At 35.5% G+C, this 144179-nt stretch overlaps 6 protein-coding genes and 1 long non-coding RNA gene across 12 annotated transcripts in view; 4 read left to right on the forward strand and 3 right to left on the reverse strand.

Moving 5' to 3' along the window:
- Nucleotides 1-897: 897 nt before the first annotated feature.
- LOC138327472 (heat shock protein 75 kDa, mitochondrial-like) lies at nt 898-34567 on the forward strand. Its single transcript, XM_069273587.1, has 18 exons — nt 898-1031; nt 1893-2081; nt 2903-2985; nt 3267-3416; nt 3584-3655; nt 5422-5585; nt 7761-7870; nt 8183-8256; nt 8532-8694; nt 9991-10104; nt 10659-10728; nt 11262-11409; nt 11571-11698; nt 12047-12237; nt 12469-12554; nt 12762-12907; nt 14408-14480; nt 30660-34567. The coding sequence occupies exons 1-18, from the start codon at nt 911-913 to the stop codon at nt 30732-30734; spliced, it is 2157 nt and encodes a 718-aa protein (XP_069129688.1). The 5' UTR covers nt 898-910; the 3' UTR covers nt 30735-34567.
- Nucleotides 34568-38439: 3872 nt separating this feature from the next.
- Nucleotides 38440-48223, reverse strand: LOC138327476 (V-type proton ATPase 16 kDa proteolipid subunit c-like). The gene is made up of 3 exons (XM_069273594.1): nt 48028-48223; nt 40473-40656; nt 38440-40038 (listed from the first exon to the last, which is right to left on the reverse strand). Exons 1-3 carry the CDS (start codon nt 48107-48109, stop codon nt 39831-39833), a joined length of 474 nt encoding a protein of 157 aa, XP_069129695.1. The 5' UTR covers nt 48110-48223; the 3' UTR covers nt 38440-39830.
- Nucleotides 48224-48286: 63 nt separating this feature from the next.
- On the forward strand, nt 48287-70141 carry LOC138327475 (periodic tryptophan protein 2 homolog). The gene is made up of 19 exons (XM_069273593.1): nt 48287-48431; nt 48908-49020; nt 49394-49488; nt 49602-49701; nt 50019-50162; nt 50442-50577; nt 51448-51583; nt 59929-59986; nt 60573-60728; nt 61026-61233; nt 61543-61691; nt 62646-62793; nt 63047-63197; nt 65173-65353; nt 65842-65989; nt 67684-67858; nt 68299-68517; nt 69114-69339; nt 69943-70141. Exons 1-19 carry the CDS (start codon nt 48414-48416, stop codon nt 70112-70114), a joined length of 2733 nt encoding a protein of 910 aa, XP_069129694.1. The 5' UTR covers nt 48287-48413; the 3' UTR covers nt 70115-70141.
- A 5413-nt stretch (nt 70142-75554) lies between these two features.
- LOC138327473 (uncharacterized) lies at nt 75555-103275 on the forward strand. 4 transcript variants are annotated; one of them, XM_069273589.1, is made up of 18 exons: nt 75555-75864; nt 86524-88018; nt 88492-88562; nt 91698-91833; nt 94311-94385; nt 94634-94722; nt 94948-95021; nt 95353-95441; nt 95730-95747; nt 96864-97015; nt 97411-97488; nt 98285-98345; nt 98480-98597; nt 98914-99014; nt 99833-100150; nt 101041-101175; nt 102003-102077; nt 102733-103275. In XM_069273589.1, the coding sequence occupies exons 2-18, from the start codon at nt 86561-86563 to the stop codon at nt 102958-102960; spliced, it is 3276 nt and encodes a 1091-aa protein (XP_069129690.1). In that variant the 5' UTR covers nt 75555-75864; nt 86524-86560; the 3' UTR covers nt 102961-103275. The 4 variants fall into 4 exon arrangements, with proteins under 4 accessions (XP_069129690.1, XP_069129689.1, XP_069129693.1 ...); XM_069273588.1 differs by lacking the exon at nt 75555-75864 and adding an exon at nt 76252-76451; XM_069273592.1 differs by lacking the exons at nt 75555-75864; nt 99833-100150 and having other exon boundaries at nt 86254-88018.
- A 2950-nt stretch (nt 103276-106225) lies between these two features.
- LOC138327477 (uncharacterized) lies at nt 106226-110471 on the reverse strand. Its single transcript, XR_011209052.1, has 2 exons — nt 110289-110471; nt 106226-110220 (listed from the first exon to the last, which is right to left on the reverse strand). It is a non-coding gene; the product is annotated as an uncharacterized lncRNA (long non-coding RNA).
- A 66-nt stretch (nt 110472-110537) lies between these two features.
- LOC138327478 (NF-X1-type zinc finger protein NFXL1-like) lies at nt 110538-139687 on the reverse strand. Of its 2 annotated transcripts, none has more exons than XM_069273597.1 (19): nt 139587-139687; nt 138538-138712; nt 135217-135471; nt 134230-134339; nt 132939-133069; nt 129991-130169; nt 127373-127534; nt 126924-127024; nt 126336-126450; nt 125835-125950; nt 125402-125533; nt 123935-124025; nt 123227-123347; nt 122165-122321; nt 121704-121817; nt 116752-116883; nt 115925-116164; nt 112961-113158; nt 110538-110974 (listed from the first exon to the last, which is right to left on the reverse strand). In XM_069273597.1, the coding sequence occupies exons 1-19, from the start codon at nt 139611-139613 to the stop codon at nt 110750-110752; spliced, it is 2781 nt and encodes a 926-aa protein (XP_069129698.1). In that variant the 5' UTR covers nt 139614-139687; the 3' UTR covers nt 110538-110749. The 2 variants fall into 2 exon arrangements, with proteins under 2 accessions (XP_069129698.1, XP_069129697.1); XM_069273596.1 differs by lacking the exon at nt 139587-139687 and adding an exon at nt 139369-139503.
- Nucleotides 139688-139864: 177 nt separating this feature from the next.
- Nucleotides 139865-144179, forward strand: part of LOC138327479 (ubiquitin-protein ligase E3A-like) — an 18187-nt gene continuing 13872 nt past the window's right edge. For both annotated transcript variants that reach the window (XR_011209053.1, XM_069273598.1), the window contains exons 1-3: nt 139865-140029; nt 142813-142863; nt 143572-143969. Coding sequence is in view for 1 of the 2 variants with exons in the window: in XM_069273598.1 (XP_069129699.1) it covers nt 139980-140029; nt 142813-142863; nt 143572-143969 (499 nt within the window). In the remaining variant the exon portion in view is untranslated. The remainder of the gene's footprint in view (nt 140030-142812; nt 142864-143571; nt 143970-144179) is intronic.

The following is a 144179-nucleotide window of genomic DNA, read 5'->3' on the forward strand; positions in this document are numbered from 1 at the left end:
AGCAGTTGAAAATGCAATGTTGACTATGAATATTAAAAATGTAGAAACAAGACGTAATGTTAGCTGTTAAATCATTGTCTGTTGCTTGTTTTTGTCTGTCTGACTCAGTAAACCTGTTGTGTATCTGACTAGAGACACTCTCTACAGAATCCTACATGTGTGCGTGTCTCACAGCCATTCTCACTCTCAAATTACACACTTTCCTAAATTGTACAATCCTAATGGTGACACATTTAAAAAAAAAGTCATTTATATAAGCTGTCAATTGTCTAATGTATATGTTTATAACTTGCATCCTCGATACTCCAGGGGTTCCGATCACTTATGTATAACTTGATGTAGTGTCTTTACTGTGAAAGTAGCTATTATTACAATACGTTTGGCATGAGGCGAAATTTACTTGCTTATATTGTAATGAAAAGTTGAAAATTAGTTATGATTTTTTAACTGTGGAAAAAGAGACCAGAAACTTTATTAATACGCAACGAATTCTACAGTATGAACTTGTTCTTGAAAAATATCACTCTGCATATGAATCAGATAAATTCATTTACATACGATACATGTAGTGAATATGTTGTCCTCACAAGATACGAGGAGGGCAAACTTAAATTGCAAAATGTCTCTTTTGTGTGCAATATTTAGTTTATAAAGAGACTACAACGAGTTACTGTAAATTGATACTTCATTAATTATTTGTTCAATCCCCAACACTAGTACTACTGAAAAGGAAATAAAAAAGACGACATTTTTAAAAATTAATTCGTTTGTTTATCTTTTTATTCACATTAATTTTTCATATCTATATATTTCTTCATTAATACCACCTTATTCTTATGTTCTCTGCCCAGAGGATCTAGACCAACTAGGCAGGCAAGTGTTCTAGGGGAGGCAACTCTTCCTTTTCAAAATGGCGGCCTCCATGAGAACATGTGTGCTCAACGATTTGCGTCTATTACGTAAATCAATTCTTTGTAACCCTGTACAATCATATTCTATGTCAAGATGCATTCATTTGCCACAAATTGGAGGTAAATATTGTAATTGATCATTGCTTTGTTGTGTGGTTCTATCATTCTGCTTTATATGTGTCTTGCATCAGATGACATTGACGAGCAATGACACCTTGTTATTGGTGATCATACTAGTACCCACAGACAGTGGATGTGTGTATTATGTATATGGAAATACACTAATTAAACATCAAAATTTAACTCAAATTAAGTTTTATCTGTTATAGAGTAGCTGTTATTTCAGGCTGTTATTGTCCAATCATGCAAGTATAGATACCTGCCCATGAAGGGCATGATCAGCTGATATTATTGTATTGAAAAGCTCAGTAATATTGCTAAAATATTGTCTCAAACATGCTCTTCACTCCTAAATGCTTCACTCTAAGTTATCATATTCCATTATCTTTACTGCTGTTGCATCATCGTTTATGATACAATCATATAGTCATACTATGGTATGGATTGTAGACCGAATATATATTGTTTATATAATTAGCTCTTTACATATGTAAGTTGCAAATTTTTGAAATGCATAGGTATTCAGATTTGATAGTCTGCCGCTGTCTGAATTTAGTTTGATTTGATATTATATATCAAGTGAATCATTAGAAATAAAATAAACAAATATTTTTTTTCTATTTTTGAATAGCTTTTTTTTTGCATTTGTCTCCCCTTTCATACATGTATGCAATGTACAGTATACATATCTAGTATATTGCAAGTACAAAAATATTAAAAGAATATGAGTTATTTCCCGTCTTCAGACTTCGAATTACAGTGAACACTTATTACTACAATGCATATCAGTTCCAAAACAGGAGGTGATTGTGTGACATAAAAGTTATATTAATTAATACACTGAGATGTTTGTTATTTTAGGACGACAATGTCAGGTGCCTATTTACCAGGTCTCGCGCCCGAGACAGTGGACAGGACAGCGAAGCTTTGTCACCACTGCTTCTCTGTTAAGCACAGAGCCCGAAACCATCCAAGGGGAGGTAATCGAGGAAGAGGTCAAGGAAGAGGACACATACCACTCGATAATCAAGGACACAGAAAGGTCAACTGGTGGGTTCACAAACATAATGTATGTAAATATGTGTCTGTCTTGAGGGGAAAAAAATCTGGACAATTCGCTCCTCTTAAACTATTTGACCATTTTCAGCGAAACCAGGTGGCTAGTTAAGGATTAATCATGCGATTAGATGTTCATATAAATATTTGTTGCCATGGAAACCAGCAGGTCTCTATTCACTGTTTTCGTAAAAAACAGTGAATTCTACAAAAGATATGCTGTATAATATGTAAGAGCCAAGAAAGGGAAAATATTTAAATGGAGAAGTCAACTAGAGGGTTTTTCAGAAAATAAAAGAAAAAGATTTAGTCTACTTTTGTGTTCACAAATATTAGACAGTCGACAAAAAACTCTTAATCTGTACCTACAGGTATTTTAACACACTAACTTCACAAAGTTGATTTCATAAAGCAGAACTATGCTTCTCATTTCAGGACTTCTTTTCAACATGATTTAGGGCCAAAATTCGGGCCATTTCGGCCCCATTCCCCATGGCAAAACCTCTAAATTTTTCCCAATTCAAGCCTTAAATTTCCCAAAATCAAAATTTCTTGAAAACTATCCAAAAATATTGCATGAACTTAGTTGGTTCAGACTTTAAATATTTATGAATTGGCTTCAGAAAAGTACATAAACTACACTGGAAATAAAAAATCTTTTTTGTTATGCTTAATTTTATATTTTTAATTTTCCCCATATTCTCGTTTTGTCGCACATTTTCCCAATATCAAAGCCACAGGACCCATTCCCAAAGCAGTGAGAGCAGTGTTTGATGTCAGCTGACAATTAACTGACACTCTACTTCTACATACAGGTCCTGGTGATAAGCTGGAGTTCCAGGCTGAAACGCGCAAACTTCTCGACATTGTGGCACGATCTCTGTATTCCGAGAAAGAGGTATGTATAGTTAGAATGATCAATAATTAAGAAATACTGTGAATTTACATAGATACAGATCTGTGAATATTACTTCAGATGTTCTTGACTGTTCTGACAGTCTTAGAAATTAGAATTGACTGTGCAATTTTAGAATCAAAATCCTTAAATGGCCATAGTAAAGTAGGAATACTTTTTGTTTCGGTGTTCGATCATGAGTAATTTTACTATCATTTTTTGATGTTTAAATAGAAATACTTAAGGTTATGATAAACACGGTTCTGTTAATTATGATGCTGTAGGTGTTTATCCGTGAGCTGATCTCCAACTCGAGTGATGCATTAGAGAAGATGCGGTACATGGAGATGAGTGGGAAAGCCGAGGGAGACCCAACCATTCCTCTGGAGATACACTTGGCTGCTGATGACGCCAAGAAAACATTCACCATTCAGGTATAATGAGAAATCATTGTTATCTTTAGAATTTCATTGACACGGTTTTGTTTAATTATTCAAGGATTTTGAGTCATTTAGAGCAATATTATTAATCATGAAATGCATAGAAAATTAAAACATCCAAGAAGACATGACACTAATCCCCTGTGATATTTATGATACAGGACACTGGCATTGGGCTGACTAAGGAGGAGATGATTGAAAACCTGGGTACGATAGCCAGGTCAGGCTCCAAGGTAAGGAGGAATTCACATAGAAAACCTGGGTACAATAGCCAGGTCAGGCTCCAAGGTAAGGGGTAATTCACATAGAAAACCTGGGTACGATAGCCAGGTCAGGCTCCAAGGTAAGGGGTAATTCACATAGAAAACCTGGGTACGATAGCCAGGTCAGGCTCCAAGGTAAGGGGTAATTCACATAGAAAACCTGGGTACAATAGCCAGGTCAGGCTCCAAGGTAAGGGTGAATTCACATAGAAAACCTGGGTACAATAGCCAGGTCAGGCTCCAAGGTAAGGGGGAATTCACATAGAAAACCTGGGTACAATAGCCAGGTCAGGCTCCAAGGTAAGGGGTAATTCACATAGAAAACCTGGGTACAATAGCCAGGTCAGGCTCCAAGGTAAGGGGGAATTCACATAGAAAACCTGGGTACAATAGCCAGGTCAGGCTCCAAGGTAAGGGGGAATTCACATAGAAAACCTGGGTACGATAGCCAGGTCAGGCTCCAAGGTAAGGGGGAATTCACATAGAAAAACCTGGGTACAATAGCCAGGTCAGGCTCCAAGGTAAGGGGGAATTCATATAGAAAACCTGGGTACAATAGCCAGGTCAGGCTCCAAGGTAAGGGGGAATTCACATAGAAAACCTGGGTACAATAGCCAGGTCGGCTCCAAGGTAAGGGGGAATTCACATAGAAAACCTGGGTACAATAGCCAGGTCAGGCTCCAAGGTAAGGGGGAATTCACATAGAAAACCTGGGTACAATAGCCAGGTCAGGCTCCAAGGTAAGGGGGAATTCACATAGAAAACCTGGGTACAATAGCCAGGTCAGGCTCCAAGGTAAGGGGGAATTCACATAGAAAACCTGGGTACAATAGCCAGGTCAGGCTCCAAGGTAAGGGGGAATTCACATAGAAAACCTGGGTACAATAGCCAGGTCAGGCTCCAAGGTAAGGGGGAATTCACATAGAAAACCTGGGTACAATAGCCAGGTCAGGCTCCAAGGTAAGGAGAAATTTACATAAAAAACCTGGGTACAATAGCCAGGTCAGGCTCCAAGGTAAGGAGAAAAATATTGAATGCATTATGTGTAAATTGTTTAAGAATCACAATAAAAAATATGAAGATGAATTTCATTTTATTGACCTGCTGTATAAAGATATGAAAGCAGTCTTCCATATTTACTTATTTAAGCTGTACCTAGTTTCGTCAACATTCCTTAACTGAAAATTCCCTGTAAGAAAGCATTACAGAAGTTAAGGTGAACAGTCGGGCAAGGATGGCTAAAGTCGGTAAAAATGGTGTGAATGTATCCAGTATAATTTCTTATGAAATAGAAAAATAAAATCTCTCGCCAAAATCTGTCTGCGTACGAAGAAATTAATTTATAAAGTATAGGAATCCTAAAACGTCCTCCTGGCTGACTTTGTCCGTGGTTACATTTCCACGCAGCCTCGCTTTCAATGCTTTCAACTTTCCTTTAATTTAATGGTCAGAACTGGGAAACGTAAGCAGAACTTGGCCGTCGTATTAATATGTGAGAACTTTTGGAAGGCCAATGAACGCATTTAGACTGGTTTTCTTTGCCCGACTATTCACTTTAAGGAAACAATCTTAAGAAGCCCACATAAAAATGTGTATTGTTTTCTTATGGAGAATTTTAAGTTAAGGAATTTCTTTAAGAAATGTTCATGAAACTGGGCCCTAGAATTATCCTAAAGTTTATCCATTATTAATTGTATTTTATATAAACCACTTTTAATTGACTGATCATTGAGCAGGCATTTCTGGAGTCGATGAGTGAGAGCCAATCAGGTGTCAACAGTAACATCATTGGTCAGTTTGGTGTGGGCTTCTATTCCTCCTTCATGGTGGCCGACAAGGTCGAAGTTTACTCAAGGTCACACCAACCAGACTCTGTAGGGCACAAATGGACATCTGACGGGTGAGTGTCCATTGTTTAATAGTTTTACACTTTCCCACATCGTGGAAAACACACGAGCCACCATTCTTATCACAAATGGCAGGGCAGCTAGCTGGCTCATTAGTTCTCGATGATGCTCTTCCCCACTGGTGTATAATTTTCTATGTTGAAGTCATTATTTTCAGTAACTTTGCAGTTTCATTTGTTATTCTGTTGTAAATATTTTCATTATTTTTACTGAACAATTTTTAGGTCACCTGAGACGAAGTCTCAAGTGACCTATTCTAATCGCCTTTTGTCCGTCGTCGTCCGTCGTCCGTCGTATGTCCGTAAACAATTTACATTTTCGTCTTCTTCTCCAAAACTGCTGAAGCAATTTCAATGAAATTTTGCACAAACCTTCTAAGGCATAAGGCCAATCAAAATTGTGAATTATATGGTCCCCACCCCCCAGGGGGCTGTGGGAGGGGCCAAAAGGGGTAAAATTGAGTAAAATTTCAAAAATCTTCTTCTCTACTCACAGATGTGGTAGAATCAAATACTCTTCATAGATAGAAAGGTCTTAAGGTCCTTTACAAAAATTGTGAATTATATGACCCTGGGTCTCACGTTTCCCCCTGGGGAGGGGGTCAAGTTTACTATAGTTTATATAGGGAAAACACATTTATGAGCATGTTTTGCTCAATTTTCATTGGAAATGAATTAAACTTGGTTAGAATTATTAGCCTGAGATAGCATTTTAATATCATATCCACATTGGTCCTGGCCGACCCCCTGGGGTTAGAAGGGTGGGGCTAAAAAAGGGTCAAATAGGCTAAAACTTCAAAAATATTCTTCTGAAATTCTGGAAATGGTAGAATCAAATACTTTTCATTTATAGAAAGGTCTTAAGGTCCTTTACAAAAATTGTGAATTATATGACCCTGGGGTCTCACGTTTCCCCCTGGGGAGGGGGTCAAGTTTACTATAGTTTATATAGGGAAAACACATTTATGAGCATTTTTTTGCTCAATTTTCATTGGAAACGAGTCAAACTTGGTTAGAATTATCAGCCTGAGATAGCATTTTAATATCATATCCATATTGGTCCAGTCCAACCCACTGGGGGCAGAGGGGCGGGGCCAAAAAAGGTCAAATAGGCTAAAAATTCAAAAATATTCTTTTAAAATTCTGGAAATGGTATATTCAAATACACTTTATAGATGAAAAGATCTTAAAGTTTGTTTATAAAAATTGTAAATTATATGACCCTTGGGTCTCACGTTTCCCCTTGGGGAGTGGGTCAAGTTTACAATAGTTTATATAAGAAAAACACATTAATGAGCATTTTTTGCTCAATTTTCATAGGAAATGAGTCAAACTTGGTTAGAATTATTGGCCTGAGATAGCATTTTAATATCATATCCACATTGGACCTGGCTGACTCCCTGGGGGCAGAGGGGTGGGGCAAAAAAAAGGTCAAATAGGCTAAAACTTCAAAAATCTTCTAAAATTCTGGATATAGTAGAATCAAATAATTATAGATGGAAAGGTCTTAAGGTGTGTTATAAAAATTGTGAATTATATGACCTTGGGGTCTCACGTTACCCCCTGGGGAGGGGTCAAGTTTACTTTAGTTTATATAGGAAAAACATTTTTGTGAACATTATTTGCCCAATTTTCATAGGAAATTAGTCAAACTTGATTAGAATTATTAGCCTAAGATATAGCATTTTAACATCCATATCCGTCCTTGAAGACCCCCCGGGGGACCAGAGGGGCCGGACCAAACAGGGTAAAAATGATTAAAATTTCAAAAAATACCTCTGAGTTCACAGGTTTGATGGAAGCAATTACTCTTCATAGTCTAAAAAGTCAAATTTATAAATCACTGACCAACTTCAAGGCCCAGCAAATAGTGTTTATATGTCTTTAATTTGTTTCATTATTTGTTTTATTATATAATTTAACTCAGGTGACCGTTTAGGCCCATGGGCCTCTTGTTCAGTATCTTTCTGATATTACACGTATATGCTATTACTGTATAATGATAATACAAGGCGGATTTAATCAAAATATGTATATTGAGGTGCTGTATCAGAAAATATGCTGCTTAAACATTTATCTCTATTATCTAATGTTCTGCTGTTTCGATAAATATAGAAAGTGTTTCATAGTTGTTTGTTAACCTTGGATTTGATCTTATAATGTATTTAGAACTGGATCGTTTGAGATCGCGGAGGCTGAAGGCGTACAGCGAGGTACTAAGATCGTCCTACATCTGAAGGGCGACTGTTACAACTTTGCTGATGAGGAAGTCATCAAGGGTAAGTTCATGCTGCTGACAAATGATAATTTTTCTCTATTGAAAGCAGATGAATCAGTATTTTTCTTCTTTTTTGGTTACTTGCGTAAACCATTACCCCCATTGAAAAGTTTGAGCTTCTTTAAAGGATATAATTTAGCTTACGGGTTTAGAGAAAACCAACCAACCCATGGTCAGTGATATGATGTTTATAATTCATTTGTTTCTGTATTTTGTTTTGTTTTTGTGTTTCATTTTGTTTCTGAATTTCGTTTTGGCTATGATTTATACAATATGATATGAGTACAGAAATACAGTGTCTGTTGTTATACAGAGGTGGTGAAGAAATACAGTAACTTTGTGGGCGTTCCTATATTCCTTAATGGAAAGAAAGCTAATGTTGTTCAGGTATGTCACACAAAAACTCTAAGAAATCTATAAAATCAAAGTAATCCTATCAATATCAGAATTTCATTTATTCAGAAATACTTTGGAAGAGCTTATTAAAGATAACCAAAATGTGTTTTTCTTTATTTTCAAACTAAATCTGCTGAACCTATTTTTCATATCTTAATGGGAAAAAATAATCGACACTATCAAGATGTACTGATTTAGATTTAGAAAAGTAACCTCTCAATGAATTAATGTGATCATATTTTCAAATATTTTTTATCTTTGCTTAGGCCCTGTGGTTAATGGAGCAGAAAGATATCACCGCTGATATGCATGAGGAGTTTTATAGATATATCGGTAACGTGTACGACAAACCTCGTTACCATCTCCACTACAAAGCAGATGCTCCAGTCAACATCCGAGCCCTGTTCTACGTCCCCGAGTACAAACCTAGTAAGTGATCAACTTCTTTTTGACACAAACCAGAAGTTCATCAGGGAACAAATTCTCTCATGTCTATGAAACTTGTATTGATGAAATCTCACAAAAATAATCTCACTTAGAGTGCCATTATATTTCTGAAACAAAAAAATTGAAGTTAATTACTAACAATCATATTGTCAGAAATTACATATCAATGGCCCAAGATGAAGTTACAACACCAAACAAATGTAAAATTTTCTGTGTAAATCGATATCAACAGGGAAGGTTCATTTTGCTGTTTTGCCGCATTGCGTAGTGATAGTCAACTACTGTGCGGTAACATTAGTACCGTAAACAGAACAACGCCATAAAACATAAGACAACCCAGGTTATGGAAATCAACATTTAATTTGTCTGTTTAAAATTGTTCTGGAAGTGATAACTGTATAATTAACAGTGAGCTAATAATGCTTTGGACTCATGAAGCTCATTTTACAGGAAAAAATTTAAAGGTTAAAATCTGTTTCAGAAATGCATTGTTCATTAATCTTGTTATAGATATATTTACACTTTGGTCCGTGGTCCGTAGTCCGTCCGTCGTCCTTCCGTTATGTAATGGCCGGCCCATCTGGTATTTCTGATAGTTAAAGTTTGTTACCGTTATTTCTCAGATTGTTTTGAAGGGATCTTTCTCAAATTTCATATATATATATTTTTCTAGACTTTTAGACGAACAAGAGAGGCAGCGACCGAAACTGTCGGCTGCTTCTTTGATTTTGATTGTTACAAGTTTGTTACCGCTATTTCTCAGAAAGTACATGACAGGGAGATCATCTCTCAGAATTTCTTATGCATGTTCCACTTGAACCATAGTTAGGTCGACACTATTGCCATTTGAGGAGGTGATCGGTGTTCAATACAGGAATGGTCTCGACGCGCGGCCACCTCATTGGGATATTTGATTGTTAAAGTTTGTTAACAGCTATTTCCCAGAAAGTTACTGAAGGAAATCTTATCGTAAAATTTCATATGTGAGGTTCCGCTACAGACGCTTAGTTGTGACCTTTATTGCAATTTTGCGAGACCAGAATCTGCGTGCATATGCATAGATGAACTCGACAGGTAAGCCACTTTTTTCAGTTTTTGAGCATTGATGATTCATTTGTCTACATGTTTTCAAAGGCAATACTCAAATGTCATTTGATATATGATTGTATTTTAAAAGACACAATTTATACCAATAGACACAACTTGATATGAATTGTATAATTTTCACAAAGTAACAAATTACATTGATTTGGTTTACTATGCTGTTCTTCCTTCCAGCCTTATTTGACATGAGCCGTGAGACAGATGTCTCCGTAACACTATACAGTAGGAAGGTAATGATCATGTCTCGTGCTTCATACATTCTTCCCCGCTGGCTTCGATTTCTCAAAGGTAGGCTGCACACATTAACCCCTAGAGTACTTAACCCTGCAGTCGTTTTATGGTTATTTTTTGTCCTGTTTCGTATTTCAAAGTCAATCACAATTTGATGCATTATATTTTTCAATCATTTTAGGAACCTAGTGTGTTAAAACAAAGTTTCAATCATTTTAGGAACCTAGTGTGTTAAAACAAAGTTTCAATCATTTTAGGAACCTAGTGTGTTAAAACAAAGTTTCAATCATTTTAGGAACCTAGTGTGTTAAAACAAAGTTTCAATCATTTTAGGAACCTAGTGTGTTAAAACAAAGTTTCAATCATTTTAGGAACTTAGTGTGTTAAAACAAAGTTTCAATCATTTTAGAACAGACCATTTGGTTTCATAGTGTACATATTTATTTTCCACTAGTGTATGATTCCAAAAATAATTGGTAATAGCAGGAATTGGAGAAACAGGAGATTTACTATTACATGGATTTATATTGAGGTTTTCTACCCATTATTTGATTGCTTCATACGGATCATGTGTTTGTCCGAATTTAATTTCTGTATATTAACTGTTACAGGTGTTGTGGACAGTGAGGATATACCACTGAACCTTAGTCGAGAGTTGTTACAGGATAGTTCACTCATCAGGTAGTCTGTTTATTATAGGGCTGGGTGTTTAGCTGATTGGCTGAAAATTCACTTTCATGCCATGGTACAGCACGATATCCACCAGAAAATTCTAAACTCAGCCTTGTGAAGTCATCTCAGGGGTTGATTAAAGATTTCAAACGATCTAGATTGTACCCATGTATAGAAATCTTACAACCGATGATTTATCAACCGTCAACTATAAGGTTCAGTGAAATAATGTATAAATCTTAAATGGGTGTTTCAGGAGGATAAATATAGCTTAAAATGCTGGTTAGTTATTGAGCACCTCTGGTTCAAAAATTTGGCACACAATCTGTCACACTCTAGCAGATGACAGAAATATCACAAGTTGGTTTAAACTGGTGGCAATTCAGTAAATGGTGAGAGAGTTTGAAATCTATTCTGTTGTCTTCACATCCCAGGACATACAAATAAAATTTGTGTTGTCTTCACATCCCAGGACATACAAATAAAATTTGTGTTGTCTTCACATCCGAGGACATACAAATAAAATTGTTTCTGTCATTCAGGAAACTGAGACAAGTCCTTACAAGTCGCGTCCTCAGATTCTTCCAAGACTGCGCTAAGAAAGACCAGGCCAGTTACTCAGCATTTTACGACGACTATGGACTGTTTTTCCGGGAAGGAATTGTCACTGAGCATGATCAAGAAACTAGAGTAAGACAGTGATCAAACTAATGAAGATGTATCATGGTTTAGATTGCACGGTTCATTTCACAGTGTTTCTATAGCATCTAATGCCCCATTGTCTATTTTCTATCTTCAAGTTTCTGGAATCTTTACTTCATTAGAAGTCTTTTATTTTGTGTTGTTAACAGGAAGAAATTGCTAAGCTGTTGAGATTTGAATCGTCCAAGTCTGCTAAAGGTGAACGTATCAGCATGGATGAGTACGCCTCTCGTATGAAGGCAGGAGCCCGAGAGATCTACTTCCTGTCTGCTCCAAAGTACGTCTATTCTGTTATTAAGGAGAACATTGAAACATATAGTATTTAATGAAGTTTAATTACAAATTGGAAAAATATACATAGATTCAAAATACATGCACTTTAGCAGCTGTTGCTGCTCCTCGGAAGAGTACAAAATTATCTTATTGCTAAATATTTGTTTTAGATTAAACTTTATTATGTGTGATAGTTATCAATACCTTTTTTCAGAATTTTTCAGAATTATCGAATATTAATTAGTTTTTTAGAAATGTTTTAAATGATTTAATATCTCTTCTACATGAAACATGATGTATGATAAAAATGTGTTAAGTATACCCGGGTATTGCTACTATCCTTTCCTTCTAGTCGAGAGCTGGCTGAACAGTCGCCTTATCTTGAAGCTCTTCAAGCCAGAGATGTGGAGGTACTTTTCCTGTATGAACCATACGACGAGCTAGTCCTTATGAATCTTGGCCAGTATGACAAGAAATTCTTTAAATCCATAGAGAATGAGATGACAAATGACGCGGCTGATACCGACGCTGTGGACGAGAGTGGTAGGTATCGTAAGATTGATAGCCCTACAGTTATATTGTACTGTGGTATATAGCACATGCTGTCAAAATAAATAGTCAACATGTTTGATAATTACTTTTGGTCTAACTTTCTGTTTGATGTACATTTCATCTGTACCTGCAGGTTATATCTATTCCTGAAAATCTTTCACCAGTTTATGTAAAAACTTTAGAAAACACACAGTTAACCAGATGGAAATTTCTGTTCTACAGATGAGAAAAGTATGAATCAGGAGGATGTCAATGATCTCAAGGCCTGGTTACAAGGGGTGCTTGGCAACAAGGTCACCAAGGTCAAGGTAAAGGTCACTCACACTCTTATTTACTTATGAATAATGTCTATAATCATCATGGTAGTAAGTGACAAACACAAAAAACCTTTACATGAAATATACTTATGTCCACTTTCACTTTCCTATATAAAAGTATAAAAGAAAGCTTGGTTTCCTGCTGTTTGTGATTACAATAAATGTGATCTAATTCTACTTTCACTTTCCTATATAAAGATAACTAAGAAGTTGGTATCCCATCCGTGTGTGATAACCGTGCCTGAGATGGGGTCTGTGCGACATTTTCTCCGTACCACCCTAGCTGACAAAAGTGAGGAGGAACGTTATAGAGTATTACATGCCACACTAGAAATCAACCCTAGGTAAGTTTGTTGTTATACCCCTCGCAACAAAGATAAGGGGTGGGGGTCGGGGTGGGTTGTACTGGGATCAAGTTGTCCATCTGTCTGTCAACTTTGTCCGGCGAACTCCTCCTTAACTACTTTACAGATTTTGATAAAATTTGGTACACAGAACCCTGAAATAAAGGGGAGTTGAGTAATTTATAGTGCTGGGTATCGCCAACAGAAAACTGTATCGCGATATATCACCTTTTCAGTGGAAATATCACGATATATCACAATATTTTTCAGTTTTCCATGCTGACCTCAAAATGCAAAGTACTAAGTGTTAATTCTTAAGTTTATATGCTTTTTGACAATATATTGCATATTGGAACTTGCATATGGTAATTTTCTTTATTTTTTTTAGAACTATTGCTTTTAGCATTTGGCAATGCATAAATAAAAACATTAAAATGAAACCAAACATTTGTTTATTGTTATTCATAACATTCAATAACACTAAGAAACTTGGACGACTTTGGCGGATATTTAGCATCAACCATGGATGTTAGGGTACGCTGACCTGTTACACACACTATAGATTGCTTCTTTGTACCAGCGCTGGCCGGCAAATTGTCCAAATTTATTTCAGGATGGTGACGACAAACGTGTGAAAACATTTTGGTGGTGCCGCCAGGGTTCTTCACATCTTGATTACAAACGTTACATGATACAGTATCTTTAAGTATCTTCCCTTCCACTTCTTTCAGTGAAAATTGTTCCCATATTCTACTTTTTCCTTAGGTGTTTTTCACGTAATTGACACTCGCCTCCGCCATGGTTTTTGAATCTACTGATCAAGATGACATCGACGCTTGCATAAAGCTTACAGTCGTATAGGATTGAAGCGTCTGGGTGATTACGATTACAATTGGAAAGTGAAAGTAGAAAAACCGGAAAAACATGGTCTTGCACTTTGTGTACCGATATATTGCACCGACCGTCTTGTATCATGATAAACCGATTTTTCGATAATATCGCTCAGCACTAGTAGTAATTTATATAGAGATCTGCAATGTCACCTATTAATGGATTATTGCTAAACTTGTGCAGAGGGGAGTATTAGTCGACACTCTGGCGACAGTTCTAGTTTTATTTACGAATCTAGGATGCAATGTAAGAGTGATTTAACGGGTGGCTTATTGGATAAGGAGTCCCTACATATTACAACTTGCCCCTATTATTCCTTGGTGTCAAGAATTCAAATCACAGGTGCTTACCATTGGTCCATGAGTTTTTTATCTGTACTCCAGCTTTCCTCTACCTTCTTATCCTGATAACCTCATGAACGACTCTTGTTGTTAATAGGATTAAAATATCACAAACCGAGTAACACTAGGGTCATAAATTGTTTAGCTTCATCTTGAAAAGATTTCAACTTCAACCCCATGTCTCCTACCATTCGCTGATTTGTCACATGTTTTATCCTTGATTGATTTCTCTGTAGACTTATTTACCTGTTATCTTTGTGTGTTCCAGTCACCCCCTCATTAAGAAGGTCCATGACCTGCAGAAGAACAACACAGACTTAGGAAGACTAGTAGCAGAACAGGTATGTATATATTCCTTTTCATTTTCTTGTTTAAAACGTCTCTGAAAATCCTCCAAATACTAATACTGCTTGCTGGGGATTGCTTTTGAGGTGTTAAGGTCAAATTTAAAGATTTATTGTGAAAAACAAATCTTGAAAATTTATCTTAAACAGCAACAGAAAGATTCATATCCTTATTTGTGTTAAAACCACAATCAGGAAATTTTACCTTTTCCTTTTTCACATTATGTAATATCTATTCTGTCCCATAATTGACTTTAGGTATGGGAAAAATGAAAAACTATTTCCACTCTACTACTCTATTTTTATCATGCATGTCCTTTTGTTGGTCATATCAACATGACTACTGTATAACCATTATCTGATATAAACAGATAAGCACAAGTGTTGTGCAAAATTAGTGATTATCTCCCCTTAATTTTGACATGTACTAAATGTTAATTTTTTAATACCGGTTATCTCCCCTTCTCTGTAAAAGGAATACTGCTGAGTTGAATAAGAAACTTAAAATTAATTGAATTTGAAAATGCATCATCAATCTATTTGAAGCCAAAACAGGATAAAGAACAAGGCACTTTCTTTGACGTTTTACACAGCCTCACTGAAAAACTGTGTTTATATACAGATGAGTGTTCCACATGTTTTTTCATTGAATTCTACTTTGCACGTAAAACCCTTATCTGACCTACTCCTTTTTTAATTGCACAAATACAGATATATCAACATTTTATTGCGAAACCGATATTTTCCTGTAGATCATTTTAAGCTGATTGGCCAGGAGAATTATTACTTTTCTCAGGTTAACAATTCCAAAGATTAGCTTCAAAAAGTCCATAATTGTATATCATATCTGGAGGACACAATATTCCCTGTATTGTGCTGAACCAAGATTATACTGAAATTACTTATATCTCATGAAGGATTTAATTTCACGTTAATTTGTAAGAAGAATTTTTTGCGATTTTAAATTCCTCCCACTTAAGTGTTATTCATGTTGATTCTGCCGTTAAAACACTACGTTGATTACTGCTTATAAACACATTACCATACCGATAAGTTGTGTAATGGAATAAGAAGTTATAATGTATGTTGTATACACAATTTACAACAATCTAAATTTACAAATTAACATTAAAGGGACATGAACCTAAATAAACCATGTAAATTTGAGTAAAATACATATCTAAGACGTGTCAGATACCTTACTAAGTAATATATATCAGTTATTGTGCAAATGTGTCAAATGAGATAATTATAATGGAAATTCCATCTTTCTGTATTTTGAACCGGCCCAGTCGAATTTTGTAACAATAGTATATATAGAAGTGTTGAACTTTAGTGACCTCCCACAATGCACTGCACAAATTAAATGAATGTAAACAAAATGGTGGGTCAAAACCATGGGTGAAGCGAACACAAACAAATTCAGATAGAAAAAACAGTGTACGTCAAGAGTCAGCAACGTGAATTGATAGTATAAACCCCGTTGATTTCAACCAAAGGCTACTCAACTTTATTTCTCGATAGATTGAGTATGTCACGCGCAATTTGGAGCTGCGCGGATGAATTTATGATGGTCCAAATCAGAAACTTTTGGTGTTTTCAGTACCGAACGTACGTTCGATGAACATGTACATGCATCAAAATAGGTTTATAAAATAAACAAAATAACACATATACATGTACGTGTGTAAATACAAATGTAGAAAAGTTACATTGTTTATGTTACTACCGTACCGCTTTGAGCAATGCTTCCGTGATAAATAAACAATGTTGTACAATGTACAGTTTTGCACATTCCGATGACGTCGCAATGTTTACATGTTGTGTGTCGGTGAGTCTGTGTTGTTCGCTACAACATGTAGATCTACATCCTAGACTATTTGTATTTTTAACACCATTGGTTGTACGCAAATGGATAAGATGCATGTATGTCAGGACAACATCAGTCTTTGTGTTGGATAAGTTTAACCAAAACGACCTAGCACGACAAAGCATTTTTGTTCACCTTGGGGGACAGACAAGTCATGTACGTTATCTACTAGGCCTTACATACACAATGTACGTTTGGGTGTTTCGAAATAGCAATGAAACGGAATCCTACAATTGTAGCTTTATAATACTTGTAATAGATATCTCTAATATTTATTGAAGTGTTTGAAACAACAATATAAATATAAGCTAATATTTTGAGAGCGGTAAACGTTTACAGTAGTGGGCCTACCTGTGTTTGTACATGTTCCTCGAAACGACGTCCGATACATTTGAAAATCTCCAAAATCCGGAAATAATGACATAGAACTATGCAAACATCCGTGTATTCAAGTAATTTCAAACGTGAACTGATTAAGTAGAACTCAAGTGATCACAAAATTGAAGAAACTCTCTGTTTGTCACACCTCCTTGACACAGGCGGTTTGAATCGGACGCCGCGTCACAACTACGTTAAATATCCTGCCACGTTATGAATTGTGTAAGCGTGTGTAATCATACGAAGTAAAATATTAAAACCAAAGTGCTTTGCACCATGGTGTTTTAACAACAGATAAATAAAACGATTTATAGTTTCATACCGGGAAAACCCCAGATATATGCTTCATCAGACGGAACTCATTTTATTTGTATGTTCATTGATAAATTGGCGGGAATTTCCGCCACTTCGAGTGGCTGTTCCAAATGCCTGTCGGAACCAAACGATATAATCCATTTTTAGCCTTATAAATGCCATAAACACTATTAAGTGTAAATTTTGAGCTATGAAAATAATAGTTAAGACTGTAAAGATAAGGATTAAAGTCTCTTTCTGGTGGTTCTATCGAAGGATAAAGTTGAGTAGGGTATCGATATTTGGAATGGACCGTCCATTCCTATCGATACCCTACTCAACTTTATCCTTCGATAGAACCACCAGAAAGAGACTTTAATCCTTAAATACCCTACTCAACTTTATCCTTCGATAGAACCACCAGAAAGAGACTTTAATCCTTAAATGGATCACTAAAATGCAAGAGACGGGAGTAACCCCCCACTTTATACTTGCGTGATGTACATATGTGGAATAAGTCAGGAACCTCCCTTCCCGGTGCCCTATCGAATGAAAATTCTATTTTGACTTTTGACTCATCATTCTTACGCTAAATACAAATTGTTTTATAACAAATATGGCTTAAACTTCATTTGTCAACCATCGTAAATTAGAAAATAATCTTAAAATGTGGAAAACTAATATTCCTTGTCATGTCGGCAAGTTTGTTGTTCATTATAACCTTGCTTTCGGCTAGCTTTCATTTTGTGTTCCAAAAATAGAATATTCCCACATTTTCCTGTTGTTTTAGATAACCAATCATTGTAATAAAATATTCAATAAACATCTAAAAACCATATCTAAGCATACAGAACAAATTATTTAAGGTTCATGTCCCTATGAACAGGTGACAAACAAAACATTTAGTAACAGTGGCTATCTACATACATAGATTTTATGAGTGATTGAGAATTTATCAAAAGAAAGTTACTACTATGAAAAGTATCTAATACAGTTATGAATAATTTCAACTCAATATACTGGTATTGTTCTGAGTACACTTCACATGTCTATACATGGTCTGCTTCACACAATAAAACACGCTGTTGTAAACCTGTCAATTTCCAGGCGTCACATGTTGTCTTTAGGATGTATTTTTCTAAGGTTTCAGTCCCATTGCAGTCTCGTTTCGACATTAAAGATGAAAAAAAGTTGCGAGATTTTCAAATAAAATCTATCTATTATACTTGGATTTTAAGAAAGGACCAATTTGGCGGCCATTTTGAAAAAAAAAGTTGCTGTAATTCTTTATTAGTTTTGTGGTTATTAAAATATTAAGCATTAATGTGTGAAATGATACACTTATGTCATTTTATTTTAACATTTAATGGTAATTTTAGCACTTTTTCTTTTTACTGTAAAATATTGAAAAATAACAGATATTGAAATGGGGTAAAAAAGTAAGCAACACGGACCTCCAATTTTCCTGCCTGATTTTGAAAAAGCAACCTTTTCCCTATTGATATGCAAAATATTTCCAAAGTTTAATACCAGAACTTTTTCTATAAAGGGTTAATTCTGGCAAAAATGGCTGAAAATTGCACAAATTGTAGCTCAAAATGAAGGGGTAGGGGTAGTATATGTCGTTATTCTGGGAAAAAGTATGAGTCTTATTAATCATAATTGCTATATTTTAAAAGAAGATTGCTGGAAAATTAATTCTGCAAACATTCATGCATATCAAACACCTCATTAGGAAATTATGGCTTTAGTATCTGGTGTATATGGTCAAAATGGCAAAAACCCATCAAATCCAACATTTTGTCATTTAGGTATCTTTGAGTGACAGTAGCTCAAAAACAAGCACACAGACATATTTTTTTCTTCCATTTTCTTCCATGGTATGAACTCCTATTTCAAAAAATAGATATGTGGAAAAAAAGTTGAATATAAGAAAATTTTGACTTCTCAGAGGTGTACATCCTTAACATCGTGTTATATCCAACATCTGACATGATTTAAATTGTTTGTTGATAATGTTAAGTTAGAATATCTTATTCACAAAGATTAAGTCATATGAAGAAAATGTAAGGACTCTCAAAATTATCTATTTGCCATCATAAACCAATGTCGTACCTTGAGAACACAATATGTCATATGTCTACCTGAACCAATGCCATTCCTAGAGAACACAATGTGTCCTGTGTCTACCAGAACCAATGTCATACCTAGAGAACACAATGTGTCCTGTGTCTACCTGAACAAATGCCATACCTAGAGAACACACAATGTGTTATATCCCAACAGTGTTATATCCAACATCTGACATGATTTTAATTGTTTGTTGATAATGTTAAGTCAGAATATCTTATTCACAAAGATTAAGTCATATGAAGAAAATGTAAGGACTCTCAAAATTATCTATTTGCCATCATGAACCAATGTCGTACCTTGAGAACACAATATGTCATATGTCTACCTGAACCAATGTCGTACCTTGACAACACAATATGTCATATGTCTACCTGAACCAATGCCATTCCTAGAGAACACAATGTGTCCTGTGTCTACCAGAACCAATGTCATACCTAGAGAACACAATGTGTCCTGTGTCTACCTGAACCAATGTCATACCTAGAGAACACAATGTGTCCTGTGTCTACCTGAACCAATGCCATACCTAGAGAACACAATGTGTTATATCCAACATCTGACATGATTTTAATTGTTTGTTGATAATGTTAAGTCAGAATATCTTATTCACAAAGATTAAGTCATATGAAGAAAATGTAAGGACTCTCAAAATTATCTATTTGCCATCATGAACCAATGTCGTACCTTGAGAACACAATATGTCATATGTCTACCTGAACCAATGTCGTACCTTGACAACACAATATGTCATATGTCTACCTGAACCAATGCCATTCCTAGAGAACACAATGTGTCCTGTGTCTACCAGAACCAATGTCATACCTAGAGAACACAATGTGTCCTGTGTCTACCTGAACCAATGTCATACCTAGAGAACACAATGTGTCCTGTGTCTACCTGAACCAATGCCATACCTAGAGAACACAATGTGTTATATCCAACATCTGACATGATTTTAATTGTTTGTTGATAATGTTAAGTCAGAATATCTTATTCACAAAGATTAAGTCATATGAAGAAAATGTAAGGACTCTCAAAATTATCTATTTGCCATCATGAACCAATGTCGTACCTTCAGAACACAATATGTCATATGTCTACCTGAACCAATGTCATACCTTGACAACACAATGTGTCCTGTGTCTACCTGAACCAATGTCATACCTAGAGAACACAATGTATCCTGTGTCTACCAGAACCAATGTCATACCTAAAGAACACAATGTGTCCTGTGTCTACCTGAACCAATGTCATACCTAGAGAACACAATGTGTCCTGTGTCTACCTGAACCAATGTCATACCTAGAGAACACAATGTGTCCTGTGTCTACCAGAACCAATGTCATACCTTGAGAACACAATGTGTCCTGTGTCTACCTGAACCAATGTCATACCTTGAGAACACAATGTATCCTGTGTCTACCAGAACCAATGTCATACCTAGAGAACACAATGTGTCCTGTGTCTACCTGAACCAATGTCATACCTAGAGAACACAATGTGTCCTGTGTCTACCTGAACCAATGTCATACCTAGAGAACACAATGTGTCCTGTGTCTACCAGAACCAATGTCATACCTAGAGAACACAATGTGTCCTGTGTCTACCTGAACCAATGTCATACCTAGAGAACACAATGTGTCCTGTGTCTACCAGAACCAATGTCATACCTAGAGAACACAATGTGTCCTGTGTCTACCAGAACCAATGTCATACCTAGAGAACACAATGTGTCCTGTGTCTACCTGAACCAATGTCATACCTAGAGAACACAATGTGTCCTGTGTCTACCAGAACCAATGTCATACCTAGAGAACACAATGTGTCCTGTGTCTACCTGAACCAATGTCATACCTAGAGAACACAATGTGTCCTGTGTCTACCTGAACCAATGTCATACCTAGAGAACACAATGTGTCCTGTGTCTACCAGAACCAATGTCATACCTAGAGAACACAATGTGTCCTGTGTCTACCAGAACCAATGTCATACCTAGAGAACACAATGTGTCCTGTGTCTACCAGAACCAATGTCATACCTAAAGAACACAATGTGTCCTGTGTCTACCAGAACCAATGTCATATCTAGAGAAAACAATGTGTCCTGTGTCTACCAGAACCAATGTCATACCTAGAGAACACAATGTGTCCTGTGTCTACCAGAACCAATGTCATACCTTGAGAACACAATGTGTCCTGTGTCTACCAGAACCAATTGTCGTACCTTGAGAACACAAAATGTCCTGTGTCTACCTGAACCAATGTCATACCTAGAGAACACAATATGTCCTGTGTCTACCAGAACCAATGTCCTACCTAGAGAACACAATGTATCCTGTGTCTACCAGAACCAATGTCATACCTAGAGAACACAATGTGTCCTGTGTCTACCAGAACCAATGTCATACCTAGAGAACACAATGTGTCCTGTGTCTACCAGAACCAATGTCTTACCTAGAGAACACAATGTGTCCTTGACAATGTCTTACCTGAGAACACATCCTGTGTCTATGAACAACCTTGAGAACACAATGTCTCCTGTGTCTACCTGAACCAATGTCATACCTAGAGAGCACAATGTGTCCTGTGTCTACCTGAACCAATGTCATACCTAGAGAACACAATGTGTCCTGTGTCTACCTGAACCAATGTCGTACCTAGAGAGCACAATGTGTCCTGTGTCTACCTGAACCAATGTCATACCTAGAGAACACAATGTGTCCTGTGTCTACCTGAACCAATGTCGTACCTAGAGAACACAATGTGTCCTGTGTCTACCAGAACCAAGGTCATACCTTGAGAACACAATGTGTCCTGTGTCTACCAGAACCAATGTCATACCTAAAGAACACAATGTGTCCTGTGTCTACCTGAACCAATGTCATACCTAGAGAACACAATGTGTCCTGTGTCTACCAGAACCAATGTCATACCTAAAGAACACAATGTGTCCTGTGTCTACCTGAACCAATGTCATACCTAGAGAACACAATGTGTTCTGTATCTACCAGAATCAATGTCATACCTAGAGAACACAATGTGTCCCGTGTCTACCTGAACCAATGTCATACATTGAGAATATTATGTGCCCCCTTGCTTATGACCTTTATTAAATGTATATGAATGTTTCCAATTGATGACACTTTCCTGTTTGATCTTTTAAATGTCTAGGATTTGGTTTACCTTTATTGTTACCGAGTGTACTAATTATAAACGAAGCACTGTAAAAAGGGGAGGAGTCCCACTTAAGAGACACAATATGAACATATCGCAGTTTCCCAAAACACACACACTTCACACCTACAACACATATTACAGTATCTATGATAGGCTGTCCTTAAATGACCCTGGCTGTTATCAAGCTGTTAGGATCTACCATCAACATCTTAGAATTTAGAATACTAGGATTCACAGAGGAAGAAACACTTTCTTCTGGCGTCATTTTTTATCATTGATGTTGACCTTGAGGAGTTATTTTCTATCTTTGATGAAGGTCATTGTAAATGGTACAGATGTTAACGTAGCTTTTCATATCCATTCCTTTGTATCTATTGTTTTAAAAACCAAAATCCTTCATCCTACAAGCTGGAACATAGTGTCCTAAAACACAGCCCTCCAATTTTTAAAGAAATCTACTTAAAAGTATTCATGTTATACTATATTTTTTGTATGGTAATAGTACCAACTCTTCTATAACTGTATTATGTTAAGCCTGGTCAATAAACAGGATTTTGTGTAACGACTTTCCCTCTCGCTGTGTAAAACAGCCAGTGACTCCAGCCTACATGTGTGGCCTCCCACGCTAGATCAATATGTATGGATTTCATGATCAAATCCGTGTGAAAACTCTTCTGAATGCTGCCCATCTCCATTGCTCTCAAACAGGACTCAGATTTCTCTATCATTGTAATACACAATGTGTCCTGTGTTAACCACTGTTATCTGGACGAGTGCTACTGGTAACATGGATCTTAGATCTCTCCATCCCTGTCACTGTTATCTGGAGTACTACTGGTAACATAGATCTTAGATCTCTCCATCCCTGTCACTGTTATCTGGAGTACTACTGGTAACATAGATCTTAGATCTCTCCATCCCTGTCACTGTTATCTGGAGTACTACTGGTAACATAGATCTTAGATCTCTCCATCCCTGTCACTGTTATCTGGACGAGTACTACTGGTAACATAGATCTTAGATCTCTCCATCCCTGTCACTGTTATCTGGATGAGTACTACTGGTAACATGGATCTTAGATCTCTCTATCCCTGTCACTGTTATTAGGTAAACACTGCCCCTATGATCTCCTGGCCTCTTATTCATACCAAGGCTTTGTGATCCTCCTTTAGCTCTTGACTGTAATTTTTCTTTTATGGGATACTTTCTGTATTATATGATTTAACGCTTCAATTACTATTATAATTCACTATACTGTATGTGTATGTTTCAAATGGTGTGCTGTTTATGATGTGGTGTAGCTAGCTGCCTTCAAATACAGAGGAAACGATGTTTAGAACTGATTTTCATAATATTTCTCTTGATCAGTACAAGATGATGTATGAAATATTGTCAATGGACTGGTTTCATGAATGAGTCTTTGTTGTTTATTGTGGCGTGAGCAGTGGTTTACAGCTATGCTGTACTTAGAAAGTGACAATATTTAACCGTTTTGCTTAGCTCAGCAGTTCTGCATAGTGTAGAGACACCAAAGAGCTCGGCCAGTGTCGGCATTGATTGGCAATCTTGAGAAAGTCTGCTAGCCACAGAAAGCCTGCTAACCAAAAGGCTATAACTAATGCCACGTATGCTGTTCAATGTACAATTATTCCTTGAACAGCTCTATTATATAGAAAGATTTTAATCTATATATAGTAGTCTGATAGAGGTGGTTCTCTGTCCATTGTGTTACATAACTCTTTAGTCTAGTTCTGGTATCTCAGATATGACCTCTAAATACATTACAGATATGGCTGAAGGTCACTCTACAGTCTAGATATATGATCATTACAATAAGGACACTTTCTTGTAGTACGTAGTACTTGATATCAGAATGGGATTGATTTAAATGTTGAAACTACAATAGTATAGCCGAAGGCTTGATCTGGTGCAGACTGTTATTTTAAATGTTAGATACAAATCATAAGCCCCATAGGCCTAATGTTATTTACACCACAAGATAAAGGTCTAGTGTTTAGCTGCTTGTTCATTTATAGTAGTGGTATTAGTAGTTATTATATTTGACCCTTGAAAGTTCTGTTTTGCTTTCATATTACCGGGTAATATGATTTGGAAGTTTAAAGAGAATGGGTTTTCACAATATAGACCTTCAGTCTTGTGTAAAGTTTTCTCCTTAGACAATTATACATTGATCTGTAAGTTAAATGGGTAGGGTAGCACTGTAGGCCTCATGTCCTCAATCTGCCTGCATCGATCCCTCCTTCTCCCCCCAAAAATACTGGTAATTATCATAATAAAATGGATCAAAACCATTTTGTGGTCTGCCATAATACGTGGTAGATTCCACATTTAGCAGGTCACATTGTTGCGAGATTCCTTATAAGTATAAATGAATTAAGGACTGTTGTGATGATGGTCATGAGGTTATGATGTGCCCCCACCTGCCATTCCTCTGGGAGATGTTTATGTTGTTATGAACCTACAATCACGTGTTGGTGGTGGTACACTGACTGATATCACGTTATCAGGCTTTGTAAGGCTGGGTAACATCTACGTTCTATTGTGTTTGTATTTACAGTGTGTCAATCATTGCTGATCAGGTAGTTCAATCAGTAAAGTATCTGAATAGTGTTCGAAGGTCCCAGGTTTGAACCCTGGTCTGGCCACTGTATTTTTAGCCCACCATCATCAGATGGTAGGCTATTCAAATCGCCTTTCGTCCGTGGTCAGTCGTCCGTCCATCCGTCTGTCGGTTAACAATTTTTGTTACCGCTATTTCGCAGAAAGTACTGAACAGATCTGTGTCAAATTCCACTAGGACCTTAGTTGTTCATATTGCATTTTGGGACCGATCGGTTAACAAGATGGCCGACTGGTCCCCATCATGGATTTTGGTAGTTAAAGTTTGTTACTGCTATTTCTCAGAAAGTACTGAAGGGATCTCTCAAATTTAATATGTAGGTTCTCCTAGGGCCCTAGTTGTGCATTTTGCAATTTGGGACCGATTGGTTAACAAGATGACCGACCGGCCGCCATCTTGAATTTTGGTAGTGTAAAATTTGTTACTGCTATTTCTCCGGAAGCACCTAAGAGATCTTTCTTAAATTTCATATGTGGGTGCTCCAAGGGCCCTAGTTGTGCATATTGCATTTTGGGACCGATTGGTGAACAAGATGTCTGACAGGCCGCCATCTTGAATTTTGATAGTTGAAGTTTGTTACCACTATTTCTCAGAAAGCACTGAAGGGATCTGTCTAAAATTTCATGTGCCGGTTCCCCTAGGAACCTAGTTGTGCATATTTAAGCAATAAACTGTTACCAGATTGGACATACAGTTGATATGAAGCCCATCCGGAAGGAAGATAAATAGAATGGCGCCCGTTAGGGCGCCATGAATATTTATCTTTCGGACGGATGGGCTTCATATCAACTGTATGTCCAATCTGGTAACAGTTTATTACTTATATTTCCATTACGATCATTCAAATTCAAAACTATACATGTATATCTTTTGAATTTCCCGCTTGCGCTAGTCTTGACGTCACCAAGTTCAATAAACGGAACAGCCATAGCATCAGATTCTGAATATAGTTCAACACAAAACGGTTTGAAACAAGCTAACAAATGAAAATTATGCGATTGTATTTTTTATACATGTTATTTTGTCAATACGATAATACCATTAGATTTCATAGACCGCACAACTTTAAAACCACTTTTAAAAATATTTGACCGTTATGTATAGGCGTAAGTATACAGTGTATACATTCTCAGTGACGCAGCGGAAACGTCAAATATTCATACGCTTGACCAGATTGGAGTTCATAGCCAGATATTGCCCATCTGGTTTAACATAAATTAAACGGGAAACTGAAAGTAGAATGGAAATATTGTATTTTGGAACCATTTGGTGAACAAGATGGCCGACAGGCGCCATCTTGAATTTTGATCGTTGAAGTTTGTTACCGCTATTTCTCAGAAAGTACTGAAAGGATCTGTCTCAAATTTTATATGTAGGATGGAGCCAAAGTTTGAAAAGCAGAGAAAAGATCCCTCTTTCCATTGTCAGACATGTATCATTCTTTGGTGGGCGCCAAGATCCCTCTGGGATCTCTTGTTACCTTTCCTCCTTGTACCGTACTATTAATTATTTAGGGAGTAGAAATTGTGTTTGGTTATAGCTAATTTTGTCTAATGTTGTGCTGGTGTCTTTATCAAAAGTAGGTCACTGATCCATGAAGAGAATTTGTTCAAATGATATAAATGTTTGTGTTTTGCAATATTCAGAATGTCAAGTAAATTATGCAAATTATTGATTTCCATTGAGAATTTCCAGGTTAAAAATGTTTGTTTTATTATGTAGTATGTAGGGAAATACTAGACTGATGACTGACTTTGTAAGGTAAAATGTTTAACTAGGTGTTAATTCGTTATCAGCTGAAAGTTTACATTTATCTGAATTTTCTTTATACAAACACACAACAAATATTATGTAAGCTACATAATCTTGGTAGGCTGGACATTTCAAACAATTTCAAGTTTGATGCATCAGTTAAGTAGCCTTTCACTGCATTTTAAAGAATAGCAATGTCATCACACTATTTCAATATCCTGTTTGGCTGTTGACATATTCTATAATTTAGAATTTTTTGTGGTTTTGCCAAACGTAATATGCATAAAGAGACTGTTTTACTGGTACTGCATGGGACTGTAATGGAGAGGCTACCTTTCACATTACTTCAGTTGTGGACAGTGTTAACATTTATTGCTTCTGCTACTTTATTATGCACAGTATGTCCTGACACCTCTGACAACTTACCTTATAACTTTATATTGTAACAAGATGGAGTGTCCTACTCTGACAACTTACCTTATAACTTTATATTGTAACAAGATGGAGTGTCCTACTCTGACAACTTATCTTATAACTTTATATTGTAACAAGATGGAGTGTCCTACTCTGACAACTTATCTTATAACTTTATATTGTAACAAGATGGAGTGTACGTCCTACTCTGACAACTTATCTTATAACTTTATATTGTAACAAGATGGAGTGTCCTACTCTGACAACTTACCTTATAACTTTATATTGTAACAAGATGGAGTGTCCTACTCTGACAACTTACCTTATAACTTTATATTGTAACAAGATGGAGTGTCCTACTCTGACAACTTACCTTATAACTTTATATTGTAACAAGATGGAGTGTCCTACTCTGACAACTTATCTTATAACTTTATATTGTAACAAGATGGAGTGTCCTACTCTGACAACTTACTTATAACTTTATATTGTAACAAGATGGAGTGTCCTACTCTGACAACTTATCTTATAACTTTATATTGTAACAAGATGGAGTGTCCTACTCTGACAACTTATCTTATAACTTTATATTGTAACAAGATGGAGTGTCCTACTCTGAACTTCTCTAAACTTATTTGTAACAGATGAGTGTCTCCTGAACTTTCTTAATTTATTGTAACAAGATGGAGTGTCCTACTCTGACAACTTATCTTATAACTTTATATTGTAACATGATGGAGTGTCGTACTCTGACAACTTACCTTATAACTTTATATTGTAACAAGATGGAGTGTACGTCCTACTCTGACAACTTATCTTATAACTTTATATTGTAACAAGATGGAGTGTCCTACTATACTCTGACAACTTATCTTATAACTTTATATTGTAACAAGATGGAGTGTACGTCCTACTCTGACAACTTATCTTATAACTTTATATTGGAACAAGATGGAGTGTCCTGCTCTGAAAACTTATCTTATAACTTTATATTGTAACAAGATGGAGTGTCGTACTCAGAAAACTTATCTTATAACTTTATATTGTAACAAGATGGAGTGTCTCATTGTCTTTGTGAGGTTATTACAGTGATCTTACACTATATATCGACAGAACTGAGCATCTTGTCGAGTATTTATAAAAAGATGTTTTATGGAGAGCCGTTACACTCATTTTGTTTTATTTCTACCCTATCAATAAGAACCGAGGCCTTCAATCACATTTTACCACAGGCACATCAGGCTCTAGCCATAGTGATACTGGGTATATATAGTCACAGTACCTCTACAAAATCAGCAATAAAAAATCACTGCATGTGATTCAGTCTAAATAACATTGAGGTAGAATCCCACAAGATGGTAATATTCAACGACATTTATCAACAACATTTATCATTTCTGCGTCCGGATCCCGTACAGTGATACTTTATGACTAAAAAGTCCATTTTAATTTCACTTTACAGAATATTGCTCATCAATATTCCAGGTGTAACATATTCATGAAACCATGTATATAATTTTAATTTTGTACTTTGATGATAGTCATCTGTTATTTCATAGTTATTTCATATCTGATTCAATACATGATCTCCATACTAAACATTCCAACAATTGTATTTTCTATTTCAGTCACGTAACATCAAACTACCATTTGTTTTTCTATAAATCAGTATAATATACCCGAGCACTTACCTTGAGGTATCACATGAGTGTATGTTAGAGTAAATATGTAATACAAGTGAAATATAAATTTGTTTGAATGGTATGTAATGTAGACATGATAATTACAAGATAATGCATTAAATGTTTTACAAGAAAATACAGAGAAAAATCATTGAATAAACATCTTTATAGTGAAAGTACAAATGACTTACTTCGTTTGGAAGATATACTAAGAAATTAAAATCATTAATGAAGAAGATTTGATGGTTTGATCATGTTTGATGATCATGAAGTAAACATTATATGCTATGCAGGACCCAACGTCTATAATTGTTTTAAGATCACAATATAACATTAGTCTTGATATGTTCAAAGCTAGGAAAAAAATACCCAAATAAAGCATACTCGTGGAACATTTTGAAAGAGGCCCTTTTTGACTATTGACCTATACTTTTCAAAACTGATCCCTTGGATTCAGAAAATTTATCTACATTTCCTTGTTAATGGCCCTTTCAGAATTATCAAATACCGTATTTGACCCAATAAGTGCCAATGTCCCTATAAGTGCCCTTCACTCGGCCTTTTTGAAGCCTCAATTTCAATTGCCCAGGCATAAATAAAGACGAAAACCACACAAAACTGTATAGATTTGCAATATTGTAGTCATATTAGCAACTTTTTATTTTTTCAATTTTTTGAAAGCCCCAGGCGCTTATTGGGTTGAATACAGTATGCTGTGAAAATGCAGACCTTTGCATTTCTTCAGTCAAAATGTAAACTTCAGTGATCACATTGACTGACCAGTTTTTACCTTCATCTCCCAATTCTCCTATTTATTGAAAAAATGGAGAAAATGATCTGCAAATAACCAATGGAATATGATGTTCCATTTGAAGACTTTATATAGATCATATCTTGTAGAGGAATGCTTTTATAACAAGTTATATATAGATCATATCTTGTAAAAAAATGCTTTTATAATTAGTTATATTTTGAATTAAAAAAAAATCAAATCATCTTTCCAATGTCTATATTATAATAGAACTTTCAAACTGGGTGTAACATGGAAAAATTCATTCGTGTGACCTTTGCGGGGTTTGTTTGACCTTCACTGGTGACGATGTAGACAACAGAATTATTTAATGCTTTTAAATTCTCTGTGAGATATTGTCCTAATATGTCTGGCCTTACTGATAGTCGCTGTTTAGCCTTTTTGTCCATGACAAGATCTGTCAGCACTAGAGATGAAGGAATTTCAGATGATAAAAATAGACAGCACCTCTCCAAAACCGACAAATACAGGTCAAGGGTAGGACAGATATGTACCCGGGATAGATAACTACGAGCTTCCATCAGCGATCATACAGGTGGTGATTGTGAAATATAGACGACAAATTTACATAGCAAAGATCTATCTCTTGGTCTGATACACATTTACAAATATACAACGCGTTTGGTGTTATCCTAGTATTTTAGTTAAGTTTGTTGCATAACTTAGATGGGATGAACAAAATACATTTTACTTCAAATTAATCATGCAAAGTCTGAAAGTCAAGTTAGCAAAGTTTTACTATCTAAGATACTTAATGGAGATTTTTATACCCGAGAGGTTTATTAAAAATAGCGGATTTCTTTGCTTAAGAAGTCTCCCACCAGGAGAGCCCCTTCATCATCTTTTCTAGTCTCAATCTCCATTACTAAAAGAAACTCATACACATGTACTTGGTATGTGAAGGTCCATTTAATTAGTTGAGGCAGAGTATTGCATACTAAATTGAGGTCACTGTGACTATACTGTGACCTTTGACCGATTATAGCCTATGTATTAAGAAAAAAAACTTTTTTTGTATTTTACAGTTATTCGACAATGCCATGATCATAATGCTGGGTCTGATGGACGACCCCAGAACAATGGTAGGGGCGTGTCAATGAGATCCTAGAGAAAGCTCTGTTGTAATGATGGTCAAGAGTCTTTATGAGGGAGATTATAACGTAATGGATGAGGATCAAATAGTGTCAGTCTGCTGCATGCTTAACTCCGCTGTACATCCTGATGGACTTATAGATGGATAACTGGACCATGTTCTAGGATATGTTGTGACCACACTTAACCATAAAAACAATTGATCATTTTACATACAACACATTGTACCAGGTTGATGTCGGCAGTGGTAAACGTCGGTCAGCTTATACAACAGAAATAGACATTTATCCAAGACTTTCTGTCAGGTTGATGGTGTGTGTGTGTAAGCCTACACAGTCAGTGGGAGAGTTTCAATGCTACTGGTCGTCATATCATATCAAATATCACTCATTTTCATTGCGTAAAAGATATTAAAGTTTGGTGGTTATTTTAGCAAATCATTGCGTAAAAGATATTAAAGTTTGGTGGTTATTTTAGCAAACCAGCAATGGAATGGTTTAAAGATAAATCCAAATGTAAGTCAAGTTCAGATTGGTTTTAAACAAAAAACATATAGCTAAATGGTAAATTGTTGTAGCAGAAATTATGATTCATGGAGTTGATATTTTTATTTTTTATGAGATGAACACCAGGTTGTGTAAATTTAATTCTTGAAAAAATTAGATCATGAATATTGTCAATTCACTCAAATTAAATTTTAATATTTTCTTTTCGATTGCAAATCGTGATTTTTTTCTTACTCGAGAAAATAACCAGCTATTGTAAATTATGAACAGTTACAGGTTAAATGATCAGCTGTTATAATTTCTGATACAACAAATGACTATTTTATAGTGTCGTGTGTCATGGTGGCAACACATTGTAATTATATCCTTTACTGGCTGCTGATGTTGTGTAATATCATCCTATAATATTGACGACTGATGTTGAACGTTCCACCATCATTTCTATGCTACTCCTTCATACACATGTATTTTAATGGGTACTAAAGGCACATTTTAATGAGAAGGACAGACGGATATTAGAGTGCTGTTATGGTGAATATGTCTACATATTTGATAAATGGAGCAGTTTTGGAGAAAATTTTAGATATTTTGCAGAATAACTAATGTGATAGTCTCCACCAATATTTGATTAGACTAGCTGTGTGTTAACGTGTTAACATTAGATTGTAGTTTTAACATGTGTGGTGCCCCCATATGGTGAAATATGTGGAGGTAATTTACAAGGTATTAAACAATGTGTGAATGGGAAAGAATTGTTCTTTAGTGACAGTTTACTGGTTTAGCTACAAAAGGCTACAAAATCAATACTTATGTAAGATAACAGGGAAGTGTACACATTTCTTGGGCTGCTCTGTAGTGACTAGGCTACAACTGTGTACTCTTTCATCACTTCCATCTCATTATTCCCAAACACATTTCAATTTTGTCACCCAGAATGATTTGTGGATTCCAATTTAATCTTCTGATTCCCTCAGTATGCTGGCTTCACTAGTGGAGCTCTACATCACATGAGGTACACACAGACAGAACTCTAGGGCACACAAGGACAGAACTCTAGGGCATACAAAGACAGAACTCTAGGGCACACAAGACCAGAACTCTAGGGTACAGAAGGACAGATCTCTAGGGCACACAAGGACAGAACTCTAGGGCACAGAAGGACAAAACTCTAGGGCACACAAGGACAGAATTCTAGGGCACAGAAGGCCAGAACTCTAGGGCACACAAGGACAGAACTCTAGGGAACACAAGGCCAGAACTCTAGGGCACACAAGGACAGAACTCTAGGGCACACAAGGACAAAACTCTAGGGCACACAAGGCCAGAACTCTAGGGCACACAAGGCCAGAACTCTAGGGAACACAAGGCCTGAACTCTAGGGCACACAAGGACAGAACTCTAGGCCACAAAAGGACAGAACTTTAGGCCACACAAGGACAGAACTCTAGGGCACACAAGGACAGAACTTTAGGCCACACAAGGCCAGAACTCTAGGCCACACAAGGCCAGAACTCTAGGCCACACAAGGACAGAACTCTAGGGCACACAAGGACAAAACTCTAGGCTACACAAGGCCAGAACTCTAGGGCACACAAGGCCAGATCTCTAGGCCACACAAGGACAGAACTCTAGGGCAGACAAGGACAAAACTCTATGCCACACAAGGCCAGAACTCTAGGCCACACAAGGCCAGAACTCTAGGCCACACAAGGCCAGAACTCTAGGCCACACAAGGCCAGAACTCTAGGGCACACAAGGCCAGAACTCTAGGGCACACAAGGCCAGAACTCTAGGCCACACAAGGCCAGAACTCTAGGCCACACAAGGCCAGAACTCTAGGCCACACAAGGCCAGAACTCTAGGCCACACAAGGCCAGAACTCTAGGCCACACAAGGCCAGAACTCTAGGCCACACAAGGCCAGAACTCTAGGCCACACAAGGCCAGAACTCTAGGCCACACAAGGCCAGAACTCTAGGGCACACAAGGCCAGAACTCTAGGGCACACAAGGCCAGAACTCTAGGGCACACAAGGCCAGAACTCTAGGGCACACAAGGCCAGAACTCTAGGGCACACAAGGCCAGAACTCTAGGCCACACAAGGACAGAACTCTAGGGCACACAAGGACAGAACTTTAGGCCACACAAGGCCAGAACTCTAGGCCACACAAGTACAGTACTCGAGGGCACACAAGGCCAGAACTCTAGGGCACACAAGGCCAGAACTCTATGGGACAGACAGTGGATAGGTCCTTATATCATCAGTAAATTCTTGTAGTCTCTTTCCAATCTAGATTAAATATACAAAGAGCCAGAATTAGCAGTTTTGCGTTCTGAAAATAGAACAAGAACAAATATGTGCTGGCCTTTGTAAGGTTTGCTGTGACAACATCAAAAATTGAATCCAGTGCTCATGATAGTTTTTGGAGAGGTGGGTAATTGTAATTGCACTTTTGAAAAGGGAGGGGTACTACTCTGACTTCTGTGAAAACCCAAAAGTTAAAAGAGATATGTCGAAAGAAGTTCTGTAATTAAAGTATAAATTAATTGATGACAAGCTAAATTTGAATTCTTCTAATTTTACTAAATGTCTTCTGAATTTATTTCTGAATGTAAGCACTCCTAATAATTGGGTTGTGTAATGCAAATATTGTAGGGGTAATCACTGTCTCCATTCAAACAATTTTAGGGGTAATTTAGTTTTGATGGGTATTTTACCAGTGTACTCATCTGAGATGGAGCACTGCTAAATCCATATATTCAAGCTTCAAGACAAAAGACTTTTATTATTCTTTAATTTAAGGATAATGTATGGACTTTCATCATTATGGAGAATGTTTGTTTACTTGTCAGTTAATGATTTGTTTTGGCTTTACATTTGTGCAGTTTATACTGGCTCCGATACCTATTGGATGTCTATAATGTGATTATCATGACTATGTTACAACAGTAGAACCTCACTCACTCTGTTAATCATCAGTCAGGCAAGATGTGTTACGAATGAAATTTCAGAGGTCAAAGGCCAACTTGATTTGTACTCTTAATTTTTCAGATGAAAAGTCTTCAGAAACCAAAGAAAGCTATGTACAAATTGAGTTATCAGAAGTTGTATTCTGGAAATAGAAAAGAGCAATTTGAGTTAAGCCCAAAATGAAGGTTTTGTTTACTTTATTTACTAACAAATGTGCATATTTTATGAATTGTGATATCTAGTTGACAGGCTTGTGCACCAATCGTTTGTATACATGTATATGAGATGTCATTTGTATAAGTTTTCATTAGATTATATAAAGTATGAAGTGTGGATGATATGAAATAAAACAAAAAGAAAATTAATCCTTGTATTTGTTTTTCCTTACAAGTGGTTCGAGCCTTTCTCAGGACAATGTATCATTCTGGGATCAAAAGTCAGCAGGTACAAAATGAGGAAGTAGGTCTATTTAATCTCACATAAACTAAAATGAAGGTGCTTTGATAAGATGCTAACAAAAAAATAAGAGATCACGGTAAGGGTTGGGTTGTTTGGTTTAACATCCTTATAACATTGGGGTCATTTAAGGAACTGCCGTGTTAAGGTAAAAAATCACTGGCCATGGTCAGTAACTTCCCCACATAGGATTCAAACTTGTGACTCAGAGGTGGAAGGGTTGTGATAATGTCTGGACACCTTAACCACTCGGCTAACATGGCCATGAAATCATGATAATAAATATGCAAGGTCTCAAGGTCATTTATTGACAAAAGATCATAAATCATTTGTTTTACCATAATAATAAGTTCTTATGAAATTAAGAAAAAGATAATGTAATTTGATCTTGACCTTTATCGAAAGTTACTGGTACTGGGATAAAACCAAGGTATTTGACTAGTTTCTAGAATTGACTCTGCATTATAACTCACCATTGTTGACATCATACCATTAGTCTACGACTACTTTTGACATATCATCTTCCATGACTGGTTATACTTGTATGACTACTGTGTTGGTTCTGTAGCATGATGTGCTAAATTTGGAAGAGTGGTGTTCCGACGACATATAAAGGAGTTCAGAGTTTTAGCAGTGACAACATGTACAGTTGATTGCAAACTATTGAGGTTGACAAAAGTTTGCAAAACAAGAGGCCCAGAGGGCCTGTATCGCTCACCTGGTTATTGTAACGCCAAGTAATGTTCTGAATACAGGATCATTGTTTCTTTTCTGAAGGAATTTAATTATTTACCTGTAAGTTCCCTATTGGGACCCATTCTTTCTGCTCCAGGGGGTCAGAGCCAAAATGTACACAAGCTCTGGTTAAATTCCATGCAGAGCTCTATGATTAGTAGCGATTTAAAGGATTTACCTCTATTTCCTCTATTGGGCCCCACCCCTTCTGCCCCTGGGGGGTCAGAGCCAAAATTTATACCAACTCTGTTCCCCTTCCCCCAAGGATGTTTCTGGCCAAATTTGGTTACATTCCATGAAGAACTCTATGACAAATAGCGATTTAAAGGATTTACCTCTATTTCCCCTATTAGGCCCTGCCCCAAATGTCCCCAGGGACTCGGAGCCAAAATTTATACATCTCTGTTTCCCTTCCCCCAAGGATGTTTCTGGCCAAATTTGGTTACATTCCCTGAAGAACTCTGTGACTAGTAGCGATTTAAAGGATTTACCTCTATTTCCCTATCAGACTCCGCCCCTAATGCCCCCAGGGGGTCAGAGCCAAAATTTATACAAAGTCTGTTCCCCTTCCCCTAAGGATGTTTCTGGTCAAATTTGGTTACATTCCATGAAGAACTCTATGACTGGTAGCGATTTAAAGGATTTACCTCTATTTCCCCTATTGGGCCCCACCCCTTCTGCCCCTGGGGGGTCAGAGCCAAAAATTTATACTAACTCTATTCCCCTTCCCTCAAGGATGTTTCTGGCCAAATTTGGTTACATTTCATGCAGAACTCTATGACTAGTAGCGATTTTAAGGATTTACCTCTATTTCCCCTATTGGGCCCAGCCCTTCTGCCCCGGCGGGGTCAGAGCCAAAATTTATACCAACTCTGTTCCCCTTCCCACAAGGATGTTTCTGGCCAAATTTGTTTACATTCCATGTAGAACTCTATGACTAGGAGCGATTTTAAGGATTTACCTCTATTTCCCCTATTGGGCCCCGCCCCTTCTGCACAGGCAGGATCAGAGCCAAAATGTATACAAACTCTGTTCCCCTTCCCACATGGATGTTTCTGGCCAAATTTGGTTACATTCCATGCAGAACTCTATGACTAGTAGCGATTTAAAGGATATGTTGACAGACGGACAGACGGACGGATGGACATCGGACGCCGCTTCGGGGCCATAAGCTTCGGGCCAGGTGAGCTAAAAAAGCCTTGATCAAAAAGTTTCATTTTTTCTGATTTATTGAAAACAACTGATATTTTCCCTTTCTGCAAAGTTCTGACAAATAGTATACAAATTGAAATGGCCTAATAACCTCCAATTTCTCAAAAGAAAAAGGATTGTTTGTTCATTCATTGCTTTTCTATCTGGCTAAACTTCCGATAATGTAAGTTATAAACAATATTTGTTGTTTGATTTTTTGCTGAGCTAAACTTATTGTTCAAATTTTGAGCCATGTCTTTACCATTGGCTAACCATGAAGAATGATTTCAAAGCTCCAAACCTTAAAAGAAGGAACAAAAAATATTCCATTAAATATAATGTAGTTTTCAGGCATATCTTTACTTGTGGACAAAACAACATCGACCAGCTGTCAGGGGAAGTTTGTACTTTTACATACTCCTTGTTGTACCACCGGAGGAAGCTACATGTGTAATGATCAGAGATACACTAAAGGAAGCTGTACACTCGGGTCAGCTGAAGTACTAGAGAGGACGACGTGGTTTAGTTAAGATCGTAGTGTGGTTATCAATATAATACGGTATATTATATGGTTAAAATAAACAAAACTTTGGTCGCATGATCTCTTCTCAGGATGCAATTAAGATCCATCAACAACTTATTCTGGAGTAGGATGTTGTCTTCTAAAACACTTATTGTCTTAGCAGATGACTAGATTAACATGGAGGGGGACTATTTGTAATGTCTATTAAAATTGTGGTCTGTCTGAAAATTTGTAGATACCGGGTAAGTATTATTAGGATACACTTGCCCAACATAGCTGAATTGTAAATAACTGAAATATTATTTGACCCTAATTAACATTTTAACTAAGAGACCTATTGTGGCAGTTAAATATTATATCCACATTGTCCTGTGTAACTTGACACTTAAGTTATATACATGTACACATAACAACCTGTAGCAGGACCAGCTGATCAGATACATGTACAACAGCTGTCAGCCAGGTCCAACACTAACCTTAGTAATTGAAGTATGGCCTCAACACTCATTTGAATGATGGAAAATTGGATAATTTTATGGCAGATGTTATACATGATAGCTGTGCCTTCTATAAACTATAAAGTCCTCTACGTAGGTTTGCAACAACAACCGTAGGTATTTAGCACACTGGCAAGTCAGACATGCTAGGAGACTTACCAGCATGCTAAATACCTATGCTACAATGAACTGATACCGAAACTATTGTACATCAAAAACGAACACACTTTTGATGTCAACCAAGAAACTATACATACTTTATTTGTATTCCATCTCCTACAAGACTTGCCAATGGAAAATAGCATATTTGAGAATGAAATCACCTTGGTTTAGTTTAAACATATTTTATTGACATAAAATGACAAAAGGATAAGTCATTAAGTTTTTCCAACTTATAAGTGACTTCACCTTGGTGATGAGGTGTCCATGTATAAAAAGTAGGTCACTGTAAGTTGACCTTTTGATCTTGATAAAAGTAAAAGTATATCTAGTGTTTAATCTACTACACAACATGTCACTGTAATTTCTTAAGTTGTCCATGGAACTACATTATTGGTTGTCACTAGCTCTCATACCGTATTTGACCAAATACGCACAAGGAGTTCACTGAATACAGACACAAAATAACCAAAAACATAGCTTCTTCATTTTGTTTCTTTTGAAATCTGTTGTGAAAGGTCTTACTTAGGTCACATTAAGTGCCCAATCATTGTTCTCAAGTTTAAAGTGCCCTGTGTGCATATTTGGTTGAATATGGTAGTTCTGATTTAGGCATATATTTAATGGTACTGATCACAACATTACATTGTGATGAAATAACAACACAAAGATGATGTTTGTGGTGACTGTTTAATACTCTCACCGACATGAAAACAAATTTACTCTTTACATGAAAATGACAATATCATATTTATAATTTTGTGTATATCATTCATGCAAATTTTGTTTACATGGTTGGATAAAACAATTTTGAAACCTGCTAGTAAATTTTACAACTACAGCCTAAAGATAAATGTTGACCCCAGCTCCTCAGTTCCATAAGTAATACCTACAACTAGTGGAGCTACAACATAGGGACACCATGCTACACATCAACAGTCGGGTACTATGTCTCTATTTGTACCTATCAGAATAGTAGGACTGAGACAGTGGATTTACTTATGTTTATTGGACAGGGAATGTACGTGGCTTATATCTAACAACGAATTCTAAAAGCAGAAACAAAGATCCTCTCAAAACATTGTGTGTTTGTCACAAACATGGAGGTTTTGGCGATCAAGTATTTCATGACTTGTTAAATGGTGATGCTTTTTGCTGGCAGATTTGATTTTTCTGAATTAGACTAGCACTTTATATGTTAACTACTATGAAATATGTAAGCAGTTCAGCAATATTGATCCTGATGCATTTTCTCCAACACTTCTCTCTCACTCTCACAGCATTGACTGGCTAGCATGTATCACTGTCTGCATGGCAGAACAAAATAAAACAAAAATATTTCTACATTTCCAAGTATATATAATAACACACAGGACGAGACACAAAAGAGTAGAAATTAATTAAATTATTTCATAAAGTAAATAATTCCATGATCGGATTCCTCTATAACATTTGTAATATATAAATAATTGGATTCATCTGCACCACGAAAACATAATCACAAACTGAATAATCATTCTCGAGTCCACACACATACAACCTGGTGGAAATCACGCGGGGGATTACAAATGTAGGATCTGCCTGTGATGAGAGTGATCATGATTATAGATATTGTTGACTTTTACGACTCTCAATCCATCTTGACTTGCACATTCTTCAGCAACTGTTTGTGAATATATACAACGCTAACTGTAACACATAGGTAACTGTAACACATCACATGGTACTACCACAATAGCCGACACGTTTAGCATGGGCTAAACCATCCAGAAACTGTGTCGGTAACAATCTAAGAAAGTATAAATATTCATTACCCCAAAACAGAAATGAACAATCAAATTTTTACACAACAATTTGTCCCCATTCTATAGGTTGTATTTTGTTCTGACAAAATCTAAAAATTTGTTTACATAAAAATGACTAAACAAAAACTGTATTTTTCAAGTTGATAATCGGATACAGGAAGATGCTACAATCGGAATGTTAGTCGAGCTTCACACTCGCTTTGTTGTCTGATTGGTTTCCAATTGTTACTACATTACAAGTTCTCTGTAAAGTGTGTAAGGGTTATCCTCTGGTGGCTAAGATAAGAGCTACAATAAGTCCGTATAGACCCAGTACTTCAGCAAAAATAAGAATAAGAATCATTCCCACAAATAATCTGGGCTGTTGTGCTGTTCCTCTCACACCCGCGTCTCCTACAATTCCGATGGCGAAGCCAGCAGCCAGACCACTTAGACCTACACTGAGACCAGCACCCAAGTGACAGAAACTCCTGTGTAGATACAAAGTAAGAAAAGGCAATGTAAATAAATCTCGTGATTTTTATTTGAAAATAATTTTGCGAAGATTAAATTGGTGTGTTTAAATATTGAATGGAAATTAATATCAATTTGAGTGATGTAATATTAATTCACTATTTTACCTGTATCCTGAAATTGGCAGAGGTAAACTGCATGCGAAAGAAAACTTTACCGTACATAGTTGAACTTTGTTAACTAAAATCCATAGGCACAGTTGAATATGAATTCAAAATAATTTATTTTGAACTTTACAATAGGTATATGTGTATTTCTGTTGCTTATGAAACAACTCTTCATATTTTAATATATAATTTGATTTCAGAAATTGCTGAAAGTCTAGGGTCAACATTCCTGCATAATGCTAACTTGTGACGTGAACTGTTGGCAGCAATTAACTAATACGTACGTGAAGAGTGTGTAGGTTTTGGTGATGCTGTTGGCAATGAGGGCAGCCACGACCAGACCGTAGATAGCAATGATACCTGCCATGACAACGGGAATCACAGACTTCATGATCAGCTCGGGTCGCATCACAGACATGGCGGCGATTCCGGTACCTGATTTAGCTGTGCCGTAGGCAGCTCCCAAGGCTGAAACACAAACAATTTGAGGTTGTTAGATGCAGGGAACGAAACATAAACAATTTGAGGTTGTTAGATGCAGGGAACGAAACGTAAACAATTTGAGGTTGTTAGATGCAGGGAACGAAGCACAAACAATTTGAGGTTTGGTACAGGGAACAACTACTCCAATAATTATTATATAATGTCTAGGTATACGATATGAGTTGTATGTCAGAAGTTTCTCCACATCAAACATGATATCATTGGTTTTGGGACAAACAATTTTGACCATCATGACCAACTTATTGTTCTTCAAGTTCTTAAAATAACTTTTCCAAAAAAATGTAAGAAATATCAGGTAAAGAATCTTACCAGGTTCATCTAGATGAACCTGTCAAAAAATTAACTTCACCATGAAGCTTGTGCAAAAGACCAAGGTTTCTTATTTCAGATTTTCTTACAGTAAAATGAGCTATGAGATTATGTGTGTACATTATTTGTTTGACTTTTCTACAATAATTGTAATCTTCATCTGCTATAAATGTCCAGTAAATGTCTATTCACTACAATAGATGTACGAGATGTAATGATCATCCACAAGTATTCTAGATCTGTGTTTGCATATTACAAAGTTATTTTCCCTTGCGGGTTGGATAGTTAGGGATTGCTTTTCATGAGTGTATAACGTCACATTTTTCAAGGAAAAAAATGTAATTGTCCATCACGATATGATGACGTTACAATTGACAATGACATATGCCCGTAATGACAAATACTCTGTAATATGCCAAGACAGAATAATCATCATCACTGATAATTTGTCTTGAAAATATGTCACAGTCAATGCAAGCCAATAGTTGAAGAAGATATGTCAATAGTAGTCTCAGACTAATGCTATGACGTTAACAACGGTGAGTTAAAAAAATGTCAATATATGTATCCATTTTTACACTTATTAACTAAGGCATGTTTCAAAATACATGTATGCATATTTCCTTAATTATATATATCCATAAAAAATTAATGGGCCACCAACAGGTGCACAGGTAATATTTGATTTGTAAAGATCTTTTATTTTTATATAAATGAAAAGAACAACAAAAACTTCCTAACGGTCATCTGACTACCTTGGCAATAGTAAAATTAATTATATATGGTGTCACTTTGTCAGGACCATGTCAGGATCATTTTCAATTTCTTTCAACAAATTTTATTTCAAACAAGAGGCCCAAGGGCCTTAACATATAGGAAATTAATTAGATATAGTGTCATGGTAGCCATCTTCGATTTGTGATCAACCAGAGATGTAACAATACTTTGTCGGGACCATGTCAGGATCATTTCATGCAAGTTTCAGCCAAATCGCACCGGTAGAACTTGAGAAGAAGTTCAAAATGTGTTTTCAAGATGGCGGCTGTGGCGGCCATCTTGGATTTCGGATCGACCCGAAAAATAACAACACTTTGTCAGGACCATGTCAGGATCATTTCATGCAAGTTTCAGCCAAATCGCACCGGTAGAACTTGAGAAGAAGTTCAAAATGTGTTTTCAAGATGGCGGCTGTGGCGGCCATCTTGGATTTCGGATCGACCCGAAAAATAACAACACTTTGTCGAGACCATGTCAGGATCATTTCATGCAAGTTTCAGCCAAATCGCACCGGTAGAACTTGAGAAGAAGTTCAAAATGTGTTTTCAAGATGGCGGCTGTGGCGGCCATCTTGGATTTCGGATCAACCCGAAAAATAACAACACTTTGTCAGGACCATGTAAGGATCATTTCATGCAAGTTTCAGCCAAATCGCACCGGTAGAACTTGAGAAGAAGTTCAAAATGTGTTTTCAAGATGGCGGCTGTGGCGGCCATCTTGGATTTCGGATCAATCCGAAAAATAACAACACTTTGTCGAGACCATGTCAGGATCATTTCATGCAAGTTTCAGCCAAATCGCACCGGTAGAACTTGAGAAGAAGTTCAAAATGTGTTTTCAAGATGGCGGCTGTGGCGGCCATCTTGGATTTCGGATCGATCCGAAAAATAACAACAATTTATCAGGACCATGTCAGGATCATTTCATGCAAGTTTCAGCCAAATCGCACCAGTAGAACTTGAGAAGAAGTTCAAAATGTGTTTTCAAGATGGCGGCTGTAGCGGCCATCTTGGATTTCGGATCGACCCGAAAAATAACAACACTTTGTCGAGACCATGTCAGGATCATTTCATGCAAGTTTCAGCCAAATCGCACCGGTAGAACTTGAGAAGAAGTTCAAAATGTGTTTTTAAGATGGCGGCTGTGGCGGCCATCTTGGATTTCAGATCGACCCGAAAAATAACAACACTTTGTCAGGACCATGTCAGGATCATTTCATGCAAGTTTCAGCCAAATCGCACCGGTAGAACTTGAGAAGAAGTTCAAAATGTGTTTTCAAGATGGCGGCTGTGGCGGCCATCTTGGATTTCGGATCAACCCGAAAAATAACAACACTTTGTCAGGACCATGTCAGGACCATTTCATGCAAGTTTCAGCCAAATTGCACCGGTAGAACTTGAGAAGTTCAAAATGTGTTTTCAAGATGGCGGCTGTAGCGGCCATCTTGGATTTCGGATCGACCCGAAAAATAACAACACTTTGTCGAGACCATGTCAGGATCATTTCATGCAAGTTTCAGCCAAATCGCACCGGTAGAACTTGAGAAGAAGTTCAAAATGTGAAATGTTAACGCACGGCGGACGGCGCACGGCGCACGGCGCACGGCGCACGACGACGGACGAAACATGATGACTATAGGTCATCCTGACCCTTCGGGTTTGATTTGTAAAGATCTTTTATTTTTATATAAATGAAAAGAACAACAAAAACTTCCTATGCCCTTTCAGTTTTGTACCTGGTAATTAATTTTGGTTGAAGGAAATAAAAGCAATACATAACATGATCAAACCTAATTAGACATACCAGGTAGATGTGTATACAATGCATTTTTCTATATATAAATGTTAGTTAATTAGAGGACTTAAGTAATCTATTCAGTACTGGATTACATATACACTGAATTACGTTTATTGTATCGGAAATTGGTTTTTTGTTTTTTTTTGTTTTTTTTTCCTTGTGAGATTAAATATTGATTTCAAAATTCAATTTGAATAGGAATTTTACAGCTATGTTTTAACAGAATTAAATAAGGTGATCGTATGTGAGTATGTGTACCAGGAAGAAATTATACTGGATGTGCCCTTCGTATATGCAATTTCCATTTCCATGACATATATTGAAGTATTATCAACAAATACAAATGAATTTTTTTTTATATAAAGAAAATACTTTTGTTGATATAAAGATATAAAGCAAATAATTTATTACAATTGTACTATAAATATTTCAGGACAAAGACAACATGACACAACAATGGCAAAATAGAGCGCTTCCTAAAATGATCCAACATTACATGTCCTTTTATAATTATTAATAACTAAGTATTGATGGCCTGAAGCTAATGAGATTGTATAGGGGTGGACTAATGAATGGTGTCTCCTGTATGAATCTAATCTTCTTATCTATACAGGAACTGACACGGTATGTGTGGGATGGATATCACCTTCAGGGTAAATATCATATATACGTAGTCAGTGACGTGTACACTCTTCAGCTGAAATGTTGGAACACTTAATATTATTCTATTTGTAGCTAAATTGTCAAGTAGTTATGTCTAAGTAGTCACCTGCTTAATGAAATGGCCAACTTCAACAAAATTGATTGTATAACCAACAACTAGGCTACATACATGTACACCATTTTTTAATGTTTCTTGGGCGGTTTTTATATACTACAGGTTTGACTATATGTGAATTGAAATAATTTGGTTTACTATGAATTTATGCAAGTACATGACATGTACATACACATCAGTGTCCTGCGTCACTACAGATATCAATATTGAAAGTCTGCACTGTGCTACTTACAGGTTTATCAGTAAGATATCAGGGGGATATCATAGCTAGTGTGTAGGTAATATAACCAGAAATAAAATGATAACTAGCTCAAAATCTCTCAGCTAGAGACCGTGTAAAATCCCTCAACCAATTCAATGCCAGAAAAGCTTTAAAAGATACATTATGTAACACCATTGCAAAGGGACTATAATTTTGACTTTATAGTTGGCAGGCTGAAGATGAACACACAGTCAGCTGCTGAATCAGACAGAGCAGTGTACTCCAGCCTAGCTGTAAACACTGAACCTAATTCTACCAAGCATTGATTACTATATAGAAGCCTCACAATCAATAACTGGTTCTCCACCACTAGGAGGGGAGGACTAGTTCTGTCACAGGGAAGCCTGCTATTACCAGAACATGTATGGGGAACCAGCAGCAATCAATTGCTGGTGAACCCTATACTGCCCATATATCTATACACATATATACAAGACTCAAAGAGATGAATTACTAGCATCTTATTGGCTAACAGGTTATTAGAGATCCAATCTGATTGGATGATTGGTGATTGCTAAACGAATTCATGCATTCCGCAATACAACATCAATCAAACGAATGCTCTCTGGTCAGGCATACTATTCATTCAATGGGATTTTTTTTTTACTAAATGTTTTTGAATGTGTATATAGAAAGTATAGCTATAAAGAGACACACATACAGAGTATGGGGGATAATTATAGCAGTACATTATTGGGTTATACATTGATTTGCTATGTAATGCTCCATCAGGACCTTCATGATCAATCTCAGTACAATGTACCAGTGAATCAATCCGCTCTAAATAAGTAATTCTAAAACATGTAGTATGGAGAACTAACATCTGCTAACCTGATTTATTTTATCATAAAATCCTTCATGCAGAGTATTACTATAGGGTTAATTGTAAAGTTTATTCACAGGTAAGTTAATTACATTCACTATTTGTAGTAACATTATTTAGTGTTCAATAAACACAGATATTAACACTGCACTATATATAGGTCTTGTCAGCTGCCTAGCTTTACATTAAGACAGTAGTAATACATATGTACCTGGTATGAATTTTTGTAATACTGTTTCAGAGTTAATTATGTAACCCAACTTTTTTAAATGACAACACTAATATTCATTTGATTCACTCTTATATCTAACATAGACTAGTTGACCGTCATGTCTGTGGTGACAAAGTGATTTAATTACGCAAGTGTCCAAACATTATACCACTTGCCATTGATCCATTTAAAAAGTCACAAAAGAAGTTTGAAACACATCCATGCTTTGGGTTTCCTCCATCTCTAAACCTTGACCCGCTATTTAAGACAATGAACAAAATTTTATCTATAATTATTTCAGCTGAAACATCACTTGGCAAAGTTGAATATTTTTCTTTATTTTAGTCGTTAGTTAACATATATTTATGAGAGGAAATTCCTATTAAGACCCTGAGTACTGTGGTATAATGTAATTCAGCAGTGGTCCCCATCAGAAAAGAATTATACTATATAATAAATGTATCAGAAGTTATTGTTAATATGAATATTAAACTATAATTGAGATTAAATTGGAAGCAACTACAAGTAAATTTGGTAAACTGCACATGTTAAGATGCATCTTTATAATTATAGAAAAGGGTTTATGGTATAGATTTCGATTCCACTCCACAATGAGGATGACATAGCATTGACATAAACCTGTTAATGTCATGTTAAGGAATATATCTATGTCTTAACAGGCAGTCAGGCCAATATGCTGAATTGATACTTAATAGATGTAAAACAAATCTGGACTCCAAATAGGCAAGTGTATCAGGTGTTCTGATCAAACATAATTTTTTTTCAAAATTCAAAAGGGATAACTTTTACTTCCAATATTTTGGTAATGAGGATTAACAATATTCTGATGAAAACACAAACTGTCTGTGGCTTTGGAGGTTCTAAAATGGAACATCAGATATGAATTCAGAACCTTTATATACTGCGTATTAGATATACACATTACTGCTGTAGTAAAGTCATACCATTCAATTCAGTGTCATACAAATAGATACCCAGATATGTTATCTGTAAATACCTTGGTCACTCAGCTCTGTTAATCTTACAGTTATAGCCCACCACAAATTAGGTCACATTGAAATCTTTACTAGAAATGTCAAGATACACTTGGCTTTCTCAGTGAAATTAAACAAATTATTATCACTTCACTTATCTAGTTATTAGTTACTACTAATTCTTTGCCTTTATCGATTATACTTTAATAAACAAATATGTTCTATCTTTTTAATTTCAGCATATGCAAATTTATTAAATATGTGTATTCAATAATAACACAGCTAATGGTATTATGTAACAATTTGAGATTTTTCAAAAATGAATTGATCTTACATTACTACTCAATATTATCTTGATCTACCATTTGATAAGCAATAAACTTAAAATAACATTAACAACATGTACATACATGCAAACTTGAAACACAATCTCTTACAACTTTTAATTTCTACACTAACCCTGACTTAGCGTCACAAGACTTAAATTTCACTACCATTTCACCTTTAAATTCCATTTATAATATGTTTATAACACTTAAAATCCCAGTATCTTAGAGAACTGAGGTTATATTTATTCATTTCAAAAAATCAGACAGTTGAAATTGAATTTTCAAATATCAATTCACAAGCTTAAAAATGTGAAGAAGAAGTTATGTTACCTTGTTATTTTTCTTTTAATTACTTGTTAACTTATTTTTATTTTGTTCATAAGTTAAGTTAATAAGTGTGTACTCTTTATCAGTATGCAGTGATTTTACAAATTTGTCAACTGTCTAATACTATTACTATTACAGATTTAATTTGTTGCCAGAGATAAATGTATTAATTTCTTGGTAAATTTCACTTAAAAATATTATCTTGCCTGACCTTTCATGATAATCAATACTCATAATTCCCACTGCAGTAGCATTTTGAAGGTTATTGAATCCAATTTTTATCAAATTAAAATTTTCCTCAAGGAACATTTTTTCTGTAATACAATTTAGATAAGCGAAGACTCCACTTTAATCTCGAAGTCAAATACATGTAATTCCTATTGTTGTTGATAAAACCTTGAATAAATGTGAAAGTAATTTATTAAACAGTTTACACGGAATCCACAATGATTCACCTTCGTTCATCTCGTGACATCCGGAACCAGATGTCGTCGTTGGTCAAATTAATTTCATAACGGAACTCCGTTATAAAGAAGACAAACATTAACACAAACTACACACACATTAACACAAACTACACACATTTGTCAAACTTAAATACACAATAATTGATCGCCAAATCGTTTCCTGTCATCAATGCCAGGAAAAAATCACCAATGACATTTCTCAAAACGATCGATTATGACTTCACCCGGTGCCATGTCAAAAGCAAAGTTGGATCTCTTACCACTGAAGGCCATAGCTGCCGTTGCACCCATTGCTCCGAAGAATGGTGTGTAAATTGGTTGTTTCTCTGCTACATCGGTCATTTTGCTATTTTTTTAAGTTGAACTACAGGAAAACTTAAAGAATTTCTGAGGAGAATAACCACACAGGTTGATCGACGACGCAAGATGGCGATTCCAAGACGTATCATGTGATCGCTAGATTCTATTAATCTTAGACGTTAAATGATTGGTCGCTTTTACGCGGCATATCCAATCAAAAACGGTCTTTCAAGCCGGAGCGAAGATCCGGTGACGTCACATCTAATAAACATGTGCTCGTCATGTGCTGGTTTGTTATGAAAAATGTGATGTGGAACTTTGAGGATGATTTGAACATCTAACGAATATGAAATTCTCATACCGTGTAAGGAATGAATACAGAGCATAAATACTATAACAATCTGCTAACAAATCAAATTCTTGAAGATTTCCTAGTTACAAACCCAATGTGATTTAAACCCCCCTCTCAAACAAATTTGATTCTGTGATTTTGCATGAAAGAAATATTTTTTTGTAATTTTTAAAAATTATATTATCAGTTAATAATAATTAATATGTTAGAATCGGTTAAGTTTGAGATCGTACCAAAATCTTATGATTGAGCTAGTGTATGACTAATCGTCATGTTCTCCTGATTCTTGTTTTATTCTTGTTGAGTTAAATTTCACAAAATTAAACAAAATATATTTATATAAATAAATATATCCATAGTGAATTTAAATACACGCATATTTATACATCAAGTCGACATCTTATATGACATTGTATGTGATTAATAATTAGCCGTAGGATTTTGAAGACACTATCAATATTTATTTACATACAGTTTCTCTATTGCAGTTCTCCAACTTGTTGGGATCAGTGTACAGAAAAGGCAATATCGTGTTCACACCAGATGGTAATAGTGTGATTAGTCCTGTCGGTAATAGAGTCACGGTATTTGACCTAAAAAAGTAAGTGGTTAGAAATAAAAGAAGGTAAAAGCAGTACAATGTACCAGTGGTCCACACTCGAGACTTAAAGGCACACATTCCCTACGTAGCCCTTTGTGAAGCTGTCTTGCACTAATCACCACACTTGCTTTTATCTACATAAACCAAAATTCACTTTTATTTTGATTTCGCACAGCAAACACAACTGTTTTCGTTGAAAGAAAGAAATTAAATGAGAGAATGAAAAAGAGCTTATCCAGCACTAATGTGATGACAATTAAATAATCAAATCAATAATTCATCAATATGCTGTATTGCTATATCACATTGGAAATTATTTAAGTTATATGATGCATAAAGCAAACAAGTAGAACACAAATTTTCTTTATTTCAGCAACAAATCTGAGACATTGCCAATAGAGAGTGGGAAGAATATAACCTGTATTGCCTTATCTCCAGATGGATACACGTTAATCCTAGTCAACGAGGGTAAGATAGAATTGTCTTACAGCAAAATTAAGTTTGTGGTTGAGATGTTGCGAGTTTGAAGGAAGTAGATCTTGTGTAGTGATGATATTTAAGTGATGATAATCTCTTTACAGATGGAGAAGGCTATCTATGTAGTCTGATCAGTAAGACTATCCTCAACACATACCACTTCCATCAGCCTGTCCATCATGTTAAGTTCAGCCCGGACGGCAAGTAAGTTCACACATCTTTCTTAACATTTTGGTCATGTTGTATTGAAAAGGTATGTAAAATGTTAGACAACCAGATTTGTGTGATGGAGGTGACCATGTACACGTACCTTGTACTAGTCATTTAAACATCACACATGAAACATTCACTAGTTGTGTCATGCATAACAAAGTTCTGCCTTCATTTACAAAGAGAGGGGAGGGGGTAACGAAAATACATGTTAACAAAACAGATCATGGTTCACACCAATGTTTGTAGTAAATCATTATCACTCTTATAAACAGTCATAATTTGACAATTTGTAATTTTCTTTTTTTTAGAAAATTTGCTGTGACTAGGAACAATGTGATCATGGTATTCCATGCACCTGGTAAGAGGCGAGAGTTTAACCCGTTCCAGCTCTACAGGACATACCAGGGTGCTTATGATGAAACTGTCTGCATTGATTGGACAACAGACTCCAAGTAAGAACTTCATCGAAAATAAATCAAACAACATTGCTGAGCACATGCTAAATAAGCAACACTACACTGAATATTATAAGTTAATTTTGAGAAATATGAAGAAAAAGAGCACAAACAACAAAAAAATAGAGAAAATGAAAATTATGTGATTATTGTGATATGTGTTGTTGGTCCCTGTGTTTATTTCAATATGTGATATTATTACAGGGTCCTGTGTTTATTTTGATGTATGATATATTACAGGGTCCTGTGTTTATTTTGATGTATGATATATTACAGGGTCCTGTGTGCTGGTTCTAAGGATATGAACACCCGGGTCCATGCTGTTGAGCGTATGGCGAATCTCACCATTAACTCCCTCGGGGGACATAATGATGCTGTTGTTGCTGCCTTCTTTGTTCAGAACTCCCTGGATGTATCCATACACAAAGTCTTGATGAGATGCAGAAATAGTTATGAGTTGGGAGAGGCGGTAGTTTCAGTGTTACCTATATCTGTGCCCATCTCATGTAGTACTAAATAGAAACCGGGCCATTGATGTCCAACAGACACAATTCTAGCTTCAGATTTACATAAAAAACTTTATTTTTATAACTTTAATAAGTGAAATAAAAAAATAATTTTCATCTTAAACCATTAAAGTTTCCCATGTCCTTGCTGGTAATTAAACCTCTGTCTGTCTTATTTAAGAATGGCAAGAACCGTATTCAACCTAATTACCATGGTAATGCCAGGGTGCTTAAAAAATAAAAAATGTAATATATATTTAAACCAAATTATTGCATAAAGGAAGATATAAATCAATTTGCTAATGAAATCAGATAAAGAAACCTTTACAGTTTTCATATTTTCAGTCTGCATTTAATTTGAGGCAAGTGAAATTGAGGTCTCAAAAAGGGGGAGGGGAGCTAATATAAGTTTATGATGGAGACGCTTATAAGGTCGAATATGGTATATAACCAAATTTCCACTTAACGACATGAAATTGATCAAATGTGTTATAGCAGCCTTGATTATATTGTATGCTTCTTTCAAGACCGCTGACCAGTATGGTTATGTAAGGATATTTGTTACACAACAAGCGAATGTTTCATATAATACATTTTGTCTACATTGTCACCTTCACCAGAAAATGACCAGACAGCCTAAGTACACTTTAAAAACATCCATAATAAACTTCCACTAGTTGTGTATAATATCCTTACATAAACTGTACTTTCCAGCCTGTAGAAAATGTTTATAAATATTGACCAGTATGTCCTGTATATTTCCTTAGCCATACCAGGTATTTACCATCAGTCAGAATGGTCATCTGTGTGTGTGGGGTTGTGACACAGACCTAGAAGATCTACGACCGTACGTCCCCAAAGTTCATAGGTTACAAGTGGAAGAGGAAGATGCCGAGGAGCAAGAAACAAAAGGTCTTATTATTATAGGCTTTAAAAACACTAAGTATTGGGAGAATATAATAGAGGATGAGGTTGTATTATTAAAGACTTTAGTATAAGGAGTATATGATAGAGGATGAGGTCATATTATTATAGACTTTAGTATTGGGAGAATATGATAGAGGATGAGGTCGTATTATTATAGACTTTAGTATTGGGAGTATATGATAGAGGATGAGGTCGTATTATTATAGACTTTAGTATTGGGAGAATATGATAGAGGATGAGGTCGTATTATTATAGACTTTAGTATTGGGAGTATATGATAGAGGATGAGGTCGTATTATTATAGACTTTAGTATTGGGAGTATATGATAGAGGATGAGGTCGTATTATTATAGACTTTAGTATTGGGAGAATATGATAGAGGATGAGGTCGTATTATTATAGACTTTAGTATTGGGAGTATATGATAGAGGATGAGGTCGTATTATTATAGACTTTAGTATTGGGAGTATATGATAGAGGATGAGGTCGTATTATTATAGACTTTAGTATTGGGAGAATATGATAGAGGATGAGGTCGTATTATTATAGACTTTAGTATTGGGAGTATATGATAGAGGATGAGGTCGTATTATTATAGACTTTAGTATTGGGAGAATATGATAGAGGATGAGGTCGTATTATTATAGACTTTAGTATTGGGAGAATATGATAGAGGATGAGGTCGTATTATTATAGACTTTAGTATTGGGAGTATATGATAGAGGATGAGGTCGTATTATTATAGACTTTAGTATTGGGAGTATATGATAGAGGATGAGGTCGTATTATTATAGACTTTAGTATTTAATGAAGGATGAGTTAATATGATAGAGGATGAGGTCGTATTATTATAGACTTTAGTATTGGGAGAATATGATAGAGGATGAGGTCGTATTATTATAGACTTTAGTATTGGGAGAATATGATAGAGGATGAGGTCGTATTATTATAGACTTTAGTATTGGGAGAATATGATAGAGGATGAGGTCGTATTATTATAGACTTTAGTATTGGGAGAATATGATAGAGGATGAGGTCGTATTATTATAGACTTTAGTATTGGGAGAATATGATAGAGGATGAGGTCGTATTATTATAGACTTTAGTATTGGGAGAATATGATAGAGGATGAGGTCGTATTATTATAGACTTTAGTATTGGGAGAATATGATAGAGGATGAGGTCGTATTATTATAGACTTTAGTATTGGGAGTATATGATAGAGGATGAGGTCGTATTATTATAGGCTTTAGTATTAGGACAATATGATAGAGGATGAGGTCGTATTATTATAGACTTTAGTATTGGGAGTATATGATAGAGGATGAGGTCGTATTATTATAGACTTTAGTATTGGGAGATATGATGATAGAGGATGAGGTCGTATTATTATAGACTTTAGTATTGGGAGAATATGATAGAGGATGAGGTCGTATTATTATAGACTTTAGTATTGGGAGTATATGATAGAGGATGAGGTCGTATTATTATAGACTTTAGTATTGGGAGTATATGATAGAGGATGAGGTCGTATTATTATAGACTTTAGTATTGGGAGTATATGATAGAGGATGAGGTCGTATTATTATAGACTTTAGTATTGGGAGTAATATGATAGAGGATGAGGTCGTATTATTATAGACTTTAGTATTGGGAGAATATGATAGAGGATGAGGTTGTATTATTATAGACTTTAGTATTGGGAGAATATGATAGAGGATGAGGTCGTATTATTATAGACTTTAGTATTGGGAGAATATGATAGAGGATGAGGTCGTATTATTATAGACTTTAGTATTGGGAGTATATGATAGAGGATGAGGTCGTATTATTATAGACTTTAGTATTGGGAGAATATGATAGAGGATGAGGTCGTATTATTATAGACTTTAGTATTGGGAGTATATGATAGAGGATGAGGTCGTATTATTATAGACTTTAGTATTGGGAAATATGATAGAGGATGAGGTCGTATTATTATAGACTTTAGTATTGGGAGATATGATAGATAGAGGATGAGGTCGTATTATTATAGACTTTAGTATTGGGACAATATGATAGAGGATGAGGTCGTATTATTATAGACTTTAGTATTGGGAGTATATGATAGAGGATGAGGTCGTATTATTATAGACTTTAGTATTGGGAGAATATGATAGAGGATGAGGTCGTATTATTATAGACTTTAGTATTGGGAGATATGATAGAGGATGAGGTCGTATTATTATAGACTTTAGTATTGGGAGAATATGATAGAGGATGAGGTCGTATTATTATAGACTTTAGTATTGGGAGAATATGATAGAGGATGAGGTCGTATTATTATAGACTTTAGTATTGGCAATATGATAGAGGATGAGGTCGTATTATTATAGACTTTAGTATTGGGAGAATATGATAGAGGATGAGGTCGTATTATTATAGACTTTAGTATTGGGAGAATATGATAGAGGATGAGGTCGTATTATTATAGACTTTAGTATTGGGAGAATATGATAGAGGATGAGGTCGTATTATTATAGACTTTAGTATTGGGAGAATATGATAGAGGATGAGGTCGTATTATTATAGACTTTAGTATTGGGAGAATATGATAGAGGATGAGGTCGTATTATTATAGACTTTAGTATTGGGACAATATGATAGAGGATGAGGTCGTATTATTATAGACTTTAGTATTGGGAGTATATGATAGAGGATGAGGTCGTATTATTATAGACTTTAGTATTGGGAGAATATGATAGAGGATGAGGTCGTATTATTATAGACTTTAGTATTGGGGATATATGATAGAGGATGAGGTCGTATTATTATAGACTTTAGTATTGGAGAATATGATAGAGGATGAGGTCGTATTATTATAGACTTTAGTATTGGGAGAATATGATAGAGGATGAGGTCGTATTATTATAGACTTTAGTATTGGGAGGATATGATAGAGGATGAGGTCGTATTATTATAGACTTTAGTATTAGGACAATATGATAGAGGATGAGGTCGTATTATTATAGACTTTAGTATTGGGAGAATATGATAGAGGATGAGGTCGTATTATTATAGACTTTAGTATTGGGAGTATATGATAGAGGATGAGGTCGTATTATTATAGACTTTAGTATTGGGAGAATATGATAGAGGATGAGGTCGTATTATTATAGACTTTAGTATTGGGAGAATATGATAGAGGATGAGGTCGTATTATTATAGACTTTAGTATTGGGAGAATATGATAGAGGATGAGGTCGTATTATTATAGACTTTAGTATTGGGAGATATGATAGAGGATGAGGTCGTATTATTATAGACTTTAGTATTAGGACAATATGATAGAGGATGAGGTCGTATTATTATAGACTTTAGTATTGGGAGAATATGATAGAGGATGAGGTCGTATTATTATAGACTTTAGTATTGGGAGATATGATAGAGGATGAGGTCGTATATTATAGACTTTAGTATTAGGGTATATGATAGAGGATGAGGTCGTATTATTATAGACTTTAGTATTGGGAGAATATGATAGAGGATGAGGTCGTATTATTATAGACTTTAGTATTGGGACAATATGATAGAGGATGAGGTCGTATTATTATAGACTTTAGTATTGGGAGAATATGATAGAGGATGAGGTCGTATTATTATAGGCTTTAGTATTGGGAGAATATGATAGAGGATGAGGTCGTATTATTATAGACTTTAGTATTGGGACAATATGATAGAGGATGAGGTCGTATTATTATAGACTTTAGTATTGGGACAATATGATAGAGGATGAGGTCGTATTATTATAGACTTTAGTATTGGGAGTATATGATAGAGGATGAGGTCGTATTATTATAGACTTTAGTATTGGGAGAATATGATAGAGGATGAGGTCGTATTATTATAGACTTTAGTATTGGGAGTATATGATAGAGGATGAGGTCGTATTATTATAGACTTTAGTATTGGGACAATATGATAGAGGATGAGGTCGTATTATTATAGGCTTTAGTATTGGGAGAATATGATAGAGGATGAGGTTGTATTATTATAGACTTTAGTATTGGGAGAATATGATAGAGGATGAGGTCGTATTATTATAGACTTTAGTATTGGGAGTATATGATAGAGGATGAGGTCGTATTATTATAGACTTTAGTATTGGGACAATATGATAGAGGATGAGGTCGTATTATTATAGACTTTAGTATTAGGACAATATGATAGAGGATGAGGTCGTATGATTATAGACTTTAGTATTGGGAGTATATGATAGAGGATGAGGTCGTATTATTATAGACTTTAGTATTGGGACAATATGATAGAGGATGAGGTCGTATTATTATAGACTTTAGTATTGGGAGTATATGATAGAGGATGAGGTCGTATTATTATAGACTTTAGTATTGGGACAATATGATAGAGGATGAGGTCGTATTATTATAGACTTTAGTATTGGGAGAATATGATAGAGGATGAGGTCGTATTATTATAGACTTTAGTATTAGGACAATATGATAGAGGATGAGGTCGTATTATTATAGACTTTAGTATTGGGAGTATATGATAGAGGATGAGGTCGTATTATTATAGACTTTAGTATTAGGACAATATGATAGAGGATGAGGTCGTATTATTATAGACTTTAGTATTGGGAGAATATGATAGAGGATGAGGTCGTATTATTATAGACTTTAGTATTGGGAGATATGATAGAGGATGAGGTCGTATTATTATAGACTTTAGTATTGGGAAATATGATAGAGGATGAGGTCGTATTATTATAGACTTTAGTATTGGGAGAATATGATAGAGGATGAGGTCGTATTATTATAGACTTTAGTATTGGGAGTATATGATAGAGGATGAGGTCGTATTATTATAGACTTTAGTATTGGGACAATATGATAGAGGATGAGGTCGTATTATTATAGACTTTAGTATTGGGAGTATATGATAGAGGATGAGGTCGTATGATTATAGACTTTAGTATTGGGAGAATATGATAGAGGATGAGGTCGTATTATTATAGACTTTAGTATTGGGAGAATATGATAGAGGATGAGGTCGTATTATTATAGACTTTAGTATTGGGAGTATATGATAGAGGATGAGGTCGTATTATTATAGACTTTAGTATTGGGAGAATATGATAGAGGATGAGGTCGTATTATTATAGACTTTAGTATTGGGAGAATATGATAGAGGATGAGGTCGTATTATTATAGACTTTAGTATTGGGAGAATATGATAGAGGATGAGGTCGTATTATTATAGACTTTAGTATTGGGACAATATGATAGAGGATGAGGTCGTATTATTATAGACTTTAGTATTTGGAGATATGATAGAGGATGAGGTCGTATTATTATAGACTTTAGTATTGGGAGAATATGATAGAGGATGAGGTCGTATTATTATAGACTTTAGTATTGAGATATGATAGAGGATGAGGTCGTATTATTATAGACTTTAGTATTGGGAGTATATGATAGAGGATGAGGTCGTATTATTATAGACTTTAGTATTGGGAGTATATGATAGAGGATGAGGTCGTATGATTATAGACTTTAGTATTGGGACAATATGATAGAGGATGAGGTCGTATTATTATAGACTTTAGTATTGGGAGTATATGATAGAGGATGAGGTTGTATTATTATAGACTTTAGTATTGGGAGTATATGATAGAGGATGAGGTCGTATTATTATAGACTTTAGTATTGGGAGTATATGATAGAGGATGAGGTCGTATTATTATAGACTTTAGTATTGGGAGAATATGATAGAGGATGAGGTTGTATTATTATAGACTTTAGTATTGGGAGTATATGATAGAGGATGAGGTCGTATTATTATAGACTTTAGTATTGGGAGATATGATAGAGGATGAGGTCGTATTATTATAGACTTTAGTATTGGAGAATATGATAGAGAGGATGAGGTCGTATTATTATAGACTTTAGTATTGGGAGAATATGATAGAGGATGAGGTCGTATTATTATAGACTTTAGTATTGGGAGAATATGATAGAGGATGAGGTCGTATTATTATAGACTTTAGTATTGGGAGAATATGATAGAGGATGAGGTTGTATTATTATAGACTTTAGTATTGGGAGAATATGATAGAGGATGAGGTCGTATTATTATAGACTTTAGTATTGGGAGTATATGATAGAGGATGAGGTCGTATTATTATAGACTTTAGTATTAGGACAATATGATAGAGGATGAGGTCGTATTATTATAGACTTTAGTATTGGGAGAATATGATAGAGGATGAGGTCGTATTATTATAGACTTTAGTATTGGGAGTATATGATAGAGGATGAGGTCGTATTATTATAGACTTTAGTATTGGGAGAATATGATAGAGGATGAGGTTGTATTATTATAGACTTTAGTATTGGGAGTATATGATAGAGGATGAGGTCGTATTATTATAGACTTTAGTATTGGGAGAATATGATAGAGGATGAGGTCGTATTATTATAGACTTTAGTATTGGGAGAATATGATAGAGGATGAGGTCGTATTATTATAGACTTTAGTATTGGGAGAATATGATAGAGGATGAGGTCGTATTATTATAGACTTTAGTATTGGGAGTATATGATAGAGGATGAGGTCGTATTATTATAGACTTTAGTATTAGGACAATATGATAGAGGATGAGGTCGTATTATTATAGACTTTAGTATTGGGAGAATATGATAGAGGATGAGGTCGTCGTATTATTATAGACTTTAGTATTGGGAGAATATGATAGAGGATGAGGTCGTATATTATTATAGACTTTAGTATTGGGAGAATATGATAGAGGATGAGGTCGTATAATTATAGGCTTTTGTATTGGGAGAATATGATAGAGGATGAGGTCGTATTATTATAGACTTTAGTATTGGAGAATATGATAGAGGATGAGGTCGTATTATTATAGACTTTAGTATTGGGAGAATATGATAGAGGATGAGGTCGTATTATTATAGACTTTAGTATTGGGAGAATATGATAGAGGATGAGGTCGTATTATTATAGACTTTAGTATTGGGAGAATATGATAGAGGATGAGGTCGTATTATTATAGACTTTAGTATTGGGAGAATATGATAGAGGATGAGGTGTATTATTATAGACTTTAGTATTGGGAGAATATGATAGAGGATGAGGTCGTATTATTATAGACTTTAGTATTGGGAGAATATGATAGAGGATGAGGTCGTATTATTATAGACTTTAGTATTGGGAGAATATGATAGAGGATGAGGTCGTATTATTATAGACTTTAGTATTGGGAGAATATGATAGAGGATGAGGTCGTATTATTATAGACTTTAGTATTGGGAGAATATGATAGAGGATGAGGTCGTATTATTATAGACTTTAGTATTGGGACAATATGATAGAGGATGAGGTCGTATGATTATAGACTTTAGTATTGGGAGAATATGATAGAGGATGAGGTCGTATTATTATAGACTTTAGTATTGGGAGAATATGATAGAGGATGAGGTCGTATATTATAGACTTTAGTATTGGGAGAATATGATAGAGGATGAGGTCGTATGATTATAGACTTTAGTATTGGGACAATATGATAGAGGATGAGGTCGTATGATTATAGACTTTAGTATTGGGAGAATATGATAGAGGATGAGGTCGTATGATTATAGACTTTAGTATTGGGACAATATGATAGAGGATGAGGTCGTATGATTATAGACTTTAGTATTGGGACAATATGATAGAGGATGAGGTCGTATTATTATAGACTTTAGTATTGGGAGAATATGATAGAGGATGAGGTCGTATGATTATAGACTTTAGTATTGGGAGAATATGATAGAGGATGAGGTCGTATTATTATAGACTTTAGTATTGGTAGAATATGATAGAGGATGAGGTTGTTTTAATCATAAACCTTCAAAAGTGGTGATTTGATGTCCAAATAGAACATTATTTTATAGTTTAACTGTAGATTCCTCTAAACCTAAAGAGATAAGTTGATTCTAACAAGTTTGTCTTTGTTTTTGACCCAAAAAAACCATGATATTGATGAATGATACAATGAAACCATATAATTTAAGTTGGATGATGATGTTTATATGAAAAGTTTTCAAGGATGTTATATCAATACTTACCTGTATATACACATTTTGATTTTGTGTGAAATAGATGTCTGGTATCTTTAATCTCAATCTTTATAGTTTTCATCTAAACTTTGCTTTAAGCACGTTTGGTTTAAGGAAAATATTTTAAAAACACTATCATTGTCTGTCATATTTCCATGCCAAAGTCTAAGATGATTTAGTTATTGTCTTGTCCTTATTGTCGTCGTCTTATAGATACGCCAATGGACACTACTGAAACAGGAGAGAGAGTCGTATATCGCCGAATTGAAAAGTAAGTTGTTACACAAGGTTGAAGGTTTTAACTCATATATCTAAAATCTTGTCTAATAATAATGATTGAATTTGTATTAAAGCAATATTCTAGTAAATACATTTGGGAAAAGTTATTCAACCAATATTTTTTCAAATGAAATGTTCCTTGAATAGGTTCAGCTGAAAATTCTTTGTGATGAGCTTCTTAACGATCTTCAAAGTCTTTGTGCTGTCTCTCTTGTATACATACTGCTTGTAGGTTAAGTTAATGGTGTGAGAGAAATAAAACCAAAGTTAGTTCGTGTGTAGGGGAGGGGAGTGTACTGGATTCAGCTTTTCTGTTGATAGAAATATTTTACATGAACAGCAACTCCTTAACTACTTGATCATTTTCAATGAAATGTCACAGCAATGTTTGTCAGTTGTTGTAACATACGGTATGGATATCTAAAAATATGACATATCACATGCTTTAATAACAGTACATATTTACCATCAATGGAAAGATAATGGAGGAAGAGTTGTTTGCCGTGGTTTAAATGAGGAATAATAGGGAGGTGTAAGTTAGCCATTGTCTAAGTAGTATTAATTTGTGATGTTGACAGACACTCCTATAAAGAGGCTCGTGGTGCCACGGCCAAGTTTGCTCACCTAACTAGTGCTGCCTATCACAAAAACAGCGCCATTCTAGTAGCAGGCTTCCAAGATGGCTCCTTCTTCCTTCATGAGATGCCAGACTTCAACCTGATTCACTCACTCAAGTAACTATTTATTTTCTGTTATTACATCTTAAAACATTTAAAATTTTACTTGTTTGCAACATCTGAATTAAAAGTGATTAAATGGTATAGTACTGAAATCTTTTAGTTTTTACTTAGCACCCTACTGTAGTATATAAACTACACATTGTAATTTCTCTGACAAGGATGGCTGTAAGTTGTTCCAAATCTTCTTAGCCTTGTATCGATGTAAACTTTGTAACCATATAATTGTATTTTCAAAAATACTTAATGTACCTACTACAAGGTAAAGATGGTATTTCCCCTGTATTGTTTTAGTGTATCGGACCAGACAATTGCCTCGCTGGCGTTTAACAACACTGGGGACTGGCTAGCCCTGGGGTGTGGCGGTCTGGGCCAGCTCCTGGTTTGGGAGTGGCAGAGCGAGACCTACGTCCTCAAACAGCAAGGTCACTTCAATAACATGGGATGTCTGGCTTACTCTCCTGATGGTCAGAACATTGTCACTGGCGGGGACGATGGCAAGGTATTACCTTCATATCATATTTTTGTATTTTTATAAAAAATCTTACAGATGCTAACAAAGTACAAAAATCACTTCACTCTGCTGGTGTTCAGGCCATTGATAAGGTTTAACTAATTATCCCTATTCTAGTTACAGTGTTCTTAGATGGTAAATTATAAATGCAAAGTCCAATAGCTTTTCTGGTTGGGCGATTCAAGTGTCTATGTATTGTTGTTAGTCAGCATCATTCTCTTGGATGGGTGAGGCTCTGTTGTATCTTGGTGACTGCACATTACCACTTCTTTACACATTCTTTACCAATGTTTACAGGTGAAAGTTTGGAATACTAGCAGTGGGTTTTGCTTTGTTACCTTTAATGAGCATCTAGGTGGAATCACAGGTGTAACTTTTAACCAAAATGGACAGGTAGTGTTGTCAGCGTCTCTGGACGGATCTGTACGAGCTTTTGATCTGAACAGGTAGGTGTCTTCCTCATATCAGAAAATACATAACTACAAGTTTAAATAGATAAATTAGATGTTAATACCAATAACTTGTCTTATGTTTCCTAGTATCATACTGTTAAGCAGTAGTGTACTATTACTGGGTCACAAAACTGCAACCTTCATTATTAACATCCCCCCTAAAATCTCATTAATAAGCTGCCGCTTATATTCTTTTTTGGTAAGAAATTCCTGGCTGATTTTCTGGGCCGGCCTATTTTCAAGTCTGTCTTATTTTCGAAGTCATTTATCCTGTAAGGTATGATAGGCTTACTTACGAGACCGACTTACTTTTGAAAGATTTTATTGGTATTTAAAAAAAAAAACAAAAAAAACCCCACTAAATACATGAACAAATTTAATAATTTGATACATGTGCATTTATTTATATTTATAATAAGATAACACCACAACAGAAAGTTGTAAGAATTTTATATAGACCACATTTCATAAGAAGTAGTCTTATTTTTTATAGAATTTCCTTTGGAAGGAATCCAAGGCTTACTTTCATGTGCGGCCTACTTTCAAACCAGCATATTTTCAAGATATATTTGACTATAAGAATTCCAAGGCTTACTTTCAAGACCGGCTTATTTTTATACAGACTTATTATGAAGATTTTAGGATACTAAATTTACACAGAAAGTCTGTCTCCATATCATAAAAGAAATAAAATTTTGTCATGTTTACTTTCGACAGATACTGAAGTTAGAAAAGTATTAAATTATTATAAGAACAGAAACAGAAAAAAAATTATTATTATAAATATAAAATGATAGACAATTAAAAGTATTTTGAAAGTAAACAAAAATTCATATCAGAAATAATCAAATATTTTTGGTATGGAAAATGCCAATAAAATATTTTAGATAAGGGGTGTTTTAGGGTATTTTGTTTTAAGCCTAAATCTTTCATGTTTACTGTTGACAGATACCGTAACTTTCGCACCTTTACATCTCCGCGTCCGTGTCAGTTTTCCTGCCTGGCTTTAGACCACAGCGGTGATATCGTTTGTGCTGGAGGCCTGGATACATTCGAAGTGTATGTCTGGTCAATGCAAACAGGACGCTTGCTTGAGGTTTGTTACTACATACAAAAAAAAACAATATCTGAGCACAAATTGATAATCAGACAATTGAAATGTGGTAAGAGAGGCAATTCATGTACAATTCAATACATAATTGATATGGTTTGAAGACGCATGTCTAGTAATTATAATTCACTTCAGAAAAAAATCAAAAATTTTTGATTGAAAAAAAAAAAATCTAGACCTTTGTTATATTTGATTGTGGTCAAGGTTCAGTATACAATATAATTAATGATTGCTTCAGGTACTCACCGGACATGTTGGACCAATCAGCTCCCTTAGTTTTAGCTCTAACCAATCATTTCTGGCCAGCAGCTCCTGGGACAAAGAAGTGAAATTATGGGATGTATTCGAAAATAAAGGCGTGAAGGAAACGCTGCAGTTTTCTACAGATGGTAAGAATCAGAAGTAAAATCATAAACAAACTTTTGTAACTTATATATATATATACAAGATCTGAGTACCTGTATCTTTATTTACAATCTTTCATTACAAAATCCATTACATGTACAGTCAAAACTCGTTATCTCGAAATACAACGGACCAACGAAAATAATTTGACTCATCCGGAATTCGACTCAAACGTAATGTCATTAGGTTTTATGAGAACGTGGTTTTTAACAGTCATTATCTTATGACTATTACGGCCGGGCACATGCCTATTACCTTGATCAGCATACTATCATGATTTTCCAACTTATAAGTTTTGTATTAAATCATTTTGATTATGTTTTCAAATGTTTTTTTTTTTTTTTTTTTTTTTCAATAAATAGATAAACTTGAATTACGATAACATTATCGTCACGATAATAGGCATGCACCCTCATTTACAACAAACTTATACTGAATATAGTAGCTGAACAAATAGAAACAAGCATCTTTCTTATTTCAGAATTTACTGGTATTTCAAAATAATAACATAGCAAAAAAAAACAATACATGTAGTTTTCACCTACCGTAAGCAGATTACACTCTCCGTTTCCGGCTCTAACACACATGCTCACTCATACTGGTTAATATAATTTGCGGTAAATGAAACGAAAGTAGATTTCAATACCAACGATGGAATACATTGTATGACTAATATACTAGTACATATGCAACAACTAGTTAAACATTTAACATTGTGGGTTTGTTTAATTATTTTGCACTATCAATATTAAGCCTAAGAAAACACTTTCGTTTCTAATGATTCCTAAACAAACACGCTTCCGGTCATGATCAGCCACGCTGATCGAGCCATGCTGAGTGTGATTATGAAAACATGCATCGTGCCTATTTACGGGTAAGTCACAATTGTAAAGTGACACTAATTAGGAAACCTGACTTGAGAGGATTATTCTATTAAACAATTCAAAATTAGAAGTCATTGTTGTAGTATGTTCCCATAGGCCTGCGTCCAGGTAAACCAATCATGTGTCATGACAAACCACAGGTCAATTTCAATTGTTTGTATGCATGGCATATTTACGTAATTGATTTTGTTTTAATTTGAAACTTTGAATGAAATTAAATTCGAGATAGCAACTACTTTTTGCGCTGAATATCCGTTCTAGGGACCAGGAATTGACTTTGACTCAACTGGAGTTTCGAGTCATCCGATCTTAAATACATATACAAAGAAGGGGAAAAAACTGGACTTTAAAATTAATTTGACTCAGAAATTTTGAGTCATGCGATATTGAAATAATGAGTTTCGAATGTATTTTGCTTTCCACTGAATTCTAACACATGCATAGCAAGTGTAGTATACTATTAAATTTTCATCACTAATCAGCAGTGTTGAATATGCAACAAAATTGTTACATTTGTAGTATTTCTGCAGGTCATTTTGCCTTCAATATAAAATGTTTGATTTTGTAAGTAAACATATCATAGACTTCATAAAACTCAGATATGAAATTTAGTTCTTGTCATACCAAAAGCATGCAAAAAATGGAAACTATTTAAAGAATGATGTTTCTTTAAATTTTCTGTGAAATTAATGTGCATAAAAAATACTGTAAACATGGAAATGCTTGATGAAAATTACTCTAATATTTTACTTTGATTTTCATGGTGCTCTGATTGTCTGTTTGTAGTTCTGGCTGTAGCCTTCCGTCTTGACAGAGAAGAGGGGGAGACAACTAGCAATAAATAGCTATGATTTTCATGGTGCTCTGATTGTCTGTTTGTAGTTCTGGCTGTAGCCTTCCGTCTTGACGGAGAAAAGGGGGAGACAACTAGCAATAAAAAGCTATGATTTTCATGGTGCTCCGATTGTCTGTTTATAGTTCTGGCTGTAGCCTTCCGTCCTGATGGAGAAGAGGGGGGAGATAACTAGCAATAAATAGCTATGATTTTCATGGTGCTCTGATTGTCTGTTTATAGTTCTGGCTGTAGCCTTCCGTCCTGATGGAGAAGAGGTAGCTGTAGCCACTCTGAATGCCCACATCACCTTCTGGAACCCTCACACAGCCAGTCAGACAGGCTCTATAGAAGGCAGGCATGATCTGGGATACTTCCGCAGTGAAAATGATAAAATATCGGCAAAGAAATCAGCCGAGGGAAAGTAGGTCTACTACCATATAGCGGTTACTTGTTAAAATATCCATTTTGGCTTTAAAAAGTGAACATTGAATTTTAAAGGAATTATTATTTTGCGGATAAAGCTTTTGCAGTCACATCAATATTCTGCAAAATATTGAAAATATAGTAAATAAAAATTGCAAAAATGTTTAGTTATGCAGTATAACTAGTCAAAACCAGCGCTTGTCTAATCCTTTGTATTCAGGCATAACTGTACAGCATTTCCTTCTTAATTTCATAATAGTTAAAACCTGTATATTCTGGAAACCGGGCTATACTGACACTGGTCCCAGGGATATCTGGTTTAGATTTAGACAAGTTACACTATAGTATTTGACACCGATTGTTAACTCACAGAATTTTTTTCTCTCAAATTAATGGTTTATATTATTTCTATATGAGTCAATACTCGGCTATCTATTTGAGATTTGAAGAAAAAGTTTTGACGGATTGATATCCAAACTGTTCTAGAGCCTTCACCACGATTTGTTACTCGGCCGACGGTCAGTTCCTCCTGGCAGCCGGTCAGTCTAAGAATGTGTGTATCTACTCTATACCTGACCAGATGCTTATCAAGAAGTTTGAAATCTCAAGAAACTTTTCCTTTGATGGTATGGAGGTAAGTAACTCAGCAAAAAACACATTTCAGTATGTTTAAATTTGAGATATGCAATACTAAAATTATAACGGTGAGATATATATGATTTTATAGTGATTTGTTAATTATACAGTTAAATAGTAATGATTTTGCTTAAAATAATTGTTATGTGCAGTTGGTGAACAACTTAATTTACCTTAATCGTTTTTTCTAATGTTAATTAAAATTTTATTCCTGTTGCATGAAATAAGAACAATCCTCGATAATTCCATACTAAGTGAAAGATGTTGTATGAGACTATATTTATGACATCAGATTTAATCCTAATATTTCATTAAGTGAAACAATACAGCTTAGATCCATTGTAATTATTGCATAACATTTTTACTTTTTCACCATGAAAAGATGGTGAATAATCTAACATGTGTCCGTGCCACCCTATCCTGGCCCATAGTTTCCTATAAAGACATGTGCACTTTATGTGTTAGCCGACATTTCTAAATTCAAATGTATATCTTTCCTGTACTAAAAGGAGATCCTTGACCGTCGTAAGGATGACCCAGTAGGGGAAGGTTTGTCCACTGTGTGACTAGGGGCCAGTGGAGAGCCAGCGATGGTCAGTACGTCAGTCGTAATTGCTAGGTTAACCGGGGAGTACAGAAAGGAGATACAGGGGGTTTCTCGACACTGGAAGCCAGAAGTTAGGGTAGCGTCAGAACAGTTCTCACCGAGAAAAAAAAAAAAACAGGTCAGTAAACCTACAACATGGACCAAGTCGTGATGTACAGTCGTTGACTCTTTATCTAATGTTACTGATTACCCTTTAATACAACCTCAACGTACCATCCTTCTTTGATGTGCATTCATGTGTTACAGACATTTCTAGATAGTTCTGTCACAAATACATTATTACATGATGGAGCTGTTGTTTATTGAGTATTTGATAGATATAGTCTTTGAGGCATAAGACTATTTGTCTATTAGTTTGCTGAGACTATTGGTTTGTTGAGATCTTGAACTATTATGAATCCTGTTCAAATTAAGTAGAAAATATATTGTTATACCTGATAGATCATGTGAAACAGAAAATATTCTTATCAAGAATTTATAAATTGATTTGGTTTTAAGAACAAACTAATGATAGTCACAGTGAAATAATTTGACCTCCTGTTTTGTCCTGGACATACTTTTATTTGTGTTTCTGTTGTAGGACGAGCCTGGGCCTCGGCTACCACAGAGGGACTACTGGTGTACTCACTCGACCATAACCTCGTCTTTGACCCCTTTGACCTTGAGATGGACATTACTCCTGAAAATGTTAGGAAAACTCTCACCAAGGGGGATTACTCTATCGCTCTGATGCTAAGCTTCCGTCTGAATGAAGTAAAATTAATACAGGAGGTGTTGGAATCTATACCAGTATCCAATGGTAGGTGTGGTACCTGTTCCTGTTTCTCTATGAAAATCTAAGTGAAAGATGTTGTATGAGACTATATTTATGACATCAGATTTAATCCTAATATTTCATTAAGTGAAACAATACAGCTTAGATCCATTGTAATTATTGCATACATTTTACTTTTCACCATGATAAGAGGGGGAATAATCTTACAGTGTCTGTGCCACCCTATCCTGCCCATATTTCCTATAAAGACATGGGCATTTATGTGTTACAGACATTTCTAGTTTCATATGTATTCTGTCTGTACTTAAAGGAGTTCCTTGACCGTCGTAAGATGACCCAGTGGGGAAGTTTGTCCACTGTGGACGAGGGCCAGGGAGACCAGGATGGGTCAGCGGTCAGTCTACCGGGAGTAAAGAAAGGAGATATGAGTTCTCGACACTGGAAGCCTGAAGTTAGGGTAGCGTCAGTACAGTTCTCACCGACAGGTCAGTAAACCTACAACAATACAAGTCTGAGGTACTGTCGTTGAACTCTTTATCTATTGTTATGACCCTTCATTACATCCTGTAGCATCCTGCTTTGATGTGCATTCATGTGTTACAGACATTTCTAGATAGTTCTGTCACAAATACATTATTACATGATGGAGCTGTTGTTTATTGAGTATTTGATAGATATAGTCTTTGAGGCATAAGACTATTTGTCTATTAGGTTGCTGAGACTATTGGTTTGTTGAGATCTTGAACTATTATGAATCCTGTTCAAATTAAGTAGAAAATATATTGTTATACCTGATAGATCATGTGAACACATTCTTATCAAGAATTTATAAATTGATTTAAGAACAAACTAATGATAGTCACAGTGAAATAATTTGACCTCCTGTTTTGTCCTGGACATACTTTTATTTGTGTTTCTGTTGTAGGACGAGCCTGGGCCTCGGCTACCACAGAGGGACTACTGGTGTACTCACTCGACCATAACCTCGTCTTTGACCCCTTTGACCTTGAGATGGACATTACTCCTGAAAATGTTAGGAAAACTCTCACCAAGGGGGATTACTCTATCGCTCTGATGCTAAGCTTCCGTCTGAATGAAGTAAAATTAATACAGGAGGTGTTGGAATCTATACCAGTATCCAATGGTAGGTGTGGTACCTGTTCTCTAATAATTGTATAACATGAAATGTTTGTCGTATGAAAATGTTTTTGTGGTTTCTATTGCACCACAAATTTAAAAACGAGAGAATTATGTTTTATGTATGATTGTAATCATTTTTACTAAAACTAATCATATTTCTATCTACAAAATATTTTGAAACCTTCACACCACAAAAGAAATTACCCAGGAATAGTTCTTCTTATATAATATGTCTGTGTATCGGGGTCATTGTACTTGAGTTTTGGTAGTAGAATACTATTGTCAGAAGCTAAACAAAAATCAGGACATTGAATTTGCAACTTCCAAAGATTTTCCATTTGGCATAAGTTATGTGATAAATAAATTATACATTCTTCTTAATAATATTTTATTGATTAAACTCCTTAATTATCTCATGATAGATGGTTGAAGACACATGACATCAACGTTAATGAAGATTTCTTATACTAACACTGTATTAATTAATACTTACAGTTTCTAAAATAAAGGTATCTTTCTTACATTTCTATTTCCATTTTAGATATGATAGACTTGTAATTGTTGGTGTGGTGTAAGAGTTATTTCCCTTCATTGTTTCAGTTTCTGTTATTTGTGAGAATCTCCCCAACACATACATAGATAAACTGCTGGCATTTTTAGCCAATCAGATGGACACAACATCACATCTGCATTTCTATATGATCTGGATCAACAAGATTCTGATGTTCCACGGCCCTAAGTTAAAGCAGAGATCCCAGTCCATCATGGCGACACTGAGGATGTTACAAAAGAGCATCACCCGCAAACACGAGGATCTCGGCAAAATGTAAGTCATAATTTATCTACACAAAAAAACGAGGATTGATATAAACACGAGGATCTTGGTAAAATGTAAGTCAGGATTGTTATATACATAAACACGAGGATCTCAGTAAAATGTTATTCAGGATTGTTATATACATAAACACGAGGATCTCGGCAAAATTCCAGTTGCATCCAATAGATAGTATTAGAAAATAACTAACATGAAGATATGAACAAAATATAAATTAGCTTCTTATATGTAATGATGTGCAGATGAGTATTCATTGATTAGGTTAAAACATGTGTGAAGCATTTTGTTAATAAGATTTAATTAAAATATATTAACTTTGCCCTTGAAGAACTTTTTTGGGGCCAAATCATAAAAACATTTTCAATTTAATTTTCGAAATATGGTTTGACTATTCAGTAATATCTATAACTACTGTTTGGTCTTTATACAAATATTCTTAAAGACAATCATTTTGTTAATCATAATTCGATCCCTGACACAAACATGAAAAGGTCAGGGGTTACCAAAGTTATTTAATTTTTAGTTATATCACTTGTTTCACAGTCGATGTAAAACAAATAAAGTTTATATTTAAATCACCATTATGTTTTTTAGCTGTGACCATAACAAGTATAGTATAGGCTATATCAAGGCACTATCACAAGCCAAGCGCAAACAGGCCACACGGGCAGGATCTGAGGACGACAGTGAGGAGGACCAAGAGGAGGATGAGGAGGATTCTGAAGATGAAAACTTTATGAGCAATCTTATGAATAGAGTTACATAGCATTCAATAAATTTGTTATTCCTACTTAAGTCAAGTCTCTGTGTTTTGTGGTTTCATCCCATGTTATTTGATAGCTCTTCCAAAAGTACCAATGTGAGATGGAAGGGGTATTTGTTTTTCCGAAGACCTCCCCATTCATGAATTAAAAAAAAACAGTAAAAATATTTTACCTTCCGTCTTCCCTGTTGTCTACTATATTCGACAGGATTTTACCTCCCTCGTCCTGTTGGCGTCTCTACTTAACACTTGACATTGATGTGTTTTCTTCACAATGAAGGAGGGGTATCACTCAAACAAATTAAAATCCTGCTTAAGACATGGAAAATAGAGAATGCTTAGTGGATAGATGATACCATTAATTGAATATGACCTAATTTATGCACATGACCTAGCCAATGTGACCCTAGGATATAATCATCTTATGCAGGTCATGTCAAGATCAAATTCAAGCTATAAAATAGTTCAAAAATCTTAGTTTTCTACTAAAAATATTAAATTTTTAATGCTAAAATGGAACAAATACTTAACTAGGTCACTGTGACCTATTTGTGAAAAAAAATTTCATCAGTTTTCTTAAATGAATTTCACCAACTCCATATTTGCTGGCAAAGACTCCAAAAATAATATCGGTATTCTAATATTTAATTAAAAATAAAAATGTAAATTTTCACCTTTTGACCTCGGAAATTACCATGAACCCAGAAAAACGGCCCAAAGTGATACCACCCCTTTCCTATTATATTCAAATTTTCAATGCAGTGATATATGAAAAGTATTTGAAATTACATAGAAATGTTCTTAATGCTAAATAAATCTTTATTTTGACCATGTATATCGCTTTAATGGCATAGGAACATGTAAAATCAAATATAAGTTATCATCAAAATGGCGGTTTGTTGTAGATTTTTTTTCTACAAATGGAAACCCTTCACTCACCATCACTAATACGTTTTAACACAAGTGCCATACAATCGTGCCACACGGATCAACATGAAAATGCCTTCAAAATATAAGACATACAGGTACCTATTATAATCCTGTAGGAGAATGCAGATACGTTTGACAACCAGTTTCTCCTAGTTTCTTGAATCACAATTGTTGAATTTGTAACACTACCAGATCCAAATGAAAATGTTCAATCAGGTGTTGTTATATATAGGGTCCCACCAATCTTTGAAGCTCTCCAAATCATAAGGCGTACATCTATTAAGATTATAACTTGTCTTTTTTCATCATATTTAGCTCCTTAGCCTGACCGACTTTCTCGGGGTGTCAACTTCCCATGAAACCAAATAATTCCGCCCGTCTGTTTGACTACCGGCGAAAGAGTTATCCATAACACTCTAATAAAAACAAGTACATATGAAAGTATCACAGATAGGTATTACAAACGAAAACTGTTAAAGAATCCTAAATTGTGACGCCTATTACTAATAAAATCATACAATGGTATACAGCAATGTGATACTTTAGACACAAAGGAAACCATCTGACACTCTGAAAGCTAGGAGCATAAATTAACCAGAAGAATTCCGAGAATAAGTTATGAATAAGAGAATCGTACTGAAAGAAAGAGTTATGATCACAAACCGAGTAGCCATCATCTATAAGAGCCATGTATCATAAAAGTAACTGCCCGTCCTCCTGCCCTCCTAGAATTGGGTATTGCAATGTTTGCTATTGAGTAGTGGTCAGCACAATGTCTTGGAATAGTCAATTGCATTTGTGCTGTAAGGAGAAACGGAGCAACTGCAACTCCTGAAACATGAATATCGTTTGTATGTTTATACCACAACAGGATGCCCTCCCAGAGTACCACAAGATGAGTTATACGTAATCAGTACTTCTGTATTAGAAATTTTCTGTTCGTTCACATTCCATAATAAATAATCCGCTTTTTTAAATTAATGTTAGGTGGTCGTCGCATGTGTACGAGATATAGCTTGTATGTCATTCATTAAAAAAAACCCGCTCCACTCAAAAATTAACAATGTTTGATGGCGAACAGTGTTTAAAATTCATCCGCCCTCTAATGAGACCAACGTTTGTCCTCTCAGACCCCAACATGAGGGTTGGATGTAATCATTTTTTTCAGCAATGACATGTCGGTAAAACATCATTCTGCTATGATGTTGGTATCCCTCATCGGATGTTCAACCAGAGTTCTATATTGCCAAGGATACACAGTGGTCACCAGACACTCCCTGGGCGCAGATGCCTGGTGTTGATGGCCAGCGACTTTTGCTCACATTTGGATTTCCAAATCCTAGTGAGGTTTCGTGAAGACAACTGAAGATGGTAAGTTTCCTGACGCCTAACATCACATCTGGACCCACAGTCACTGGACATGGACCAACGTCTGTAAGTATAATTAATTTGTCAACTTCATCTACAAACTAACATTTAAGACACAAGAATACAAATATTGCTCGGATCAATGGGTCTAATTCAATTCGAATGATGGTAAGCAGGAATCGGATGTATTCAACAATAGTAAGTGTTTATTGCCATGGTTTCCTGGCTGTGGGCTGTTGTACAACTGCTACTGCATTACCTCATTGCAACTTCATGCGTGTAATTGCCTCTTCTATGTGCAGGATGGAGAATACAAAACCTCGTTTGTTTTCTCGTATTTGTACAAATAGACATAGTATTTATAGGGGTGTTCTGAAATATTTTATGTTTGGAAATAATTGATGCCATAGCTATCAACTGAAAAAATGATAGCCGTGAAACAATGAGGGGGATATACAATTTCTTTATTATTGGAATAATGACTTTCATATAATTCTTTTATAATATGTATCATATGTTCTGATACGCGTTAGACTCAATCTCCCTATTATCTAACTAATAGGTATGTATGTACATATAGGATTTTCTTTGTTTCTGTTCATGTAGATGAGTATTAATGGAGTAAACCTTGCACAAAAATGTAAGTGCGTGATTCATCTTACATTCATAGTATGTATAGTGGATTGGGACCAATGGTACTGATGAAGTTTGCAGACGAGTCTTTTATGTAAGTTGCTTATGGTTATTAATTAAGGATACAGTCTCCTTGTGCTAGAATACTTCTTTTTGTGTCGTCTCATTAGCCATCCCCAACAGTTTAGCTGCTTCAAAGGACCGATATTCCTAGAACAACAACATCCGTTTGCCTGTAGAGTTTACGAGTAATATATGTCTATTGATCCCGAAAGTTTATACAAAAAAAATCATAATTTCAATTGTTATTTTTTAATGCAAAAACAAATATACCTATTCTCTTTCATACAATAGAACTATGCCATGTTTTACTTTATTTCCCCGTCGTTTATTGATTATCGATAGGAGAGCACTGGGATTATTCGATTGCCTTTGAGTGACGCTATGTGCCAGCAGTACATCTAGCTACGATAAACCTATTATTTCTGGCGAAATGTCATGAGATATATGAGGATTTAGTCTACCTACTCTTACCATTGTCTTGTATTATTTAGTTTCCCACCTTATATAGCCCTATCAGATATACTGATGTTTATGCTGAGTTAAGCCTATCGCTGATTTAAAGTTTAGATTATACTTCGTAATATTATGAGAGAGACCACCTTTTATTTTCAATGTTGTATACCATTTGAATGCCTACCATTTATAACAGCTCCTATGTTGTATAACATTTCAATGCCTAGTATTTAAAGCATATCCGAAACCCTATGTGTCATTGGCCTTCTTTCTGGACCCATGAATTTGGACTAGCGGCCTTCCTAGGATATGGCTGATACCGTTGTCAATTGAGAACTATTGGTTATCGTATTTTTAAACTTCAATAATGAAACGCATCCTTAAAGGTTTTGGTCATTTATATAAACTATAACTGCGCTAAATGATACACAGTATGATGACATTTTGTGTGGCGTCAGTAAACAAAAGAATATAAATAATACATCTGATAGAGAAATCTTAAATATATGGGGGAATCGGGAAGCAAAGAAAATGTTTGGTAAAATGTTCTTAAATATGGGGGGAAGCAGGGAACGAAAATGTTCGAAAAGCAGATAAAATGAAGAAACATTGAAGTAAGACATCATTATTGTCATCATTTTTAGCAGAATATATTATAACAGAATTGACATAAAAAAATGATGAGAAAAAAACACAAATGTCCTTACCATACATAAGATGTATTTGAAATCATTTTAAACTCTACATATAACTAAGGGTTACTTTGAATGCTTCAAATCAATTATGAAAATAAACTCTTTTCATATCTCTATACTTGTTCCCTTGGTAGGACTTTCATTTTAATGGTGGACAAAACAAAATATTATAGTGCAATTTATCATTACTCACATTTTAACTGTAATGCTAGGCGTATATCAAATTAATTACTTCTCTAAAAATCGTCGAATAACTTTAAATAAACCATTAACATGGGGAAAATTGAATATTGCGCTATTTTATAATAATTTTCACTTTGCATCGTCGGTTAACAACACTTCAAAATCGTAGTACAATATGAAGTTATGTTTTCTATCGAATGGTGTTCACTTGTATGGTTTTCTTTTGAACTTATGAAATCAGACAAAAAACGTGCTTTCAAACTTATCAAAATATCTCATTTTCAGTAACAGAGAGTGAGACATAATTATAAGTGAAGTTGTACATGCCGGAATTGTCAGACTGAAGAACCAGGCTTTGATATGTTTATCACAACTAAAAGGTTCCAACATTGAGAATTACAATACTTACAATGCATAGATTTTAATTTTACAAATTCAAAGAAAATCACAAAATGAATTTTGACAGTTATGCCAAAAATGAAGATATTTATGTATACAGGGCCATGAAATGCATACACATGGTCAAACCAAAAAGCCAAATTGTGGTCTACAATTTCATGTACAGTGTTAGTAATTGGAAAGTGACATCTTCATATATGTCTAAAGATGGCATAAATTCTATGTTGTTAATACTGTTTACAAAGTCATCAAACATGTCCTACCTCATTTTCACATCTTATTTATCAAAGCCTAAGCGTTTCAATGGATTACTGAAGAAAATATAACATGTCAAAATTTTCCCTCATTTACGACACATATAAGTTATGTATATAACTTGAATTTGAACTTGAAATAATAACTGACATAATTTGGCATATATCTCTGTTGATGCATGGTCCTATTTATTATGTGTTTTTGACGATGGCAACTTTGGAAATAAAGACACTACTTTATGTATATCCCCGTTACAAAGTGATTGTTTATGAAGAGGAGAGACCATGTGTAACGCCTAGTAACTACAGACAGGACCCTAATTACCTACAGTCTCTAAAACCTATAGGGGAGATTAGGACTGGTTTTAGTGATAATCCACCAGGGTTTTTACTAGTGCCGGATTACAATAGAGTTAGTACTGAATACTTAGTTATACACCCGGTGGTCCAGACGTCAGCCTTTCTCGTCTCTACGTGCTAGTTTATATCCAAAACTTCTGGATTTTCTCTCTTAACCTGGCAGTCATGGTGAAACTGAACTTTTAAAGTTACATTTTTGGACTTGGTAGTCCTGGTGGAACTAGTTTTTTTAAATCACCTTTTTGTGGACTTAACGCTTTAGATTGCAGGTCTTGTTGTATTTTGGGAGTTTTTAATAGTTGAAGTGTGCGCAAGACTTAGCTAGTGATGATAAACAGTGTTGATACACCTGTCTTCTCTCTACACTGAATACGGCAGAATTCCTTTTAGATACATAACCCGTCCCAATGAGCAGGTAAGTTAATTACTTTTTCTTTTTAATACCGCCTCTCTATAGATCAGAAGAGTATTCTCTATTTATTATGACATGTTTAATCAGACTTTTTACCTATAGATTAGGTTTTTTACTTTTATATAAACCTGTACGACTTTCTCAGTATAAACACAGGGCCCCTACTAATTGCCAGTTATTGCCTGCCTGCCAAACGTGTTCGGTATTGATCACGCGGAGAGACATACCTACAGATACACTTCATATATACAATGTGTTTACCTTTTCCATTATGTGCCGTTATTGGTTGTAGGGTCTCGGATATTAACTGTCTTTAGCCGGAGTTTCCACCCGGACCAAAATTCAATTTGTTAGTTGTAACGTTGTTTTAATTGACCGGGGAAGGTAATTGATTATATCGCGGCATTGTCTGATGACAATGACATACCTGTATGACATACCTGTACACACCGCGCTGTGTTAGACAGCTTCAGGACCACTCCCGAGGCAGGAGTAGGACAAATAAATATTACTTTTGTGACTATGGACCATTATACCTCTGTGCTGTTTTCTCGTTGTTGACATAAGGAACATTTTTGGAGTAGAAACAAGTGAGTATACCATATTTTTCTATATTATTTACGTTTTTATAAAAAAAAAATCAATCGAGCCGATACTTAAACCAAATACGGCTTTAAAACTTTATTGCTAAGTTTTCTGGGTCACAAGTAAGTAATCTGCAGGTAATAAATTAATGCATTTTAATGATTTTCTTGTTTTAATTAAGTTTAGGCACTTCGCATTTCAGGCTAATTAACCAAGACGGAGCTTAATGTGTTTCTTTAAGTATCATCACATTTTAAACCTTTATTTATAATAACGAGAAGATAATTAGTACATAAATTTTAAATAGTGTACGACTTCAGTGGTTAATGTTTTTCTTTTGTTATCTACTTCGACGTAAAAATTAAGCGACCCATTCTATCTACTTTTTAAATACTTAAATAAAATGAAACAAACTGTAGCTCTTATATAACCTGTATACGATGATTTCTGTAGAAAACAAATCTTATTTATGACATTTTAGTCAAAAGCTAGGAAATTGGTAAGGACTTAAAATGACAACTGTATGATTCAGAAAAATCCCTAATGGTGTAAAATATACATGTTTGTCATTTTTTATTACCTTTATGTGTCAATGCAATCGAATCATATCGTTTCCTTAGAGTTTTTATCGTCATATTAATGTCTGGATCCCGTTAAATATTGTGTTTGTGATATGTACATAGTCTCAGGTTATCCTATAGCACAATACAAAGGATGTAAAGATAATCCTTTTTGTTAACTCTATTGAACAAGTTTGCCACAAACCCAGACTTGTCAAATATTTCCTCAGTCCTACCTAAGGAGTATTCTACTGGTAATTGTGTTAAACTAAACTGAACTATCAAATTATAGATACATTCATTGTTTGCTTTCTTGAGCTAATTGTCCCCGCATTGAGCTGTGTATGTGTTAAGCGTGATCGCACAGAACTGAAGGACCCTTATCCGGAGACTGTGTCTTCGTTACTATTGATTTTGTTTTGCTGGTATTTGTCTGATGTAGGAGGTTAATACTAAGACGTATTTCTTCTTGGAGTTCATCTGGTATCTAATACATTAGGACTGGGTCTCATTCAATGTATCATTATATATAACCTTTCACTACTGGGTCTCATTCAATGTATCATTATATATATAACCCTTCACTACTGGGTCTCATTCAATATATCATTATATATATAACCCTTCACTACTGGGTCTCATTCAATATATCATTATATATAACCCTTCACTACTGGGTCTCATTCAATGTATCATTATATATATAACCCTTCACTACTGGGTCTCATTCAATATATCATTATATATAACCTTTCACTACTGGGTCTCATTCAATGTATCATTATATATATAACCCTTCACTACTGGGTCTCATTCAATATATCATTATATATATAACCCTTCACTACTGATCTCATTCAATATATCATTATATATAACCCTTCACTACTGGGTCTCATTCAATATATCATTATATATATAACCCTTTACTACTGGGTCTCATTCAATATATCATTATATATATAACCCTTCACTACTGATCTCATTCAATATATCATTATATATATAACCCTTTACTACTGGGTCTCATTCAGTATATCATTATATATATAACCCTTCACTACTGATCTCATTCAATATATCATTATATATATAACCCTTCACTACTGGGTCTCATTCAATATATCATTATATATATAACCCTTCACTACTGATCTCATTCAATATATCATTATATATAACCCTTTACTACTGGGTCTCATTCAATGTATCATTATATATAACCCTTCACTACTGATCTCATTCAATATATCATTATATATATAACCCTTTACTACTGGGTCTCATTCAATGTATCATTATATATAACCCTTCACTACTGATCTCATTCAATATATCATTATATATATAACCCTTCAGGGTCTTTGGCATCTATGATCTATATAGATGCCAGAGCTGTGCAGACAATCTTCATAATGCGCGCCATATCGTAAAAAAGTTTGGCTTTAAAGTTGTTTTGGCAATTGTGTAAAGCGGCATCAAAATACTTTCTGAAACTTTTCAAATGAAAAGGTTGAGATGATTTAATTGAAATGACGACAGTTTAAACCAGGGCCGTTTTCGTTCGGAACAACAGGTTTCCAACGTTTGTTATAGTCATTATTTCAAGTATAAATCCTGAGGGACCTGCAGTTTGTAATACAGGCCTGGTAGGGCTTTGTCAAGGCTTGTCTGAAAACAATATAAAATCACCAAAATCCGACTTAAATTCATAAATGAACAACAAGGTTCAACCAATCAACCTGTATAATCGAAAACGGCCCTGCACAGTCTTATGTCGGGTTTTCGTAATCATACTGGAACGAACCATAAAAGAATGGTTCTAAATGAAAATTAGTAAAATTAAAACATAATAGGAACAAAATACAGATTATTATGTATAAACATTGTAAGTAGTGCAATGGAATTATACAAAAATGTTTAAAACCTATCAAAATCCTTTAGCGCTTCATCTATAAAAGATGTTTGCAAACTTGATTACATAAACATCATACATGATACTCTTATTGAAATTTAAATACATGTACATTGTATGTTATGTTTCAGTTTTTTATATTCATAAACAGTACTTAGAATGTACTTAAAGTTATCCAAACAGTGATATGTTACTATACCCAGGGCTACACAATGATAAGCATCCTTTATCTCACCTTAGTGACCCGTCATAGCTTCATATATAAACTGTATGTGCAAATGATACTGTTACCAAAAATTGATATATGCATAAGACAAAATAGAAACAATCTTTAAATGGTATAAAGCAAGGCCAACGAATCATGACGAGTCTTAGGATACATTCTTTGGTCGACCTCTCTTTGGTAACTACAGAGGTTTGAGTTTAGGATCTGCAATTACACTTTTATAAGATTACTTTTTTTGACCCTAAAATATCTTTTCTAGCCTTCATCATCACCATTATGGCTTTCAAAAACTTGCGGATTTATGATTCATTTTTCCTCGAGACATTGGCATGTCGCAAGCTATTTCAAATTAATGGGAAAAGCCCTGAGATATTCTTAGCTTTTCATAAATGTATTCACAGTTTAAAAATATACAGTCCTATACATAAAACTGACCTTTCTTTACTGTGCTATAATGGAATGTTATATGAGTAGTTGACAACGTTTTATATTTATCATCAAACACAGGTTCAATGTCTGAATTGATGTAAAGCTTTGCAAAAAAATCAGAATCGATACAGCGAGGTCAGTATATGAACAAAATAAATGTAAACATGGACGGAAACATTTTTAAAAACAAAAATACGATGTCCGTTTTGTGGAAACACTCGTTTGCTCATAACAAAACAAAACCTGGTGTCTTCCTGGGTGCCATTTGTTTTATATAACAAAGTAGGGTGAATGATTTGAGGGAGGCTGTCATTCTCTAGATTTGGTATGTTAATTTTAAAAGCAAGCTGTGATGTGTTTTAAGTAGACACTACATGCCTATAAGTCTGAATAATTCTGCCGTTCTAAAGGTTTTTTGCCTTGAGTAGATCATGTCCAAAGACTGAACAAAGGCATACATGAAAGACAATATAACGGTATAAGTAAGGAGTACATGTGTTTACTATAAACATTACTATAATGTCTGTTTTAATGTTTTAACATATAAGACACATTGCGTTGACTTCAAGATGAGCACATATGTTCACTAAGGGTACAAGTTACTTAACGTAGACCGTCCCTTCTGTGACGTCATACGTTTGTAACATATTTTATTTCTGCATACCTACCTATTAGGCCTAGTAACTGAACATCAGAATTACCGTCATGCCATGTACCTATGTTTTTGCAGGATAAAACTTAATTCTCAAAGTATATCAATGCCGAAGGAACTTAGCGGTGTTTTGAATGCAAACATTCGAGTTTTGAGATACGATAAATACGAATTGACAGGTATACTAATTTTCGTCCGGAAACGGACAAACAATATACGGAATTAAAATTGCTGGAACATATTTTCATTTTTTGTTGTTGTTAAAATCTTTACTTATGATTTGAAAGATGCTATAACGGAAACTGATCCATTTTAATACAGTTTCACACAGAGCGAAATATTTGTCTCAGAAAAGCTTATATAATTCCTGCAGAATTAAACTCTTTTTGAAAGTTTCAGGTCAGGCCTACATGTATCTTGCAAACTGGTTTGTTATATTTTATTTAATAGATAAATAAAATCATGAAGGTATGTAATTATTATGTTATCATGTATGCTCCAATAATATCATAAATATAGAAAACTAACAAAGGTAAATGAATAACATAAAACGTTGAAAATGCTACGGATTAGCCAATTTCTAACGTTTTCAGGAAAAAATTTAAGGGATATTAGAAAGCAAATCGGTCATATTTTGAAAAAAAATTGCTGGGAGGTATAGTTTTTATTGGCTTTTCTTATTGCAAATAGGTCAATCTTCATGGAAATTCTAAAAAAAAATCGATTATTTTTGGGACAATTTTTTCCGGAAAAAAAACATGACTCTTTTGATGCAATTTTTCACTAAACTTTTAAAATATATCGTTTCGTATATTTCGTTTTATTGTAGAAAACCCAGCTTATTTGATAAAGCTATGACTTGTATATCACCTACTGAAGATATGAAGATGTTACGAGCATATTCTTTATATGTTAAGTGATGTTATAAGGAGGAAATATTATTTATTTAAAAATCCTTAAAATCCGGAATATTAAGTCGTTAATACATATCCTTAAGCAACCCTGGAAGACTAATTAAATCGGTGACATATTATTTTTATGTGGTTTTTGTGATCAGGACATACCTAAAATCAAAATATCAAAAAAATGAACGAAATCCCCGAGAGGAAACTAGAAGGGACGGTCTACCTTAATTTCTGTACTGTTAGCCATATGCAAATGCTATAATCTATACGTATGGCCTAATCGGATAAGATATCTACAATAGCGAAGAACTTCAGCAATATGGTCCGCTATAAAACGGATATATGTGATCATTTATCACTTAACAATCTTAACTTTTACTAATATAGGCTCAATCAATATTTAAAGCGCTTAGTTGTAACAAAAGTTACATGCTAAAGCTAGAGCGGATCGAAACAGGAACAAATATGACCGGTACAATGGTAGTATATCTTTATATGGCCGGTATTAACATACGATATGATATAAACATTGATCAATCCATAGCTCATATAGTGTGCACATATTTCACAGTTGTGATGACTACTAGAATTCAGAATACAATTCCCCGAGGCCGGTGTTCTGGTTCTCCAGTATACACGGTAAAAGTCATGCTAAAGTACCAAGTACAAAGACTATATATGGTATATCAATACTGTTATCTACTGGATGGTAATGTATTGTATTTTATTGATGCGTGCTGAATATAGATATTTTAGTTTGATTTTCGCGGTTAAACGGGTTTAACATTGCCGCAAAAATATTATCAACAAGAAAGGGATAAATTATACTGTTATAGCTAAATCACACAAAAAATAAAACCGCTAAAATCTCGAAAACAAATGGCAATACGGTATCAATCTCAATTATAAGTGATTAGGTCCGGATATCACCTATGTGGCTAAGTCCGAATATGACCTATGTGGCTTAGTCCGGATATGACCTATGTGACTAAGTCCGAATATGACCTATGTGACTTAGTCCGGATATGACCTATGTGACTAAGTCCGGATATGACCTACTATACTTTGTTGGAGAAGAAAACACTAACTATTCCGGAGCACCAGGTTCTAACCTGTTTACACCTTTCCGAACAAATCTTCATTCCTTTACTGTCAGTAACATATCATCATATAATTGTGATTCTCAATTTGCATCGACATTCTTACTCGACTGGAATGCTTATATATATAATATATAAATACGCATTTTTATTTAGTCAACAATTTTATTTTGCTTCTTCTCTATGTTTTGATTCACCACGCATTCTAAAATTTGTCTCAATATTACTATTGTCTTACAATTCTCCGTTAAAACGGTGATACAAATGCTTCAATGTTATAGGAAATACTATTTGTTGTTACACGAGACACGTATAAAAGTATATGTTAAAAAGTAAAGCGAGCAGTCATATCAATCAGAAACATTTAAAATGATTGCGTGGTACGGAATGACAGTGAAAGCTGCAACCCATTTACTATGGTACTATTATCACCTGTCGTGTTTACCAACTGCTATTTCACACTTTTCATGAAAAATTCATTTGAAGTTATGATAGTGCATCAGTTTACTGATATCACAGTTCTGATTACAACAATGGCGTGGCCATATAACAAGGTCAATAGAATGATGGCCGATAGACAATGTAACACTTGCTCATTATTGTTATAAATAATTTATTATTATCACTTAGATTCGAAACAATATCCAAGTTCGAATAATAGCTTCAAATGAGCAGAACTCCCAGGACAATTATTTGTTTGCTTGCATGGTTAACCTATATGTAACATGGCTTCCGTTGTTGATGTGAACGTGTGAACAGGAGAAGACAAAGAATAAAATGCACCATTAAAGTAGCGAAAGGACAAAGTTCTAGAACAACATACAAAATATGTTTTTAATGATTGAACTCCATTCGATAGCGAGTGAACAATAACCCGCTAACAGTATTTGGTCTTCATTTGTATAGTGAATTTGTTGTTTTCAATTGTAATACACGTTTTAATGCCCTAAGAGTATTTCTCGCATAGAAACAGAATTTGTGTTTTCCTGAGAAAAGAAGCTAATCTCGCATAGAAAACAGAGTTTGTGTTTTTCTGAGAAACGAAGCTCAGATCTATTAGCGAACATCAGTGTTCAAAATAGTCTCTTCATATCACTTATTGATCCTTGTTCTCAATGCAATTTAATAATTTTTGTGTATTGGGTTTTCGTCATTCTTCAACATACATTTCTGTAAATGAGTGAGCATTTCTCTCTAGAGCCCTCTTATTCTATTGTTTTACGATATTTTCATGATGAACAATTACAGTTTGTGAAGATATTTTGCTTCTTGTCATCAGTCATAAATTTCAGCATTGTGTTAGACAATTCAGTTTTGCATTAAATGGATATCTATATCTATCTTGCTATGACCTATCTGCTTGAAGGTCTTGAATGATAAAATAGCTGTACGATGTCATCGAAATAAGGTAAAGTGCTTATCTGTATTGCTTGGCTTTTTGTAGTCATTTTAGAAAGAACACATCTAACAGTAGTTGCTTAATAATGAAATATTTATTGTGTTTGCTATCATGGGTAAAATAGAGTTCCATGGAGATCACTCTATTATTGGCATCTTTCAAACACGTCTACAGCAGGTATTGTTTTATAAAATCGTTAACAAAAGATGTCATGTTACAGAAATATCAGCGATGCATTTCAATCAATGTTACGACTGTGTCTCGACCTGCTTTAATACACCTGGTAAAACATGGAATATTAATTTACTGTTATTACGTTTTTTGATGTTTTTAATAGCAGGTGTATACCATCTCGTCGAGTTATTTTATAATTACACAACATAGAGTGGGATAAAACACTAGAACTAAGCAAGTATTTACTTACACCTGGTATTAATACCTATAATGGATACTCGGTAGTTAGTTAATCGATTTTTAGTAATGGATTCTGATCAGCAGTGCCTGTATGTAACGCCTTATATCATTGTTATATAGTGTGTGTTTGTAGACGCTAAGTTATGTCAATTGGTCATACATTAAAATATGTCACTGTATATGACCCAAACATGTTAAACAATATTGTCTAAAATCATAGGTTGTAAACCAAGTCGTACTATTTCCATTTATCTAAAACCATGTTAAGTCGAATTATCTAACATGATTTCACTTTAAATGTTATAACCATTGTTCCTTATTTTCTATAGACACTTTAGTCTTAAATATTGTCACATTGTAATATCGTAAAACATGCGACGCTCTTATATTTGAAACCATATTTTCTATTAAGAAACTATTTACAATTTTAGTATTTACCTGTGATGGAATAGAAGATAATACGATATTTGTGCATAGATTTTCCCTGTGTGTTTTTTCCAATATTTTTTTCTTGTATAAAAACCTTTATAATATTATAAATTATGAATTTGTTACATATTCTTTGGAGGTGAAATTCCAGGATTGGCTAAACAGATGTAGTAAAGTGTCGTCAATGTTAGATACTTCGTCAGCTTAATACAATGATTTAAACATTTTTGACTAGAAAACAAACAGCTTAATATAATTGTTAAAAACATTTCTTCTAGACAAAACATATTCTTCTATGTAATTTGATGGGTTTTTAAAGAAATGTATGAAAGATAACAGGATTTGGTACAGGAAATTCAAATTAAAAAATTGCCACTTCAGAAGGAATTTTTAGTTTTCTTGGTATTTGCGACCGTGTTTTTTTTTCTTCAGGAAATATATCCATCCTATTTTAAATACCCAATTGTTAGCAAAAACTGTTGAACGATATTATCAGTAGGCCGTAAATTAATCCAGCACCTGTTCTATAAATGGAAAGTGACCGATGTAATGTTACTTTATACATTGTGGGTTACAATAGGGATTTATAACGGGTATATCTGTAAAGTGGCACACCATTGTAGGTTTTAACAGGTGTAATATCATGTTTATCATTGAATGGGTCCGTGTATAATCTATTCTTGTAATCACAAAGATTTCTGTATCCTTAGATAGATACATAAGTTATATAATGTTCGCAAAACAATGTGCTTGTTTGTATTCATAGTAGATTTTATGAAAAATGTGTCCCGAAGTTTTAATATTTGCTCGGCGAGGTTTGCAAAAATGAAAAAAAAACCTACCCAGACTCGTTCATAAAAACAATATGAAATGAAGTATCATTTAAGATCCTTCATGTAGTGACTAAATGTTAAGTTATTGTACTCATATTGTAAATATTATGAACATCTATATATGGCATTGATTTGTTATACGGTGTTTATTTGTGCTAAATGTCAATTCTACAATGTAATCCTAGGACCCCTTCAAATATATATATAAACCTAACTATGTTATTAGGCAGGTTTAGCGGACCAATATATTCTATGGTGTTTAAAAAATCTAACGATCACGATATTATACATAATATCGATCTGATTATATTATCTATCTGTTATGATATAATACTGCTGTCATATCTTTCGCCATGTGACTGCCATGCTACACAAAAACAATTATTTTTTATTGATAAGACACATCCTTCTTTTTATGAATTGTCATTAAAACTTGATACTGGCCGTTAAAAAACAATCGTTTTTATTTGGCTTTTGAAAGGTATTTGTAATTGTATTGTGATAATCCTGATCAATTCTTGGTCTATTGTTATTCACCAGTCTGCAGACAGGTGCTCGTACTGAATTATTCCAAGGCATTATGACAAGAAGCAATACGCCATATTAATTGATATCATGAGTACATCTATATTTGTATATAATATACGGCATTGTATGAACCTGTATGTGCTGACGCCGAAGTGACGTGCACGCCCTCAAATAAAACATAACCAGGTGAACTTATCGCGTAAACGAGCAATTTCTAAGTGCAGGTATTTGTACTGTTCTCCTGACAAAAGCCATCCGCTACCATTACACATTGGGTCTGTACTGGGAAAGACGTCTGATAGTTTTCCTCATGTCAATGTCTAATCACGGGGTATGGACAGACGATTTTATTTCTATATAGGTTTAATCAAATCACAGTGATTACACATGGTGACAATGAGGTGTGAATAAAGACATTCCGTATATATTAATGTCAATACATCCCTTAGCTGGGGTTATGACACGGGGGTGGTAATAATTAGGTAATACCCACACACAATCGTTTACATACACACCTCGTGGTTCGGATTATAGAATTATAAGATGTGAATTTGACCAGAATGTCTTTTTAAATTTGTTTACTATTGTCTGATTTAAATGTCCATTCGGCGTGACAACTACCTATTCTGATATCTGATGAATGACTGATGAAAGCGTCTAACCTAATATGTAATTTTCGCCCTTCAGGTTATTGGTATAGTGGACAAATATATCTCGGGTAACAATGGATGAGCCAGGAGAGGAGGAGAAGCCCGAGGTACCCGCTGGCGAGTACACAGAGGTTCAAACAGAGGTATATAACGACGCTCTCCTGGAGGCATCCACCGGGGAACTGGAACATGCTGCAAATTCTTCTGAGATAAATGTAGAGGAACTTGCCGAAAGTCTGTCCGAAATCCAGAACGAAGAGGAACGGCCTGTATTTTCCCCCGAGGAAAATACGGAATTTCCACCTGAAGTAGCCACAGACGAGCACATTGAGTTTACCCCCGAAATACCAATAGATGAATACGGGGAACTTCCACTCGATTTACCCGACAAAGAATATGTTGAATATATTGAAGGTTCCCCTGAAATACCTTCCGATGAACATTTTCACGACATCAGAAGACAGGCACCTGCAAGCCGAGAGAAAAAATGGATCAAACCCGTGTTAAAGAAACCTGATAGTAAACGACGCGAGTCCATAAAACTAAATGTGCGAGTAATATCTCCAGGAATTAAAAAGGAGGAAGAATTCGAAATACCACAAAAGGTGTATCGCGAGCCACATAAGACTAATGTAAACGTCAGGTGGGCTTCTAGTGATCGGCCTATTCTACGGTCACGTGAGGGTAAAAGTCAGCCACGGCCTCATTCCAGACCCAAGAGACGGCACACGGTATCATTGTCTAACCCGCCTTTAAAACACCACAGTGACAGCGAGTTTCGAGACCCATATCTAGAAAAGCAAGACTTAGATAAAAGTGATGGAGTTGAGATCACAACTGAGGATGATATAACTCCTAAGTTCGCGAAGAAGCTTCAGAGAAATAGCATTCATTCTTTCCACTATACACCAAGACTACCGAAGCCACACCGACGACTCTCACGGTCCAATACCATTCCAGATTTCTCGTTAGAAAATATAGACTTAAAGAAAATTCACGAGGACAATACGGTCAGAAGACAGTTAGAACAATCCTTACAAAGGAGTCATACTGCGCCTTTTGAGATTACTTCGAAACCGAAAGCTGCCGTTTTATTGAGCAAGCATATGTCATCACTGTTACTGAAAGGAAAGGACCCGAACCTTTTTGACGAAGGATCCGTTGATGATATCGGATCTTATATCTCCAATGCAAGGAGGAAGAGTATTTCCCAGTCGGGTCTGTGGCAGCTGGCGTCCTCATCAGTGTATGCCTTCAAGGCCAACAAAAGTCACGACTTTAGTGACGTTGCCATGGCGTTGATGACCAAACAAAAAGCCGTGGAAAAAATGCGGCATAAAATCGAGAGGAAGATGGATCTTCCCACTGGACGGTTTGAACGGATAGCGGCCTTAAGGCAAAAAATGGATGCCATCGAAAAAAAATTCAAAACACTAAAAATGATTAATTCATCGTCTAAAAAGGCTGATGATACATTGGATGATTACGATGAAGAGGAATTCCGTGAGCCGAAATTTTCCAAGCCAGGCGAGGTGAGTTATAGTTTGTGCCATTATTAAAATGTTTAGAATACAATGTAGTTGTTTTCGTGTACGACTATCTGTTACTAGAATTGAACTGACCTAGGTTTCGAAACGGGTGTTGCAGACAGCTTCAATTAACATGGAAACATAAACAGTACTTCCGACAGTACTTTTGGCTGCACGCTTTATAAATGATTGCTAAAACGGTATCTAATTTTGAAGTAGATTTACATGTTTAATGCTTTTTTTTATTGTTAGCCAAAAGTCTACAGTTTTGTAATGTAGTTTTCGGTTTAATAAATGTAGCTTATCTAGTTAATGTATGACCGTAAGCAAGCTTACATAGAGAGGATGGGAAAACAACAATTAGTTCTGAAGATATTTTGAATTCCGCTTTGGTATTCTCTATGTGTTATTTGATATGATGTCATTCTGTTCGGTTGTTTTTCGCCATATACTTGATTTGTCTCTCCTTTATTTAGGCTATGGGGTTCTTTCGTAAGTGTTGCCGTATGATCATGATCGTCCTCAAGTGGATTGACCTTATTATGGAGTAAGTAAATTTATTTCTATTTTAATAGGTCTTCTCATATATCGTTTTATTGCCACGTTAACACAGTTTATTTGCTCATCCAATAACTGTAAATAATGCATTTAATTATTAGTACAAAAATATAGCCATTAACAAAATGTCTTAAATACACTTACTTTTATTTGTATGTGTTATTCTATATATAGTCAGACTGAACGTGATGAGCCGCAGATATTAACAGACTGAAACGCGAACTGATGCTAACTGCGATATTAAAAATCATTCAGGTGATATTTAACACGCTCCGTATTTACATAAATTGCCTGATCATGAACACAGTACCGTTATCTTTAAAACGACAAAATTATAAACCCGCAATGTAGCATATTGAACTATAGATCGTTATATATTCCGTTTGATGGACACTGTTCAATATTGACCAATGTTATCGCAGTATTGTCTATAGTTATAATGTAAACGGTCCTTGTCGGACTAATATCATACCACTCAGTCATGGCTAATGCCTAATCTCTATTTGATATCAAATAAACGAAATGAAATATTATTTGATTTATAAACACTGTTTTGCTCCTTGTTTGTCGTTGGTCTTGTTTCCATCCCCATCAATATGTATACGCAAAATGAAACTAAAAAGTCTTCAAATGTCCCCGGTGTTTGAGAACGGGACATGTATTAATCCATGAACACCTCTATAACACATAACACGGTGTTAATTAGGTCCCCGCGTCTCACGGATTTGTTTACTTTGTAAACCCGATGTTAGGCCGTCAGTAATAATACCAAGAGATTATAGAGTATTTGACTTACTTTGATTGAGAAACTAGTGACCTATCTATACACTTTATTGTGTTTAAACCAACAGAACTTAGGAGGTATATTTAAAGAAGGATATTTAAAGATGGATTAGGGATCAATTATTGTAATGAAATGAAATGCAAGTGTTGTCCAAATAAATGCCGGTCAAATACGAGGTTTTGAGTGTCTAGTATTTTCATTTCCCTTTCGTAAGTAAAGCTGTTTTAATGTCCCTATACTTTATAGTTATGTCAAGCTTATTACTTCTTGAAGGTAGTCATGTTACAGTATTTAATCTTTTCTTTCTATAAAGTCTTGGTGATTTTACATTTTTGAATTCCAATTTCGAAATCAATTTTAGTCGAAATGATCAAGATTGACAACATCAATAACAATAATCCTGGCTTTTTTAAATGAGATAAATGTCCTTTCATTTTGTTTAAAGATGCTCCATCGCCGACAGAGCATAAATGATATTCATAATTTGAACAATAATTAGTGTTTAATCGGGTATATATATGCCTAATTAACACAAAAATAACATAAAATGATATATTTCGCCTTTGGTGCATGCGCAATCATTACTTCATTCCATATAAGATATAGTGCCACAGAATTTTTTCGGGATGCAATTAATTATTTTTCATATTTTTAACATGAAGCAAAATACGAAGCTCAAACTTTTCAATGGTGGTAATGGTGTAAAGTAAGCAACTTTTGAAACTGAATAAAAATACTAAATCGTCTGTTCCTGTTTTTGATAGTGAAAAAACACCATTAGTCAGCGGTAGAGCATCTTTAAACAGTGAAATAAATAATAATAACAGAAAAAAACAACAAAAAACATTCGTAACAAACCAGTCCAACGAAATTGTTAGTATATTGGGATCAGCCTTCAAAGATATAAAAAATGAACACTATTAAGAATATATATCAGTTTACTTACGTACACTTTGATAGCGTCTATCTCAAGTAAATTTGAGGTCTCTCCTTCAGAGATATTCCAAGCTATACAAGGCATTTATCCAGTAGATTGTCTTTCAGTTGTTAATTTGGAGAGGTGTTAATATTTGCGATGCGTGTGCTATTCGAGGATACACAAATATGATATCAAATCCACGACAGTGAGATGTTGATACGATAAAAAGTCGATAACACAATCATATAAGGAAGTAACTTATCGTGAATACGTCATCAGTAAAATTCTGAATATAAGGTTCAAATCATGATATCATATTTGTCTTTATTACCCTGAAATATATATGATATACGTAGTTAGTGAGATATATTTCCTAAACGTAGAAAAGTTCGTGGTGTTAGATAGTTACTAGTAAATAATACATAATATATGATTTACATAAGTTAGCGTATTTATATAAGTAAGCGTATTTATATAAGTTAGCGTATTTATATAAATAAGCGTATTAATATAAATTAGCATATTTATATAAGTTAGAGTATTTCGTAGGCAATTCAAATTCGCGAAAACGTTTCAACGACAAGAACAATTAAATACAGTAAATTGCGACATTATTTACAGCATACAGTTCCGCAGTGACAATTTATTATTTCTGCCTCTGATGTTGGATTAGTATGGATTAATAGCTGTTACACTTTGTTAGAGGCTTTATTGGTCTGTTGGTAAGGTTAATCTTCACCATATCAAACCTCGGTATGTACATGCAGTAGTAATGGTGAACCGCAGTCGTTAATACACAATACATCTCGCTTTGGGTATTCCAAGGACGGCTTTACCAATTTAAATCGCCGAACGATCTCCACCCCAGCAAATTTTATTTGGAGAAAACATATTTATCTATCCAAGACCCAAACGTTAATGCACCATATCAAATCAAAGAACATTATACGTCTAAGACATGCTGCGTTAATGATTAGTCGTTGGCATTCATAACCCTATAGTTACCTTTCATCAATAATAATCGGTTTGAAATATTGCACTTATCAAAATATTTTAGATATGAAATATCAAAAAAGGGATCGTATATGTTGATAAGTCCATTATGTAAGACAGAGGTAATGTTTTATTTGCTTAAACTGATACGTACCAAAATTTATACCGACGGTATTTTAGGTTTTGCTCTTAGTTATCATTCAGGGAAAGGAACACTATGTTGTCGGTATAATGTGGCTGAGATGCCCTGTTAGTTTATCCGGCAGTATGTTTCAGCATTAAAAATGAGACAATGTTTACTGCTAAATATGAACACGACACGAATATATGGCACTTGCACTCAGTACAAAAATGCAAGATGCTTATTAGACCATCTCTCTCTCTATAACATTATTTTCATTGTGACACATTCATTTTCCCCTCTGTAGCGACCAGAACCGTCTCGAGAAAGAGCTTAAGTCCTTTGTCGATATAGCGAATGAGGTGGAGGCGTCTACGGTATCACAGTCAATGCTGGACAGTGGTCTGTCCTTCGACAAGAACATGTACAAAGCCAAGCGAGAGGTAGGTAGCTAACACAACTATTTTCTAAAGACAGACAGACCAAGCGAGAGGTAATTAAGTAGGTAACAAAACTATTATTTAAAGTATGAGTCCATGCTTTACAATGAACTTAGACCCTCCTTCTAAAAGAACATTGATAAAGCCGAGATTAAGAGTGGGGGAGAGGGGGATTTTCATGGCCTTCAAATTTGTGGCCTGAAGTATCGTATTCCATACTATACAGTAGTTTATATAGTTTGATTTCATTAGTACAGCCAGGGTTATTTAAGGAAAAGGTTGAAGGTTTGTGGTAGTATGTCAGGGAATCTTAACCAATCTGTCACCGCGACCCTCCAAATGGTTAACCCAAGCGGGCTTTTCTTCAACAGGAACATGAGCGAAGTCAAGCAGGAGATTAATATTCTCAAAAGGAAAAGTGTTTGTATTCTTTCGATTCAATATCGATAGACCTTGATTGTGGACAAGTTGAATTTAACTTGGTGCTGATCGTATGGACAATATTAAATCTAAGATTAATAAAACCCATAACGACCAATGTATGGTAATGTCATACTGGACAATAAAATAGAGTATTCCTAATTTTGATAAGAACTCTAAATAATATTTTCCCCTACAAATTAAACAGAGGCAATTTTTAAATCATCAAAAGAATAAGAAAGAGCAGCAATCGAGTCGATACTATTTTCTAGCCTTCATTTAAAATAATTGTATTTCAGTGTTTCGACCATTCTCATATTTAACATGTCATATAAATTCCGCTTTTGAAATGGACCACAGGGTTTGAATTAATTATAATCAATATCGTATCAAATCCACGTATAAAGGTGTGACCCGTAACACCTTGGTACACGAGCCATCGTCAGGGTTGTGATTGAAATTCGATATCTTAAACAATGTCCTCCCTGCTGGTGCTCTGATAGAGGCTGGCTTCTTTAACAGTAAGTAATAATTATTGTGTGACACTGCAACAAATAAACAATCTTAAGACGGCGAAATCAATTTGATTTCCACTGAGTGACATACCAGTATAATGACATGGGTCGATTATATATCTATATAAATCCGATCTCCGTACTATTGTAAATACAAGCTTTAATAATGAATTTCCTTAATGGCGTGAAGGCTATTTACACGTATTGATATCAACTTGTACAGACATTTACCTTATTACCATGACCATTAACACGAATATTTGTTTACATAATTGCTGGTTTGGACTGTTTTCTGCGGTGAAAGTGTCTCCAGAACTTTTAATATTAAAGTCATAATTCTCCATAAATTGATATCACGATTGAACCCATATTAATCATAAAATACTTATATCATTATTGCAGCGTTTAATTGCTATTCAGATTATGAATTAGCGCCATGAAAATAGATTATAATTTTCTTTATGACGACAAAGGTACAATAGACATTGGTTAGACTGGTTCTCTACGGACACATTCATGATAAAGGAATAAGGAAATGATTAACGTCAATGCCAATCTTATCATATTTATAGATATTAGTTCATTAGTTGGTGATTGTGATCTACTCGGACTTTTTTGTAACCGATCTTACTCCTTCCTTGTTCCCATGACTTAAAATACCGGCTACATTCTTATATGTACATATTAAAATAATAAAAAACCGCTGGAAACATACTACAGTAAAACACTGTTTTTAGTGACAAAATCACTTCGTTATAAGAGCAGTTCGTAATACACGTATAGGGATTGAACGTATTTTTCTAATTTTCATAGCGGCTATGAATAGCAGAAGCTATCTACATTCATTTGTATGTAGATAGCTTCTTCTATTCATAGACGCTATGAAAATTAGAAAAATACATTCAATCTATATATTTCCATTAGAACAATTTATGAAAATAAAAAATATTGAAAGGTTATTATATATAAAATTATGACACCCATATGAGATTAATGGAACACCTGGATGACAAAGTCGTTCCACAACGTCGCGTTTTCAAGCTTCCTCCTTCCGGTTGACCTTTTTTTGCAAATGACAAACGATATATAAGAGATATAGCTTAAATAAGATTTGATTGGCTGATTACAGTAAACATTAATTAATTCTATATCAAGAAACAACACATTAAAGATTATACATTAAAATATTGTGGGGGACTATTTTTATTAATATGAAACTGGCGTATTGTTTGAAATTAGCTGTTAGCAATGCACGAGAATCGTTGTATTCATTGTGTATTCATAGTTTTTTTTCATAGCAAATGTTTGTTTTCGTCGGTTGGTTGTTTCATATAGTGACGAAACACTCAGAATGTAAATATATTACAGACATCTTACAAAAACCTTGCCGTTGAATGCTAAATACTACGCTGTAATCATTACTTGGTTGTAAACGTATTCGTTATGTTTTACAGAAGTACATGTTAAGCCTAAGAATGTAAACCAATCACAAGAGTCATTTGCTGTATAACATTTGTATAGTAATATAACATTTATTTGTTTTAGATTTCCTTAACGGCTGATCACAGGAAGACGCTCACCACGAGATGGAACTTCCGTAGTCCGGAAATGATTCAACAGGTAAGCACAATTGGCCTAACAATACCTTTGTGTTTATGTCATGAAATTATTCAATTTTTTCAAAGGTCACTCTGCAATATGTTTTCTTTTGATATGGTTTAAGAGTTTTCATAACTGCTTTAATGTGATAATTCGCGTATTGGTTTCCCATCAGAGCACACAAAATTAAGCTTTCGATAGAGAGTATTGGATGATCTGATCTAAAGATTATGGATAATTGAAAATATGTAATGTTTGCCTTTGTCAAGGTGATGCATGGACTACAGACCCTGCGGTCACTGTCCGAGTACCCACTTCACACACAAGAAAAACTTTGCAAAGTGGCTTGGTACCAAACGTAAGTGATTGAATTCTTGTAACATGCTTTAAATTCGTATCGCATATATTTTATTACAGATATTTTACACTTTATCATTTAGATTTTCTTTTTACTTTATCTTGTCTAAATTTAAAGTTTAAATTAAAAACAATACATATAGATACAATTTGGTGTTAGATTTTTTTTTAATTCAGGACTTCGAATAAACTTTTTGATAGTATATACATATACATCCTTTTCCAGGATCGGTCCTAAGAAAGCCATTGTTAGACAAGGACACAAGGCCGAGTCTTTTTACTTCATCCTCTCGGGCGTTGGTGAGTTCATTGATAACTGGAAAGCACTATTATCTAGGTGAAGCCTTTTTCTTAGTGTTCATGGAGGAGATTTATATATAAATACCCACCAATAACAGTGCCATTCCTAAGATTCGTAATAACTGCTTCTACAGATAGTTTACACCTTTTCTCTATTGTGATTTTATTATCTAATGTTAGCACGGACAACTCATTTTGAACAGCGTTTCTATGGAAGTGACGGCCATATTTGCTAAAGACCGCCTTGTTACCAATGTAAGAATTGGTGACTGTTAACATTGCATTGTTAGCTTTGGAGATTCTTTCATGTTTTAATCCATGTATTTTTCAGCGTACGTGAAGAAGATGATCTATGACGAGCGGACAAGAGAAACACGTGTTAACACCATGGCCAGACTGACGAAGGGGATGAGTTTCGGGGTAGGTGATGTAGTGAAGAATAGCATATTATACATGTCACCAGTGAAAGGAATAAATTAGAATCGACATACGTTACGTTTTAATATGTACTAACGTCACGTATTTAAACAATGTATTTGTGGTAGCTATATTAATATTTTAATATATCAGAAATTGCACCGATTGTACTGTATGTTTTCACGAGTTAAAATTCTAAAAATGTGTGTTCCTCTCTATAGTTCCACAACACGATGAATCACGTGACGTAATTAGTAATTCACCTGTTTTATAATTATGTCATTATTGCAGTTTTCTTGGGAGGACGGGGTAAAGTATATTAAAATTAAATTCTTTGTCTAACTTCATTGTCAACCTGTAACGTTTTACTCGTAATGATTGGTTGTTTAATGTGTTAGTTCATGTGAAACAATTACAACTACTATTTTACTGACCACCTCTATGGTCTGACTTTGTTCCAACAGATGCGTGTTCGTCGTAGACTTTTCTAATTAAGTATTAGCTGATTCTAGGCATTCTAGTTTTAACTATGCCTATTGATGTGGTTTTGTAGATGTTTTGTTTTTTCTAGGCTATTGTAATTCAATGTATGGCTTTTTGCAAAATTTTACCTTGTTATAAATGTTATAAATGTGGTAAAAGTTTCAATGTTTTATTAAATCACGAGCTTAAACAGAGCAATTAGTTTCAATAATAATATTAATATATTAATAGAAAATTTTATATTAATAGAATATTAATGTTTCGGCATAATCTAAATGATAATTATTACCTTATTAGAAAATAAGAAATTTGATTTCGCACGAGACTGCATGATTGACTATGTTTACTAAAATGGAATCCTTTCTCCTATAAATATTCATTTGATAAAATCAACTTACATTGTAGTAACTTACTGATTTAATGGCGTCCTTTTCTATGACTAGTCTAAATGTTAACATGATAACCTAGAGTTCCCCATAGATAACGGTCCATTTCGTGACTAACACGTCCTAGAACGACTAATTCCTGGAATTATGGTGGAGAAAAAGTTACAGTAACAAACGATTGTCAATTACAATGTACTGCAAATGTTATATTGCGTAACTGAACCAAATGCAATATGGCTTAAGTGTCATTAAGTGACATCTTAAATTGATACAACTTTCGCTTTTGAATGTTGAAATATCGTTAATAATTAAAATTAATACCAATAAAACCCACTATGTACAAAATACATACGACTCATAACAACGTCGCAACTTTCGCTTTTATATAAATGTAAAATAAACGTTTTACATATCGTTTTACTTGTACCAGACCTTTGACAATAAAATCCCCATAGAAGACGAAATTTGACAACAAATTCAATTTGCTCAACTTAAATACAATAAAATCTGAGATACGTTAGTCTCTAACATTATCACATTGATTGATGTACAACAGGAGATCGGCCTGATCTTTAACACACTACGAACCGCTACAGTGGAGAGCGCCTCGCCTATGGAACTTCTCGTGATCGGAAAGGAGGACTTCAACAGGATATTCATGAAAGCAGAAAACCCCGAGGAGGAGGCGGAGCACGTCCAGTTCCTAAGGTATACCACCTAATGGTGGACGGAAAAAACGCAAACTCTCTTGTCTTATCGTGTCATAATATAATACTGAAAACCAAATGAAAATAGGATATAATGGGATCTATTGAACAGACGTTATGTTGGGGATTCGGTTCTGTTTTGGTAAATACACCAGTAAGTATTGAGTATATTTAACGTCTCTGTTGTCGTGAGATGCCCAGTCGTTAACAACGACACACTGAACACATATCATAGTCGTCATCCTAAATGAAACATTTATACAAAAGCACCATTCAAAATCTGATAAAGTTATAATCATTACTAGTAACAGACATATGTTATACCAAAGCTTTATAGATTTAATTTATAAATTTATAAGTTTCGTGTTTAATCAACATGACTTTTTCCTATGCCAGACAAGTACCGATGATGCAGACTTGGCCGATAGAGAAGTTAGAAAACGAACCAGGAGCATGCCTCTTACACTTCTTCAAGTAAGCTATATTCAACATCGCTTGGTCTCACCTTGGTTTCTAATCGACGTCGTTTTTATTTATTTCAAATGTTTTCTCTTTTGGACGTTTCTAAAAAAAAGTAAAAAAAATCTAAAACGAAATAACAGGCGAAACTCGAATGCTAAAATATCAGGTAGTGAATGGGAAAATATAACTGTATTATGGCATATACTATTTTAAAAGAATGTTTGAAAAATAGGGAAGAAATTTAAAATTTGAAAATTATCAGTTAGCGGTGGAACTCCCGGAACGTCCATTTAAACAACGGAATCATTAATGTGTTTTTAAGCATAAACATGTCAATTTTTATATATTTTACTTGTATATATTAGTGTACTCAAAGATGCTCCACCGCCGACAGAGCATAAATGATATTCATCATTTGAACAATAATTGGTGTTTTATCTTGTATATATACGTCTAATGAACACAAAAGAAATGATATTAAATAATTTATTTCGCCTTTGGTGCATGCGCAATCAGTACTTCATTCCATATAGGATTAGTGACACGGAATTTTTTCTGGATGCAATTAATTATTTTTCATATTTTTAACTTGAAGTAAACTTAGAAGCTCAAACTTTTCAATTGTGGTAATGGTGTAAAGTAAGTAACTTTTGTAACCGAAGAAAAATACTAAATCGTCTGCTCCTGTTTTTGATATTGAAAAAATGCCATTTGTCAGCGGTGGAACATCTTTAAATGAGTAGTCCACACTCACTACAATAATGGTGAAATGTTGATACGTATTAACAACATTTTGTATCCATTGCAGAAGAGGCACACTTATAACAGAGGATGGGAAAACCAGCGAATGGCTGTATTTCATCAAGTCTGTAAGTTATTCGTTTCTGTACTATGGCATTCATTGAGCTCCATCTTGATCTTGATTTGTATTCGCAAACCGAAAATGGAAAAATTAGGAGGAAACACCGACAACAGTAGTTAACATTGGAAATATTTATTTCAGGGCTCATGTGAAGTTCTTAAAAAGTTGAAGTCGACAAAACCTAAAAAAGCTGGCCAAGTTCAAAAGAAATTGGACCCAATGTGTGATGTCATACTCCCAGAACTTGGAAACGCGCCCTGTAAGTATAAGTGCCTTTTCATAGTGCACTGTTTAAACGTGGTGATTAAAACCATTATTTTGTACGCGAATATTCAGCATTTGTCTCTGAAAAAATATGACGTTTCGCCAGCAAATTACCACGTTACTATAGATACCTACCGGCGTCTCTTACTAAACCTTTGCATTTTTTTCATCAATAGTCAACATTGTATTTATTTCGCCAAACATAAAATTCAGAACATTCTTTATTAGTTAATATAACTGAAAGTCAATTTTATTATACGATTTAGATATTTTGATATCTTTAACAATTACACAATAAATTTGATATGCAGCTCCGCGAGTAAATACGGGACAGAAGAAGAAGAGGAAGGAGTTTGTCATGTCGCCGGAAGTCTACAATGACATGTCCAAGTACTATGATCAACTAAAAAAGGTTGGCTTTGCCTTTGTGTATTGAAGCTAATAGATGTAGATCATAGAACATTTTCCTTCTTTTTTTATTTGAGTGATAATAGAAAATTCCTAGATTTTTCGCTTTTTAGTTGACGCACAATTAGATTATTTCTAAACTGACATCAACAATGTGTAACTATAATTTCATTCTCTGTTAGAAATCGCACTCCGTCAAGCAATTATATATTACGACTGGATTAATTTAGTATTTCCTCAGTATTCATTTGTGACAAAACATTGGTGTGCAGAGTAAGTTTCAGTCAAGAAAGAAACCGACGCCAATAACATTAACAAACAACGCGGTGTGAAGTTTTACATCACGAACGGTTACCAATATAGTATATCTAGGTCATATGAAGTAATTTTAGTTCTTCAAACTCTAAAAATTCCCAATAACTAATTTTAAGGATTTTTTCATATTTTTATACATTTTGACGTCAACATCAGTAACAAAAATCTAATGATAACTTTTAATATAATTACGTTATCTCACTTAGCAATGTGAGCGATGAAGAGGATAAAGCGAAGAATACCTGACGGATAGAGTTAACAAAATAAAAACATAAACAATCATGGACGAATAAATTGTATAGATGCAGATCAAAACTGTAGTTGTACAATCACACTATCATCTTATATAGGATTTTACAATAAGTAATTAGAAATTAACATATCAAAGTTTGGCAAGCTTTTCACGCGATGATCATTCACTAATGCATCTTATTGTTTTTTTCTTGTTTTGCATTACTTTTAAGTTTTAGTCGGTGTTATTATGTAGTTCTTTGACTAAATCTACAGAAACTTATTGGAGAGCATGCTCAAGAAAAGATAAGGCTAGATAGAATGGATGTGCCTACTCCGGACCCCGAGAGGACGCGGTTGACCCTCCCGCGTCTCACAGGAACTAATCACACAGGACACCTAGTGACCTTGTGTGAGGAAGACGAAGACAATGAAGAGACGCCACGGGTCCCCAGCGGATTGTCCAGTATAAAAACATTAGACATGAAGATTCCACCGTATAAATGTGACAGACCCGAGGACTCGCCTGGAGTGTCACGAAGTCCAATGGAAAAATATACCAAGTTAACTCTCGGCAAATTGTCTGCACATTTTGTATGTATTTTCAGTTTTTGCGCACACTTTAAATGTCATTTTGTTTTGTTCTTTAATTTTCTGTTTATGGTTTTTTTTCTGTTGTTAAATTTTTGCTTTATTGATAAAATTGCATTTAACCCTAAAATACATGTATGTTGGCTTGCATGAATAACAAGTCACTAAACGCTTGTGATGATGCATTTGTATAATTCACTTTCTAATAATATTGCTTCCAGCAATAAGATGCATAACAAAAACGGAAATTGTCCTTATAAGACCAAGGGAATTGAACAGGCAATATAATATAGCTCTGCTTGAAATAAGTACAAACTAATAACGATATGGGTTTTTTTTATTTGTCACACTATATAGCAACAATGCATAATTTATATATCGGAGGTTATAAAGCTACTTTAATGTCGATCAGATATCAATTCAGACTGGGGAGGTGGCATTACACGTAGTTCGTACTTTTACGACAGATTATTAGTTAAGAGTAGTATAGCATACAACACAGCATATTAGTGTTAAAACTATTGAGTATATATCTACATCTAAGTTTAGTTTATTATTATTTTTAGGAATTCCAGAATTTTATATATTTTGTTAGAAGTGACATGAATAAAACGTTGATAAAGACACACTGTGTTGTAATCACACTATTGGTGCTTTCCGATGATATATATTTTGAGGTACCATTTTGATTAATATATTTAAATATCCATATCATGAGTACTACCGCAGAAAATCCATATGTAGTTGGACGTAAAAGACCATTTATTACCTTAATATTTTATTCACCGTTATAATTATCTTACTAAATTCATTAAGAAAAAAACAATGCGTTCACTAATGGTAACTTTAAATAAATAAACAATAAATAATCAGTTAAATCTTGTCTGTCACAGATGTTCCCGACAACAGATAAAATCAATTCAATGAAGCCTTCTCCTCGCGACAGTCCGGAGTTTCAGGAACAAACTACGAGTCGACGGGAAAATATCTTCGTCATGATAGAATTGCTACACCCTAAAGACGCCTTCGTAAGTACTGTGATAGAACTGTTACACCTTAAGAAGCCTTTGTAAGTTATTGTGATAGAACTGTCTCACCATAAAACACTTTCGTAAGTCTTGATTACACTTTAAAACGCTTTCGTAAGTACTACAATAGATAGAACTTTTAAACCCTAACACGCCTTCGTAAGTACTGCGATGGAACTGTTACACCCTAAGACGCCTTCGTAAGTACTGTGATGGAACTGTTACACCATAAGACGCCTTCGTAAGTACTGTGATGGAACTGTTACACCCTAAGACGCCTTCGTAAGTACTGTGATGGAACTGTTACACCCTAAGACATAAAACACTTTCGTAAGTCTTGATTACACTTTAAAACGCTTTCGTAAGTACTACAATAGATAGAACTTTTAAACCCTAACACGCCTTCGTAAGTACTGTGATGGAACTGTTACACCCTAAGACGACTTCGTAAGTACTGTGATGGAACTGTTACACCCGAAAACGCCTTCGTAAGAATTGTGAGGTGGTGAGGAATTTTAAAGGCAGAATTCATCACATCATCGAAAAGATTTTCTGAACAAATCGCAAAATTAGCGAAATATGACTTTCGCTCAATTTTCAATATAGGTATTAACAAAAAGGTATTTGTCCGGGTTGTTATATATCGATGTACAGAGCAGATCACTACCTTTCTCATGGTATATAGATCAAATTCCTCCGTCTATCAAAACATTCTTTATAAAGCGTCAAACTCGGGACATGTTTTTTGGGACACCCTGTACTACATTTTATCTATTAACACACTTATTACAAAGTTGGATTATTCATTTCTCCCTGATATGTTACAGGGAATCAACACATTAACAGGATGGGGGAGTGACGATATTGATGATATGCTGAACGAGTCTCCGCCTACAGCCCTGGTAAGTCGGTCCTCCTTAAAGAGCAATACAGGATACTACATACCAGTTTAAGACTCTTCCAGATGTGTGAATATAAATTAAGGATTGGAATATTTCACTGGAGGGGTCATAACATGTAGTAAAACTTAAGGCGTGCCGAAGGTTTTACAAGATTTTGTAATCCCGCATGTAGAATATTCCTATCCTTCATATTCATATATGAAAGGGTATTTTCTCTCATAACTCGATGTTGTTATTGCTGATATCCTACTATTGTGATTGTTTTCCCATTTGAGTTGTTTTCCCATTTGAGTTGCAAAACGTTCTCCCAAACATAACAATTATGCGATATTTGCAACGGAAATATTGTTTGCGTCCTTCACAATGATATCAGTCTGGTTTCCGAATTTAGAATGGATAGTCAATGTAATACGTACAGTATCCGACTACATGCATTATTGCATGAAATAAACCAGTATCACCTTATTATGAGAGAAAAGGTTATCTTTCATATCCATCCATTTCGCCGTTTATAGGTGGCCTTTGTATTGTAATTTTGCATTGACAGATTTACCATTGTAACAAGATATTATAGCTAATATTTCAGAGGTCTCACAAAAAAGCTTTCATTTTACCTAAATAATTTTTTTTTTCACTCTGTGTTTGTGATTTGCAGGTGAGCAACGGTGCAGAAGTTGTTATGTTATCTAAGAAAGTGTTCCTAAAGTACGTAAACGACGACGTCCGTTGTATGTTGAGGGAAAACGTCAGAGCGTATCCGAAAGAGAATGTAATGCAGGACAACTTACAGCGGAAGTTGGACTGGGACGAGTATAAATCTACTATCATTAATGACTGGGTCTCCAACAGGACGATACTACGCGAGATCAATGGCTTGGTGTGACGTCTGTGTACTCCATTAGCTTCTAAGACACTACAATACCAGATAATATCAATCTGGATTTGCATAGATGCTGCTACGTAATGAATGGTGGAAGCATATTTCAATTACAGTATTAATTTAAATATCTAAAAAAAATCGATATTTGCCTTTGAATGGTCAACATTCGAATGTGAATCACCTGGTTAAAGACAGCAAAAGCCGCGCGGTCATCTTTCAAAGTGTAGGACTATTATGATAAACTAGTACTTACAGATAGAACGGTGTCTACTCAGGTTCTGACTTTGTGTGGAGGAACTGCAATCAATAAGGATAACACACATGGAACTGCAATCAATAAGGATAACACACATGTCAATCATCGAAATATAACTCTGTTGTGCACCACATGCGACGGACCGTGGTACGTTAACGAAACAAAAAGACATTAATGAAGTTTGACTCATTATGTGATAAAACTGGAGTCGAGTGACTTAAGTGAATTGTAGTAATACACAGTACATGTATATCTAAGGTTAAGTTTTACATATATTTGATTACTTAGTGCACTTTATCCAAACGACATAGGTTACAAATTTTACTCTTCATCGTCGTTATAAATTGGTAAACTTTCGAAGGCCTCACTTGGTATGCATTGTATACCCAAAGCAAGTTTACTGACCTATAGACAAAATATAAAGTATTTTATTGTTATAATGTATCATTAAATCTCGTTTGTACAATCATTTCCTTGTTTTCAGAAAACGAGTTCATAAACGTTCAGTAGTTTATTGATGATATATACGGAATAGGTTGTTGCTTTCATTTACTGACTTCAAAATGGATCCGTGATATTTTTTTTTAAATCTCTCGCCATACACTTTAACATTAAAGATAACTTCGGTACTGTTGGTTACTTGGGAGTATTCTATCAACTAAATGTAATTTTACAGTACTTTTAGTTGCCATGATGTGAAGTCCAAGTACTATTTACTTTGAAACGTAATGATTGTTTTGTCATGTTTTTTTACAAAAAGAAATGTCAACATGGCATATCTGAATAAAATATAAAATACTACTGTCTTTGTGTTTGCTTTGTCTAACAGATGCAATAAGACACCATAGCATACATGTAGATTGTATCTTGATATGTTTTAATTTTCAAATTTATGAACATGCAACTTCATTGAAGAAGGAAAAGGCCTTCCTAGACATGGTATCCAATACCGTTGATTAACGAATCTGCATCCCCTTTTTGGATTGGACAAGAGAATTGCAATCATATGGGTAAGATCCTTACATTGTCGAATACGAGACTTGCCAAGTGGAAAATTGTATCCCAAGAGTTAAGATTACCAGCTCCAGTCGCCATCCGTCAGGCATAACTAACAGGGATTTAAGAACTAGAAAACAAATGGCTGAATCACTGCGTCTTCTGTGTTTTTGTTCTTCAGAGATGATGAACTTCAACATACACTCCCCTCTCACTGCCCCTCAATCCCAATGCTACACATATCTTCCAGGTTGAATATCCCCACTGAAAAGGCCTGATAACTCCTCTCCTAACTTTACACCATTTTCTCTGGATTTTTTTCGTCCAAGCCCTCATCAAAGCGTTCATCTCATGAGTTCCATTAGAACATCTTTCTTTGTCTTCTTTGACCCAATACCAATATTTAACGTTAAGTTGGTCAAAATGACGTCTGGGAACACCGGCTCCAAATCTTATCTTCATCTCTAATGAATCGTCGGAAACCTATGCGATTGATTGCACTACGATAGTACAATCAGCCGAGGGTGACCAACCATGTTAAAGTGGTTGTATTGTCGACGATTTCTTTCACGACTTCCTTTCGACTGAAATGTGTCCAACTCGTATGTGAAGTTGATATTTGAAAACTCTTTCTTTTATCGCATTCAAATTTCTTCGATTCTTCTCTCTCCATGATGTCTGTCAGCAGATGTCATCCCGTTGTGGCGATTTTACGTACGGTAATAACATGCGATAGGTTTCCTGGTCGGTTGCTATGGAATCACAGTCCCCCCATTTATTGGAGTAATAGATGCAAGAATTATACTTGTCTGATTTCAGCAGAAACGTTTTATTTGCCAGATGTCTGAACACGATATTCTGTCCATGCTGACTCTCTTTAGCATGCCTAATTTCTTCTCCCCTCTTGCTGACGTCATCGTATACCATCATCTTCTTGTCGACGTTGTGTTTGCTTCTCTACGCTACAAAATGCCTTTATATAATTTTTTAGGGTGATTTCCGCCGCTTCCACTGACCTGCAAGTACACCATTTCCTCCGTGTTGCTGTCTAATGTCCAGGATATCACTCAAAGCTGTCATCTTTTTCCTGATGACATCTTGAACTACATAACCAATGATACTTGGTCATATCCTTCGTCATCTTTGAAGAGACTTTACAGTGTGGTGATAACGTCAGAGGCTGTGTCAGGCAATGTAGAAATCCTTGATGATAAAGCATTAATTTGAGATTCCTCGAAAGTCCTGTTTTGGTTATTAACCTTTCATCTCAACGACATAGTTTACAAATTTTACTTTTCGAAAAGGTGATGACGAAAATCTGAAAGAATTTCATACAAAGTTTTTGCTTTTTCCTGTTTGGTTTGATATCTGGAATCCTTATGTATATCAAAGATGTTAGACCATTCAAGGCGACTCCTCGGGGAATTAAAATTCTTGCACTTAAAGTTTATCCGTTGTTCCCGTTTGTTTGTTGGAGGATTAGTTGGTCTTTTGCTGCTCCTCTGTTCCAAACACTATACATCATCTGGAACCTTGTTCTACGAAGTCGTCCTCAACGCTCTTGCCATTACTGGGAGGCTGGTATCGTTTCCCCTCTGATAGCTCTAAGATTCCATTCCTCTTCTATTTACTGTGGATTTGCTTTGTAACTATGCCATGAGACAGTAACAAGGATGTCCTCAAAACCTTGGGATATATCCTGGCTGTGAACTTTCTTTCATCTGCCTGCTTCTGCAGTTGCTTCTCTTTTTGCTCATTCCATTGAATTTGTCTGGTCTATCTTAAGGCCTCAGAATTTTCAGATTTTATCACAAATCACTTGATCTCTTCTTACTTTCTAATTGACATTTGTTGGAAGAGAAAGTTACAGCTATGTAATCATTTTTGCCTGTGTTTGAGATCTCTTTACACAAGCCTTTTTAAATATCATTGATTCTAACAGTTCAGTTAAGCTTTTTTTGCAATTAAGAAAATGTAAATAAGATTTTTTTATGGAATTAACAAAAAACATCTGTACTCTTTTTTCTTGAAATCCATTTATTCAACGATGATTCATGTATACAAATATTTAATACAGTGGACTGTACGATGGGTATTGTCTAATTTACAGTTGATACTGACGGAGAACCACCATCTAGATAAGGAGCATCACATACCGTTATTTGATAATTGAGGTTATGTCCACCTGGATTACCTCTAAATAATATCAAAATGTCATAATAACACAGCACTTAATGCTAAAACTTAACTCTAAAAACGCAACATTATGTCTCTCATAATCACTATCTGTTGAATGTGGGAAAACTAAATTATAATAAAACAACTTCTAAAACAACAAAAGGTAAGAATTAAGAGCTGAAACATCATCAATTGGAAATGTTTGGTAACAAATTTCAAATAACTTCTTTTGGACTAGATTTAATTAATTCTTAACAAAAAGTATATACATTTTATAGATTCCTAAATATCGATATATATCTATATGCTAGTGTGTATCTATAGCTTCAAGGTGGCACATGTATTTACACATAAAAGCACATTTTATCAATTAAGTAATAGGATACATATAGGTTTGAAAATACTGGATCTTAGTAATTGGCAGGTGAAGAAGTCGAGAACATTGCACAGTAAAGAGATCCCTATGTCCCTGGCATTAATTAACACAGACACAAAGCACTTAACAGCAGCCCACAACACTTACAGCCTGTAACAGCAGCCCACAGCACATAACTGGAGCCCACAGCACATAACTGGAGCCCACAGCACATAACTGCAGCCCACAACACTTAACTGCAGCCCACAAACAACACTTACAGCCTCTAACGGCAGCCCACAGCACATAACTGCAGTCCACAACACTTAACGGCAGCCCACAAACAACACTTACAGCCTCTAACGGCAGCCCACAGCACATAACTGCAGCCCACAATACTGTAACTGCAGCCCACAGCATTAACAAACACGAAGATGAGAATACATTAATGTGAGGATGAACAAATATCAACAATAAAACACCTGAACTCACATTTATCCCCTGTGACCTTCACTACACATATTCTGAGGTAATCATATTATTTAGTATTTTTATCCACCTTACCATTTTATCTTATTTAGTATAATATATATTAGGATATATTTTCTTTATACTACACTTTGATCATGTAACTCGGATTTTTTCTTACCTACACATATTTTATATCTTAATTGAAAACTTGATTTAGATGAGACTAATTTATACTAGGGTATATAAGTATTTACACTCTACTTTGATTTAGTAGCATAGGAAACGGCTATAAGTATGTATATTCCTACCTTTGAATGGTTTAGATATTCACTTGTTTACATAATCTTTAGATAAAGTTTAATCTTGCATTGCAGAATTGTACTCCAATGCAAAGCAAATCTTTCCAACATGACAATGCTCATTAACAGTGAACAGTATATAGGAATGTGGGAAAATCGACAACTGAGAACATCATTCCATTTTCACCTGTACATTGATAAAGCATTGTTCCAGCTTTACGACTGGGAGCTAGAGTTCAATGTGTGTTCAGGAGGGAATAAGATAACTTCAGCATTATTTAATGAATAATCCCAGTCACATTATACACCAGTATCAGTATGTAAAATAAACAGTAAAGAAATTAACAATTATACTGAATATAGACATTTTCATCCTACAGATATTTCATGAGATATAATAATGAAATGTTATAATGAAATGTTATAATAATGAAATGTCATAATAATGAAATGTTACCTTTCACCTCACTTTGTAAATGTATACAGAATGACATCTTGGACAAAATTACCGTGAAAGACAGTAAAATTAGAATGTCGCTAAAATAAGTACACGTACAGTAGTTTTGTATTGTGATTAAAGCTGAAATATCATAAAATGGATTTTAAACTAGAAATATGTCTGTTAGACATTAAGTGCTTGCTAACTGCTTCCTAAAAGCTTAATTTCCAGAACGATTAGCATCTACATGTATAAGGCTCCTGCAGAGAGATAGTTTGCACGTACAAAACTGTAACACCTAATTTATAAAAAAACCGGCAGATATACATTATATACTCACAAACCTATATAAAATCATCCTCGGCAACAGGTGTACTGTACGTAGCACTATCGCTCATTATCCTTGGCAGATGGTTTATGTCTTTGATGTATTGTAATAAATAATTTCCTTTAAATTACGTCATCAGAACTATAAATGTGAAATTACTTTGTTAATTGTGTTCTTTGTTACATAGTTTACATAAATGTAGTTACATCAGTGTATTTGTTATCTTATTGATATTATTAAGATAGACTTTTTTCGCTCTTCAAAATAGTCGTCCACTACAGTACTGTCCAGTCTCTGTGCCCGTGGTGACTTACCTGTGTCATGCTTGAATGCCTTCCTTGGTACATCAGATCTAAAGCTCAGGCACCCAGACTGATATTGTATAATGATTTTTTTATTCTGTTTCTCTTATTGTTTCTCTAAGCGATAGTACAACGTATATGTATACTTAGAACCTAGGATGATGTGAAATGAATTAAATATAATCTGCTGAGTAACATTGTAAATGTATTTGGCCGGTACTAAAAGTTATCCGTTTTGTCACTTTCTTTTATTGACTACTTAAACCTGATTCACATTGTATTGTTCCGGAGGTTTCCAAAGTTGATCAGATCAGAATATCGTGACCGATGCAAGAGTTTGTATGATACGCCGCTTGATGTATACACAAAATGAATGTGTTAAGCACTGTTTAATATCACTGTTGTTAATTTACAGAAGAACATCGCTGATAGGTATCTCTTATTTTTGAAAGGTTAGTGTCACTAAACCACAGCGAAATCTATTGTTAAACGGTATAAGAAAGTGACTTCCGGTATCATGTGCGCAGTTGGAACCTGCGCATAGCGGATGTACACATACTCTACACCTGACAAGGAAAACAATAAAACATCTCAAAATCATGTTACAAATGTAGGATAAATGTGTAATTATCTTAACACAGTGTTGAACTAATGGTAATCAAAGTTGACATCATCAAAAATTACTTTATTTTATATTGGCTATGCAAAAACTTAATCCAATATTGCTTCATTATTGACACAATTTATGGGATTGAGTTGTGTTCATATGTACAACACGTAAATAAAAAAATTACAGATATTGTGACAAGTTTTAACTTATTCAGCCTTGTAGACACATTTGACCTCTAATTCAATGGCTGAAACAGTTCATTTTGAGCTTTCAGGGATGAATGATTTAAAATGTAGACACAGAAAACCAAGCTATTGCACAATTTAAATATAGAAAAGATATATGACTTGCTAAAACTTGGGCACTCAATTTCTGAAAGCTTCAGATAATTCAGTACTGTGATAAAATGATAGAGAGATGACTTTAAGGACCAACAAAATGATGAATAATAATGTGATACCAACACCACACAACTCGCACCTACAACATTCAATGTGCCAATTATATACTCTTTTTCACCACCACCATTCTCCTTACATCTCAAATTATCAGGTCTGATTCTTTTACTAGGTACAAGTCATAATACTTTATCTATTACAGGTAAAGAACTTATATTATGCATAGAGAGCTAACATAAATATTGAAATACAAAGGAAAACCCGAATTAACAGGTAGAATTGACTTGATATTCAAATTTTCACAATACCGGTATAATGGAGGTAAAGAAACCAAATATAACTTCATTGGCATTAAATGTGTCATATAAACTATAGCCTTGTTAACCTTAAAACTATCACAGGATCATCTGAAGATTGGAACGAGAACGTCCCAGTATCACTAAGATCTGTATAGGCTGGGACGAAACCTCCAAGTATCATTATGATCTGTATAGGCTGGGACGAGAACATCCCATTATTACTAAGATCTGTATAGGCTGGGACGAGAACCTCCCAGTATCACTATGATCTGTATAGACTGAGACGAGAACCACCCAGTATCATTTAGATCTGTATAGGCTGGGACGAGAACCTCCAGTATCACTGTATAGTGGGACGAACCTCCAGTATCATAAGATCTGTATAGGCTGGGACGAGAACCTCCCAGTATCACAAGATCTGTATAGGCTGGGACGAGAACCTCCACCAGTTCACTAAGATCTGTATAGGCTGGGACGAGAACCTCCCAGTATCACTAAGATCTGTATAGGCTGGGACGAGAACCTCCCAGTATCATTAAGATCTGTAAGGCTGGGACGAGAACCTCCCAGTATCACTAAGATCTGTATAAGGCTGGACGAGGTATCACTAGATCTGATAGGCTGGCGAGTACAGTAGAGACAGCTCCCAGTATCACTAAGATCTGTATAGGCTGGGACGAGAACCTCCCAGTATCACTAAGATCTGTATAGGCTGGGACGAGAACCTCCCAGTATCACTAAGATCTGTATAGGCTGGGACGAGAACGTCCCAGTATCATTAAGATCTGTATAGGCTGGGACGAGAACGTCCCAGTATCATTAAGATCTGTAAAGGCTGGGACGAGAACCTCTCAGTATCACTTACACCTGTAGTAGATGATAGGCAAACACAGCCAGCACTCCTATAACTACGGATACAGCCAGATATTTCCCGTATTTTTGAACAAATGTCTGTGTGACCTCGACTTCCTGTTGCTTGCGTGGTTTCCTTTTCTTTCCTTTCATCTTTCTCTCATACTCTTCTATCTCCGCCTGATTTTTCAGTCGCTCTTCCTCTAACTTTGATTTTTCTTTCTCATCTTCTTCCTAAAAATAACAGATTCAATAAGATGCATTGAAAATAATGTATGGTTATAAGCACTGGAAACAAACAGAGCAATTAATGCTGTGAGAGCAATTAATGCTGTGATTTTTTCATTAGGAAAGATGGTAAAATATGATATCAAACTGAAGGAATTGAGCTTGAAATAATACAAATCTGTTATTATAAATGAAAAGGAAATAACAGAAATATGTTATTATACAAGAGGCCCAAAGGGCCTTAACGGTCATCTGACTACCTTGACAATAGTAAAATTAATTATATATGGTGTCACTTTGTCAGGATCATGTCAGGATCATTTTCAATTTCTTTCAACAAATTTTATTTCAAACAAGAGGCCCAAGGGCCTTTAAATATAGGAACTTAATTATACATAGTGTCATGGTTGTCATCTTCGATTTGGGATCAACCAGAGATGTAACAATACTTTGTCTGGACCATGTCAGGATCATTTCATGCAAGTTTCAGCCAAATCCCTTCGGTAGAACTTGAGAATAAGTTCAAAATGTGTTTTCAAGATGGCGGCTGTGACGGCCATCTTGGATTTCGGATTGACCCGAAAAATAACAACACTTTGTCTGGACCATGTCAGGATCATTTCATGCAAGTTTCAGCGAAATTGCACCGGTAGAACTTGAGAAGAAGTTCAAAATGTGTTTTCAAGATGGCGGCTGTGGCGGCCATCTTGGATTTCAGATCGACCCGAAAAATAACAACACTTTGTCGGGACCATGTCAGGATCATTTCATGCAAGTTTCAGCCAAATCGCACTGGTAGAACTTGAGAAGAAGTTCAAAATGTGTTTTCAAGATGGCGGCTGTGGCGGCCATCTTGGATTTCGGATCGACCCAAAAAATAACAAGACTTTGTCGGGACCATGTCAGGATCATTTCATGCAAGTTTCAGCGAAATCGCACTGGTAGAACTTGAGAAAGTTCAAAATGTGTTTTCAAGATGGCGCCTGTGGCGGCCATCTTGGATTTCGGATCGACCCGAATAATAACAACACTTTGTCGGGACCATGTCAGGATCATTTCATGCAAGTTTCAGCCAAATCGCACCGGTAGAACTTGAGAAGAAGTTTAAAATGTGTTTTCAAGATGGCGGCTGTGGCGGCCATCTTGGATTTCGGATCGACCCGAAAAATAACAACACTTTGTCGGGACCATGTCAGGATCATTTCATGCAAGTTTCAGCCAAATCGCACCGGTAGAACTTGAGAAGAAGTTCAAAATGTGTTTTTCAAGATGGCGCCTGTGGCGGCCATCTTGGATTTCGGATCGACCCGAAAAATAACAACACTTTGTCGGGACCATGTCAGGATCATTTCATGCAAGTTTCAGCCAAATCGCACCGGTAGAACTTGAGAAGAAGTTTAAAATGTGTTTTCAAGATGGCGGCTGTGGCGGCCATCTTGGATTTCGGATCGACCCGAAAAATAACAACACTTTGTCGGGACCATGTCAGGATCATTTCATGCAAGTTTCAGCCAAATCGCACCGGTAGAACTTGAGAAGAAGTTCAAAATGTGTTTTCAAGATGGCGCCTGTGGCGGCCATCTTGGATTTCGGATCGACCCGAAAAATAACAACACTTTGTCGGGACCATGTCAGGATCATTTCATGCAAGTTTCAGCCAAATCGCACCGGTAGAACTTGAGAAGAAGTTTAAAATGTGTTTTCAAGATGGCGGCTGTGGCGGCCATCTTGGATTTCGGATCGACCCGAAAAATAACAACACTTTGTCGGGACCATCTCAGGATCATTTCAGGTAAGTTTCAGCTCAATCCCACTGGTCAAACTTGAGAAGAAGTTCAAAATGTGAAAAGTTAACGCACGGCGGACGGCGCACGGCGGACGGCGCACGGCGCACGGCGGACGGCGCACGACGACGGACGAAACATGATGACTATAGGTCATCCTGACCCTTCGGGTCAGATGACCTAAAAAGAGAATACATATTCTATCTACCTTTTTCTTTCTCTCTTTCTCCTTCTGACATGTTTCATTACACTCCAGCTTTGCCTGGCGGTCAGGCACGTTTTTACAGACAAGTTCCTGTTTCCTATTGCGACACTTGCATCTCATGATGACTTTCTTCTCACACAGTCCAATCCGTGGACAGGACCCAGCATGACAGGTGGCGCCACACACATGACCACATGGCATCTAGGGGAGATAATCAATTTTTTTATGAGTTATTGAGATCCACAGTGCTAAAGACCAAACACAACAAGCTAACTAATACTCAGATATCAACCACCACTGTTAATTTACTGAAAAATGATATTTTGAGTTCGTTTTGAGAGTATGTTCATGTCTCCATGCTGATGGTATCAGTTTCGTTTTGTTTTGATTGGTTTAACATACTATAGTCATGCCAGGTTGAGTAGGTGGAGGAAAGTTAGAGAACCAGGTAGCTAGTGTTATATGAATGTCCCTAAATTTCCCTTCCTGGGGCCCGCCGCCCCTCCTGGTCCCCGGGGGGTCAGAGCCAAAATTTATACAATTACGAGGATCCACCTTCCCCGCATGATGTTTGTGGCCAAAGATATAGTATACAATCCATACATAACTCTAGGAGCAATTAAGTAGGCATTTTATAGGATAACCTTAAGAATTCCCCTATTGGGGCCCCGCCCCTCCTCGCCCCGTGTGACCAGAAGCCCAAAAATTTTATACAAACAACAGTTCCCTTATTCCCCCAAGTATTTATTTGGTGGCCCAAAATTATGATTTTCATACCATGCTGAACACTATTACATGGTAGCGAATTAAAGGATTTACCACTATTTCCCCTATTGGGGCCCCGCCCATCCTGGGCCCGGGGGGCCCCCGCCCAATAATTTATACAAGATCTGTCCCCTTCCCCCAAGGATGTTTTTCAGAGCCAAATTTGGTTACAATCAAGTAAGAACTCTAATGCAAGTAGCGATTTAAAGGATTTTACCTCTATTTCCCCTTCTTGGGCCCCTGCCCAACCTGGCCCACCGTATTCTGAGCCAAAAATGTATACAAGTTCTGTTCCCAATCCATCCAGGATTTATGTGGCAACATTTAGTTACAATCCATGTAAGAACTCTACTGGCTAGTAGCGATTTAAAGGATTTACCTCTATTTCCCTTATTGTGGCCCGACCCGTCTGTCCCCGGTGGTCAAGCCAAAATTTCATTACAAGTTCTGTTCCCCTTTCCCCCAAGAAGTTTCCAGGCCCAAAATTTGGTTTACAATCCGATGCAGACAACACTATGCCAGGTAACGATTAATAGGATTTACCTCTAATTTCCACGTAATGGGCCCCGCCGCCTACCGCTGCCCCCAGTGGGGGTCAGAGCCAATATTTATATAACAAGTTCTATTACTCCCTTCCCACCAAGGATGTTTGTGGCCAAATTAGTTACAATCCATGTTTTTTCTCTATGACCAGTAGCGATTTAAATGATTTAACCTACTAGTTCCCCCTATTGGTGTGTGCCCGGCCCCTCCTACCCCGCCGTGGGGTCAGAGCCGAAAATTTATACAAGTTCTGTTCCCCTTCTCCCCAAGGATGTTTGTTGGCCAAATTTTGTTACATTCCATTCAGAACTCTATAACAATTAGCGATTTAAAGATTTACCTTTGTAATTCCCCTCCACGCCCCTCCTGTCCCCCGGGGTGTGGTCAGAGCAAAAATTTATTAGAAGCTCTGTTGCGCCTTCCCCCACGGGATTGTTTGTGGAAAAATTGGGTTACCAATCCATGCAGAACTGCTATAGTAGCGATTTAAAGAAGTGTAAAAAACCACATACTTGTGGTGTACACCTGGCAAATGCCCCACATAGAATTTAAAACTTAGGACCCAGAAGTGTATGGCTTGTGGTAATATGTCTTAACCAATCACCCACTGCAGCCCTGATATTATTGAAAATGATCACCTCATCAGTATATTGGACACAACAGCTGATAAAATTAGTAAAACCTGATGATACCATAAGTTTATCTCCCGCTCAGTATAAGATCAGTATAATGAACACAACAGCTGACAAAGTTAGTAAAACCTGATGATACCATAAATTTATATCCCGCTCAGTATAAGATCAGTATAATGAACACAACAGCTGACAAAGTTAGTAAAACCTGATGATACCATAGATTTATCTCCCACTCAGTATAAGCTCAGTATAATGAACACAGCAGCTGACAAAGTTAGTAAAACCTGATGATACCATAAAGGAGAAGGTACGTTAAGACTTGAATATGGCCCCAAAATTAATTCTCCAGTAAAGAACAACATATTTTGCCATAGAACAGTTGAATACATTTGCTAACACATTACATCCCGAAAATATCCCGCATATGCCAATTATGTTCACTATGGCGTCATCAACATGCAGTTTCCCGCCATTTTTCACAAAAATCCTTGAAAAATCATACTTTTTGAGTGGTTTTCTCTAAAAATGAATGTGGCCGCCTTCGTGGAGCAAAAAGAGATTTTCACACGTTGTATATCGTGTATTTACGCATATCCATGCAAAATATAAAGTTGCTCCAAGGTGGCGGCCAAATCCATTTCAAGCCTTTTCTAACCTAAAGATGATGAATTTCTAGCAAAATTTGGTGAGAAGAGGAAAATCATCAATTTGATGACGTCATAGGTGGAGCACATCGTGTACATGGTTATAAAAAGTTATGTTTTGATGAATGGCAAGTATGAGTATGAGAGTTTTTATTGATGTGAAATTGGTGTGGATCAGAGTTAATATTTTTCGGCCTGAAAAATTAAGGCCAAATACTGGTCCTATCATATCTACTCCTTTATCCCCAGCTCAGTATAAGCTCAGTATCTTGAATACAACAGCTGATAAAGATAGTAAAACCTGATGATACCATAAATCTATCCCCTCATCAGTATATTGAACACAACAGATATAAGTTAAGATCTTGATGAGAACATACAGTTTTAGGACACACTCCTTTACAGGACTTCATTGCAGCTTTGGTGGCCTGGTCTGCCTTGAGCCACTGATTACAGCTTATGTGCTGTACTGTCAGTTCACAGTGGCACCGCATGCGATTCATCTGCTGGCACGGTGGACAGTCCCCGGGGTGACATTTGAGGAGTGCACAGTGATGAGGACAGCCCTCGGGGCGGGGCTTCAAGCAGTGAGACTCGCATACCTCACATGTCTCACCGGCCTAGATAAAAATTCATGGTAAGGGATCAGTCAAGTTTTACTAGAAAAAAATTCATGGTAAGGGATCAGTCAAGTTTTACTAAATAAAAATTCATGGTAAGGGATCAGTCAAGTTTTACTAAATAAAAATTCATGGTAAGGGATCAGTCAAGTTTTACTAAATAAAAATTCATGGTTAGGGATCAGTCAAGTTTTACTAAATAAAAATTCATGGTAAGGGATCAGTCAAGTTTTACTCGAGAAAAGAATAACAAAATGCTTTTTGGCCTCTAAACTTAAATTTTGGAGCACGGTAAGAACAAAGTACTATACATGCAAAAGAAAATTAATTTCAAAGCTATCCAATTTTTGAGAACATCTTTGAAGCAGACTAAGCAGACTACAGTGTATATATACAAAATTAACAAACGAATCTTATGTTTCTAATCTCATCTTTTTATTTAAATAAGTAGATTAATAATAATTATTAAAATGTAAAAAATTATCTTCAAAAATAATTAGACAAAAGTCAAAATTAACACCAAAGTCACATAAGCAAAACTGAAGCATTTTTTAACTTTTAAACATCAGAGCTGGTGAACCAATTACCTGTACAGTATCGACGGCGCCTTGGACTTGGTGACAGCTAAGAGAACAGGTGTGGTTTCCACAAGCCAATTGTCTGCCACAGGGTCTAAGACAAGAATCCGGTTTGGCCTTGAAGCAAGGAATGTTGCAAGTCTGAAAAGTAAGCTGAAGAATTGAGGCCAACAAGCTCAGTACAGAAGGAGTATAAATATCAATACAGAAGGAGTACAACTATCAGTACAGAAGGAGTACAAATATCCGTACATATGAAGTATAAATATCAGTACAGAAAGTACAACTATTAGTACAGAAGGAGTATAAATATCAGTACAGAAAGTACAACTATCAGTACAAGTGTACAAATATCAGTACAGAAGGAGTACAAATATTAGTACAGAAGAGTACAAATATCAGTACAGAAGGAGTACAAATATCAGTACAGAAGGAGTACAAATATTAGTACAGAAGGAGTACAAATATCAGTACAGAAGGAGTACAAATATCAGTACAGAAGGAGTACAAATATCAGTACAGAAGGAGTACAAATATCTGTACAGAAGGAGTACAACTATCAGTACAGAAGGAGTATAAATATCAGTACAGAAGGAGTACAAATATCAGTACAGAAGGAGTACAAATATCAGTACAGAAGGAGTGTAAATATCAGTACAGAAAGAGTACAAATATAAGTACAGAAGGAGTACAAATTTTAGTACACAAGGAGTACAACTATCGGTACAGAAGGAGAACAACTATCAGTACAGAAAGAGTACAACTATCAGTATAGAAGGAGTACAAATATTAGTAAAGAAGGAGTACAAATATTAGTACAGAAAGAGTACAAATATTAGTACCAAAGGTGTACAACCATCAGTACAGAAGGAGTACATCTATCAGTACAGAAGGAGTACACCTATCAGTACAGAAGAATTACAACTATCAGTACAGAAGAAGTACAACTATCAGTACAGAAGGAGTACAAATATCAGTACAGAAGGAGTACAAATATCAGTACAGAAGGAGTACAAATATCAGTACAGAAGGAGTATAAATATCAGTACAGAAGGAGTATAAATATCAGTACAGAAAGTACATGTACAACTATTAGTACAGAAGGAGTACAACTATCAGTACAGATGGAGTTCAACTATCAGTACAGCAGGTGAACAAATATCAGTACAGAAGGAGAACAACTATCAGTACAGAATGAGTACAAATATTAGTACAGAAGGAGTACAACTATCAGTACAGAAGGAGTACAACTATCAGTACAGAGGGGGTATAAATATCAGTACAGAAGGAGTACAAATATCAGTACAGAAGGAGTATAAATATCAGTACAGAAAGTACAACTATAAGTACAGAAGGAGTACAACTATCAGTACAGAATGAGTACAAATATCAGTACAGAAGACGTACATCTATCAGTACAGAAGGAGTACAACTATCAGTATAGAAAGAGTACAAATATCAGTACAGAAAGAGTACAAATATTAGTACAGAAGGAGTAAAAATATCAGTACAGATGAAATACAAATATCAGTACAGAAGGAGTACAAATATCAGTACAGAAGGAGTACAAATATCAGTACAGAAGGAGTACAAATATCAGTACAGATGAAGTACAACTATCAGTACAGAAGGAGTACAAATATCAGTACAGAATGAGTACAAATATCAGTACAGAAGAAGTACATCTATCAGTACAGAAGGAGTACAACTATCAGTATAGAAATAGTACAAATATCAGTATAGAAAGAGTACAAATATTAGTGCAAAAGGAGTAAAAATATAAGTACAGAAGGAGTATAAATATCAGTACAGCAGGGATACAAATATCAGTACAGAAGGAGTACAAATATCAGTACAGATGGAGTACAATTATCAGTACAGAAGGATTACAATTATCAGTACAGAAGGATTACAAATATCAGTACAAAAGGAATACTAATATCAGTACAGAAAGACTACAAATATCAGTACAGCAGGAGTACAAATATAAGTACAGACGGAGTACAAATAGTAGAAATATCAATACAGAAGGAGTACAACTATCAGTACAGAGGGTGTATAAATATCAGTACAGAAAGTACAACTATCAGTACAGAAGGAGTACAACTACCAATACAGAAGGTGAACAACTATCAGTACAGAAAGAGTATAAATATCAGTACAGAAGGAGTACAAATATCAGTACAGAAATAGTACAAATATCAGTACATGAAGGAGTACAAATATCAGTACAGTACAACTATTAGTACAGAAGGAGTACAACTATCAGTACAGAAGGAGTACAACTATCAGTACAGAGGGTGTATAAATATCAGTACAGAAGGAGTACAAATATCAGTACAGAAAGTACAACTATCAGTACAGAAGGAGTACAAATATCAGTACAGAATGAGTACAAATATCAGTACAGAAGAAGTACATCTATCAGTACAGAAGGAGTACAACTATCAGTATAGAAGGAGTACAAATATCAGTACAGAAAGAGTACAAATATCAGTACAGAAGGAGTACAAATATCAGTACAGAAGGAGTACAAATATCAGTAACAGAAGGAGTACAAATATCAGTACAGAAGGAGTATAAATATCAGTACAGAAGTACAGTACAATATCAGTACAGAAGGAGTACAACTATCAGTACAGAAGGAGTACAACTATCAGTACAGAGGATGAGTATAAATATCAGTACAGAAGGAGTACAACTATCATACAGAAGGAGTACAAACTATCAGTACAGAAGGAGTACAACTATCAGTACAGAAGGAGTACTAAATATCAGTACAGAAGGAGTACAAATATCATTACAGAAGAGTACAACTATCAGTACAGAAGGAGTACAACTATCAGTACAGAAAAGTGTACAAATATCAGTACAGAAAAAGAGTACAAAATATTAGGTACAGAAGGAGTACAACTATCATACAGAAGGAGTACAACTATCAGTACAGAAGGAGTAAAATATCAGTACAGAAAGGAGTACAAATATCAGTACAGAAATAAGTACAACTATATCAGTACAGAAGGAGTATAACTATCAGAACAGAAGGAGTACAACTATCAGTACAGAAGGAGTACAAATATCAGTACAGAAGGAGTACAAACTATCAGTACAGAATGAGTACAAATATCAGTACAGAAGGAGTACAACTATCAGTACAGAATGAGTACAAATATCAGTACAGAAAGTAGTATCAGTACAGAAGGAGTACAACTATCAGTATAGAAGGAGAAGTACAAATATCAGTACAGAAGTACAGAGGATAAATATCAGTACAGAAGGAGTACAAATATCAGTACAGAAGGAGTACAAATATCAGTACAGAAGAGTACAACTATCAGTACAGAAAGTACAACTATCAGTACAGAAGGAGTACAACTATCAGTACAGAATGGAGTACAACTATCAGTACAGAAGAAGTACAACTATCAGTACAGAAGGAGTAAAATATCAGTACAGAAGGAGTACAACTATCAGTACAGAAGAGTACTAAATATCAGTACAGAAGGAGTACAAATATCAGTACAGAAGAGTACAAACTATCAGTACAGAAGGAGTAAACAATCTATCAATATCAGTACAGAAAGTACAACTATCAGTACAGAAGGAGACAACACAGTACAGAAGGAGTACAAATATCAGTACAGAAGGAGTACAAACTATCAGTACAGAAGGAGTACAACTATCAGTACAGAAAGGACGTACTATGTACAAGGGTACTATCAGTACAGAATGAGTAAAATATCAGTACAGAAGGAGTACATCTATCAGTACAGAAGGAGTACAACTATAAGTATAGAAAGAGTACAAATATCAGTACAGAAAGAGTACAAATATTAGTACAGAGGGAGTATAAATATCAGTACAGAGGGAGTATAAATATCAGTACAGAAGGAGTACAAATATCAGTACAGAAGGAGTATAAATATCAGTACAGAAAGTACAACTATTAGTACAGAAGGAGTACAACTATCAGTACAGAATGAGTACAAATATCAGTACAGAAGAAGTACAAATATCAGTACAGATGGAGTGAAAATATCAGTACATAAGGAGTATAAATATCAGTACAGAAGAGTATAACTATCAGTACAGAAGAAGTACAAATATCAGTACAGAAGGAGTACAACTATCAGTACAGAAAGAGTATAAATATCAGTACAGAAGGAGTACAAATCATTCAGAACAGAAGAAGTACAAAAATTAGTACAGAAGGAGTACAAACTATCAGTACAGAAGGATTACAAATATCAGTACAGAAGGAGTACAAATATCAGTACAAAAGGAATACTAATATCAGTACAGAAGAAGTACAAATATCAGTACAGCAGGAGTACAAATATAAGTACAGACGGAGTACAAATAGTAGAAATATCAATACAGAAGGAGTACAACTATCAGTACAGAGGGTGTATAAATACCAATACAGAAGGTGAACAACTATCAGTACAGAAAGAGTATAAATATCAGTACAGAAGGAGTACAAATATCAGTACAGAAATAGTACAAATATCAGTACAAGTGAACCTGTCTAATGGGTCTCCATAATCAATCTTGCTATTTTGTCAAACATAATATTTGCTAGACATTGTTTTAAAACTAGAAGTGTTGCCAGAGTGGATGACTAATACCCCCCGCTGCACAAATTTAGTAATAACTCCATTAGTAGGGGACATTGCAGAACTCTATATAGTTTACTCAACTCCTCTTTATGTCAGGATTCCATGTACCACATTTTATCAAAATCTGTCAAGTCGTTTAGGAGGAGTTCTGTGTAGACTAACTTTTCCTGGACATCTGCCTTGCTCAATGTCCAGAAATGAGATTGCCATTTTATTCTAGGTGTGCTAACGACTTTTGTAAGTAATATGCTTATTGAAGGGAACATCCATGCTGTAGACAATGATATAAAACTGATACAGAAACATATAGAAAGATAAGATCTGTCTTTGTATAGAACCTACCTCGTGTCCACCAAGGCAGGTAATTGGCACAGGGACCAGGCACGGAGGACAAATTTTCTCCACGATTTCATCCCTCATGGTAGGCCGACCTTCCCAGGGGCCTGCTCTCTGTACCTAGAGGACAATAACAGAGATGTGTCAACATCACCACACCAAGACTTTCACAGTTAACAACATCAGTGACAAAATAAATTAATTTGTCTTGCATGTCTTGTCTGCGCAATCAGTACCTCATTCCATACAGGGCATCGTGTCATAGATTTTTTTGGGGACGCAATTATTTATTTTACATGCTTTCACATTGAAGTATCATAAGAAACTTTACATTTATGGTAATGGTTTAATATAATTAACTTGTATTACTGAAGAAAAATACTAATCTATCTGCTCCTGTTTTGAATAGATGAAAATTACCATTTGTCTGCAGTGTATCATCTTCAATAAATATAATTTATACTTACGTTATCCTTGACCTTGACCCTGACAGCGGTGTGACACCCAACAGGACAGATATGGCCACATTTATGGACCTTTGCACACATCAAACGACAGGGCGGACAGTCCCCAAAGTGGCAGCGATGGGGCACCTGCTCGGGGTGGTGGCACTTTGGAGGAAGTCTGCAAAGTAACACAGTCACAAAATAAGAGACAGGGGGATGTATTGTCTTAAAATGACACACAAAAAGAGTGTTCATTAAGGTGAACTTAATGACAGCAATTTTCTAATACTGGGTATCCAAGTATATCATTATCTAAGAATAATCGTCTTCTGGGAGAAGTAAATGTTTTATATGAAATACTCGTGAGCACTTTTTCTGGCATATTGAAACTTACAAATTACTTCATGGGAAGAAATGTAAGAATTCAAGGCTTTTTCAAGTTTTTTTTCAAGGACAAAAGTGAAGTTCAAGTCATGTTTTCACCAGACACCTTTCACAAGTTGTATTCTTATTTTTTAAGAGCAATACAACTTGAATGATGCTGACTGGACCTATTCCAACATAAAACTACATTCATTATGAAAGAAAACAATTAATAAACTATATACTAACATTGGTTTGTTTGTGTAGCTTTCTTCATGCCTCTTATGTTAAAAGTTTAATAAATGAGCTTGTTGCTGATTGAACACAGTTAAATAAATTAAATCAAGTTATAAAATTCAAGGCTTTATCAAGGTATTTCAACAAATTTTCCTTGTTTCTCAAGGTTTTCCCTATCCTGATTTTTTATTTCAATTTTCCCCACCTTTTCCAGTTTTCAAGGTTGTGTGGGAACCCTGTTAGCTGAAGTCACAGTGCTTCAATTATGCATAAAAGCAATGATGTTGTTTTTATATTCGTGAATCATCAGTAACAAACAAATATGTTACACTGGACATTGTTATCTATAGCCAATCTGAGCAATGCATTATAATGACAGCATGTATTTGTGTTTATTTTGTACATTTGCTTTTTATATCTTTATTTCATTTAAAAGCACCTTTGACTTTTATGAACATTGTTCCGTCATTGTAATGATGTTACCTGCATGATTGTTTACACCTGGGTGGCCTAGTGAACTTCTCCCTCCCACATGGAACTGTGATCCGCGTGGCTTTACAGAAACAGGTGATCTCCACTGTCAGAGGACAAGGGTAGCACCCACCTGTAATATGGATGACCAGCTTATCAACATGGGAAGGGTGCATTAAATAGGATACAAGAATGAAGATTTGGAGTCCTTCAACAGCACCATAAAGACATGGAAACATACCGTGCGTTCCATTTGCGGATTCGTACCAGCTGCACTAAAGTGATACGGCACCGCCAAATGGAACGCGTTTGGATTTTTCCATTATTGAGGCACCCATATGAAAAATACGATTGGAATATAAAAGCTAAGTATTTTTGGTATTAACAATGAAATGGATATAAAAATAACACCTAAATAATTTCAGCACACTATGAAATAAAAGATTCATGTAATTTTATCCGATGTAAATACGCTCAGCCTTGTTTCCAACAAAGAAAACATGCCGGTGACAAATGAAGAATCTTGGGTTCGCCATCTTGGATACAAGTGGTATGCTTCTGAAAACGAACCACTTGTACCTGTTTGGTTCGGCTGGTACAACGCATTCCGTTACAGATACAGCGGGTTCGTATCTGCACGGATGTTCTTAATAAGGATAAGGGGGTCCACAGACTTTACCACAGCATGATTAAACAAAGTGAAAAGGAAGTATATCCTACCTTTGTGACATCGACTAGAACATTTGTGATTCTTACAGCCTAGGAGTTTACCACACGTCTGCTCACAGGATGGACAGTTACGATCACAGCACTGGAACATACAATATACATCAGGTATCCAAGATCATAATTACCAATCATTAAGTCTTTATCTACAGAGTTTGTGCAAGTTAATGATTTAACATTGAAAATAATTTTGAAATCAATTCAATTTTCATTGTAATCAATCCTCTAAAAGTCTACATTTTTTGTAATTCTATAATAAATCAAATATTTACATTCACACTGATGACGACCACACATATTTATCTTTCTCTAACACTGATGTTGACCACACATATTAATCTTTCTCTTACACTGATGTTGACCACACATATTTTCCTTTCTCTTACACCAGTGTCGACCACACAAATTTAACTTTCTCTTACACTGATGACAACCATACATATTTACCTCTCTCTTACACAGATGTCGACCACACATATTTACCATTCTCTTACACTGATGTTGACCACACATATTTACCTTTCTCTTACACTGATGTTGACAGCACATATTTGCCATTCTCTTACACTGGTGACGACCACACATATTTACCTTTCTCTTAAACTGATGATAACCACACATATTTACTTTTCTCTTACACGGGTGTCGACCACGCATACTTACCGTTCTCTTTCACTGATGTTGACCACAAATATTTACCTTTGTCTTACATTGATGTTGACAGCACATATTTGCCATTCTCTTACACTGATGACAACCACACATATTTGCCTTTCTCTTAAACTGATGTTTGCCACACATATTTACCTTTCTCTTACACCAGTGTAGACCACACATATTCAACATTCTCTTACACTGATGACAACCACATATATTTGCCATTCTCTTACACTGATGACGACCACACATATTTACCTTTCTCTTACACGGGTGTCGACCACGCATATTTACCGTTCTCTTTCACTGATGATAACCACACATATTTACTTTTCTCTTACACGGGTGTCGACCACGCATACTTACCGTTCTCTTTCACTGATGTTGACCACAAATATTTACCTTTGTCTTACATTGATGACCACCACACATATTTACCTTTCTCTTACACTGATGATGTTGACCACACATATTTACCTTTCTCTTACACTGATGTTGACCACACATATTTACCTTTCTCTTACACTGATGTTGACCACAAATATTTACCTTTGTCTTACATTGATGACCACCACACATATTTACCTTTCTCTTACACTGATGATGTTGACCACACATATTTACCTTTCTCTTACACTGATGTTGACCACACATATTTACTTTTCTCTTACACTGATGACGACCACTCTTATTTACCTTTCTCTTACACCGATGTTGACCACTCTTATTTACCTTTCTCTAACACTGGTGTCAACCACACATATTTACCTTTCTCTTACACCATTGTTGACCACTCATATTTACCTTTCTCTTACACTGATGACGACCACAGTCCCTCGTATTACTACATTTGGTGTCACACAGATACTCCTTACAACATGGAATCTCTTTCAGCTTCTGTCCACATCGACATTTTTTCTTGGTCATCTGTCGGCACTAAAAGAAATAATCATCCTTCATAAGCTTTACAAGACCATGGTTATACAGGTAACATTGTTATACTGGTAATCTTACCTACTGATTTGGGAGAAATGTATTACATTTACTAGTAAAACAGAAAAAAACTAACCCCTCCTGAAACAGTAATATAAACAATCAGAAAAATCATCACCTGCAAAAATAAGTTGAATTTACTGTACAGTAATTAAAATATTCTCATAATCCCAACAGAGAATTCTATGCACAATGATTCACAAGTTATTGAGGTAATTTCAGTGTGTACGACGAAACTACATACAGTTCCACAAGGTCCAAAGTGACACCGCTGTGAGCATTTGTGTATTCCACAGTCCAAAATCTTTCCACAGGTGTCGCCACATGTTGGTATGTCTTCAGTACATGGTAACTTGTATTCTATAATGTATAAAAGTCCCTTCATTTATAGATGTCTTCAGTACACGGTAACTTGTATTCTATAATGTATAAAAGTCCATTAATTTATATGTCTTCAGTACTGGCTCTTTCTTTTATATCTATTCAGCAACATTCTTCGATTTTAAAACAACATAACTACAAGAGTTTTCTTTAATGATTTATATTTAACCTTTAGATCAACATTTTATCAATCAAATTATCCATAAATCTATGCTTTTTCTTCTTTCAGCAATCACAATATCCATATAACTATTCTTTTAGCAATCAAAATAGCATAAAACTATGCTTTTGTGAATCAAAATATCCATATTAAAATACAAGTACTTTTATAATACAGTTCTAGTGGCTTTGATATTTAGTTTACCTGTTTTTCCACACGGACATGTCCTGGCCCCGGCCCTCGGACATGAACCACAATCATCACCATGGCAACTTCTCTCACAAACATGGCTACCACAACCTAGTCTCTTCCCACAAACCTATTTAACAGATTTCCCACTCTTTCATACAATTCATATCTATTATAATTTTGTTGGAAGGTTATATCCAGTAATTCAAATCTGAGTGTTACTAAACACTGTAGGGAATTAGTTTTCAAATAATACATAGTCTATGGCTCAAGGCAAAATATTGAATGTACATTTAAGGTTGGCCTGAACTATCTACATTGAGTCCTTTATCATGTTATACCATGATAATAAATATTCTCATAAATGTTACTGAGTTGTAGATGATCTCAGTTCCTATTCACAACTTGTAAACTTTTTTTCCCACAACAAATATCTCCATTTAGATACAGAATATTATCCTACATGGTATGATTATAATTAAAGTCAATTGACTACATGTATTTGTAACTCTTTACTACACTTCTATCACCACTTCCACTAAATGCTCCCTTACTTGGGATTTCTATTGATACCACTCCCTACCCTAGAATGCCCCAAATTACCTGTTGACACTGCCATTGAGGTGTAGCACACGGCCGTACTGACGTCGACTTCCCACACAAACATTTCTGTTGACTGGTTTTAGGACAAGGGGAACATTCACCTGTAACATAGGTATAGGAAAAATATGTAACAGGGTGCAGGATTTTATATTAACTTAATAACTGCTTCTGTGAAGGATCAAACTCGGGGCCTCTCTGGATAACTAGTCTGTCACTCAACTAATCAAGCTAAAGAGAAGCTGTATATTGCAGCTAGTATTTGCTTGGGTTACAAATATAACAAGAAAAGTAAAAATTCTAGATAATATCAGAAAAAGTGATCAGAACTTATCCTCAACAATGTATGTAATCTATAATCTTTTACCTGTTGTCTCATGGCTAATTCTCCCATTAACAATATAAGACTAACTAGCCTTTGTATATCTTACTGATAGTTATAGTGTACTTACCTGCATGACATGGCTGCTGACATTTGTGCTGACCACAGGTCAGAGTCCGGCCACATGGCTGACCACAAGACCAGGTTTTAGCACTACATCTCCGGACAACAGGGGCATTCTTTCCACAGTAACATGGTGTCTTGACCGTCTTCGGACAAGGTGGACATGGACCTGTAATTAGGTGAAAATACACATTCATTTCAACCCCTACGTTTCGCAGGTAATGGAAATTACCCGGTTTATTGTTTATTTTGATGGGATGCTGTATATAATCGTTATTAAACACATTTTTCTGTATTTTTAACCGTAAGGAAATAGCCAGAAGATATAAACTGATACCTACAGATTAAAGTAATTAAGGAAACATTAATTTTCATAAGCAATACAACCCAGATGACATCAGCGAAGAGGTGTGACAGTAACAGACAGGTGTGTCTATCTACCTGGATGACACAGTAACTGACAGGTGTGTCTAACTACCTGGATGACACAGTAACAGACAGGTGTGTCTAACTAAGATTACCTGGATGACACAGTAACTGACGGGTGAATCTAACTAAAATTACCTGGATGACAAAATAACAGACAGGTGTATCTAACTAAGATTACCTGGATGACACAGTAACTGATGGGTGTATCTAACTAAAATTACCTGGATGACAGTTACAGACCGGTGTATCTAACTAACATTACTTGCATGACACAGTAACAGACAGGTGTGTCTAACTAAGATTACCTGGATGACACAGTAACAGACAGGTGTGTCTAACTAACATTACTTGCATGACACAGTAACAGACAGGTGTGTCTAACTAAGATTACCTGGATGACACAGTAACAGACAGGTGTATCTAAATAAGATTACTTGGATGACACAGTAACATGACAGGTGTATCTAAATAAGATTACTTGGATGACACAGTTACAGACCGGTGTGTCTAACTAAGATTACTTGCATGACACAGTAACAGACAGGTGTGTCTAACTAAGATTACCTGGATGACACAGTAACAGACAGGTGTATCTAACTAAGATTACTTGGATGACACAGTAACAGACAGGTGTGTCTAACTAAGATTACCTGGATGACACAGTAACAGACAGGTGTATCTAAATAAGATTACCTGGATGACACAGTAACAGACAGGTGTGTCTAACTAAGATTACCTGGATGACACAGTAACTGACGGGTGTATCTAACTAAAATTACCTGGATGACACAGTTACAGACCGGTGTGTCTAACTAAGATTACTTGGATGACACAGTAACAGACATGTGTGTCTAACTAAGATTACCTGGATGACACAGTAACAGACAGGTGTATCTAACTAAGATTACTTGGATGACACAGTAACAGACAGGTGTGTCTAACTAAGATTACCTGGATGACACAGTAACAGACAGGTGTATCTAAATAAGATTACTTGGATGACACAGTAACAGACAGGTGTATCTAAATAAAATTACCTAGATGACACAGTAACAGACATGTGTGTCTAACTAAGAATACCTGGATGACACAGTAACAGACAGGTGTATCTAAATAAGATTACCTGGATGACACAGTAACAGACAGGTGTGTCTAACTAAGATTACCTGGATGACACAGTAACTGACGGGTGTATCTAACTAAAATTACCTGGATGACACAGTTACAGACCGGTGTGTCTAACTAAGATTACTTGGATGACACAGTAACAGACATGTGTGTCTAACTAAGATTACCTGGATGACACAGTAACAGACAGGTGTATCTAACTAAGATTACTTGGATGACACAGTAACAGACAGGTGTGTCTAACTAAGATTACCTGGATGACACAGTAACAGACAGGTGTATCTAAATAAGATTACTTGGATGACACAGTAACAGACAGGTGTATCTAAATAAAATTACCTAGATGACACAGTAACAGACAGGTGTATCTAACTAAGATTACCTAGATGACACAGTAACAGACAGGTGTATCTAAATAAAATTACCTAGATGACACAGTAACAGACAGGTGTATCTAAATAAAATTACCTAGATGACACAGTAACAGACAGGTGTATCTAAATAAAATTACCTAGATGACACAGTAACAGACAGGTGTATCTAAATAAAATTACCTAGATGACACAGTAACAGACAGGTGTATCTAAATAAAATTACCTAGATGACACAGTAACAGACAGGTGTATCTAATAAGATTACCTGGATGATACTGGAACAGACAGGTGTGTCTAATTTACATTACTTGGATGACACAGTAATAGACAGGTGTATCTAACTAAGATTACCTAGATGACACAGTAACAGACAGGTGTATCTAAATAAAATTACCTAGATGACACAGTAACAGACAGGTGTATCTAAATAAGATTACCTAGATGACACAGTAACAGACAGGTGTATCTAAATAAAATTACCTAGATGACACAGTAACAGACAGGTGTATCTAACTAAGATTACCTAGATGACACAGTAACAGACAGGTGTATCTAAATAAAATTACCTAGATGACACAGTAACAGACAGGTGTATCTAATAAGATTACCTGGATGATACTGGAACAGACAGGTGTGTCTAATTTACATTACTTGGATGACACAGTAACAGACAGGTTTGTCTAATTAAGATTACCTGGATGACACAGTAACAGACAGGTGTGTCCACACTCTGGTTTCAATTGACGTCCACAGGTTTGACCACATGAATGAGGAACTAGCCAGGGGTCAAACTTCGGGTCCTCAACCTTGCCACAGAAACACATGTAGCGGGTCGGACACTCGTACGGTTTATACTCCAGACGACACTTGGGACTGTAACAGACGTTACTCTAGATAAATTTATTTTGTGGCTTTCACTTTACAGTATCAGGTAATAATTCAATTTTGCTTGTTACGAGCATTTTCTGATTGGTTGAGATGAAGGCGTAATGATTTCATAGACAAAAGAGTCCCAAAATGAATTTTGAATATTGAAGAGATAATCTTTAGTAAATTTAATTATAAGAGTTAATTTGAATAGATTTTTTAAGTTATGGAGATATAACATAAAACTCTGAGTGTACTCTCATCATGAACCGCTTCAGGGTTTATTTAGAGTATACTCAGATTTTTGTGTTATATCTCCATAACATTAAAAATCTATTCAAGTTAATCCTTAAATATAATATCAATTATGAATAAAATACAAGTTATAAAGAGAATGAACAATTCTTCTTTACTGTATTGGTTTGGTTCAATCCCTTCACAAAGAAAAAGATACAACTATGAATAAAATTAATATTGTACAACTTATTTGATAATGGATGTCTCTAAGTGTTCTTCATGTGCTCTAATGCTGCAGTTAAGTAGCTTGTCCATATACAGACAAACAGACAACTTACCAGTACCAGGGTAGATCCTTGGGGATGCTGTCGTCGTCTGATCGGTACATATACAGACAACTTACCAGTACCAGGGTACATCCTTGGGGACGTTGTCGTCATCTGATCGGTACATATACAGACAACTTACCAGTACCAGGATAGATCCTTGGGGACGTTGTCGTCGTCTGATCGGTACATATACAGACAACTTACCAGTACCAGGGGTAGATCCTTGGGGACGTTCGTCTGATTGGTCATCTGATCTGTACATATACATATACAGACAACTTACCAGTACCAGGGTACATCCTTGGGGACGTTGTCATCATCTGATCGGTACATATACAGACAACTTACCAGTACCAGGGTAGATCCTTGGGGACGCTGTCGTCGTCTGATCTGTACATATACAGACAACTTACCAGTACCAGGGTAGATCCTTGGGGACGTTGTCGTCGTCTGATCGGTACATATACAGACAACTTACCAGTACCAGGGTACATCCTTGGGGACGTTGTCACCGTCTGATCGTACATATACAGACAATTTACCAGGATGATCTTTGGGGACCTGTCGTCGTCTGATCTGTACATATACAGACAACTTACCAGTACCAGGGTAGATCCTTGGGACATTGTCGTCGTCTGATCTGTACATATACAGACATTTACCAGTACCAGGTATCCCCGGGGTACATATACAGACTTACAGGGGATATGGCGACGCTGTCGTCGTCTGATCTGTACATATACAGACAACTTACCAGTACCAGGGTAGATCCTTGGGGACGTTGTCGTCGTCTGATCGGTACATATACAGACAACTTACCAGTACCAGGGTAGATCCTTGGGGACGTTGTCGTCGTCTGATCTGTACATATACAGACAACTTACCAGTACCAGGGTAGATCCTTGGGGACGTTGTCGTCATCTGATCTGTACATATACAGATAACTTACTAGTACCAGGGTAGATCTTTTGGAACGTTGTCGTCATCTGATCAGTACATATACAGACAACTTACCAGTACCAGGGTAGATCCTTGGGGACGCTGTCGTCGTCTGATCTGTACATATACAGACAACTTACAAGTACCAGGGTAGATCCTTGGGGACGTTGTCGTCATCTGATCTGTACATATACAGACAACTTACCAGTACCAGGGAGGTAGATCCTTGGGGCCGGCTGTCGTCGTCTGATCTGTACATATACAGACAAACTTACATAGTATGCTGTCGTCATCTTCGGGTAGATCCTTGGGGACGCTGTCGTCGTCTGATCGGTACATATACAGACAAATTATATTTACCAGTGCCAGGGTAAATCCTTGGTGACGCTGTCGTCGTCTGATCTGTACATATACAGACAACTTACCAGTACCAGGGTAGATCCTTGGGGACGCTGTCGTCATCTGATCGGTACATATACAGACAACTTACCAGTACTTCGGGGTAGATCCTTGGGGACACTGTCGTCGTCTGATCTGTACATATACAGACAACTTACCAGTACCAGGGTAGATCCTTGGGGACGCTGTTGTCGTTTGATCGGTACATATACAGACAACTTACCAGTACCAGGGTAGATCCTTGGGGGGTGCGCGATCGTACTATCTGTCCACGCTGTCGTCATCTGATCGTGTACATATACAGACAACTTACCAGTACGTGTCGTCACTGTACATATACAGGGGACTTATCAGTACCAGGGTAGATCCTTGGGGACGCTGTCGTCGTCTGATCTGTACATATACAGACAACTTACCAGTACCAGGGTAGATCCTTGGGGACGCTGTCGTCGTCTGATCGGTACATATACAGACAACTTACCAGTACCAGGGTAGATCCTTGGGGACGCTGTCGTCGTCTGATCTGTACATATACAGACAACTTACCAGTACCAGGGTAGATCCTTGGGGACGTTGTCGTCGTCTGATCTGTACATATACAGACAACTTACCAGTACCAGGGTAGATCCTTGGGGACGCTGTCGTCGTCTGATCTGTACATATACAGACAACTTACCAGTACCAGGGTAGATCCTTGGGGACGCTGTCGTCGTCTGATCTGTACATATACAGACAACTTACCAGTACCAGGGTAGATCCTTGGGGACGCTGTCGTCGTCTGATCGGTACATATACAGACAACTTACCAGTACCAGGGTAGATCCTTGGGGACGCTGTCGTGGTCTGATCGGTACATATACAGACAACTTACCAGTACCAGGGTAGATCCTTGGGGATGCTGTCATCGTCTGATCTGTACATATGTTGGTATACACCTTCCTTGACCCACTTCTGTATACACTGCATGTGGAACATGGCACAACAACCCCTACAGTTCCATATCTGTAAACAAAGTCAACAATGACAACAATAACACTGTATCATAGACACAAGAAGCATGTAGACTGAACCGACAGTAACAAAGGAAGATACACAGTTACAGGGGTATGTATATACTCAGAAAAAGACTTACAGCTTCATTCTTCTTTATCATCTCTATACAGATGAGACAGGAAGATACACAGTTACAGGGGTATGTATATACTCAGAAAAAGACTTACAGCTTCATTCTTCTTTATCATCTCTATACAGATGAGACAGGAAGATACACGGTTACAGGGGTATGTATATACTCAGACAAAAGACTTACGGCTTCATTCTTTTTTATCATCTCTATACAGATGAGACAGGAAGATACACGGTTACAGGGGTATGTATATACTCAGAAAAAGACTTACAGCTTCATTCTTCTTTATCACTCTATAACAGATTACTCAGACAAAAGACTTACGGCTTCATTCTTTTTTATCATCTCTATACAGATGAGACAGGAAGATACATGGTTACAGGGGTATGTATATACTCAGAAAAAGACTTACAGCTTCATTCTTTTTTATCATCTCTATACAGATGAGACAGGACGATACACAGTTACAGGGGTATGTATATACTCAGACAAAAGACTTACAGCTTCATTCTTTTTTATCATCTCTATACAGATGAGACAGGAAGATACACGGTTACAGGGGTATGTATATACTCAGACAAAAGACTTACAGCTTCATTTCTTTTTTATCATCTCTATACAGATGAGACAGGACGATACACAGTTACAGGGTTATGTATATACTCAGACAAAAGACTTACAGCTTCATTCTTTTTTATCATCTCTATACAGATGAGACAGGAAGATACACGGTTACAGGGGTATGTATATACTCAGACAAAAGACTTACAGCTTCATTTTTTTTTATCATCTCTATACAGATGAGACAGGACGATACACAGTTATAGGGGTATGTATATATTCAGACAAAAGACTTACAGCTTCATTCTTCTTTATCGTCTCTATACAGATTAGACAGGACGATACACAGTTACAGGGGTATGTATATACTCAGACAAAAGACTTACAGCTTCATTCTTTTTTATCATCTCTATACAGATGAGACAGGACGATACACAGTTACAGGGGTATGTATATATTCAGACAAAAGACTTACAGCTTCATTCTTCTTTATCGTCTCTATACAGATTAGACAGGCTGACACTCCAGATCTGAAGGAGTACACAAGATCTTCTTGTGCTTGGTTGACGTCTTTCTCCTCCTCACCTATGGATTAAACAAAAGGTTTTTAAAAATAATGAATGGTACCACCTTCACAAAGTACTAGTGCCAATACATGTAGCTGTCACTCGAGGGCTTGCTAGGTAGTGGAATCACAATAACCTGCCCTCTTGACTTAATGCGTGTATGTCCTTTCCCATTGTTCATGCATTAAATAATCTATGATTAATACCACATTTTACCAAATAAGCTGCCCTCTCACATTTGAGACCTCAATTCACATACCTCAAAATTAGATGAAGACTAAAAATATGGTTTATTTGTCAGATTAATTTGAAAACTGATTAATGGCTTACTTTGCATAAAAATAATTGTCAAATGTTAACCCAGGTTATCTCGGTTCTATAAAGTGCCCCTTCATTTCATGTTCATCAAAAATACAAGCAAATAATAGCTTATGTGTTTTGTAACTAAACAAAACAAAGATTCTTATCCCAGACTTACATTTACAATATGTATACACAATGGGCTTTTTCTAGGGTCTCTCTGTGGCCAATATTCAGCCCCATTCCCAAAGAGATTTAGGCTAGAATTTTCCCAATTTCATATTTTTTTTCCCCAATCTGAAAATATTTTCGATTAAATAGCCTTAAATTGTATTTGAAAATGAAAACATTTTCAATTTTTTTTTTTACAATACTCAGGTTTCCAGCAATTTACAGGATACGTCCTAAGCTAAGAACAAATAAAATATAGGTATCTGTCATTGAAGACAAAATAAAGAGAGTTAGTATGTATATTTGGTCATTTTATTATCTTTAAACAAACGAACATCTGTTGATATGGCGATCATTTTTTCCTAATTCACTCAAGGGCCTTTCCCCAGTTAGAAAAAACCCTGACACCCTCTTTGAATACATACCAATAGAAGAAGAGTAGGATTTGAAGACAGATGAGAGAATGTTATTGCCAATGTCATCTTCGTCCTCTGAAGATTCATCATCATTAGACTCAGGTTGATCCTGTAGGTATTGCTGTATGGCTTGTTGGTGCTGGACACTGGCCTGGCGAAACTTTTCATCGCCGTCCCCATTTTTCTCATCACTGCTTCCTGTCACTTTTCTTTCTTTCTTGGCAGGACCATCATATTTTCTACCACCAGCATCTCCTTTGTGGTCTTTGAACAAAAACATTTCTGTTAGCTTAGAGAAGACATAGTATGCATACAAAACTACCAGAAAGGTTGAGGGCCCCTAAAACTAAACCTTTTATTATCTGCAATGAAGGTACCATTCATGACTGTGTCAACAATGTTCAGGGCTCAACATTAACTTTTTAAAGGACTTGCCCTGTGGGAGGTAAACCACAAAAACCTACTTGCCTGACTACTCCAACAATGTTTGAAATTTAGAATCAAAACATTGCCACAGTCATCAAAATTAATACAATTTTAGGCAAAGCCTATCTGAGAGTGCAGCAGTTAATCCATCCTTTTTGTTGGTTTTTGTAACTGTTACCGAATAGAAATATGTAATTGTTATGAATGCAGTTTACCGTTATGTTTTCGTGATATATTTAATTGAAAAAAATACCAAATTTCATCAAGTGATAGAATTAATATCCTTATGGCAACATTTCTTTATTAACAAGAGGCCCATGGGCCTTAACGGTCACCTGAGTTTGAATATATAATGAAACAAATTAAAGACATATAAACACTACATATACTGGGCCTTGAAGTTGGTCAGTGATTTTATAAATTAGACTTTTTAGTCTATGAAGAGTATTTACTTCCATCAAACTTGTGAACTTATAAGAAGAATTTTTTTAAATTTTAGTCATTTTGACCCTGTTTGGTCTCGCCCCTCTGGTCCCCCAATTCAAGGTGTCAGCGAGGACGGATATGGATGTTAAAATGCTATATCTCAGGCTAATAATCATAATCAAGTTTGACTCATTTCCTATGAAAATTGAGCAAAAAATGATCATAAATGTGTTCCTATATAAACTATAGTAAACTTGACCTCCTCCCCAGGGGGAAACGTGAGACCCCTGGGCCATATAATTCACAATTTCTATATAAAAACACCCTAAGACCTTTCCATCTATAAAGAGTATTTGATTCTACCATTTCCAGAATTTTAGAAGATTTTTGAAGTTTTAGCCTATTTGACCCTTTTTAGCCCCTCTGCCCCCAGGGGGTCGAGCAGGACCAATATGGATATGATATCAATATAAAAATGCTTTCTCAGCCTAATAATTCTAAACAAGTTTGACTCATTTCCTATGAAAATTGAGCAAAAAAATGATCATAAATGTGTTCCTATATAAACTATAGTAAACTTGACCTCCTCCCCAGGGGGAAACGTGAGACCCCTGGGCCATATAATTCACAATTTTTGTAGAGGACCTTAAGACCTTTCTATCTATGAAAACTATTTGATTCTACCATTTCAAGAATTACAGAAGAAGATTTTTGAAGTTTTAGCCTATTTGACCCCTTTTAACCCTGCCCCTAAGGCCCCTGGGGGTCAGTCATAAAAAAATTGTTAATAGGATTTAATGGCCATCTCATATTGATAATTCTCACAATATTTGGCTTATTTGCTATTACAAATGACCAAATAATGCTCAAAAATATGCTTTCCCTTTATAAACTATGGTAAACTTAACCCCCTCCCCAGGGGGAAACGAGAGACCCAAGGGTTCTATAATTCACAATTTTTGTAAAGGACTTTAAGACCTTTCTATCTAGGAAGAGTATTTGATTCTACCACATTAGTGAGTAGAGAAAAAGATTTTTGAAATTTTACTCAATTTTACCCCTTTTGGCCCCTCCCACAGTCCCCTGGGGAGTGGGGACCATATAATTCACAATTTTGATTGGCCTTATGCTTTAGAAGGTTTGTGCAAAATTTCATTGAAAAAGCTTCAGCAGTTTTGGAGAAGAAGTCTAAAATGTAAAATATGAAAACCACATTGTATAACCTTTGACCCAAGGTATGTTTGTCAACTGATAGATATTGACAGACGACGCTAATGCATTGTCATCTTATTTTTGTTGTCAAGTCTCTTTTATTTTTTTATTTTTTTTTGTTCTTTGTTTCTAATTATCTATTTTTTTTCCATTATTATCAATACTTTTTATTTCTTCGATCTTCTTTGCCACTCTAAATCCATCTCTCTGTCTATCCCTCCCTTTATCTATCTTTTTTTTTCTCTATCTCTCTAATTTGATAGTATATGTGTGTGTATGTAAAAGTGTCCTCGTTTGTCATGTCAAATATGTTACTATAAAAAATTACAAAAAAAAAAAAAAAAAGTCTCTTTAAATATAAATTAAATACTTTAAATACTTAAAAACTATTATCAGACATTGGTTATATAAAAATAGTTATGAAGTTAACCATGCAAAGTTAATTACTTGGGAATAAGTAAGTATTAAGCGAACAAACAGTTTTACATGAGACCATGCATATAATGCACTCTACACAGGTAAGAGCAAAGCGGGTACATGCGCTCGATTATGAGGCAACTGAGGGATATTCTCTACTTCGAATTAATTCACTCTTTTGTAGTTTTGGTGTACAAGTATGTGTTTAAAGTCGTCAGAATAGAGTATACAGTTCTACTGAAGTATTGTTTTTAGTGTGGAAAGAAGAACCAGTTTTATAAGGATGAAAATTATAAAATATTGAATAAATCTAAACATGTTCTAAATTTCCCTGTGGTGTCGCTGCTATTTACCTGGTGATCATCGGGGTACGTACAGGCACATACATATATAACTGTTGATATTACTTCTATATGTGTTCATTGTTTATGTTTTTGTGTATGTCCGTGACCGTCCTTAACATGTAATTTTATTTGTTCTTCTTGTGTCTTGACAAAGGGGCAGATCGCCTCGAAAATTTGACAATGTTCTATTTATATATATTTTTTCAAATATGTATTTTTGTCGAAACTACACATATTTGAACAAAATTAAGTAAAGATAAATTCATAAGGATCATCGATGTTTAATTTGTAGAGCATTCATAAAAACATAACCGAGACACCTCTATCACAAGAGTTTGTTGCGCTCTCTATAATGTCTGATATTAAATTGGCTCACCAGCAGTAGTCTCACATGTTTGGGGAGTACATGTACATTCACATTTTTTGTATTCTGTACCTTACTGTGATATCTAACAAAATTCACTTTATCAAACTAACTTGTATTAAATGCTGACAATCTAGTTACCCTGTAGTCCATTAGAAGCAGTACTGTGGTTCCTCTGACCATTTGTCCTGCTGTTGACAGAGTTGTCGCCTCCCCAAAGCTGTGAGCCCCATCCTTTACCAGCAGCTGCAGGAGCCTGACCTCTCCCTCTACCCCTTCCCTTTAAATATGCTGGAACTTCAGACATATTTGTCACCTGAAAATAAATCAACATTTATAACAGTGCAGTGCAGCTCTACATGGCCATAGGTGCAAGTGTATGTTACTATCAGCTTTGACGCCATGAACCATGATGCCAGATTCCTGAGTCATAGCATGTAGCAAAGTTTTTCATCTTTGGCAGAAATCATTGAGGCCATTCCAGTTTTCTGCAAAGTTAAAGACTTGACTTCTAGAGCTAGAATAACATGGCCTACATCCATGTAAGTGTTCATGTTAAGCTGAGTTTTATCAGAATATTTTTGACAAGACATAATCAATGGTCAGTCTTACCTGATTTATACAGAGACCTTGCAGTAGCGGAAAAGTCAGTCAGAATTATGCGATATATTTTCCGCTACAACAGTAGCTACTTTTATATAAAATTGTACATATTGTTTGTAAAAAACGAAATGGAACTATATTCATTGATTGTTTGAAATAAGAAAATAAATGAAACAAAGAAATCAAAATGAGTATGGAAACAATTGCAAGCTATGATGATTTTCAAAAAATAAACGGAAAGGTAGTGAACACTCGTGTCTGGGGACTTGAGCAAGACTGACCAAAGGGACGTGTCTATATCCGTGTATATATGTCATACAGACAGGCTACTGCGCGGAAAATCCCTGAAAATTGAACTTACTTACTTACGCCACAAATAAAAACAGTTGTTAATGAACTAAAACGGATATGCTGATAAAATGTGTCAAATTCAATGCTAAAATATGTTGAACCGAAAAATGGTGTCTGCAGACAGAGGCTTAGACCATGCATATCGACAGTTTTACGCCGAAAATAGGATCAGTGTAAAGCACAATTACAAATTTCTTACAAATCAATAACAAATATATACTCGATATATCAATTACCTTTTTCATACAACCATCACTGATCATTAAAATTCAATTGCACAAATCTCATTTTTTTTGCAACATTAACTTCCTGTTGCAAGGACGCTGACATATTGAATGAGGGTTGATGGGAGAAATGAAGCGCATTTTTAAATGTTCCTTTTATGTATTAAAACTTCTTTTAGACCTATTGGTGTAGTTTTATTTCAAATATAAAAATTTCATTAATATATTTGAGAAATTCTTCCAAATCTACCGCATTTTATAACTTCTCGGATGATCGCGCGTTTGAAAGTCAAAATGGCGAATGTCCGATGAAGGGGTTCAGGGTCTCTCGGATTTTGTTGTACACAGATAAACTGCGTAGTTTGGGTATATGGGTTTCATAAGAAAGCTACATAAATCATTCGTATGAACTCTAACGAGGAAAACGAAGAACAGAGCGGAAATCCAACCGCGAGGTAATTTATGATCCCTTGCAATCAGCTGTAGGCTTCTTTCGATTTGTAATGTCAGAAAATGATGATGAAGGAAATATGAAATTATTGAAATAACACGTAGTCGATAATCTATTTAATCGTCTTACTTTCACTCATTTATTTCAGCTAATATATATAAACTAATTTAAAAGAATAATTTGTCGACATTTAAGAATAAATGCCAAATATTTCTTGTGAAAAGTAGACATCTATAGGCTATATACAGATCTAGTTTGAATCAAAAAGTGCATGTCATGCTTTTAGATAAACTGTCCATTATGTTTGAATCCATGCACATGACCTGGCCCCGCTTACACAGAACTTCTCAAACTTATTACATAAATCTAATCTACAGACTGAATTATATTCAAAATATTATAATTCCCCATACACACAAGCCTATGGATCATATTCATTATCACTCAAACCTATTGCCACTGTAAAAGGAGCTGGTCGGTGTGGCTTGTAAATAGTGTTAAATACGGTCTCTGTCACTCAGCTGACGGAGCATGCTTCTTTAGCTCAGTCGGTAGAGCTGTAGATTTCCACGCCGGTGACCCGGGTTCGATTCCTGGTCGGGGCACTCTACAGGAATGTGTATTTTCCCTATTCTTCTACACCACTTTGCCCAAAGGGTCAGGGTGATCTAAAGTCATCTTGCTTCGTCCGTAGTTGTCTAGATCTGCCATCCATTATTCACAGTCAGAAAACTTTTCACATTTCAGGGCCCGACATTAACTTTTTAAAGGACTTGGTCTTGCCCTGTCGGGCAGGTGACCGACCACAAAAACCTTTCCTGTCCAGTTGGAAATTTGACTTGCCCAATAAAATTTAATGAAAAATGATAACAATAGTGTAATATGTGTTTTAAGCAGTTGTATATTTTCAAATTATTGTATACTGTAACTTAAGTACTCATTTATATATCTACAGTAATGATTAATTTCCTATTAAAATTTAGTTTGAGAAAATTTCTCTATTTCTATGATTGATTTATTATTCCATTTGACTTTCTTAATATTTGTGTTTTCTATGAGCATATTGAAAAATTCATGATATTACAATTACACTGTTGTAAATAGCAACTTTTAAGTTTTTATGACAAAATATCTCCTGTTAGGCCTATCAGTCACCGCAATCACGGAGCCCATCAATGCCTATCCATAAGTCTCCTAACTTCCAATGAGGCCGGAAACCTGCGAATTACCTGCGAATGAATTGCTCCTATTGTCCAGTCGGCCTAGTGATAATTATAAGGAACCTTCCAGACCTAACAACTCCCTTGACTCTACAAATCTGCTTTGATATATCTTATTCTTAGTCCACATATCAGTGAATAATTTATTAGATGAACAGGTGTCTTATTAGCTAACAATATTCTACTGTGCCATAGTGAAAGAGTGAGTATATAGCCGGCTTGGCTAACAGAATATATAAATTTGATAACCTGCCTCGGGCAGTCGGGCAATATTTAATGTCGAACTCTGCATTTTAAACTTCTTAAGTTCCACCTGTGGGATTGATCAATCTGAAACTTGCCTGAAATGATCCTGAAACGGTCTCCACCAAGTTTTATTATTTTTCGTGTTGATCTAAAATCCAAGATGGTTGCAACAGCCACCATCTTGAAAACACATTTTGAGCTTCTTCTCAAGCTCTACCAGTGCAATTTGGCTGAAACTTGCTTGAAATGATCCTGATATGGTCCTGACAAAGCGATGTTACATTTTGGGTTGATCCAAAATCCAAGATAGCCCCCATGACACCATCTTATTAATCGATCTGTCAAACTATACTCGCCCTGTCAAAGTAGCAAGTATTTTGAGAGGTGATCTTCTATTGTTTGTATTGCTAAAATATAGACACAGGTTAATGTGGGTTTGTTAAATAGAAACAAAGACTTAATACGATAATGAGTACTGTTTACAATGATTTATCAGCGGAACTTTCTTTAAAAGTTCAATATTCCAAAGAAATATGCCGCACGTGTTTACGAAGACAGAGAACTCTCCACCATCTCAATAAATGTAAAACTCTCTAGTGTTCTATTTTAAGACAAAATGGGATTTCCAGTCCAATCCACCACATATATACATGTATATCTTAAAGGGACAATTCAGTCTATGAGAACATTGAAATTTGTACATATATCGGAAAAAAACAGTTCTAATGAGAATTAGCATATTATTAATGCAAAAAATTAGCACAAAAAAAAGATTGTCATATTTAGAATGGAATTGACATAATAGGTGAGTCATATTTAGAATGGAATTGACATAATAGGTGATACTGGTACTCGTATATTTTTGGCTTGTAATTGAAGAAAACTCAACCTTATTTCTGATTTTTTTTATTTTTTTTTTTTTATAGATTTGTCGATTCCTACAATCAGATGAATGAATAAATTGACCATATATATTGGACAATGGAAAATTAGTCAAATCAGTACAATATACAATCACTAATAGTACTAGTACTATTATTTTAGCATTAATGTATGTGTGTTTGTATTTCAGTAATATAGTACTATTATTTTACTAGTAATGTATGTGTGTTTGTATTTCAGTAATATAGTACCGGTACTATTATTTTACCATTAATCAAAGAATAAAAGGATACTCTTACTCTACATGTTTTACCATTAATGTATGTGTGTTTGTATTTCAGTAATATAGTACTATTATTTTACCATTAATGTATATGTGTTTGGATTTCAGTAATATAGTACTATTATTTTACCATTAATGTATGTGTTTGTATTTCAGTAAGGCCCCATCCTCATTATCATCCAACCGACCAGAAACTGGTGACGGAATGTAAGTCATACATCTTAATGTATTAAAAAAAAACATACCAAACATATTATTTTCTCTTCCTGATCTTGAAAATTCACATAAACAGCAGTCGTGGCAGTCTCAGTCTTGTACATTATATAATGTGTTCATTGAACTAGATTTACACACCAGCCAGTAATATATTATTCAAGTAGACTCATCCTACAAATACTCTGTCACTACCAATGCTCAGTCACTAAAATTTCTCTGAGAACGTACTTGGCTGTTGATTTCTGATGATATTGACTGTGTTTACTGTCATATGTTGATATTTTTATCAAGTTTAGATAATTATGATCACACTGCCGTCAGTTTTAGTTATTTTCTCCCTTTCTTTTTGTTCATAAAAAATCAATATTTTAGATTGATTATCCAAATTAGATGCTACATGTCACATGATCAAGCTTTCTACGGAAATAATGGTTCTTGCTCTGTCCCGATTTTCAGCAACAAAACATTATCCAACTATCGATATAGAGTCTCCAAAATAAAAAAAAAAGATTGTTTTTGTGACTGTGCGTTGGTACACTGAGTCTAGTGAAAAATAGCATTTAAAATTTGATTAAGTGTTAAGTTTGAATTGATTGCCTGGTTATTGAAGGCAAATTCATGTGTTAACTTCATTTTAAACATTGACTAATATTCTTATATAGCTTCAATCAATAATTGCAATATTTTATTTATAAACAGGAAGCGGGCTTTAGCAAAACAGCTGATTGAGAAGTATTATTACCAGCTGACCGATGGCTGTGGAAATGAGGCATGCGAAAATAATGCATGTGCTTCGTCCTCGGGCTTCACATACAGGGACCGTAGCAGAAATGAACTGGCTATACAGGCAGTGGAAATGTTTAAGTGTAAAGCCACTTTATGTGAACTACAACCAAGTAAAGTAGCCAAGATGCCAGAAGACTGTGAGCCTAGCCCCTGTAGTAGTCGTGATGTTGGACATCTACCAGAAGTCACATCGGCTACTGCTCTTCTTCTCCCGGGGCCATCAGCTAGCATGAGTAGTCTCCCCTTACCTATGTTAAAAAAGCTGTCACCAACTAGTAGTTCTTCTCCAGAGAAAGAAGTTGTGTCACCTGGTAAGGGCTGCTGCAGAGATTTTCCCCAACCATGAAATGGAGACTAAACATATATATATAGTTTAACCAATATTGTGTTCTAATCTATCTCAATTTCAAAAGGAGGCATGGGCATTTATGTCTGACAGACTTTCCTAGTTCTAAGATCATGGTCGAATTCTCTATTCACATAGCTGAAAAATGAAAGTGAAAGTTGTGAGCATGTTTAGC

Source organism: Argopecten irradians, chromosome 7 (assembly GCF_041381155.1).
Source record: "Argopecten irradians isolate NY chromosome 7, Ai_NY, whole genome shotgun sequence".
Classification (NCBI taxonomy): domain Eukaryota; kingdom Metazoa; phylum Mollusca; class Bivalvia; order Pectinida; family Pectinidae; genus Argopecten; species Argopecten irradians.

Excerpts from the sequence above, each read along its gene's own strand:
- LOC138327472 (XM_069273587.1), top strand. The coding sequence starts at position 911 with ATGGCGGCCTCCATGAGAACATGTGTGCTCAACGATTTGCGTCTATTA. Across the intron at positions 8,257-8,531 it reads AGAAAGCTAATGTTGTTCAG|GCCCTGTGGTTAATGGAGCA; the intron begins GTATGTCACACA and ends ATCTTTGCTTAG. Across the intron at positions 14,481-30,659 it reads GAAGACTAGTAGCAGAACAG|TTATTCGACAATGCCATGAT; the intron begins GTATGTATATAT and ends TGTATTTTACAG.
- LOC138327476 (XM_069273594.1), bottom strand. The coding sequence starts at position 48,109 with ATGACCGATGTAGCAGAGAAACAACCAATTTACACACCATTCTTCGGA. Across the intron at positions 40,657-48,027 it reads GGCAGCTATGGCCTTCAGTG|CCTTGGGAGCTGCCTACGGC; the intron begins GTAAGAGATCCA and ends TTTGTGTTTCAG. Across the intron at positions 40,039-40,472 it reads AAAACCTACACACTCTTCAC|GAGTTTCTGTCACTTGGGTG; the intron begins GTACGTATTAGT and ends GTATCTACACAG.
- LOC138327475 (XM_069273593.1), top strand. Across the intron at positions 60,729-61,025 it reads AACCTGATTCACTCACTCAA|TGTATCGGACCAGACAATTG; the intron begins GTAACTATTTAT and ends GTATTGTTTTAG. Across the intron at positions 61,692-62,645 it reads CGAGCTTTTGATCTGAACAG|ATACCGTAACTTTCGCACCT; the intron begins GTAGGTGTCTTC and ends TACTGTTGACAG.
- LOC138327473 (XM_069273589.1), top strand. The coding sequence starts at position 86,561 with ATGGATGAGCCAGGAGAGGAGGAGAAGCCCGAGGTACCCGCTGGCGAG. Across the intron at positions 88,563-91,697 it reads TGGATTGACCTTATTATGGA|CGACCAGAACCGTCTCGAGA; the intron begins GTAAGTAAATTT and ends TCCCCTCTGTAG. Across the intron at positions 91,834-94,310 it reads TGTACAAAGCCAAGCGAGAG|ATTTCCTTAACGGCTGATCA; the intron begins GTAGGTAGCTAA and ends TATTTGTTTTAG.
- LOC138327478 (XM_069273596.1), bottom strand. The coding sequence starts at position 139,491 with ATGCATGGTCTAAGCCTCTGTCTGCAGACACCATTTTTCGGTTCAACA. Across the intron at positions 125,951-126,335 it reads ATGTCCGTGTGGAAAAACAG|AATACAAGTTACCATGTACT; the intron begins GTAAACTAAATA and ends TATACATTATAG. Across the intron at positions 110,975-112,960 it reads AGAAAGAGAGAAAGAAAAAG|GAAGAAGATGAGAAAGAAAA; the intron begins GTAGATAGAATA and ends TGTTATTTTTAG.